At 42.9% G+C, this 117,082-nt stretch overlaps 5 protein-coding genes and 1 long non-coding RNA gene across 9 annotated transcripts; 4 read left to right on the forward strand and 2 right to left on the reverse strand.

The window, feature by feature from the left end:
- Positions 1–29,394: 29,394 nt before the first annotated feature.
- Positions 29,395–41,964, forward strand: CUNH4orf54 (chromosome unknown C4orf54 homolog). The gene is made up of 2 exons (XM_027738157.2): positions 29,395–33,903; positions 38,326–41,964. Exon 1 carries the CDS (start codon positions 29,395–29,397, stop codon positions 33,892–33,894), a length of 4,500 nt encoding a protein of 1,499 aa, XP_027593958.1. The 3' UTR covers positions 33,895–33,903; positions 38,326–41,964.
- Positions 41,965–46,452: 4,488 nt separating this feature from the next.
- Positions 46,453–74,662, reverse strand: LOC113996828 (microsomal triglyceride transfer protein). Its single transcript, XM_027738159.2, has 18 exons — positions 74,551–74,662; positions 69,695–69,882; positions 68,972–69,115; positions 66,847–66,954; positions 65,988–66,104; positions 64,685–64,824; positions 63,686–63,836; positions 60,192–60,349; positions 59,153–59,321; positions 58,463–58,570; positions 57,234–57,446; positions 56,027–56,238; positions 55,282–55,379; positions 55,059–55,180; positions 54,078–54,305; positions 49,527–49,651; positions 49,004–49,174; positions 46,453–48,091 (listed from the first exon to the last, which is right to left on the reverse strand). The coding sequence occupies exons 1-18, from the start codon at positions 74,609–74,611 to the stop codon at positions 47,923–47,925; spliced, it is 2,682 nt and encodes an 893-aa protein (XP_027593960.1). The 5' UTR covers positions 74,612–74,662; the 3' UTR covers positions 46,453–47,922.
- Positions 74,663–78,606: 3,944 nt separating this feature from the next.
- Positions 78,607–91,030, forward strand: TRMT10A (tRNA methyltransferase 10A). 4 transcript variants are annotated; one of them, XM_027738151.2, is made up of 8 exons: positions 78,607–78,625; positions 79,732–80,035; positions 81,067–81,229; positions 83,102–83,173; positions 83,639–83,713; positions 84,679–84,828; positions 85,928–86,033; positions 87,401–91,030. In XM_027738151.2, the coding sequence occupies exons 2-8, from the start codon at positions 79,815–79,817 to the stop codon at positions 87,565–87,567; spliced, it is 954 nt and encodes a 317-aa protein (XP_027593952.1). In that variant the 5' UTR covers positions 78,607–78,625; positions 79,732–79,814; the 3' UTR covers positions 87,568–91,030. The 4 variants fall into 4 exon arrangements, with proteins under 4 accessions (XP_027593952.1, XP_027593950.1, XP_027593953.1 ...); XM_027738149.2 differs by lacking the exon at positions 78,607–78,625 and adding an exon at positions 78,674–79,085; XM_027738152.2 differs by lacking the exon at positions 78,607–78,625 and adding an exon at positions 78,674–79,005.
- Positions 87,840–107,832, reverse strand: LOC120323783. Its single transcript, XR_005564625.1, has 5 exons — positions 107,471–107,832; positions 104,312–104,366; positions 103,815–104,028; positions 93,254–93,355; positions 87,840–91,119 (listed from the first exon to the last, which is right to left on the reverse strand). It is a non-coding gene; the product is annotated as an uncharacterized LOC120323783 (long non-coding RNA).
- LOC113996821 (alcohol dehydrogenase 1) lies at positions 94,734–106,962 on the forward strand. Its single transcript, XM_027738148.2, has 9 exons — positions 94,734–95,140; positions 97,815–97,916; positions 99,076–99,214; positions 101,236–101,323; positions 101,432–101,651; positions 102,349–102,609; positions 103,086–103,221; positions 104,513–104,651; positions 106,116–106,962. Exons 1-9 carry the CDS (start codon positions 95,123–95,125, stop codon positions 106,138–106,140), a joined length of 1,128 nt encoding a protein of 375 aa, XP_027593949.2. The 5' UTR covers positions 94,734–95,122; the 3' UTR covers positions 106,141–106,962.
- A 1,951-nt stretch (positions 107,833–109,783) lies between the features above and the next one.
- LOC113996819 (alcohol dehydrogenase 1-like) lies at positions 109,784–114,329 on the forward strand. The gene is made up of 9 exons (XM_027738144.2): positions 109,784–109,927; positions 111,148–111,249; positions 111,486–111,627; positions 111,945–112,032; positions 112,150–112,369; positions 112,477–112,737; positions 113,032–113,167; positions 113,512–113,650; positions 114,085–114,329. Exons 1-9 carry the CDS (start codon positions 109,910–109,912, stop codon positions 114,107–114,109), a joined length of 1,131 nt encoding a protein of 376 aa, XP_027593945.2. The 5' UTR covers positions 109,784–109,909; the 3' UTR covers positions 114,110–114,329.
- The last annotated feature ends 2,753 nt before the right edge of the window (positions 114,330–117,082 follow it).

A 117,082-nucleotide genomic window follows, 5' to 3' on the forward strand; every position in this document is an offset into this window, starting at 1 on the left:
CCCAAGATAATCTCAAGAAATAAACCCAAACATCTAGAAATTATCTTTAAATTAGGAAATGTGAGTTTCAGAGGCTGTTACTGGCAGCACACATGGGGAGGTGGAGGAGAGCAGGTCTTGTTGCCAAAGGTCAGGGTGAGAGGCATGGTTGGAGACAGGCAGCTCCTCTTGTGGGCCAGGCGGAGCCTTGAGCCAAGTGACCTGCTGGCAGTTAAGCCTGTGGCCAAGAGGAATCAGACCTGGTTGGCATGTCTGTGCACTATGACTATCCAGTAATTAAAGCTGTAGAGAGGAAGGGCCTCTCCAGACTCCCTCAAATCTGGATCTGTGCTGTAGCGATCTGGAGTGGGGAGCAGCTTCAGGATTGGAGACCCGAATGTCTTCACATCCAGAGTTCCTCCAGGGATTTCTACTCCTCTCCCGCTTGCATGTGAAGCCAACTCATAACTCTGTCCTGCAGCACTTGGGATTACAGTACCCATCTGACAAGCTTGGCTAGAGACTGCCAGTGCATCCAGAGGCATAACTGACCACAAATACCTGTGTCCAACCATATATGACAAAACTGATGGAGGCACAACACATGCTTTTAGGCTTAGGTAAAAGTGTCTTAAAATACAGAATGAAACTGTTTAAACTAGAAAGGAGGTTAGGGAAAAAAAGCTGGGAATAGTTTTACTTGCTGTTTCGTAAAACTGTTTCTTATTGCATCTTGTAAGTTTTTATTTATTTCATTTTGGCTTTTTGCAGCTTCAAAGTTTGCATTCAAATAACATATGAAATGTATCCGTGCACTATCAAACTTGATAGCCCTGTCACTTTATGCAACTGTTTGCAGATACAGGGAGAAACTTTAAGAGTAACACTGACAGCTGAGTAGAAGGGAGCTAAGGAGAAAAATTATTTTACCCCAAAAAAATTACGTTGCATCAGTAGCTCTGAAAACATTTGAATGTTGCATCATTTTGCATTTTATGGCACTGCTGATGCATAAGTAGGATACTGAGAATCTGGGTCAAAAAGAGGATACAAATTACTTTTTGACGACAATGATTGCAATTACAGTGCTTTTTCCTTGCTGGGGAAGCATGGGTTAATATGCTATCATAATGTGAGCATAATATGTTATGCTCACATCAGAAGACATCTTGCTGGAATTATGGTGGGCATTTTCCAGTGCCTTTTCAAAAGCACAATTCACTACCAGTTGCTAATTTAAAGATGTATATGCCCTGTGGCAGGCCAATTTTTTTTCTAAAATAAATAAGAACCTAACCTTAGAAAGGGTGCAGGTGCTTTACAATTAACATTTTGCGGACCCTAATTGGTTTAATTGCGTTCAGTGTGCTGCCAATGCCCAGTGTGGATGGCTTCTTCTCTTACCAGCACATGGCATGAATAACCATTTGCAAGCCAGCAGCAGTTTCATCTTCCATTCCATGTTCAGGCATTTCAGCGACTTTAAAAACCAACACTCTGTCACATTAACACCCAAGACTAGTCTCCTGTCGGGGCCCAGGTTATAAATAGAGATCCTCTCCAGAAGCCTGGTCTTACCTGAGACATCCATCTGCTGGTGCTGCCAGGCGTGATCCCTGCATGTGCATTACAGGGTGATTGCAGAGGATCTCTCCTGCAATGGGGGGCAGAGGTTGTGCGAGTTATTGTGCATGGCACGCTCTCCTGGCTCGAAGGGCGAGAGCATGTGCCCTGCTGGTTTTGATTAGTGGAAAGGATTGTGTGAAAAGAGGAGAGGGGAGAGCAGGCAGGCAACCATGCCATGCTTTCCTACAGAGCCTTTGACGCACACCAGGACAGTCATTTTTCTGCGATTAAACTGACTTTTTTGTTGTTTGTTTTTTTTTTTCTGGGCGAGTGCATTTGTCCAAGTAGCACAGTAGGTGGTATTAAAAAATCCTGCCTGACCGCACCACTTCCCTATAGCTATTTATTGTACCACGGACTACAACAGCTGCACTGGGCTTCCACGTGACACACATGTCTGGTCTGTGCCAACATATCAGCCCGTCAGGTCCTCTTATTTATACTGCGACTTTCATAGCAGCGATCTCACCCCACTTCACATGTTATAATTAGACCTTGAAAACCAGTGCAGATAAACATAACTCAAATGTTAAAAATCTCCAAACTGACTGACACAAACAAGTAATGTAGTGAGGGGCTGGAGAGTTTCGTTTTGATGTGTCCTTGTCACTGTGACTTTGGCACAGTGGGTCGGCTCTGGTTTGAATGAAATACAGCTTTCAGGCTTTGGTTGTATTACCTTAAAGCAGAGCAGGGTTCACTCATGTTTAACGGCTGCAAAGCTGATATAGCTCAGACCTTGTCAACGCTGTGGATGTGCTCCAAGTACTGCCACTGATCTAATTTCATTGCAGATAGGCAAAACTAATCAAAAGACAGTTGTATCCTGTCATACAGGTGCTTGAAACAAAAGCTGTAATTGAACAAAGAGACAATTTGTGTATGACCCAAGAATGAACCAGTGAGGACTTTTTCTGGTTAAAGAGGAAGAGTTAAGGAAATTGAGATTTGAGACACAGCCTTAATGCTGTAAAGAAAATGGAGATTCTTAGAAACATGGGTGGTTTCTTGTTATTATGACCTGATTTGGTTTCAGGAAATTAAGAATCTCCTCTTTGAACTCAGAAATTCAATTTGCATGTTTAGTCACTCAAGGAGTCTGCTTTCTTTCTCAGTTCTGACAGACTGTAAGTTGTAATACCTGGAACCAGAATTTGGGACCTCTTGTTGGCCACCTTAATTTCCTAGTATTTCTCCAATTTTTACATTTAGGTCATGACATGGGTTGGAGGGGGAGTGAGCTATGTGTGAGCTCCCAGGAAATCCTAAGTTTGAGACAAGAAATTCATAAGATGCAAGCTTCTACATAATTATTTTTATGACTGTTAAAATTTAATCAACTTCTTCCTTGCTTTGAAAGGATTTGATGGTCTGGGAGTCTGTTTGCCAGACATGGAATAAAAAAAACCCTATGGTCTGAAATCTATTGAGAAGTGGAATTATGCACAAAGGCAAAAAAAACCCCACTTATATCCAGGAAATTTTAGTTATTTAAACTACAGTTCTTGTCTATAATAACCCAGATCTTTGCAGCCCTAAAAAGAAACGTAGATTGTCACTTCAGCTGGTGCCGGCCAAAGTAAACATGCTATACCCACAGAAAGCATTTTACTGACTGGTGTAAAAATTATATATTGCACACATTTAAGTTACTATAAAAACCATAAGAATCATAGAATCATAGAATCGATTGGGTTGGAAAAGACCTCCGAGATCATCGAGTCCAACCCTTGGTCCAAATCCAGTCCATTTACTAGATCATGGCACTCAGTGCCACGTCCAATCTGCGTTTAAAAATCTCCAGGGATGGTGAATCCACCACCTCTCTGGGCAGCCCATTCCAATGCCTGACTACTCTCTCTGTAAGAGAGACATTCATATAGAAAACTGTATTTCTGTGTTATAGGATTCTGCCCATAGGAATCATCCTCACAGTCTTGAGAACAAGATGAAAGTCACACTCTAATATAATCAATAAACATACACTGAAGTGAAGAGGCTTTATGGCAGAGTAAATGTATGCACCACATACATGTTGCTGTTTTACTTATTGGATCCAGAAATATGCCAACCGATGGTTTCACAGGGCCAGACAGAGATCTGTGAGTTTTTATACTTGTGGCACAGTTCAAAACTGTGCATAGTCAGAAGATGATCTGCATGGTTTGGTAAGGCCAAGCAACCCCTACCACAGCTGGGAGCAGAATCCAGGTGCTTTTACAATCAAATCCCTTTCTGTATCACTAATGAAAATTTGAAAGTCTTTGATTTGAGGGAAGGAAATAGTATTGCAAAGAAAAGTACTGATGAGGTCAAAACTATTTTTAAACTGCTAAAATGAAGTTCAGTTGTTTAGGAAATGCTGCTGAAATTCATAATTAGGTTAGTGCAGGTTTAATAGCAGTCCTGAGGTGACAGAAATAAATTGAAACTCTGTAAAAGAAAAGTCCATTGAACGAAACAACACTGAATAAAAAAATGCAGAATCAATGTAGAGATCTCAGAATAGGGCAAAATGCTTATCTGCTTGAGTTAGTGAACATTATTTTGACTTTTGTATTTGTTGCAGGTCGTGTTGCAGGTCGTGTTCCTGGAAAAGCTGCAGACAAGGAATTTATAGCAATTCGGCTGGATGCAGCAAAGGTCCAAGAAGCTGAACAGCAGTTAGTCTGTGGCACATTTTGCAAGTGATAAAAATCCGCTTTAATAACAGTTGCACGCTCGTAATCATGTTCATCAAAGGAGAGATGCACATCCAGCATACCTTGGAGATGTCTCACCAGTGCACAAATAGGGATCTCACTCAGCATCTCCAGAAAAAAAAACCTGTGGAGTCAGATGTGAGGGTGAAGGTGGGGGCAGTTTAGTTGGTGCCAAGAAGGAAAATGTCACTTTGATTCTTCCTCTGCTATCATGGTTACACAAAATAACCCAGGCAGCAGCAGCTTCTGTTAACACTTTGAAAAACAAGCTTCTGCTTGTTTAGGATTCAAGGTAAAAACTGGTTTGGGATTTATAAGCAATATGTTCTGCTCACATTTTTGGGCTGCTTCGCATTGCGGAAAGGTTTGACTGGCTGCTCTGTGCTATCAGCATGTAGTTAAGTATTGAAAGATTCCTTTAGGATCTAAAGACAGGGAATGTAAACTATCCTCCTTGCAAGTTAAACAGCCAGACACTAAAAAACCCTTTATTTTTTTGTCCTGCTTTTAAGCTCCATTTTTTTTTAACATTAAAAATGTATAGAAATACAATACATCAAAGCAGAGCTGTCTCAGAGATGTCCAAGCATAAACACGTACACTCCTGGTGAGTAACAGCAGCAGGGGAGGAAAGAGGAAATCTTACCCAGGAGGAGCTGGAACATTCCTGTTATGAGTACTGTGAGTCTGTCAGGTCCTTCAGACTGATTCAGAGCGGATTGTTACCTACAGGAGCGTACACTGTGAAGAAAATAAAGGCTGCATCAGACCTTTCATTATCAAACCCGATGGCTTCAGGGAGCCCTTGTATTGCCGGGCTGATAAATAGATTTTTCTTATCAAAGATTTTTTCCTTGCAAAAAAAGTAGCATCCACGGACTTTCACAGCAAAGTCGCTGTGAAAATTGCCTCTGATGCCTGCTGCAAAAACAGGCAGAAGATGGCTGGGACTGAGATATTTTGGAAAGCTATCCTGTACTTGCAGAATATTATTGAACATGCCTTGCAATCAAACCAAGGCAAAGCAAGCTGGTGTTGTGGCATCTTAGAGAAGTGGACTAAGAAGCTATCTATCGGAGAACTCCTCCAAAGAGCTCTCCCACTGACTGTACACTGAGAAGCAAGGATGTCACATAAAGCTGGGCTTGGTTTTGACTGTCTTGGTGATCTTCTAATAAAGAGTTTGAACTGCCAGATTACCAGGGAGAGAGGGTCCTTAGCCAGGCTGTTAAGTGAATCAAGCCAGATGGAAAAATGCTGTTCACCAGAGGTAATGTCCATATGGCCTTCTGAATGCAAAGAGATGAGTAGGAATTATAGTGCTTTCCAGCACCATTACTCTATAATTAGTAGAATATTTCTTTTGAGCAGAAATAGCTCAAATTAGTCAGATGGTAATAATTCCATAAACTTTAGGTAAGATTTGCTCTGTAAGTGCAATCCCATGCACTCCTCTATTTCCACTGCTGCAGGCAAAAAGGGGCTCCCAAATCCGATGTTACTGTCCCAAATCTGACCTTACTGTCGCAAATCCAATCTTACCCTCAAGAACAGTTCACTCCATCCTTTCCAGCTGTGCAAGAGGCTCTGAAGGTGTGACGAAAGGTAGTTGCTAAGTATTTAATCTGTGTGCTGGGGTGCTGCTGAGAAGTCCAGCTCCCTGCAGAGCAGCAGAGTTCAAAAAGAAACCATGTTTGTGGGAAATGGAGCAAGTAGTTATGCTGCTGCAGCAGTCATATGGCTTCAGAAAAAAATATGGTATCCTGAATAGAAAAAGTAGAGCAAAGTGCCCTTCCTTCTCTAGTGAGGAGGCGTACTCAAACATTGTTAGAAGAGATGGGAAGAAGCAAAACCTTGTTGCAAGTCCCCTTTTATTGTGATGGATTCTTCCTTGCATGTATTTCATTTCAAAGGTTTTATTTGGGAATAGAGAATTGTGATTTATTTATCAAGAAGAAAGAAGTCAACATGCAAAGCTCATATTTCAGATTCTCACTGATTTTACTGCTGAAAGTCAGCTGTTCAAATAGTTGAAAATACTTACCTTTAATGCATGTTGGGAAGAAATTAAACATGTGACTGAGGGATGCACATCCAGGAGTTTTTCTTGAACAACCATTTCCTTTTCCCTTGCATTTAAACCTGTTTCAACCTGGTGTCTTAAAAGCCCTGTGACTGAATTTTTGAGTGAGAACATGAACCTCTCTACTTTGGGAACAGCCAAGGGGATCTGGGGCAAGGTAATTTCCCCTTGCATGGATTTCCCCATTTGTAAGGCAGGCATGACAATTGTAAGCTCATCTGCTGAGTGTTACAGGCTGGCAGGCATGAGCCAGATCATCTCTTTAGAAGAAATTGTTATGTGTTTACTATACTTTATGTAGTAACACAGAGTGCTGTAGTTGGAAAGTCAAAGGACCTTATGGGCTCAAGCAAAGGGCGAGAAACAAGCTGTCAAAGGGGAGGGCAAAAAAGAAAAATCAGTTCTTTAATCTTCCCAACTTCTAATCCATGGCAACCTGCTGCTGAGGACAGCTGAAGGAGATGCACTGAATCAGCACGTCTCTCAGCTGCTTTGGCCACTCACCCTCTTCGCCCACTCTTTGGGCTTTCCTGGCTATTGCTCGGTCTGTATTTATACCGCGCTCCCCAGATACCGCAGTGCCCACTGTGGTATAAATACTGCTAGACAGCTATATATCATTCCTGTCACTGAGAGCTCCCAGTATGGCACAAATATGATTTAGCAATGGGTTTCTGTGGTGGGAGAATTTTGAGCTGCTTTCTGACACCATGACTTCTTCCACTGCTGAACTCCCCTCTTGGGACTTAGTGCCTGCATGTACATTGGGGGAAGTTGGGACAAACCATGGGACAAACCTCTTTTGTTAATGACAGCATTGTTTTGAGCTGTGCCATGATAGGTGTGAACTGTAAGGCTTGCTGCTCCTATAGCATCTTGAAGGAGAGCACAGGGCTTTGTGGGCCTGCTTACATAGCTGTTTAGTTTCGGTCCAGAACTGCCCTCCCTGCAGGTTGTGCAGAGTGTAGGCTTGAGGCATTCGTGCTTCATCTGCCTCTGTTTTCGCAATTGGACACCTGGGGTTGAGCAGGGAACAGTGACAGTCAGTCCAGGAGAGTGGTTATAGGCTTCTGGATGTGTGATGGTGGTGGTGGTGGTGATGGTCAGGAGCTCTCTGAGCTCCTTTTTGGGGAGCATTAATCAGAAAGGCAAATACTGTATCCACAAATGAAGGCCCTTCCTATTTTGCTAGTGATCTTGAATATGATTTTAATATAGCCATATGAAATAAACTAAGTCTAAAGGGAGCAGACAAAGAGTAGAGATAGCAATGACAGTTTGTAACTTCTGTGAAGGGTATGAAAGTCCTGAAACTCTTCAAGGCACTACCAAAAGGTTCATTTACTAAGCGATTTCTCTGAATCCCTTCCCTTTCACTTGGGATAGCCTTGCAGCTGCCCAGGTGGCCTGTCACCTAAATTTAAAGACCAGATTTAAATTCCTACAGCTGGGGTTAGCACATGATGTCCGAAGCCAGAGGAGTGGAAAAATGGAATTGTCCTTCTTGGCAGGGCTTTGTCTGACAGCTACGGATTTCCCAGTTTTTCACATCACCTAGTCTGGTGGAGCTGAGTTGGCTGAAGAGGCTCGTGTTTGAAATGAAAGAACAGGAGGCACTGGAATCAAAAGGATCTTTCAGCTCAGTCACAGTTTTACAGTAGAATACATATTTTAATTAAAAAAAAAAAAGAACGTGGTAACATTTTTACCTCTTATAGCTTCTAATTTTAGCTTTAAAATAATCAGTCTTTTCCCCTAGCTGAAAAATTGAGACATTCCTCTAGCGTTGAAATATTTTCATCTCAGTGTCTTCTCACTGGTTCTTGGGCTTGCCCTGTGGGCTCACATTTTGTCAAGAATTTGCAAACACCTGCAGCCTTGCTGGCTTGCAGGTGGTGTCACTACTTTAAAGGAGAACTGCATTTTGAACTGTTAGCAGAGCCCAGGCCTTTTGAAACCAAGAGTAAGGTGTCCTCCCTGGCTTGTGTGAACGCACAGCATAAAACAGCCAAACCAAAGGCTTTGAGCATTTCTGTGGCAGTAAGAAAAGAATAATATGATGAGAGAAAGCGAAGGAGGGCAGAAATTATGAGGGCAGAAAATAGTCTACAAACACACTCCTTTTTCTTACCTTTTTAACTTCTCAGCCAGCAATTTCACTGTATTTTAAATGCTTTTACCACTTGCACTGAAGCAGTAGTGAAGGAGAAAAAATTACTACCAAAAGAGAAATGCAGGCAATGGCATACTTTTTTTAAACTAAGCATCAGAATAGTATTTTGTCCTTTGTTACTTTAGAGTAGATAAAATGTATCTAATTCTGGAACTGCTGAGTAGGAAAATTATGTGCACTTGATTTATGCTTTGAGATACCACCAGGGAAAAAAAATCCTTTGAGATACTCCATGAAGAAAGAGACTTTAAATTACTGAAGCTTTCTGAGGTGAGGGGTGGAAATGATGTTCTGGACAAGAGTTTCCATAATGCCAGCAAAGCAAAGATGGATGAGAGCCACTCCAGGTCCTGAAGCAGCACACCAGTTCACTTGGGGGGCTTGGGTGCTGGAAGCAGTTTGTGAACTGGTGGGGACCATGAGGGCAAAGGAAGGCTCAGATGTCTTCTTGCAGCATAGAACATGCACCATCAAATTGCAAGTAAATGGTCAGGAGCCTGACGAGATATCAAAAGTGTAATTACAGGGTAGACAGGAACTAGAAGTACTGAAGAAAAAATGATGAAAGAAAGAAAAAACCTAGAGTGGAGAGCTGAGAGGCAGATAGCAAAAGAGTAACCCCAGAGCCTAGTTGTAGTCCTAGAAAGCACTTTTTCCAGAATTTATTTAAGCAGCTTTCAGTATCAGTGGGTCATGGTATAAACAGCTCGTCCTCCTCAAAGATAATGTCATTGAGGAGGAAAAAAAAAAAAAGGGAATTTGTAAACACATGTCAATCTGGGGGATCCTAGTGCAACCTATATGTTAAGAATATCTAAAGGATTTGCTCCTGGTTTTAAGTAAGCAGCAGCATTATCATTTCCAGAATGGCGGTAGGGAATATGTATTTCCATCAGAATGAGAGTTGAAATCTTAATCTTAGGCTTAACTAAAATGATATAGCTCTTTAATCTTAATACTAAGTGTCTCTGGAGCATCACGTAATCTGTGGTAGAGAAACTGGGCTTCCAGTGCAATCTGTAGTTCATAAAGTGTAAGTATAACAAAGAAGTGGGTGCGTTCATGTGCGTGTACCCAGGAGAAGGTGCCTACACCTGTAGGCACGAGTTGTGGAAAGCTCTCTGAGGAAGGTACAGGCATACCAGCCTACCTCTAAAGTGCTGCCGGGTGCTGGTCAGTCAGTAAGCTTGGTGGATATTTGAAACATGAGAATTTGCTATTTTTGGAGTTTACGTGTCCAAGATGGGCTGTACATTGGAAAATACAAAACTTTATTTCTTGCACTCTTGGGAAGCAGGACAGGGATGGCATTAGCTTAACATGATGTGAAAATAGTGCCCATCATTCTCCGTGCCATGCTGCAGAAGGGCCTATCTGGGAGGAACAGTCACTTTTAACAGAGGTTCCAGAAGACAAAATGACATCAGAGCTCTTAACTCTTAATCCCCAGCATTAACATTTGAGTTAAACCAGAACTATGAATCCCTAATGTTACCCACTGATATGTGTGGGCTTGTATCTGGTCTTTTGGTTAAATACTCAAAATATGTTATATATTCAAAATTATTTATGTAGTCGGAAAGCATACTGCCTTAATGAGTCAAATAGTTCTTATTAACACTGGATTTGCAGACCTTATTTTCCAAATAGTGAAGAGGGTGTGGAAAAATGCTATTTTTTTTACAAAAGAGAAATTGCAGAAATTGCAGAAATTGCAGAAACTTGCACCATGACTGATACATTTTTTTGGGAAAGGGTCAAACTGTCTTTTAAGACAGGAAGTGTGAGACAACGGACAACCAGTATTATCCATAGCATATGACACAAGAAGAAGAAGAAAATATTAAGGAAGCCTTCCAGAAAGTTCTTTCTTTTGACATAATCCTTCTCACCTGTATACAAGTATACTCACACATCCTTTTCTAAGACTCCTGTGTCTCCTGTGTAGTACAAGCTTTGTTGCTGATACAGGAATTGTTTGGGGGCTTTTTATGATTTTTTACTCTGTTGTCTATCATGAGTCCTATTAATCTCACTGGAATGCTGATCCCTGAAGGAGCATGTTGCCTTTGTGTGTAGAGCAACAAGGCTGTGGGGGATCCAGAGGTGAATAATGTCTCAGGGTTTAATGCAGACATCAGTGCAGTGAGGAGCCAGAGCCTGGCAGCTGGAGCAGAAGAGGGCTCAGCATAGAGTGGTGCTGAAAGCAGATTGTAAAAAAAAAAAAAAAAGCCTCAGAAAAAATAGCCTGAGCAACAACTAAGAGGTAATTCAGATAAGCCCAGTGCAGACCTTTGTGCCCCTGCAGTGGCTAATCCACTACAGAGGCTAATGAGAGCTGCCTGTTTGTTTGCTACATGACTATCCAGATCCACCAGAGCCAGACTGACCATCCATCCCCCCAAATCTCTAATATGACCCCTACACTACATGCTTCAATAGCCCTGAGGCAAACAAACACGTCAATTCCCTTTCCTTCTGCACAGTGCTATTCATCCAACAGGAGAAATGTTTAAAAAAAACAAACTCTAGAGGGAGTACAAAGTATTTCTTGGGGAGACAGAAGTGCGGGATAGAAAGGTGTCAAGATGGAGAGAGCTACAACCCTGCTCCCCATTGTCTGTCTTCCCTGCCCTCCACTTCCCTCCACTCCAGTGAGTATTTTGTTCTGTGATAAAGCAGACAGTTTGAGACGTAAGTTAAAGTTTGGATACCTTGCCATACGACAAGGAAAAATGTAGCTTTGGATCTGGGTAGCTAACCATTTATAAAAGCACTGTAGTAAGTTCTGTGACAGTATCAGCAGGTAGCTCTAATTTATGTGTGACATAACTGGTTGTGATTTCTTCCTGGATGGATATCTGCATCTAAAAATAAACGTGACACAGTTTGTGTTTTTGGCAAGATGGCACAAATACTTTTCATATTACTCAGTTCACTGGAAAACAATTGTACTTCATCCTCTGATGAGTGCTGGCACCTGCTGCCTTCTGAAGTTTATTTGCAGCGTGAATCATCAGTGGGGCCTTGAAGTGCCATCTGTCCATTTTAGGTTCTGAAGACCTGGAACGCATAAAGACTTGGCCTTTTATGGACTCCACCTGGAAGCCCATCTTCTGCTGTAGGATCTGAATCTTTGTTTTGTTCCTCGTCTTCTGTGTTCCTCCCATGGGAAGGGACTCTAACCTGCATATCCAAACAATGGAGCGCATGTTGCTGCTGTCGCAGTTTCTGTTCACTCAAGGGCAGTGGGTGCTCCGTACTGCTCTGCCAATCCAGGTGCTGAGGACCTCGGTTTCCAGCTTGTCATCTTGCTGTGCAGAAGCCAAGCACTAAGCAATCTTTGTCACCCTGTGGTCTGTAAAGGAAATTAATGAAATGTGATCACATCCCTGAACTATAAGAGCAGTGAAAAAGATATTTCTGTACAAAGACATAAAATTTTCTCATCAAAAATGTGGTGAAAGCTGGTCTGTTACTTTCAGAGAACTTGTACATGTCACATTCTTCCTTAAACTGCCAGTGACTTTGCAGTCATAATCTAATTCTTTCTGCATATATTTCCTCATATTCAAATATTATTTACGACAGAGAGCTATAAGAATCATAAATGTCTCTACCTCAGAACTGCAGAAACTCGAGACTTTTAAATGCCCTTGGATATGAGCAAAGCTGTACAGTGGACACTAAGTGTTATTATAGTAGCATTTACTCAACTAGGCTGGCCTGTTGAACACTGACAGGCATGTTAAGAAATGTATTGGTACTATGAGTTCCTTAGGAAAGAAGTGGAAGGCAAGTCATGATGTGACATAGTTTCTCAGGATGTAGGGAGAAAAGCTGCATAAACTCCATGTGTTTGTGTGCCTGTCTGTGGCTGTTTGCATTGGCAATAAATTCAGAGTTTCCTGTGAGTGAAGAGGTAAATCAGAAGAAACGCAGACACTGCCCCAAAGCACTGTGCAGGAGGGTGCCTTGGCGGAGATGCATGTAGTTACAGTGCAATACAGTCTTGCTCTGGGGTCTGTGCTGCTGCACATCCAGATCATGGGGTATCTGTAAGGATGGGGGGGGCACTATCCTGCACTGTCTTGCACAGCATGGGCGAGTTCTGGGTGTCCTTGTATACCTTTCATCATACACGCTGCTCCCAAAGCTGGAGCCTCTCCAATAGCTCCCTGAGAGCTGTACGTGCACCCTGTGCTCCTGCACTAAGACAAGACAGCTGCACCTCATCTCTCTTTCCCTTTGCCACCTACAGCAGCGAGGCACGGCTGGCAAGGGTTTAGCTTTCCTTAAAATTCCCAAATGTCTTCTGCCTTGAATGAACATGACCCATCCAGACCTTGATTAGACCATCTACCGCCCCCGATCCTCTTGTGCGCAGCATTTCAATATGATTGACTTAAACCCTGAGGGCTTCAAACCTGCTCTTCCTGACACGGATTAGCGCTGCTAAAATATGGGCACAACAGATGTCTCTTCTGTCCCACAGGTGCCAATCTGCCCCTTAGGTGCCCCTAAGTGCATCTCCCTTGTTGCTATTTAACAAGAGACTCTGCAAGGTCCCTGCAGACACTGGCCCCATTTTGGATAATGCCAAGCATATAGCTTATTTAACACGTGGTTACATCATGCATCATCAGTATTGTGCTAATTTGCCTGTAAGAGGCAAACACCTAAACCGAATGCAAGCCATAAATTACAGGTGGGAGACAAGATGGTGTTGGAGAAATCTGCAACAACCTGATTTCCTCTCTGACTTCCTGTGGGGCTATCAAATCAGTATGAAAAAGTTCAAATAAAGCAAGTTGCCATTCTTACCCCTCAAAAGCAAAGGCAGCTCAGCTTTGCCTCATTCTAGGCAAAAGTAGTCAAGGCTTTTGGGCAGAGGCCACTTCTAATCCCTCAGTGGGAAACTGTGCCTTCTGTCTCTTTGTAGCGTATGGAAAATTTTAAAGCACCGAGGGCTGTAGTTTAGGACCAGTACAGCAGAAGGATAGCAACCAGCTGATGAAGGCTACTGAAGCCTCAATGGGACCTTCTAGCTAGAAACGTTTCCTTTGCCTCTTCTATGTGCCACTGCACAAATAGACCACATGAAGGACCCAAGCAGAGCCTGGCCACATTAGGTGAGAGAACAAGACCAGCCACACTCACAGAGTTCACTGAAATCCAGAACTGGGAGTAAATGTGCTAATGCCCCACTGCCCAGGGTGCACAGGCAACTCCCCTCCTTGTGTGTCTGATAGTGTTCATACTGAACCAGGTCCTGATACTGTTTATAGATGAAATGGGTTTTTTCTTGATCATGGAAACATGATGGAAATGTGCAGGAAGCTTCAGAATCTGAGAAAATTCTATTTTTCCTGAACACAACATACACTATTGTGGTCTGCTGCTCAAAGCAGCAGAAAAGGCTTATTTTCTTTGACTGGTTTAAAGAAAATTGTGTTTCTTTTTTCTTATAGGCTTAATTGAAAATTACAAAGGGAGGAACTGGGTCAGATAGATCAAAGCCAAGTTTAAAATTTAATGTGGTCAGAGCTGCCTGTTTGATGCCTGTAGTCTGCAGGACATGCTAGGTTTACTATGATCACTTCACCTTCTCTTCTGGCTATCTCCAGCCCCTCAGAGCTTTTGTCAGAGCTCTTCTGTGAGGTTTAGACTCTGATTTTACAGCACCTAGACCATCTGGGACCCTGTCCTGAATGGACACTTTGGAAGGGACCACAGTATGGGCAAGGACAATTGACAGCAGGGCATCCGTTCTGCTTCAAACAGCTAAGATGCTTAATTTCAGAGTTCTGCTAACTTGGCAATTGCTCATCCGATATGCAGAGATACTACATGAGTTTGATGCACTGCCATTAAGGTTAATAACCCACAATAGGTGTGGAACAAAAAGGTGTGGACAAAAAGGAACAGAACGTCCTATCTGATGTTTTGCAAAATGCCAACTCTGCATTTCAGGCATCACAAAACTTGGAACTATTTGGAGCCAGGATTATAGTTGTGTTCGTTCAGTTTGACAGTAAAACTCTTCTCAGATTCCACTCCTGACCTGGGTCCTAGGAGGTGCCTCAAACTAAATCTTGAAATTCTGAAACTGTGTCTTGTTCCAGGCTGCCTTCAAGTGCAGGAGGTGAATTTTGTCAGGATGCTGGTAAAGTTAGCCACTTCTGGCTCAGGGCTCTATGAATGTCTAATGAAGGTCAGAATATTCTCTGATGGTTATCCATGCTGCTCATCAGATGTAATGAGAGATTAATGAAAGCACGGGTTCTCATTAAGAGCACAGGCTCTGTTCTGCTCCACGTGCTAAACTGAGCACAGGGAAGGTATTGTACCAGATATTTCCTCCCATCTGGCAGCTCTGAGCATGAGCTCTGTATAGAGAGCTCACTTTCCATACAGAAAGGTCAAATGAACTTCACACTTACTAAATTTTATTAGCCAATTTTTGACATCCTTCCTGATGGATCTACCACATGGTTAGCTTGAGCTCTTCATCCTTCATTAACAGTGATAATGATGTTGATTTTCACTCCTAGCTCCCAGTCCCTACAAAAAAGCCTTGACCATGTAGAGATGCCTGATGACTGCTCAGCCTGCACTACTTATGTTTTTGTGCGAACATGGAGCATATACTTACCCTGCAGATTAAAGCACTCTGAAATAACTTACTGCTTAGACAGCTCACTCTGAAAATTAGGCAAGTGTCTTTAGCACCTGTAAGCACTAAACAAGACTGGGTAAATAAACCAAACTTCAAAGATAAAACAAATAATTATTCATTTGTACTGACTTAGTTGAAACTTACCTTGGGAGAATTTTGCAGTCAAACTGGCACCAAAAGGTGTCTTGTTTTGAAATGGGTATTTTGGACTTGCTGTATTTTTTTTTAGCCAAAACCCACAGCTGCACTGCAACTTTACCATGACAGTGGTAGAATCAGCATTGTGTTTTGGAATGTAGGTTGGTTTTTAGTGTCAGTATTTATTAAAAAATTACCTGTGATTTAATAGTAGAATTTGAGAGTGACCAATGGAGGCTCCAAACCTGTCTATCTACACTGTTTTAAAAAACCTGATTAATTTTGAATTTTAAATGTTTGGAATTGACAATATGATTAACTTCTAATCGAGTGCCAAGAGTTTAACACGTACCCTGTCTGAAGTGTTGCTATGACTTATTGACAGCATCACAACCTTTGGCTTGCTTTTTCCACACTTCTATGTTTTAAATCGATATTGATCAAAGATGGAAGCAGCCTGCAACAGTTGGACTAGAACAGCAATTAGCCTAATGGACAACAGGTGGATCCTCCAAAAATCCTCAGCAATTTAGGGGGTTTATTTTTGAGTTTCTGAATTACAGTTTTTTCTAACGCTTCGACTTCTCTAATGGAAATGTATTGCAAGTAACCATTAAAGTACATGTCTGTGCTGAAAACATCTGTTAATCTTTATACAGTGCCTCTATAAATAACCAGCTATTGCATCCTCGTCTTAGCACTTATGTGACAAAACCACATTAATGTGGCCAAGAAAATAATTTTCTGTGGACAATACCAGGTTCTTCAGGGAAAAAATTTCTTGTGTCTCATTTATCCTTCCTATCTTCTACTGAGACATATTTTGGTCCTGTTCAGCACACAAGAGATGATGGGGATTATTTCTGTGGTACACTGCATTTAAAATTAGGCTGAGGAGAGCTGTTAAAATGCTTCCTGATCAATACAAATCCAACATGGTACACTGCCATGCTATTTTGTTTAGAAACTTGAAATCTTCCTCTGCTCTAGGGAGGCCAGGTAATATCCAGCTGGGTGGAAATCTCCATCTTGTGCCTGGTGAAAATGCTGAAGCAGTGCTGCAGATTAATCAGCAAGTGGAAAGAGTGTTCGATTCTGCTTTCATGGTGGTGTAAATCTGGAAATATGCTTTAAAACCAACAGGACAGCTGCCCTTCAGGGGCATCTGATCAATGTGAAGTTCTCAGATATGAGCCCAGGACCTAGTTTTATTTCTCTAGTTTGCAAATAAGGAAATCAGACAATCTTATTGTTAAAAGGGCGTTGCCTTGTCTCGCTGTGCTTTACTTCTCTATATGCAGCCAATTGTCTATTATTTTAAGTGTTAATTTTTTAACAAGTCTGTTCTTTCGTTCTGTCTCACTGGTGAGCCATTATAGCCATAAAATACTCACAACCACTTTGCCTTTAAGAAGATCAGATAACCTGTATTCTAGTAGGTCAGCTGATCACTCAGGAAATTCTGGCTTTATTTTCTCAGGAGTTATTGATATTCATAAGCGGGGAAACACTCTGCACAAGAAGAACAGCAAGGTTATACAATTGCAGAAAACTTTGGACTTGATGATCCTTGTGGGACCCTTCCAACCCAGAATATTCTGTGAATCTCGAATCAGGGCATTATCAGGAATACTAATAGCTCTGCTGACTTTTCTTATTGCTAAAGGAGAAGGGGGAGTGTACCCTATTGCTAAAGGAGAAGGGGGGGGTGTCCCCCCAAAACAAAGCCACAATATTCAGCTTCAGTCATATGCTGTATCATCCTCTGATAAGCACAGAAGAAAAAGCTATTTCTTGAATTTTTAGTGCTTTGCTTTTGAAGATGCTTTGTTAACAGAGGTGTATTTTTGATGTGTTCTTACTAGGTGTTTGTTCACTACTTCTAGTACTTAAATTTATAAACATGATATCTGAAAATAAAATCTGTGAAGAATGTAGTAAAGTTCAAGCACGTCTTCATGTCTTCCAGCAGCATACTGTGACAATGTTGAATTTTGAGCTCCCCAACCATTTCCTGAGTAGCAAAGCTTGGGAACCAAACTAATTTGTTAAAAACAAGAATGTAATGACCTTCCTCTACACAGATACCCAGAGACCTCTCTTTGAAAGCCCAGTGTAACATGTCTTCAGCAAGCATTAGTGCATGTGGGGGCAAAAAAGGTTTTGTACATGTATCTCTGTTTTATCTATTTGGCTTTTGTGCCAAGTGCAAAGCCATCTGCTCTGGGGTAGAAAAGGCTGCCTAACAGATGAAGGCAGCTGCCGTGAAAGCTGTTGTATGCTGATCTCTCAGCTACTTCTCCTGTAACCTTGAATGACCATCGTTTCTAGGTAAAGAGAGAGAACATGAACCTCTGGGTTAGGATCTGATAAACCGTGCCTTCCCCCTAAACATACGTGATTAGTTCTATCCCTCCTGGTAAGCAACGGACTAAACTGTGTAACTTAAGAGCCTGGCCACGTACAGTAGAGATCAGCTTTGGTCTGGTTGGCTCAATCTATGGGCTATACTCTCTCCATCACTGCACAGATCTTCTCAGGTTGCCATCATATTCCTGTAACTTCTTTTTGCTGTCTCTGGTCACTAAAACAACTGTACAGCCCCAAGAGGATATGTGTTAACTGGGGCTTTATCATCAAGTGATACTGGACTTTTGTCTGATCACTTTAAGTGCCTATCCTCTTCAACACATTCACAGTAGGAGGTACAGAGGTTTCAGCTGAGAGCAGTCATTTGTCCAAAAAGATCAGCATGTGATTCCTTTTATGAGCCAGGGATGGAAAATCATTACTCTGTGCTCTCTGCTTGCTTTATATATTCAATTCATGTGACTTGCTGCATGGAAAGTTAACTGTCTTGGACTGCTGGTGCAACAGAATAAGACCTCCATGGACTCATCTTTTTCCAGCATGGAGATGAACATACACTAGTTTGAACAGCATTTGAACCGGGGCTCAGGAGTTCATTCAAGCTAAATATATCATTGCAGTGCTGTTCAGGCACTAAGGTATCAGGCTTATATATAACTACTTTTTTTTTTTTCCATACAAACACACTTGAATGGTTTAATAAGATTAAAAAAAACAGCCCAAAGTGCAAACTAGTTTTTATTTGCTTTCCCTTTAACTATACAGGCTCAAAAAGACCACTGATCCTAGTTCATGTGGAGCTACCCATCTGGCAGATGTTTTTATTGAAGTACAGCAGTGGGTTTCTAGTACAGCATATATCTCTCTGAGACCCAAAAAATTACTCAGGGCAGCAGCGCCTCTGGAAACAACATTTGCTTTTGCACATAAAAGGGAAGCAAAGTAGTTATGTTATGGCCAGATGGGGAAGTTTACCTTTACATATATGCATATACACATGCATAACATACATGCCTTTATGCACCAAAGCGACTTGTCTAAAGTAAGAAGCTAATTACTTTCTGCTAAAGACAGACCAGCTGCGACTTCAGGTGGGTTGAAATCCCCCTTTGCTGGCTAAATAAGGAGCCTGTGCTGCCAGTCTGAGCTGCCCAGCCAAGTTTCTGGTGTAAAATGGGATGAAATACAGATTGGTGAACCTCAGTGTTTGGCCAGAGAGGAGGCATTAAAGTGAAAGAGTCTCCCTGGAGTCTTTTCAGCTTTAGGCTGGGAGATTTCTAGAAGCATGTTTCCTGTTTCCTTTGGATCAGATTATTTTGGATTTATGTGGTGGAGAGGCTGCTGTTGGTTTTGGGTTTGTTTTCTGTTCTTTAAGGTTTGGGGAAAAGTCATACTCTAGGAGAATTTTCTTCCTTCTGGGCCTAGTCCTGACAGGGTCAGGAAACAGGAATGGAAATATGTAAAGTAAAGGGATAAAACTCAGATACAGTTTCAATTTTTCACTCTCCTAAAGCACAGAATAGCAGGTGTGAAACAGCTTTTGTGGAAAAAAAACCAAGAAATCTAGGCTTTTTTTTTTTTTTTTTTAAATCTCTTTCACATCACACATGCTAAAACAAAGAAACAAACTCTGTCAAGGAGCACATTCTCACATTGGCTCTTGAGGTTTTTACTGTTGCAGAAGGGACTGTGATGTGAAGATGAGACAAAAAATACTCATATGAAGATACCAAAAGGTGGGATATCCCAACTCAACTTCTCTGCTTTTGCAGGTGAACAAATGGCTAGCACGTCAGCTAGCCGATTGAAAGCTATTTCAAGTATCTCTCGGCTAAGTACTGCCCTGCAACCAGAAGCTAATATAGTTGTTACTTGTGTCACTGAGTAGCAATCTTTTGTGTCATCTGGGCTTGTACTAATAGTAATAGAAAACAATTACTAGAGTGTGGTCAAATAAAATTCCCAGCTGATCACTTATTTACTGAACACTTCAGACCTAGTTGTTAATTTGTGTAAAGTTCAGCAAATAATTCATAAGAGGAGGAGAAAGGGTTGTTAGTGTTTAAATTTTATGAAACAGAGAGGGGTATTTTGTTTTCTTTTCCCAATTTCAGTTCACCCAGAGGTTTGGAAACCACTCATAGACAGGAGAGGAAGCCTTTTCCTCTTATTTCTCTCAACTCTGAGAGTTATCCAAAGCTGAATATGATCCATGCTCAGTTGCATGATTCCCCAGCCATGATGTGCCGGTGTGGGTGGAAGGATAGGAAGCCACCTGGCAACTGCAAGAGCCTCTGAACAGAAGAGACATGTTTGGAGGAAGCGTGTTGCCTCATGGGTTTTGTTTGGCCTTGAGCTCTGAGGCTGAGGGAAGGGAAGCAACCTGCAGTGTCCAGCTGGGATGTACAGACAGCCGACCACCCCAGAGGGTTTGCACACCAGCCCTCGTTGCTGAGGAGCTACATCCAAATGTACTCCAGACACCAAGAGGACAAACACTTCAGTATTTTGGCAGAGTGATCTCCACAGTAGTCAGCATTTGCCCAAAACTCACCCCGCCTCATTACCAGGATGAGCAATTTATTAACTGAGAACTTCCGCAAGGCATCCCTTGAGGACAAGGTTGGTGTGTGCTGCAGGGCAAAGGGTTCTCAGGAGGGCGTCGGGGGAGATGTGGTCAGTGTCTGCCTGGCCTGGGGATCTGAATCGCAGGGATTTCAGAGAGCTCATCGCTTCCTGGGAAGCACTCAACACCTCACAGGATCAGGCCTGCATGCTTGGTGCAGAGTACCCTACTAAACCCCTCACCCCCTGGTGCTGAGACATCAGCTCCGTTTTCAAAATGCTGTGGTAAAGGGAATCAGAGAACCTTGGCCTGCTTGGAGAAAAGAGAATAGACAATTTTTATGATTAAAATACTCCTATTTTTCCCAAATCACTGCTGATTAAAGGAATTGTGGGAAACATAGAAGTATATAAGCAAAAATCTAGCATAGCTACAGATAGATATTGTATGTTTTGTATAACTATAGATAGATAATCTGTTATAGCATATATATAGCTATGATTTCATAGACAGATATTGTATGTTTTGAGGCCAAACTTGAAATTGCAGTTTAATGAAAATTGCATTAAGCTTCAGCATAACAAGAACTGCTCAGTTGATGAAGGATGTGTCCAGGGCTTCATGCTCTAGAGGATGAATTAACTCATTGCATAAGGATTAGGACACAGTAAAAAAAAAAAAAAAAAAAAAAAAAAAAAAAAAAAAATAACAACAAAAAACCAAACCCAGACTTGGCGTTGACACTGCTTTTTCAAGAAACAGTATTAAGATGAGAGAGATTTTTAGATTGCAAATGAAAAAGTACTTTTACTCTGGTTAGATACACAAGGGCCTATTCTTAGGATACACATGCACCTCTGTTAAATATATACATTTGACTATAAGCTCTTTTGGACAGACTGTCCTCCTGTACTACTACAGAGAAATGCAGCTTCTCTAATTTAAAACTGTGTTAAAGTTTGTGTAAAAACTCTTACTATTTTTGCTTGTGAGGCTGGCTGTTAAGAGTTGATTTTTATGTATTTTTTGTAAAATATAGGCATTAAAAATTGTATAATTTCCAATAGTATATATTCTGCAGAAAAATATGTAAAACCTTTGGAAGATAAAATTACAGAATAATGCCTCACTTACATAAATAACCTTTTCTTTACCTCACTTGTCAGCTGAATGTGGAGAACTACTTACACGTTTTTCATCTCAGTGAGATCTGGAAGGATCAAGGACAAAATAAAAAATAAAATAAAAAAAAAGGTAGTCCGATTTAAATAAATCCCTTGCTCTAGTATTACTCAGCTTCTGCCAAGCTATCATTTTCCAGCCTCATAAAACTGTCATGTCATTAGCGTTTTGGGACCGTCTTCTTATAAACCTGACCTTTACAATGGATTTTACACATGGATTTAAAAATCTTATTCTTACTTTCCCTTGCAGCTGCCTCATGTACTGACTGAAGGTTTTTTTCAGATGGAAACTGGCTGGATTTATAATTCCTTATTATGTAGCTGGCTTCTCACTTGTAATTCTTTTATTTGTAAGCTAAGTGAGCCAGTGGCGAAACGTACACAAAAGTCTGTATGTGACCTTAATTCCGGACAGGCGGATCGCATGGGGTTCATAATGGTGTTTATTGAGCTCCCCTATATATAGAAACTCCATCCCGAGAGAGGCTTCAGTCCAAGGGCTGCTTGATCCTCCTTTTCCATTGCCAGGTGGTGGGAGGCACTTTATCTGGCTTTTACTGTAAGCCCAGTGAGAAATACCTCCAAGACATTGGCTGCACGAATCTCGGCTGGGTGACCAAAGATAGGCCCTGTGGCAGGGAGGTGTGCATAGCCAACAGGGATCGCTTTTCACGTGGCCCTCCCAACATTATTTATTGAACGCTGTGAGCAAATTAATCCAAATCCAACGCTGGCTACTCTCCAAAGCATGGCAATTTCATGTTACACTCTCATACCAGATTCGCGATGTACTGCTGGAGGGCACATTCATCTCTAGGAGCTCTTCTATGCGAACGACTTGTTGCCAGAATTCAAAACCCTTCTGCAAAGCAGTTGATTGCATAAAGGGATGGTGCTATTCTATATAAAACCCAGACTGACTGCTTGCATTTTGAATTCTAAAGTAAGTGGGGGGAAAAAAATGGTACCGCCTTATGTTTTCATGTGATGGCCCCTGGCCAGTTAAAAATTCATTTAAAAAGTATTAAAATAATAAAACTAGATTTAACAAAATGTATTAATAAAATAATAAATGAAAAAGCTGTGAGAAAAATTAATAAAAAATCTTGACTATAAAGAGATATATTTTTAAATAGAACACAAAACATAATAAAAATATAATAAAATATAATCCAGATATATTCACATTGCTTCAAGAGATCATTCTTTGTTTTCCCATGTCCAAACACCTGAACTATGAAGAAGACAGGTTTTAAGCCTGAACTTTTCAGCTGAAGTCTACCTTTACAACAAGTTTTGTGTCATTTTAATGAACGGTCATAAATCAGCTCTCTTTCCCCCCACCAGCTTGGCTGATAAACTCAAGGAAAGGACATGGTTTGGGATTTTGTGGCAATGGTCTTCACAGCTCCAATAATCAGATACATCTGCAGTTCTCAGGTTACCCAATAATACTGTACAAATAACACATTCACTGCAGAAAGTTCATTTCCGAAGGCAAGTCCATGGTGGGAGACTTGAGCAGACCCAACCACCTGGAAGAGGTGGTCCTGCGGAAGAGGAACTTTGAGACACCTGGGGAAAGGAGCAGTAAAGTTTAAATCAGTCAGTTTAACTTCAGTTCCTGGAGAAATATTGGCATAAACTTGCAATCTGTAGGCCCTTAAAAGACAGAGAAAAGATAAATAACAGCTAGTGCGAGTTTGATAGGATTTGCTTTTTATGAGTCCCTCTAATGTCCTAAAACACAGCAATGGGCTTTGCAGAGACAGCAGAAATGGCATTTACCTTTCATATGACATGATACTCTTCTATTAGCCAGCTAGGGAAGCACTGTGCAGGTGAAATTAAGAGATGAGAAATGACTGTCTGGATCATGCTTTTGAAGGTCAGTTACAAATACTGCATTATTTGTGTAAGTAGTGAACTTATGGGGCTCAACACAATTGCATGTTCAGTATTTTCATTTGTAAGTGGAGGAAGAATGGAAAATGTGCTTACAATAGGGCCTGAGCTGAAGGACACAGTAGTGCCAATGTGAAAACAATGGATGTTACTCTGGGGTGTATGAGGAGCAGGACACAAAATTATCCCTTCCCTCTTCTCACCAGGGGGAAGGCTCCCCCTGGCATCCTGTGGGCACTTCACACTGCACGCAGAGACTGGCTAAAGAACATCCAAAGAGCAGAGATGGGAGATCTAGCTGGTGTGAGCCATGAGTAAAGGGTAGCTGAATTAGGGCTGTTAAGCCTAGTGAAAGATGAAGATTGAAGGAAACACACGGGTCACCCCAGCTTATGAAAAAAGCTGCAACGTAGAGTGGCAGAAATAATGGCTTTACATCAAGAAGCCAGATACACATAAGAACTGTCTTTCTGATTGTATGTGGATAATTAGGCACTAGGGGAGATGGCCTAGGGAAGCCATGAAGTCTCTGCAAGCAGAAATTTCTCAGGACAGGCTGGACAGGCACATGCCAGGATATTCATGAAGGCAATAAAGTGTTTATAATTAGTCTTATTCAATATGTTCCTGCAGTTTGCATGTGCTATTGCTGTCTACATGTAACAGCCACCAGAATATTCTCTTGTATCAATGACATTGTAGACACGGTTTAACCTGACATGTGCAAAATCCAGCAAGTATTTAATTTATTTTGTCTGAGTAGCCAACTCCCCATATAAATACATGAACTCATATTTAGACTGTATTTGCAGCGCGACAGAAAAGTACAGAAGAAATATAAGCTCGTTCTGCGATTATGTTCCTGCCTGTTTATTTTGGCATGAGATTTTGGGGTCTGGAAAAGAAGGATGGGTAGCAAGGGGGAGGATCTCTTTGAAAAACATATGTATCTTTTTCAGACCTTGTAAGGCATCCATCAGGAGCTGCTTATAGCAAGGGCCAGTGAGAGCTGCAGGGAGGGCGGTGGGGTTGTCGTTCAGCAAGCACTGCAGCCACTGGTTCTCACAGGGGCTCAGTTACATGGGAATGCACTGTGGAGTGTAAGGCCACAGCCAGAACCCAATCCCATCTCATGCTGGAAGGAAAAGTGGCCCCCCGTTTGCGGGGCCATGCCAAGGTCTTCAAATCCGGCAAGCTCAAACATTCAGGTTGGGGTCTAGAAATCCGCCCAGCTCTGGAGTCTATTTCTTTTGAAAGGTCTGACTTTGAAAAGGAGAGGTCTGCCAGGAAGGAGCCCACATATGGTTTACATTTGCTGGTTGAGTGTTTAGAAGAGCTCCCCAGTCTCTCCAGAAGGCTCAGGATGGAAAAGGAAAGATCCCTTTGACTGGTCTCTGTGAGATAATTGAGCTGTCCAGGTGTTAGTTTTCTCTTAGGACTCAGTACTTTTTCAGGCAGTCCCTTCCTAAATCCCAGAAGAGACACCATTTTAGTGCAAGCTAAAAAAATCTCATTTTATTTCCACTATTTCCACTGGGATTTGCTAGAAATCTTCCATAATTACACACGTGTGTGTCAGTATTGTATTTCCCTTCAGTATATCTGGTAGCACTTGGAGATTTATAGTGTGTGCTGGGCTTCACTGTTTATTGCTAAACCACAAGTACACTTCTTTTTTCCCAAAGTGGTTTTTTTTCTCCCTCCTTCCCAGGTACTTCTGAGAGAATATCAAGGTGCTGCTCTCAATTTTCCCTTCTCCTTAACACACACACACATCTAAGCTCCAGTCAAGTATTTATTTGCTTTGATTTCAAAGATGATATCTACCACAGAGCTCATTTTGACAATGTGCAACATTATCAGAAAACTACTGAGAGAAAAATTGAATCCAGCAGTATTCAAATACTACTGAAGAGAATAATCAGCCCAAATTAAAGCTTCTTCCTATGGCTATCATTCTTCCCCTCCCTCTGAACCCATAGCAAACACGTTTTGCTGTGTGCACAGAATACATCAGAATCCTTGTGTGGTTTCCTTATTTTCTGTGAAAGCCATCATTTCTTTCCATGTAAGAAGCTTAACCTCTCCTGCAGACCATCCTAGTTGCTGGATGTGTTTGTCTTCTTCATGAAAATAATATTTTGATTTTCCTTCTGTATGAGCCCGATCTTAATAACTCCTTTGTGATTTTTATTCCTACTTCAGTTTTTAAAATCTGTGGCTCAACACTCTAAAAACTAAAATATGTAACATCATATCAACATTTCCTAAGGTTAAATTAAGAGGATAATATTTTACCTTTCCCTAGTCAGAGAAAGCTCAACTAAATCCTTCTTCATCAGTTGTTCACCTTTCTGTCTGTCACAGAGGGAAAAAAACCCTATGCCGCTTTCTGCATGGTCTCCCATGCAGGGTATATTTACAGGCTCTCTAACCTCATCCTTAATGTCTTGATTCTGCTTTTAAGTGCCTCTTCTCAAATCCCTTTTAAATCCCACTTCCATGCTACTTTCATGAGCGATGTATTTTAAGGTGCACAGATAATTCAGCCTATTTGTGTTTTTCCCATCACCTTTACCTGACCTAACCTACATCACCGAAGTGAAGAATGTGGCTAAACAGGGTGTTCTGTTATTTTTGCCAGAAAGAGCTTAAAAGTAGAGTACCTACTACATTATGAAAGGATTAAACATACAGATTTTCTATGATTGTGAAGACAGCTCCAGTAACATCATGACAGATTTAGACACAGAAATCTTAGACATTGGTAGCTCTAGTGAATGAGATTTACAGGTGGAAACCACAAGAGAGTAATTGGTGCTAATGAATGCCTCAACTGAGTGCTGTTAGGATCATAAGGACAACATGTTAGTTACTGATATAGAATATTATTAATCAAATCACATTGATCTGATTACTAATCAGTGGAGAAATCTCGCCAGCACAGAGCGAGAAATTGCTATTTGCGAGAAGGTGTGATGGAGCCAGAGTTTTCCTGTGTACTTTTGACTGGGACCAAACATGTCTATTGCTTTACTTTCCTTGCTGTAGGATTTTTCTGGCAACAGTAATAGGTATAGAAAAAAATTGAAAACAAAACCATTCACACCTTTGCAAACCCTTTGTAAGGCACCGCTACAGGGGATCAGTCGTGCAGAGTCAGGCCCTGGGTTCAAGCTGTGCACCCAAGCTTTGGAAACGATGCGTGGAGGCCATTAGACACGTCCAAAACAGGCTTTACAAAAGCTGACACTAAGGTAGCTAAGAGGAAAGGCTGAGGAGAAGGAATTAAGCCTAAACCCCCATGGAATGTTACACTTTGCTCGGGGCCAGACTCAACGCAAAGTATCTCTCAGGAGCTGGCGCCATGTCAGTGCAGTAATTTCTGATACAAAAAAGTGAGGAGGAAATCCTTCTCATTTTCTCTCCCTCCCCTAACACCATACAGTGATCAGAGCACTTAAGCTGGATGTTACCAATTCACTTTTTACAAAGGGCATTAGGATTTGTGTGGCTCTGTACACTGTAGCAATGTCTTAGTGCCACGGGAAATACCCTGGTCTGACTGCCTAAGGCATGCAGGCCTCCAGGGCTAGCCATAACTGAAAGTGGAGAAGAACAGGTGTGGATTTTATGTATGTATTTTTGTCATTAGTGGCATGAATTCCCTGTGCTGGAGACACAAATATGTTATAAACATACACGTATGAGTGCCCCATCATGGTCTCAGCCTCAGTTGGGAGAGTCATTGCCTGGTTTTGTAAGATTGGGTAGGTTAAGTTCAAGATATTACTAAAGGAAATAGCAAAAAAACCCCATCTCTGAATCACAGTTGGAAAGTAGACTGTAAAAATAGATAAATAAAGAGTCAAGTTTCGATGCTCGTTTTGGTGGGGATTTTGTCTGGAGATCTTGGCAGGAGAATATGAACAACTGTTACAACTCAAAAAGCACCACCACTTTTAATTGTGCAGGTTGTGGGAGCACAGATCTGATTCACTATGTATTCTTAACGCAGGAGAGGAGAGTAAGGTGTGAGAGACTGACACCTGAGACCTTGGTTTGGGGGATCAGAGGGTGGGGGTACTGAGAACACGGGGTAGAGACCTTGCTTGAGAGGAGGCATCTGGTAGAAGGCAGAGGCAGAGCAGAAGGCTGGGCTGCTACAGCTGCCAGGGCTTACCCAAGTACAGTGAATGACTGGGGTTTAAAACATAATGTTCCTCTGCACCCCAAGCATGGGGAAAGGACTGTATTCAAGGATCTACTTTTGTCCCATCATCAATTAAAACCAAGATGTCTCTCTAATAATGTGCTAAAATACTGCCTTTCTCTAGTTATACCATGTTTTTATTACGGGTGCTTGGGACAGAGCAGCAAGTCTAAAATGTGTGTGGATGGGACAGAAAACCCAGTGAAGTTGTGTTTAGGGATGATGATGCCATTTACCACAGCTCTGTGGAGAACTGCAGTTGTGTGTACAAGGGGAGTTGAAGCTACATAGATCTGGGCTAAGACTAAGGCTGGGTAAGCCTAGTACTCCTGACAGCTGGTGCCCAGCTTCTCATTAACAGAACACTGGAGGCAGGACAGCATCAGCAAGGATGGGAATCAGTTATTCCTGCTGCATGTGAAGAGCCTCACTGCACGTCACCTGACTTGCTCCAAACTTTCTGAATTTGGAGAACCCTGGCGCCCCGTGGGGAGGATGGCAGCAGAGCACCCTGGCTACGGGGTAGAATGAGGAGCTGGAAGCACTGGGAAACCCTTGTTCCAACATAGACAGTTCCAGGAAAAGGTCTGGGATGGCATCTGCTTTGCCTCTTGGTCCCTGTATCCCTGTGGCATCCCTGGCAGAGCTGCACACCACGCCAGTGCATGCAGCAATAGGGTCATGGATCCTGGTACTTGCTTTAGGGATTTCCACAACCCTCCCCTAACTCAGTTCAACGTTACTAGCAAAATGACAACTTGCTCACCCAAGCATTCAGGTGCTTATTCGTTTTTTAAGCTGTAAATTTAGGACATTATCTTCATTGTATACCTGAGGGCTGCTCCTCAGTTGCTTGCTTTCCTTCATTTCTCCTCGGTGTTTAACAGCTTGCCTTTTCCTTCCGTGGTGCTGGAGTGATTTTTGGTGTGTCATCTTGGGGACTGCTCAGTAAAGCTCTCAGCCACGAAAGGTCAGGCATGCCACAGAAATGACTATTAATAGGTCTTTAGTGCTGGTTATGTCTAAACCTGAATTTCTTGGAAAAAGGCAGCTTGGGTCCCCTGACCGATGGCTCTCTCGACTATTGTGAAGGTGAAGGGCCAGACCGGCATCCGTGGGGTCTCCCTCTGAAACACACCTCCTGCGAGTGGGGACACAGGGTGCAGGGGGTAGTTAAAGGAAGATAAAACTGTTTAGTCGCTGCTGCGTGTGGGACGAGGGTGCACTTGCTGTAGACGAGCCTACTGCAAGCCGGTGTCCTGGGAGCTGTCTCTTCCAGCCGGTACCGCCGGCTCCCGGGGGAGCCGGGCAGCGGCAGCATCTTTGGAGGCACGGGCAGCTCTTCCCTTCCAAAGGGTGTCCGGGCTCCTTGATTCCGGCAAACACAGACGTTTAAAATAAGATTTTGTTCATCCATCCTAACGACGCTGGCTCTATGTATAGTCGGCGCCTGGGGCCGAGCAAGTGAAGCCCATCTCGAAAAACCGAGAGCGACCTGGGCCCGTCTCGGGATCCGCAGGGCCACCCTCCTGCGGTGACCAAGAGGCCCACTCCTGTCCCTCCGAGCTGCGGGGGGAGCCGAGCCCGGCCGGACCGGCCCGACCCCTCCGCCCCCCGGCGGCGATGTCCGCCCGACCCGGGAGCCGACGCGCCGGGCGGAGGAGGGGAGGAAAGGGGAGGGGAGGGCAGGGGGTGGGCGGCCCGCTGCCCCCCCGTCCCCGCCGGCACGTGCCTGCCCGCCCCCTCGGGCCACTGCCGCGCCCCGACGGCCCCGGCATGGACGCGCCCGGCCAGCAGCCCGCCAGCCCCCGAGCGGGCCCTGAAGTCGCGGCGGCGGGACGGGCTCCGAGCCCGAGCCCAAGCCCAAGCCCAAAGCCGAGACCGAGCCCGAAACCCAGCCCGGAGTCGGCCATCGAGGAGGAGGAGGAGACGGCGTATGTGGAGATCCGCGGCTCGCCGCGGGGGCCAGAGGAGAGCCACCAGAGCCCCGAGCTGGCCCCGGCCGGCGGTGTGGAGCGAGTGGCCGGTCCCGCACGGGACAGCGGAGCCGGCGGCACTGAGGATGGCGGCTCGGCGAAAGGTGGATCCTCGGGGGAGGCGACGGGGCCAGCATCCTCGGACAGCGGGAGGGATCGACCGCCTTCCCCGGCGGAGGTGGCGGCGGCGGCGGGATGCGGAGCTGACACCGGCCCCGGCCCCGGCCCCGGCCCCGGCTCCGGCTCCGGGGGAGCGTCAGGGAGCGGCGGGCCGCCGGAGCTGGGGGGCTGCCCGGAGTCCTCCTCCTCCTCCTGCCCTTCGCCGGTGACTAAGACGGACGGCTTTCCCGCAATGGGCGACCCGGTGTCAACGGAGGGCAAAACCTCCTCGTCCTCCTTCGGATACGAAAGCGAGGAGGAGGACGAGGTCGCGGGGCGCAAGGCGACCCCCCCCGGACCTCCCCCGGGCACCCCCCCCGGCGGCGGCCGCGACGAGGCGCACTATATCAGCACACAGGAGATCCAGCTGAGCGAGGTGGACCACGATATGGACTTCGACGCGGGGCTGGCCGCCCGCTGGGACTTCGAGGATAACAACGTGATTTACTCCTTCGTGGACTACGCCTCCTTCGGGAGCGACGAGACCCCGGGGGACACGCTGACGGAGGAGGAGGAGAATAGCTGCTACCTAAGCACGACCACCAGCGACCCCAACAACCAGACGGACAGCATCGACAACACCAGCAGCACCGAGATCGTCAGCCTTACCTCCGAACACGACACCCCCGGTGGGGACAAGCGCGCCAGCTCGGGGGAAAGCCGGTCCAAGCAGTCCGGCCGCCCCGGCGGGAGCCCGGCCGCCCAGCTTCTCCTATCAATCAAAGCCGCTTCCCGGGCTATAAATGAGTCTAGCAACGTGCGTGGAAAGCAAAACACTGTTTACGCTGCCAAGCATGAAGGCGACATGAGCCTCCGTGTCGCCGCGGCTCCCGACCGCAATGCGAGTTTAAAACAGGACGCGGTCCGCGACCACACGAAAAAGTTCATCGCGGTCCCCGCGCGGCTGCAGACCCGGTGCGGGGCCGCCAGGGCAGGGGAGCACTCGAGCGGCGCCTCCAGCGCCGTCAGCGAGCTGGACGATGCCGACAAAGAGGTGCGAAACCTTACGGCTAGGGCTTTCCGCAGCCTGGCGTACCCCTATTTCGACACCCTGCGCCCCGGCTCCCGCGCCTCCTCTGCCTCCCTGCCCGACAATGCCCTGGGCATCAACCGCTGGTCCACCTACCTGGACCTCAAGTGTGGCAGTCTGGGACCGAGAGCCGAGCCCAGCTTGCTGCGCTCCGGCCGCTCGCAGACCAAAGCCCTCGAGTTCGTGGTCAGCAAGCTCGACGGGGAGATCGCCCACGTCGAGTCGCCGCGGCGGCTGCGGGCGGGCTCCCGGGTGGTGACCCTGCTGGACCTCGGCGATGCCGCCGAGGCCGGGGAGCCGCCAGCGGCAGAGAGCGGCGGGAAGGGATCCAGCAAGAAGTCCAAGTTCGCCTCCAGCCTCCTCAAAAACGTCATCTCCAAGAAGATGCAGCTGGAGCACGAGTTCAAGATGGAGCGGGGCGAAATCACCGACACCTCCTACACCGGGCCGGGCGCCGGCCGGGAGCCGGACCCCGCCGGTGGCGCCGGCCGGGAGCGGCAGCGGGAAGTTGGCGTGCAGCGGCAGAGCTCCCGGCACTCTGAGGGCGGCTCGGACTGCACCGCGGCGGCGGCGGAGGATGCGGGCGAGGGCGGCGGTGGTCGATCGCCGGCCTCCAAGGCATCAACGCCCCGCGAGGGGAACCGCAGCCTGGATAGGGCACTGTCGGATGAGCTGTGCGAGGTGAAGCGCAGCGCCTCGGAGGCCATCAAGGCCACCTTCCTCCGCAGCCAGAACAGCGCATTCAGGTCCTGGAAGGAGCGGGAGGCAGAAAGGAAGGAGGAGAGGGCGCCCGTCGGCAAGCTGAAACTCCCGCACAAGCAGGACTGGCGAGCCGACTTGGGCGAGATCTCCGCCGGCAAGTCCACCAAGATGTCCCGTCTGTTCGTCCCCGCAATTCAGCACACCCCCCGGGAGAAGGAGCCCGGCAAGCGGGCAACCAAGTGCTCCGCCGCCGCCGCCACCTCTTCGCCCGCCGCCGCCACCACTTCGCCCACCGCCACCACCACCTCGTCCCCCGCCGCCAAGCCCAAAGCACCCGAGATCAAGATCAGCCTGGGCAGCGTGCAGCAGCCCCGGGACGCCGCCTTTAGCATCGCCCAGCTGCTGACGCCGCAGATTGCAGGCCGGCCGCTGGAGGAGGGCAGGGGGCAGCACATCAAGCCGCTCAAGGCCGGCGACGGCCACGACAAGGTGCCGCAGTTCCTGGTGCGCGACGTGAGGGACAGCAAGTACAGAGCCCAGGGGATCCTCCACCAGGTGCGGGACGTGCGGAAGCTCATCAAAAGCTCCTACAGCGCTGACTCGGGGGATAACAGCAGCGACAAGGGCAGCGGCGCCTCCGAGCAAGGCGGCCCTGAGCAGAAGTCCCGGCAGCAACTGGTCATCGCCGGTGTCCCCCGGTCCCTCTCCCCCGTGGTTATCACCTGTCAGGCAGTCGGCCACGCTGGCACCAAGCCCACTGAGGCGGGGGCCAAGGCGACGAGCAAGGCGCCGGCCTGTCCCCCGGAAGGCACCGTCCTGGTGCACCGCACCTCGGGCAGGTTGCCGGTGGCCACCATCGCCCCCAACAAGAGCGATGCTCGCCAGCCGGCCGTGCTGAAGATCGTCTCTAAATCCTCTGCGCCCTGGCGGCACCAGCCCCCGCCGCCGCCCGCCGAGAGGGGCCGGGGGTCGGAGGAGGATCCGCGGGAGGAGAGCAAGGCGGCGCCCGTGCAAAACGCGCTGGAGAAGCTGACGGCTGCGGTGAGGAGCATGGAGGAGCTGTACAGCTTCAACAAGCGCGAGTGGAAGCGCAAAAGCGACCCTCTGCCCATCACCGACAGCCACGTCCTCTCCCTTATCGCCAGCCAGGAGCGAGGCGCCGGGTCCCGGCCCGCCGCTGCCGCTGCCGCTCCCCCGCCGCCGCCGCCGGCGGATAAGGCGGAGGAGCCGTCGAGCAAGGGGCCAGGCAGCGAGCGGCTGCCCCGCCGGCCCTCCAACAACACGGCCGATAAGGTCTCGGCCAAGGCGGCCGCCTTCGAGAGCCTAGCCCGGCAGCGGCAGCGCGGCCCGCCGCCCCCCCGCGCCGAGCCCCCTGCCCCTCCCCGCGCCCTCCTCACCCTCCGCGGAGCCGGAGGAGCGGGAGCCCCCGGGCCGGGCAAGCCCCCCTCCGCGGCAAGCCAGGCACCGCCGCGCTCGCCCCGCCTGCCCGGGAGCGGGGGCGCCGGCGATGCGGAGCGCGGCCCGGACTGCGGGAACTACCTGGCCCTGCCGCTGAAGGCGCCCGCCGAGCCCGGCTCCCCGCCCTCCCCGGTGCCGGTGTCAGGGGCGGGTGGCGGCGTCCGCCCCAGCCCGGTGTCAGCGGCGGCGGCGGCGGCGACGCTGTGCAGCCTGCAGCCCTTCGGCACCGCCAAGCCCTCCGGCAGCCCCAGACCCCCGCCCGGACCCCCGGCCGCCGAGGAGCCCCCCACCGCCGCCCCGCCGCCCGCCGAGGGCACTCCCGCCACCCTGTACCGCCCGCCGCTGCCCTTCGCCGCGCTGCCCGGCGCCGCCCCGCCGCTGCTCTGCTTCTCGCCCTCCGTGCCCGCCGCGGCCGCAGCGACCGAGCCCTTCCCACAGACGCAGCGCAAGGTGCTGCTGGACGTGAGCACCGGGCAGTACTACCTGGTGGACACGCCGGTGCAGCAGCCTCTCAAGCGGCGCCTCTTCGACCCCGAGACCGGGCAGTACGTGGAGGTGCCGGTGCCCCAGCAGCCGGCCGTCGCCCCCGTCCCGCTGCCCCTCTCGCCCCTGGCCCTCAATGCCGGTGCCTACGGCGCCACGTACATGCTTTACCCCGGGCTCTTGCCCACCGCCACCGTGCTGCCCGCCGGCGCTCTGCAGCGCCCGCTGTCCCACTCGGGCAGCGATGCCAGTGCTCCGGCAGAGCCTGGCAGCCCAGCAGCAGCAGAGGCAGCTTTTGCCGAGAGTCCCTACTACGTGGCTACCAGCAAAGGCCCGCCGCCGCCACGGCACGGGGCAGCCGAGGCGAAGCCGGTCATCAGCATAACAGCGCCAGCCACCGGCCCGAGGATCGTCGCGCCGCCCTCCTTCGACGGCACCACCATGCGCTTTGTGGTAGAGCACCGGTGAAGGGCGCAGGTGAGAGTGCTGGCTGTCAGGCACGACAGTCACCAGTGATGGTTAAGGGCAGACCTGGTTAATTCCAAGTGACAGCTGTGCCACAGCTTCTCAAGGAGGAGAGGGTCCACAGACGGGCTCTCACCAGGGCTTAAAATATAGGCATAAGATAGAAACACAAAGGTTACACACACCCATTGGTGCAGTTCAGTATCCCTTGCAGCAGTAAATGTCGTCTTTCTTCAGACTGGAGGCAGTTTCAGGAGAAGCACACCGGAGCTGCTTGTCAGATAGCCTGCATTTTTGCAGCCTCGGGGCTCCTGGGGATGGAAGTGTGTTTGGGCATCTCCTCTGGAATCATCCTCCAAGCCATGAAACAGTCCCTTCGTCTTAGCAACACATCCTCCCATTTTCTCACCTCTTGCCTCTTCCTCCCAAGGAGTTGAGCACCTCTCGCTTTGCCCTTGAGCCCCTGTTTCTCCCTAGCCTCAAGAAGAGTGGGAGAGGGGTCTCATGGAAGCAAACCCTTATTTCGTGTCCTTCTCATTAGTGGGATGAGGGAGTAGGATGCATGGGGTGGACCCTGGTGTGCTCTCCCAGTGCCATGGAGCTGCTGGCAGGGGCCTGTGGTGCAGGAGAGCTCCAGAAGAGCCCACAGGCACCGTTGCTAAGCACAGTTTTGCATAGCTACTTGGAGCTTGGCCTGCCACAGTGCTAACAGTGTCCAGTTACCTAGGCTGTAACTCAGGGCCAGCCTCCAAATTCAGGGATGCATGTGCAAAGGGCATTGAATACTTGTCCTGGAGCAAGGAGGAGAGCACGGGACTGGGCATACAGCATGCATTGTAACCAGGGCTCAGGATGGTGCAGGATGTCTCCTACAAAATACCCAAGGAACAATGACATTTCATTTTAAAAGACCTGAAATATTATGTAAGTGCCTTCAGGACCTTTTTTCTCTTGCATTAGAATGTATGGCTCATCTTTATCAAGTGCAGCATTGGGCAGAGCTACCAAAATCTTCTGTGGCTTAACAAAAGACTCACAGAGCTGGTTTTTGGTGTATAGGAAAAGGCAAAGAAAAAGAGCAGCAACAGAGAGTCAGAGGTTTGGATTTGTCACCAGTTTATGTTGAGTTTTGTCCAGTTGGATGCTTGAGGGTTTCTTCCAGCACTTTTGTTATCATTTTTGTTTTAACAGTTCTTTTAGTTTGCATCATCTACTACTGCATTGTAGATTATTTGTTGAATGAAACCTTACTGATGTGATTTATACACTTATTTTTTTCTCTGCTTCTAAATATTTTATCTTGAAAGTTCCATTCATTTATCCTAGCTATAAGTTAAGTTGTTTTCATTGGCCCTTATGAGTCATTCAGGATAGGCAAAGTTCCAATTTAACTTGAGCTCTACTCTCCTACTTGACTTCATCTTGTCAGTAAAGTCTCCATAGAGTATCTAGAAAAAATGGCAAAAAGTAATTGATTTTTTTTTTTCCATTTGGTCTACTGGCTGAATTGAGACTGCTAGCAGAAGGAATTAGTTAGATTTCAGTTTAGAGGCTTGATGTTTTTGAAAAGGTGTGGTATATAGCACCCATATTTCTAACAGCACCCATTTAAACAAAAACCTCTAGCTTTTCTGATATCACTCTTTGAAAGTGAAACCCAATACATTTCCCAGTGTGACCCACCCCTCGATTCCCAGGGATTATCCTGCCATGTCATGTAGCAAGCTTGCCTACCGTACCTGGTGAGGTGGGTGATGCTCTTGGCAAATTGCTGTTTCTCAGTGGTGAAGTTAATAACTGCATCGATACTCTTCTTAATTGTGTTACCTCAGAGCTCTACCATTGCAACACAGGTGTGAAAGCTGCCCCGAAAGACTGGTGATGCAAAAACTTTTCATACTCATTACAGAAAGTCATTCGGCAGTATGAAGACGTTAAGTTGATTTTACCATTCTTTTAATCTTTTAACATGCCAAGGTGCATGTTGTCTAATACAGAGAGGGATGCCCCCTCCAGGCTGTCTCAGACCTCCTGAGGTAGGTGTCCTGCTGGTGTGTGACGGATAAGGTGTACAGGTTTTTTCCCTTGGCCTGTTCTGAAAGTCAGTAAAACAAATAATTTTACCTGTGTGCTGCAAGACATATCTAGCTTGGCATTAGACTTTGTTTATTCATATAACTCTCAGTGGAAAATAGGGTATATGCCAGAGGGGAATTGCATCTATACCTTCTTCCCATTATTTTCATTCACCTACATAACTTTTGTGTCCCTGTGGATAATTTTTCCTCTTCTCTCCTTTATTATCTGCTCTTTCTTTTGTTTTCCATTATTTTCCTCTATCTCTTCTGTTGTTCCCTTCCTAATTAAAACCATTTGTTTGCTTGGGGTAATGTTTTTCCCCTAACGAGAAGAGCAGTATAATTTTGTATGAATCAGAGGGTGAACTGTTGATAATTTTTTCATTCTAGATGCTTTCACATCAGAACAGGTTTTTTTGATTGCAACAACGCTGTGCAGATCCTAAAACAGATTTTAGACCAGCCAGATTTCATCAGTGAGCGTGGGGGTTAAATAAAGTACTGTCCTTTCAGGTCCCTTTTCTTTACTAGCCAAAATAAGCAGAATGAATGCTTTCTTTCCACTCTTGTGTTCCTTTCTGCACTGCAAATAATATCTTCTTCCCGTCTTTGCCCTATTTTTTTCACATCTTCATTCACAAACTGTACCACTGTGTCAAGGACTGCTCCATCTTGATCTCTGTCACCTTTTGAAGACCAGTGTGACTTGTAGCTTTGGTGGTAGTGTGATGCCTGTGGCCATATTGTCACCGAGTCCTCTGCACACCTGCTTCACTTCTAAGACTTCTTTCTTTATATGGTGCTCTTTTCTGCATAATCAATGGGATAAAATGGATCCCATCAATTTGTATTCTGGCAAAATCCAAGGTGCCATTTCTGAACTATTCTTAAATAGTTTTTATATGGCAAATATTAGAGAATATGTGAGCGTTTCTTAGAGATATTGTAAGGCCATTTTTCTTCCCCCTCTTCTTCACTCACAGTAGGTGGGGAGCTTTAGCAACATAGTACTTGCTTGCTGTAGCAACACAGTACTTGCTTCTTTCTTCATCTGGGGGAAAAATTTTGCTAATTTTCAGTTCAAGTAAACTTGCCAATCTGCTCGCATCCAAACTTAGACAGCACCGTCCTGTAGTGTGCAGACTGCCTTACTCATTCCCAGCCTGAATAACTGAAAATGTAGTTTGAATTTTAGTATCTATCCTCACATTATACTCTGTAGAGTTTCTGCCTTGTGTTAGGTAAATAAATGAGAAAATAACAGGTAACAAAGTAGAAAGCAACTGTAGTAAATTGTAGTGCCAATATTAGAAGGATATTTTCCATTGTTCCGTTCAAACGTGCATAACCACCTTACAGTTACAGGAATATGTATGCAATTATACTTATTAGTTGTGTTTTCTTCCTAACTACCATCAGAAAATCTATACCTGCCTTTAAAAATTAATTTTGTTTGGATAGCATATATGAATGATTTTTAAAGGCTCATAAATTGATATTTTAAACTTTGTTTTAGTTGTTCCCCATTCAGCAGAATGTATGTTCTACATTATCGAGTCAAGATGTCAACTTACAGTGAACTATGCAGTACATAGGATTTACTTATGCTGAGGCCTTTGCTGAGCATTCAGTAAAGCATTTATCTAATTTTAGTGGGAAGTACAGGAATATTCCGAGAACCAAAAAGGCTTCAACATTTGATCTAGTAAATCAGTCTATGAATGGAAATAAGCATGAGCTTGTGTTCAAAACCATAGCTACTTAGGAAAGGTTTAAATAGTGCTTAACCTTGACACCAGTAAAAGTTAATGGTGAGCTTAATGACTCTTCTCGAACAGTATGATTTCCTGAGCCAGCATTTAAGTCTTAACTCCACAAATCTTGGAGCACATGGTTGTGGGTCGTTGCCCTTTTGCTTCTGTATGCAATGCTGGATGCTGTGCTGGTAAGTAAAGTGCCCATGTCTTTAAGTGAGCGGATGGATCATTTAAATCCTGGGTAGATCACATTGCCCTTTTTCTACCTATGCACTGTGTGGGGTTCCTCCGTACCAGTCCATGGGGAACCGGGGCGTTGTGAGGCACCGCATGTTGCACACCTTGGGCAGCAAGGATGGGTTCTGCTCGAAAAATAAGAGTGCCTGACCACTGGCTCAGTTTAAAAAGTTGGGTGCTATTGTCTGATTCTTGGCAGTAGCCAAGAATGAGGAATAAGTAGCAAGAATATTATTGAAAACAAAGAAGGTATTATTCACTTCTTTAGAACAGTAAAGATTGTTCAGATGGTTGTGGCATCTCTCTAACAATCTACTTTATATTAATGATGCTTTTCTGTTTTTCTTTGGGTTTTTTCACAGGGATAAGGAAGAAGAATTACGCTTCTTTAATTTGAAATACAGTTGGTAACTCTTAAACATTCATCCTAAAAACTGCTTCTACAGTTTTCTCAATTTTTTTGCTTCATCATATGAACCAAGTGTGTAAGTTTCTTGTTTTCTCCTAAGTGCCCCTCAGTTTTGGAGTATGCCTGCATTTAATTATGTGAGCAACGCTAAATTACTGCATTATTTTGTGCAAAGTTGGTTTTGTGTTGAAGCCAATCTGCAGGCTTTAAGCATTGCCTCTGTGCTGGTAGCTAGTGGTTTATAAAATGCAGGGTGTAAAGCAGCAGTGTTTCAGTGTGGATCGACGCACAGATTCATTCAGGTCCCTCAATTGTGTGGTGATGATCCAGTGCAGCCCTGCAGCTCTTTAAAAGAGAGAAAAAATAAAGCCCTCAGCTCCCTCCTATTGCAGTAATGAGGGTCTTCCCTATAGGTTTTGGTAACAATTTGTGATCAAATGGGGTTTTGTACTCTGTATTTCTCACTTGGAATTGCAAACCGAGAGAGCTGTAGTGGTAAAATTATCTTTAGTGTTTATTTTTTGGCATGGTTCAAAACAAATTGTGTAAATGTCAGGAAACACATTTGATTGGTTTTGTTTTTTGTTTGCTCCTCTGTACTGTGTTGAACATCACAAGTTGCCTTAATCATGACAGTGTTTAAATGCTGGGAAACCAGAAATTGAATGTAATATTTTAAAATCCTGGTTCTAAAGGAGAGGACAGCATTTATTTTTCTTTAAGACTGCAGCCCATTCTTCCTTAATTTGCAACATTGCTAAAAACATGATCCTAGTCATTTCCCTGGGAAAGGAATTTTTTAATGTTACAGCCCCAATACGACACAGTTGTTTTTTTAGCTGTTGTTTGACAGGTTTATCTGAGGCCTACAATTACACTATCTGTACTTGCTAAGAAAATATTTATCTTTTGAACTAGAAAATATAAAATAAGATTACTCAAAATGCAGTGATATTTATGTTGAACTCTACTTAAAGAGATTGGTTTTTTACTGGCAACTGATCTATCTCAGCAAAAGACAATTGTTATCATGACATTAAAACTAAACTACAGCAGTCTGCTCCCTGTCCAAAATGTCAGTTCAGTGAAGCACTTTGGGTAGCAAATAAATGTATGAGCAAGCCTAAATTATTTAGCATAAAGCTTCCCTGAGGTAACAGATTGTAATTTTAAAGTCTAAATGCAAACCCCAAAAGTTTATACTTAAGCATTTGCCCACAGGCAGAATTTTCCTGCGCCTGTTTTTGAGGTTTCTTGAAGCTAAGGATGTTTCAGTGTTTTCCATTTTTAAAATAAGCCCCAAATTTTCATTTTCTTGAGTAACTCTCAAGATACAGAAAACTCAGCTAGATCTGTCTTTGACCACATGTGTGAGATTGTATTTCAATGCGATTTATTGATTTACGGGCACAAATTGAAATTGCCCTCAGGATGAAATGCACTGCAGGTATACAGATAGTGAGTGATTTCTCATATGTCTTCTCATGTATCTTCATAATTGTGGAAATCCAATGAAAAAATACTATTCTAACCCTTTTTAAAGAGCTTGGCGTGCCCAGCTAGAGCATATAACGTGTAGGCTTAATCCCTGTGCTCCTCAGTTGTACAGTCTACAGTTACAAGCTTTAACTTCCTATTGGGATGCAGGCTGAGTGCCTCTTAAAGGAAATGAATGCCTCCTCCCCGTTTTCATGACTGATAAGTCTGTTGTGACTAGATTATCAGCGTTAAATGAAACAGTACTTGGGACTGCAGGACAGTGCAGGTACCAGCGTAGGTCGTCGACTGTGACACACACGTGTACAGTACGCACACTATAATACTAGCATCCGTGTTTAAAAGTGTTTCTGTCCTATCTTTTCCTATATCGGTGCTCGGAGTGAAGTTTCACATTGCAGTTTACAAGATATAGGTTTGCACACACAAACTCAGGTTTACAGTTTCACCCGGTGTACTTGAAAGGGGAAAAAAAATAAATGCGTAGAAAACAAGTGCCCAGGATTTCAACATGTATTTGTTGGAGGAAAATTTTGCAGCACTTTTCTTTTACTGCCCATAGAGACGAAAGCAATGAAATGAGGGAATACCAACAGCTATTTTTTTTCTCAGGGGAGATTCGATTGAATGTGTCAGTCATAATGTCAAACCGTGTTTACTTAATTTTGTCTGTTACTAAAGCGACTTTGTGTTTGCATCAAGGGGTCAGTTTTGGAAGGTCCTTCGCTTTGCAGACCCAGTCCAGCAAAGCCTTCATGTGCATCTCTCACTCGAAATATCTGAGCAGATTGCTGGGGACTTCAGTGGAAGCGCAAACCTTTTTTTTCCCTTCTCCCACCAATGCAATGCTTTGCTGAACTCGGCCCGGAGTGCTGAGTGCCTTGCAGACCCAAGAACTGGGTTCCTCACTTTCTACATATAAAACCAGAGCTCTGGGCTTGAGTCTAGCTGGACCCAGCAGATAACATCACAAAAGCTCACCAGAAAAAAATCTGGTAATATGGTGCTCCTCCATGTATACCCAGTGGTGAATTTCTCCAGTTGATAGGGTGATGTGTAACCACATATCTTGGATTAGAGTCAAGCCCTCCATGTCAGGGTTCACAAGCTGCTAGTATTATGTGTTTCACGGTGCAGTCATACTATGTTATAGCTGAAATTCAGCCCATGTGCAAAGCAGGGCAAAATCCTGTGCACCACTCGAGTTCCCTCCTGGCCCTGCTGTCAGAGTTCAAGGGTTGCAACAACCAATTATCCAGGTGTTTTAGGTCAGCATCCAGTTAAACGTTTGAGCGGGACTGGAGTGATGCACCAGAATGTTGCTCTGGTCTTTTGCAGCAGGGTTGTTTTCACTTAGTCAAATTTAACCCTTTGTGAATGATTTAACATGTATTTATGGATTGTGTGGGGTGTTTTTCCCCCTTGTCTGCATTCAAAGCTACCTTTATTCTCTAGTGTTGATGGCTAAAGTGTCATTCCTTATGCTTATAAATTACCATTAACTTGTGGCTACCTGAGAACACATACTTTAAAAATGCTTGTGCTTTTTTCCTTCCTCTTTCTTTTTTTATTTCTTCTTTATTTTCCCTCCCTTTCTTTTTCCTCCCATTTTTAAGGGGGTGGGTTAGTTATCAGTGTAAAGATATTTAAAAGTGCAAATGTGAAGTAAGGATAATGATTGTTAAGAGGATGTGGGTGGTATGTCTGATGAGAGAGCGGTGGGCTATAAGGCAAAGGGGAAAATGCCATGAACGTGATGTGTTGATGGTTGTTGCCTGTGGAGGAAAAAATAAGAAAAAGAAGATACATAACTGGAGAAAAATGGACTCTTTGAGCTGCTCTCAATGTAGATGACACTGTGGCAAGTTCTTAGACAAAACAAGAAGTGATCCTGCTGCGGGATGCCTTGAGCCTGGGATTGAAGAACAGCGGAGTCACTCTCAGAATTGTACTAGGAGCGTGTTGCACATTGGGAACACTTCAGTACATCATAGCCATGGGAGAACAAACTGCCTGAAACCACCAAGTACCAAAGTTTGTAACTGAATGAGTTAGCATTTGTATTATGTTGGGTTTTTGGGGGTTTGTTTTGGTTTTTTTTCCTTTTTTTGAATGTTATGATAAATAAAATGTATTTTTCAGTAAAAGACACACTGCAAGTAAGCCTGCAGTTCTTTGCTTGGTTGAATGTTTGCAAAGTTACCTTGGCTACTGTGCAGAAGAAGTGATAATAGAGGCATTACTTGTTTCAACATGTAAACGGTAACAGAAGAAAAGATCAAAACCCTCCCACTCGGAGTCTCCCCAAGTTTGTCCCAGTGTTGTGAGTCTCTTTCTGACCTGATCTCACCATTTATTCTTCCCTCTTAGAACAAAGGGAAGTTGGGGCCATTGCTTCATTTGATTTTCTGATTATTTTTTTCCCCAGGTATAACTTAAATGAAAAAAGAACTCCCCACTTTCAGTGGACTAACTTTGACCGGTATATGAGTTTGGTTATCCAAAGAACTGCTTCTTTGTCTGTTGTAATATGTTCAGAGACAGCAATTGGTGGAGTGAAAAACTTTTTTTCTGCTCATTCTCTATGTTATTTTCGTTGTCTAATATTGCTATAAGAGCAAAGATAAGATGACTTTATTAGTGGACAGCAGTATTGCTTGAATTATTGCTAGCAAAAATCTTATGCTGCTTTCGTGTGTTCCTTCTACCCTCGTGGAGATTGAGCAGCCTTCTGTTGTTAAGAACAAGTGTTTAAAAACGTATGTGTCAAACTCTGAAAAATCCCCAAATAGACTTGAAAACTGAAAGATTACTTTTGCCATATGAAAGAACACTTTCACTTCTCAGTTTTCAGTGTGTAAGGGGCACGCTATAATGATCTTCCTTTTAATCGTGTGCCCTAGATTCTTAAAGGAAAACAGGTTCCCGTCTCATAATTTATCTGCAAGTAATACAGTATGAAGACATCTGCTGTGAATTTGCTTTATCACTCCAAGGCATGGCTACACGGTCTTCCTACCTTGCTGGAAACACAGGTTTGCTGGTAAAAGAGTGGTTTACTTTTTGTGACTTTCTCTTTCTTTCCAGATTCTTTGAAATTTGTACCTAGGCATTGCCTTTAGGATAGACGTCATCAGTGACTTCACTGCCAACGTCTAAATAGTGATTCCCATACAGAGATACACATGGCAGACCCAAAACACTTAAGATTGAAATGAGAATAGACGTTGAAAGAAAGAATGGGGAAAGGGGAGGATGAACTGGGAAGAGCACAGCACACAGGCTTAGCTCAACAGCAGCAAGCTGGGTGACTGCAGGAGATCAAAGAATGACCAAAACAGAAACAAATTAATTGTGGGTGTGTAGAGTGGAGAGAAAGGCCTTGGATCACTTTGTTGAAATTAGAGAAGTCTGAAATTGCAAAGGGACCTGTGTTTGTCAACAGGAAAATTTGGGAACTCTCTTTTACTTTTCTCCAGAGAGAGCTCTTAGAGTCTGATTTCAGTAGACTTCTGTAAGTAGATCTTGATAGCACTGCTGGTTAGCACAATAGATTGAAAATTTAAGCTGAAACTTCTACAAAAGAAGTTTGTAAGTCAAAAGTAAATAAATTGGGAGACATGAACTTTAACCTTTCCCTAGGAGGGGCCCGGTCTTGCAACCAATGTTTGTCCAGCTGCAATGTGCCTCATGCCACAAGAATCCACTGAAATTAAAGAGGATTTACTATGATACCTTAAATAAACTGACAGGTGGAATACGTCTGGGATTTTCAATGATTGTTGGAGTAAATCTTACCAGTTTCTAAATATTCTTTAAAACATCACTGGTAGGAATGACAAGACCAAAAAGGTAAAAATGCAACTCTTTTGTGAAAGGAGTGGGAACAAATTAAAATGAGAAGAGGGTAATTCCCTATGTCAGATCTAAGCAAGTTATCCAGGATAAAACATAGCACTTGAGAAAAAAAAAAAAAGAGAGAGAGAGAAAAAGCACCTATTTTAGAATTGCTATCTCCTTGGCTTGTCACTACTGAGAACATGTAATCTGCTTGCCAAACCCCAAACTGTATTCTTAGTCTATCCAGCTGCTTTATTTTTGAGGTACCTGTCACTTATTTACCATATTTGAATCTGATGCTGCAGAAAGTTCCTGCCAGCCCAGCTCTGCCACTGCCTGGCTTTCCATTGACCTTTGTTGGACAAGGCATACAGTTCAAGTTAAAAATGTGCTTAAAAAGCTTGCTTAACCAGGGTTTCTGTTTACTTTGCTATTTTTAACAAATTCTCCTGTATTCTAAGGTAGCATTGCAGCATGCATTATATGGGCTTGTAACTCATAAAACATATCCATAGTTAAGGACTGCAGTTCCTTCTATGATGTCCAGCCAGACAAATTCTCTACCAAATGCTCTCAATAAAGCCAGAATTGGCTTTATATCTAACATGTACTCATTGGAAATCTGGGCTAAGTATTTTACAATTTGTTGCCTGTGTATTAACCCTAGTACCTTTCACCAAGTATCAATTTTTATTAAAAGTAAAATAATTGATGATCCTATTTCCCCTAACAAAGGCAAAGATTATGTGAGATTATGCTGATTTACACCCATGCAACTCTGATTCTTAGCCATTATTGGTAGGAAACAAAGCATTTTACCAGCACTTATTTTTGGTCAAATGTTACAAAAATAATGACTTCATCCCCTTGTCTCCTAACCTGTACTGCACTGGTTTCATTCATAACCTCATGAAGAACCTTTATCCTTTGTATTCTCCTGTGCTTTCCACATCAAAATACATTGAGGAATAGAGTGAAAACCTGAATCCTGGAATTTGAATACTTTTTTTTTTAAGAGTATATAAAAAATAATCTTTAAAAATTAGCACTCCATGAAACTTTAAGAGGAAAGTTTCAAAGTTTCTTTTTCAAGTGCGTTGCTTTTTGGACTGAGCTGGAGTATCATTCCTTCTGGGGCTTCCAGTTAAAAAGGACTTGGCATTTGTTTGCTTCTCTGAACTTCACATATGAATTATTGTTTAATTGCTACCATTGCTGATTATTTAAAAGTATGTATAATGCCATTATCAAAGATGTATGTTACATCTTTGTGATTAACCCCCGCTGATTTGGCAAACACAAAGTTTGCTTTGGTTGTAACCCTAAGTATGTTTTCATTTCAAATGCAGTCTGGAGCAATGTATTGATTTCACCTTATTTTTAGAAGTTTGTTAGTTTTGTTGTTTCCGTAGCTATGGAGCCTAAGTAAGGAAGCCATGGCCTTCCATTACCCAGCTGTTGGATTAAACCTCTCCTGGAATCCCCATTATGTCCAGCTGTTAGGGTCAGATAATTTCAGAAGCAAGTGTCTTGCTGCCATGCCAGGGGGTATCCATGAAGACACATATCACTTCTGAAGGAGCAATGTGGGTCTCAGAGGCTCTGTTTGATTTAAGTTTCAAGGGATGTTGTCAAAGCTGTGGACACCCCACCGTTGCCCTTACAGGTTGGTTGTCCCACTCTGAAAAACCAGATTTCAGTAGTGAGGATGGGCACATGATTTTCCTCAATAAGCTGTGCCAGCACTTGAATAAATAAAGCAAAAGACACGAATCAGCGTCTCTGTGAGACATGATGGATTTATGTTAAACATTTCACTTGAAAGAGAAGCACACCTGGTAGTGTTGGCCAGATATTTGGCAGTAGCCAGATTATCTTTTTCAATTGGAAACTATTTTGTGTTACGCTTTTTTAAAAGTGATCACTATTTTCATATGCCAAAGGGCCCCGTTTTGCAGGCACCCATTCAGAAGATTCTTGGATTTGAAGAAATTGAGAGGCGGTAAGCCTTGCAGGGGGATTGCTGACATCAGACACAGATCTTACAGGTACAAATTGCATTATCTAGAACCTTTTTATTCTGATTTTGGGTTGTAAAGTCATGGGCGAGCATGGCGGACTGTTGAAGCAAATTAGGCTGCAGAGTTGAGGTTGTCACCTTGTTGATATCTCAATTCTCTACAAGCGAAATAGTGATGAATAGGAATATTTCTTTGTGCCACTCTTTGTCCTCCTATATTTAGAGTGTCAGATCACTGCAGGAGAAGACTGCCTCTTTCAAGGTGTGTGAATACTTAGCTCTGGTCTTATTTTTGTTTTATATGACACAAATAGCAACTAGTAATTACAAATATAAAAGCTTGTCTCCCTTTTGTTCCTAAAACAGTAGTGGAGGTATCAAAGACTGTCTGCAACATGCAGCGTGCAGACTTTGAGAGTGGATACTGAGGTAAGTATTGACACTGCAGAGGGGTGCCTAGGTCTTACCTCTCCTCTGGGCAGAGGACTTGGACAGGCACCTCCAGCATGTGATGCATCCTGCTTGGGCTCTACAGCACTCTCGGGAGATATTTCTGTCTCCTGATTAGAGAGGGAGCCCAGGACAAGTAGGTGTCCTACTTATGTTATTGCTTCATATGTGAAAGTGAGTAAAATGGTTCCTCTTGCCCCTGTCAACACTGTTCCTTCCCCAATGAGAGGCTTTCCCAACCCAGAAAGTAACAGACAAGAAACAAGACTGAAAACAGCTTCGTCACACTGTATTTTTACCTGGTTTATTTATGCTTTGACTAGAAATGTATCAGTATTTTCAGGAAAGACAACATGCAGACTGTTTCATCCCATTGACAGTTTGATTTTTGCAGATTTCTGCACTCTTTTTTTTTTACAACACAAAAGAATTTGGATTTTTTTCTTAATCTTGTAATAATTTTTTTTTTGTGACAATCTGTGAATTTTTCCTGTCTGCTTTTCGTTTGGTTTTGGTTTGGTTTTTTTTAAACAATTGTTCCTGGCTTTTTAGTTTACTTTTTTGTGACCAGCACTCGCCCGCCTTGTCCTATAAAAATTAAATCAGATAGATCATGTCAGAGATCAGCTGAGCCGGGATGAGGTATATTCTTTCTTAATCTGCAAGGCTGATGTAAATATAAAACTTTTTTTTCACAGTTCCTGTGAAGACACAACTTGAAGCATCTAAGTAATTTTAATCAGAGGACTTGTATGAGTGAGTAGTGATTACTTTTTTGCATTGAAATACAACTTACCTAGAAGAAAATGTTTTGGCTCGGCACAGGCTTTGCTAGACTGTGCATTCAAAATGTATTTCTTTCAAGACATTTCCTTCATCATAGTTCAGAATTGCCTTAGTGGGTGCTCATTTTTTGGAAAAACATCTGCCTTGATTACACAGAGGGACACAACTTTTTAGGAGGCAACCTTGAAAAGCAACCAATGTTGGCTTAACTCTGCTCCTGGTGACAACTACAGAAATGATACCATTGATTTCAGTGGGAACAGAATTAAGGCAACTGTAAGTACTTCTGAAAACATCACCCCACATCATTAATCAATTGTATTTAAGTACAGCAGTTAATAAAAAAACTCCAAAAGATAAATAATAATAATCAAACTCTGACTGCTTAAAAAAAATGCAAAATCCTTTAAAATCATGTAAAATAAAACCTGCTTTTTTTGTAAACAGGCAATACTGAGTAAGCAGGAGTTCATGGTCCCATTTAGATGTTAATTGTACTTGAATATTTGAATGGGCATTGGTCATAGGCCTAAAACACCTAAATACTTTAAAATATATTTATAAATAATCATTCTTTATACATCATAATTGTTCTTACTGAATGTCAAAAACATGGACTTCTGTATTCCCCAAGAAAGAAAAATGAAGGATTATTTTTGCTTTTGGCACCAAAAAAAGTAAAAATAAAGAAAAAGCACCCCCCTTAAGGAAGTGCATGGAATGCTACCAAATTGGGCTTTATTTGTCTTATGGGTTTTTTTACAAAATTTTAAATATAGGTTAACATGTAAACACTGTGCACGCACTGAGAGCTTGATCCTGGCCCATTGAAATCAATGGCAAATTTCCCATTAACTGCAGTAGTGCAAGATCAAGCTCCACGTTAGTAAGGTACGTACAAGCCTAAGTCATTGAGGGGGCCATGGATCGAGGAAAGCAAAAGCTCAGGTTCTTCTTTCAAAACCAGCCACCGGAGGAATCAGACTTTGCGCCGAAAACCTTCCTGCACATGTTGGAGTTTTCTTGATGGAGCGGGTGTTCGTTACCTGCCAGCATTACTGCTTTCCCTCTCCTTGCAGTGTACCGCCTGCCAGATGGCAGACTTTCATACTTAGTCACATGCCTCCTGTAAAGACACAACACAGTGGTCTGGCATTGGCAAATTCATGCCAAATTTGCACCCTGTTCCAAACACTTTACATACAGATGAGATTACACTTCCACAATGTGTAGATATAATCAGAAGGGGTTTCAGTATCTGCAAAATAACAGATACTGTGTTCTCAAGATTTCCTGAAGATCCTCAAGTTTCTTAATTTTTTTCGGGTTTTTAACATTTTTTGGATGAGAAAAGCCTGAATTGATATCTGGTACAGGCTCTGCGAAAAATGTTACCCTCCTGAGGTCTCAGTAAATAGGAATCAGGAGGGAGTAGTAAACCCCCTAAACCCAATTCCATTACTATTCTTTGGCTACTGGAAAGTATCTTTTGAAACTTATTGCACAGTTGTTTAGTTTTCAGGAAAACTGGTGCCTTAATAAAATATGATAGAACACAATGGATGCAAGAGCTTAACACACCAAGTACTTTTGTTGACACTAGTAAACAGCAAATGATGAAGAAAACTTTCCACTTCAGCTAGTTTATAGCTATGCACTTTCTATCTCAACAGTGGAACAGAGAAATACTGCTGGCAAAGTTTCAGGTCACCATCAGAACTGATTGTACATGAGAGGACCAGTGTCCTTCCACTTCAGTTACTTCACTTGCAAAGCCAGATTAAAAAAATTACTAAAGTGCACATTCAGAGCAAGTTGTGATCTTCAAAATGGTTCTCTCTGAATCTCAGGGCTGAGGGACAGGGAAGAATGGGTTAGCAGAGAGGTTGGTGTGTGTAACAGCCTACACTGCACCTGGTCATGTTAGAATGAAATTTGGCCACAGTTGTTAATCTCTTATTGCTGTGAAAACCAAAATGTCCGGGTTCAGCAGCTGACTGGAAGGACACCTCAGAAATTATGTGCTCTTAGTTCTTACCTGAATGGAGACTCGATTCTGTCCATCTGCATGCAGACTAAAAATGGGTACTGTGAAAACTGCACCGTGGAGATGAAGTCTAATGCTGTTTCTACTTCCAAAGTGGTTTCCATGCCAGTTTTTACAAAGAAAGAATCCACCTCGGTGTTACCAGCTATAAACACGGCTACCCTACAAATAAATTCAGGCATTACAATTATTTCAAAACACAAAAAGAAAGAGGAAATTAAATTACAAACAGTGCTACAATACTTATATAAAAACTGCCCTCAAAGGAGCCTGTTCTTCAGGTAAAGATATATAAATTCACATCAGATCAGTGGGAACTGGTATTATCCAGGTTGAAAGGAAAAAAGAAGATCAAATGTTCTCCTATGCACATAGCTATTTAATTCTATTTATTTAATTATTTAATTCTAACTCATTTGCAAGGTCTTTTATATTTAAATCTTTTTCACTGGGACTACCAAGTCTCAGCAGCCTGAGCTGTCTACAACTATAGCACATGCTGGGAGTGTCTCACCGGTTCTTGACGTTGGTTTTGGATTCCCTGTACCACAGGCTGAACTCCATCCCTCCTGAGATGTCAATGGCCAGTCCACCCAGGAACTCTGCACTGGCTGTCGGCCCAGCCTGCAGCTGAATCTCCTGGAGCCATCAGAAAGCACAGGTTACTGACTGCAGACCTCAGAGGTTTCCTTATACCCTTTTGTACTGCAATCACACCACTTGTCATTTTTCAGGAACAGAAAGGAATAGAGGGCTTTTCTGTAAGGGTGGACAAAACATCCTGATGTACCTCACTCCCTCAAAATGGGATGAAGTTACGGCAAGGTGTTTTGCATCCTTTCCTGCTCCCCTGTGTGCCAGCTGGCATAATTTCTGCAAGGAGTATCACTGAAAGGAATATCATGTCTCCAAGAGCTAGCTACCACACAAGCCTCACGGAGGCTCTGATGGCAGTCCAGCTTAATCAGATTAAACTCCTCGCTGGAACCCCAGCAATGATGCGGTGCAGTGTGATTTCTTAAGCTCACCTGAAGGCAGCCCTGTACTGGCAGTAGGATGCAAAGTGCTGTCACCAACTGTGCCACGTGCAGTGGCTCCAAATCCACCACACGACAGTAATTATGTCTTCAGTGGCTGGGTGGCCAAATCCATAAGCTGATGCACCTTAATCACCATTGTGAATTTGCATTTAATGCATTTTCCATCAACCATCAAGTGTGCTCATGGTTTCATGAAACCTCTGCAGATGGACTAGAAACACATCACATGGAAGTCCATTTCGGAAGTGATAATATAGCTCAGGGTTATGTCAGTTCATTACTTTTAAGTTTTGACATACAGCCAAGATTTTAAGGTTCACTCAGCTTGGCAATCTAACTCACTTTATACAGTTGTTCTGCTTCCCTAAGAACTAGTGGATTAACTCACCATTTTAAAAGAAACATTAACTTGGGAGTTTATTTTGATCATGTGCCTCATTTACAGGGCACCTCCTCCTGTCTCACAGCTAGTTTTCTCCCTCCTCCCGGGTTTCTGTGCCTGTGGTATTCTCAGCACCTGTAATGCTGCAGGCATTTGTAGGACATGTGAATACTCAATTTCCTCCACTGGTGCCCAGGCACCTTAGAAGTCTCTCTTCTCTTCTTAGCTATTCAGTAGTCCAGTGGCTCCAAATAATGCTGTTCCAAGATTTAAGGAGGAATCAAGGAGAGACGGGCAGTTTAGCTTCCTAATCCCTATAGCAAGGAGCAACACTGGGGAAGGTTTTTATTCAGAGCATTAGAGTTTTCCTGCTGTAATCAAGGACTTGGATAATTACAGTGGCTCTGCATGTTTACTTAACCTTTTGGGGTAAATTAAATATCTTTAAAATTATTTCCTTGAACGAATCAACTTGGCAGAACCAATTTGTCCGTCAGTTGCTGCTAAAGTGGGCTTGAGATTTAAAGAGTGCAGTGGGCTGGCTATGGCTTATGAATCCAGCACGCCCTCAGCAAGCGTGGTCATATGATGGTCTGATTTCTTACATTCACTCAAATAACAATCATTTGATTGCTGAAATCAAAGGGAATTTTTCTACTGACTGCAATGGAGCATAAAATACTTCCCTTTTCGGTCGGTTTAGGTGTGGAAATAAAGCTTGTTTTACTTTATTTCACTTTGCTTTTAATTGGGACTGAATTGGTAGATAGCAGCTAGTGAGTGAGGAGGTAACACTATACATGCTGGCAGAGACATATACACACAACCAGAGGAGCAGATATTTTTAGATGTATTGTCAAATTGCACCCAATAACATTAAAGTAGGCTGCACAGTTTAAGGCTTAAATGCTACCTCGAATTAAGTCATATTTGTCACTGAAACCAGCAGAGAAGCTGAGGAGTGCTTGTCTTATGTTTTACTAGCTCACCTATTTCCTTATTTAGAGTTCAGTCCTGTCCTTCGCCTCATGTGCAAATCCAGTCCAGACTGATGGGAGGTGTAAATCACAGAGACCCAGCCTCCTCAGGAGTAGTATTTTCCTTTCCCTTCCTATTTTAAGCTTTGTGTCTCATTTGCAGCGGAAAATGTGATCCAAAAGATCAGAATTGGTCGTCTGTTACTGTTTAAAATGATCAAACATGCTATGTTTCAACTAAAAACATGCTTTATGTACTGCACTGTAATGCAACACAGAGACAGCTGAAACAGGCACTTCTTTGGGAACTGGCTATCTTCCACTGGGGTCTAGCTTTCAAATGGTTTCTCTGACCTATTAATATAGTATTTAATTTCTCTGTGCTTCTGGCAGGTCTGTTGCCTAGGAGAACTATTAACACTACTGAACTTTAATGCAGGTGACTTAGGAGTCTCAAAAACAGTTTTATGAGAGCTGTTTATTTCATAGAGAGAGTATAACTTCTGGACAGTTATTCTTAGACCTCAAACAACACAGCAATGGCTGGAAAATACACTCTGATTTCAGTTTGTGCAGTCATGTGAGTAAATATGTCACAGATGATGGGCAGGAGTGTAAGCTTTAGAAGCAATACTATTAACTTGGAAATTACCTTTCCTAAATGAGCCTATTGTGATTACTGCTTGTTATAAGGTCAATGAAAGGAAGCTATTTTTGGGGGGTAATTGGTCTTATTTGGTAGATTTTACAGCACTTTGAATACAACAAAGTTTTGATCTTTCTATGCAAAATGATCCTTATAAGCAGCAATAGGGGAGCAGAACTTTTCTAGTATTTAAAAATAATTTCTCTCAAAATCAGGCTGTACCAATGCACAAACTGGAACCCAAATATTACATTAGTTCTTTTACGACAATTCAATTGCCCCATTTTTAAGCTCCAGTCTTGACTTCCAAGCTGTCCTTTTGATGTTTGATTTCATCTGTGCTGTCTACCATTTTGGTTTAGTTTTCACCTGTTCTGAAATCAGTGTGGCCAGCTGTGGCACACTGAGTTTTGGTATCATAGAATGAGCACTGTTTCCCATGCCTAGTTTTCTTCGCTGAAAGAAGATAAACCCACGTTTGACTTGGTTGTCTACAGTATGAATTTGTAAAGGGGCTTATGTTCTGGGCAAGGCCTGTTCATGCTGGCCAGGGAAAGTGGAGGTAGTACTTAACTATCAAGAAGCTATATTAATTATGGCTCTCTTGCACTGTCTTTTCCCCAGTTTCAGTGTTAGGCCATTTGCACTTCCATTGTGACAGTGTTTTCTGGTACAGATGTAACACTGTTAGAGAATTTGCAGGTGAAAGTGTTTCTAATGAGGCTTAACTTGGCCATGTGGAAGCCCTGAAACCACGCTGATGTGCTGTTGACCTGTGACCCAGACTTTTGTGAGCTTCTCCAAAGGCAAAGAGTGGAGAATTTGCTGGCTGACCGAGCTCTAGGGGTGCCCGGCCAACTGATTCAGCCAGAGTATGTATGGAGCTTGGTGCATGCACAGCAGTTGGAAATATTTAGTTCTCTAAATGCTCCTGTGCTCAGGACTGGACATGATTATCTTTCTCACTTCTGCGGTCTGTTTGCTAAATAGGTCACAGCAAAGTTTTTGCCCATAATCTGTGTGTGAACTGTAAAGCATTGCTGGAATGAGCTTAGTTAGTCAATCTGTGCCCTACCTGGGAAGCCCTCTGGACTTATAATATCATTATAAAGGGCCTGAGCTGGGTTCCAGATGGGGAAAGCTATCATGTGCAGAGGGTGTTTCTGTGTAATTTTGATCAGAGTGGATTGTCTCATCATCTGCTTTTGGCATTTTCTTTTGACAAAATTAAAGGGGAAAAGTAAAAAGTAAAGTTTGAGACTGCAGATGTTTCATAAGCTGAGTACAGTTGTTAAATCCACAGGTTCTAAAGAGATCCCTGGTTGGGAAGAGCAAAAATATCAAACCAAGTGCTGCACTTTGATAGAGATGTCTAGATTCTTGTCCTCCAATAATACATTATGTAGCCAGTTATATTTGTATGTCAATCTATTTAAGCATAAAATTAGCAGACCTTTTGGGGTGACAATTGCATAAAAACTGTGTAACCCTCATTTTCTTTCCTTGTTTTTCTTAGTAATAAATATTTGAAATTTGGACCTCTTAGCACTGTTATTTGAATGTCAGTTATTTGGGAAAGTTTGAGTACCAGTGATTCATTGACCTGACAGTTATTGACTAAGTGGACATAAGGTTCCCAGACAACTTGTGAAGAGGAAAACTTAGGTGGTCACATGGGACAATACTGTATTACAAGAAACTGTGGGAGGGGAGGTCATAGCGAATAGCATATGAGTTTTCAACAGGAAACTCAGTTGGATCTGCTTTTATTCAGTGTTACTTTGTTTTCTAGAATATGTGTTCTCACCTTTGTTCTAAATTGCTTTTAATGTAATTTAATTCTGTTCTTTAATACCCATGACTTTCCTATAGCTCCCACAGTAAGAGCAGCCTGTGTAACATTGGTTAGGTTTATCAGCATCGAAAGGAAGAAAATAAGATGTCCTACAATAACAGTGTGGGGGAGGGAGCATCTGCACTTAAAAGACAGAAAAAGAAGCAAATAGTGTACTTTTAGTACCTGTGAGTAATCTGTCAGCAGGATAAGTCCTTTCACCACGTTCATGGGATCTCCAGTTGCTGAGAGCATTTTAGACATTAAATCACCATACCCTTGGAAAAAAGTAACTGGCCTGAGCTGGACATCGAACAGAATGGCTGACATGCCAGCAAAGGAGTCCAGGTTTTCCTCGCCTTCATCAGGAGTTGCAGCTATTATGGACTCCAGACCCTGAGCTTCGAGCACCACCTACAATGCAACAATGATACAGAATAAATGAAAAAAATTCTACCTGACTCAAACTATTAACAACCCTACATATTTTCTTAATGTCTAAGAGCCTAACTCTAATTTGTGTAGCTGCAGATGAAAAAGTATGAGGTGAAGACTTCATGGAACGAGGTTGAGCAGCAAGAAAAACAGAAAATAAAATAATTTCATGGCATGTTGTTAGGTGCAGGCAGGATTTACCCACACGCAGATCACAATCCTGAGACTACTTTTCTTTCAAACAAATTTCCCTTCAATCATATGCCTATTTTCTTTGGACAGCGTGGAGGAAAACCCAGAGATGTCCCACTGCACAATTTTTGTCCTGCATAGATTTAATAGCATTATAATATTGAAAGTTCTTGCCAACTTTAAGAGAAATCTAAAACACAGGCATATCATTAAAATCTGTTTGATTTGTACATTTGATCTACTCCTTGTTTTTCCATTCTATGACATACTAGAAATAGGACTTAATTTTACAAACTAACAAAGCTTTTACTGATTACATCAAATAAACAGCATAGGCTTTAAACAGACACAGAATTTGATCCAGAACAAAACACTTGACTTTTTGTTCAGGGCAAACACTGTGGGGTTTTTCCCATTGTTGGCTTGCTCTCTGCCCAGTGCAGCAAACCTTATGGTCTTAGGTATTAGCTGAATTGATTTAGAAGCTGTAAGAAAAGGACCACATACTGGCTTAGTTTTTATATACAGTGTGGCAGTTACCTGGCTGGCATGAAGTTCAGCATTTCTATCAAAAATATGGATGTTCATGTTACTTCTCCTTAAAATGCCAGAGCCTGAATAGAGGATGTCAAGGCTGTATGTGGATGATATATCAGGACCACCTTAATTAAAAAAGAAAGAAGGTACCTGTGACTAAACTAGTGGATTAATCAAATGTTTGGGAATACAACCAGGGTCAAAAGGCAATTTCATGGTTACATACGTGTAATATAGCCAGAATAGGCAGAGGAAGAGCCCATCTTGGAGAAGCGGTCATAGTTATGAGTACGCATGTCCTTCAGAACTTTTCGAACTGTTTTGCTGTAGAACAAACAATCAAAACAATCAGAACAAACAGAACAATCAGAACAAACAATCAAAACCACTGAGATACAAAAATTTCACAGTACCAAATATATTATTTTTCTGTAGAAACATCAAATTTCAGAGAGGGTGAATTTCCCAGTATGAAAGAGGGTCTTCAAACCATTACCTTTTCCAACTAAAAATCTGCCCTAACCCAGAGTCTCTTTTCCAATTTCAGGTACTCCCTGCAGTCATAGGAAGAAAGGCAAGCAAAGTTCTTGCTTGAAAAATAATGATTTTGAAAAGAAGAGAGATTTTGATTATTTTCCTTCTCATGTTGAGATGTTTAAAAATTTTTTTAAAGTTCACTGGTTCTTAAAATATAAAAACAAGTGATCCACTGAGAGAGTTAAGACCAACAGATGACATTTTTCACAAGCAAGCCAGATGCCTAATTCTTATTTGTACCTGTGAAAATGTGAGTATTAAAAGAATGCCAATTAAATTTATTCTGAATTAACAATACCTAAAACTGATATGAAAATCAGGCATCCTTTTATACTTTCCTCAGATTTTAGTAATTCATTAGAATCTGTGTGTTCTTTGGGTCTCTGCAAAGAAGTAAGGAAGGGCTGTATTTACTTATACTGAACTTAATGTACCTTGAAGGCATTTCAAAGTGAATTATGTCTTGGATCATGGAGAGCATGTACTTGTTCATTTCCATAGGCAGTTCACCAATGGAGAGCAGGATGTTTTTCACTTCCATGTAGGATGGGTTACTGTTTAAGATGATAGCAGCTGCAGTGGTTCGCACTGTCTTTTCATGGACTTTGCGATTCTGGTGGTATATCCTGTTCATTGTTTCCTTCACCTGGTCAGGAAACACATTATTCACTCAATGCTCATACAGATGACTGGGCAAAGTACAGGTTGGAATCTCGTTTATAATATCAGCTTAAGTTAGCTTAAGTTAGCTCCATAGCTAAGGCTAATACATAAGGATATATTTTCAGCACCCTGTTTTTCATGGTCCTTTTGGAATGTACGAGACATGTATAGCTCAGTGACCACAAGGACAAGTGGGACATCTGTTATGTTCTCTCAAGCCACAGACCAAATACAGCCTTCCACACTGGTTTTCACAGTGGGGCTGTAAATAAGCAGCAGGACTAAGATCAAATTAATGTGGCAGTGGTAAGATCAAGAGAGAGATTTCCTTGACAGTTAAGGAAATACTTTTAAAAAATAAAGAATCTTGTGGTTTAATTTTATAGATAGTGCCTGTAGTGGCTTCATGTCCCTGAGAAGATTGTGACATATCTTTTTGACAGGTAAGTCCACGGAAAGCCATGTAGCCCCATTGACAGAATGCCCTCCAGCATGTTAATTGCAGAACAGCACCCTGACAACCTTGGTCCTGGTGGCCAGAGTAGGTATGAAATGAGATGCAGGGTAAAGCAGCAGAGGCAGGACCTTATGTTCTGCTATTTTGTATGTCTTCTCTTACTCTTGGAGGCTGCAGGGTAAGATGCAGCTATTTTATCCTTGTCTTACTTTGTGTATTCTTCCTGGCTTTGTGAAAGCACAAGAAAGAACAGGGGTTGCACAGGTGCTCAAGTGTTCCGTCTTGGCAAGGGAGCCCAGTTTTCCCTGCAGACTGCATGCCATCTTTGACAGCCCCCACCTCTGTGGGACTCTGGAGCCAAAGGCTGAGTAGCACATGTCCACAAGACCATCCCTGCCCTTCAGCATGTTGACTGCACCACACAGCTTGGTGTAAGTAAGCAAACTTACTGAGATTGCACTCAATCCCACTGTTTAATACAGTCTCTTGCACTTCTTTCCTTGGGCAGGATATTTTCTTACCTCTTTGGTGAGAAAAGAAGGATCATATCTCTGCAAGGCAGTGGCAGCAAGACTGCTAATGTGCCCTTCTTCTGACTCAGCGTACTTCAGGAGCAGTGGAATTGCTTCGGGAAGGAGTGCATTCTTCAGTGCCAGCAGGTACATCCTCACATTGTCATCTTTCTTAGCCTTCTCCAATCTATTTAGAATCAACCTTTTGGCCTCCACAACAAACTAAAGAAAATCAACAGCACATTTAAATGGTGATCATAAACCTATTTCTTTCCCTCTGCAGAAGTATGAGGGGCTGGGCTGGGTTCTAGCATGTTTTTGTTTGAAAGTATCATTGCACAGGGTTACCAGAGGTGCCGTTTGTAAACTCTATGTTGATGGCTTCCTTCAAGCATAACCTTCAAGCATAACCAAAGTGACTGTAGATACAGTGATACGTGGTCCTGTAGTCCAGGTAAACCTGGTAGTTTTATCACTTGCTAGCTGCTCCTGCCCTGATTCAGGGGCTTCACAGGTCTTCCTTGTGGGGCCAGCATCTCCCCACAAAAAAAGACAAGGGAAGTGTTCTTTAGTGCCTCAAAATATGTTATAAGAGTGCTTGGCAGTTAACAAGGGAAATTAAAAGGTATTCCTAGGGCCTGTTCAGGTGCTCTGTGTGTTTTTGGCAGTGTGCTGCAGTCCTCAATAGCACAGATCCAGCAGGCAGCAATGCCTTATCTGATCATCTTCATCCTCTAACATCAACATCTATTCAGTCCATGCTCGAGGGTCTTCCTCCTGGGTTGTTCTATGCATGTTTGGTATACAGTTGAGTATTTGAACCAATGAATTTTCTTCACAGAGGTGAAATTAGCTAAGGTGATTGCAAACATTAAATAGACCTTGAGTTTGCCAGTGTTTCTCTGATGACATGCAAAGCTTTTGGACAAGGGAGCACAAGTACTGCTTCTGCTGACAGACTAGGCAGTGAGAAAAAAGTTCTGTCAGACAAAGGACAACTAGAGAAATCAAAAGAAATGGGAAGAGACCAGATTAAAGCCTAAATCTGACAAAGTAGATGTCATTATTTAAAAAAGTATTCCTCTCTCTATCAAACATAGGAGTTTATGAGCTTATTTTATAATATGAGAGGAGAGAATGATTCCCATGTCTCTCATGCTCTCCCAGTAATGTCAGCAGGGATCATTCACGTGTGTTGCAGACCAGAATTTAGCCAGCAGTGCACAGTAGATACTCACTGGGAGCTTGCAGCCTCCTCTGTCACACAGCTTCCTGATGAGTGCTCCCATGACAATGACCAGAGTTTCTCTGATTTCTTCATTTGCGATATCACCCTTGAACTTATCCTGTTACGCAAAAGCAATGCCGTTAGTCTCTTGGTCTAAATATGATGAACCACAGTCTGTAGTGTGTTGAATATACTCTCTCATTTCCTGCAAGCATTAGTGCAGTGCAAAGGCAGTGGTTACCACAATGGCCTGGGCTCAGGCTTAGCAGAGCACAGCTCTATCACTACATATAATAACTGACTGCCATTTTCCCCTTGTGTTACATTCAGTGTCTCAAATAGTATATTCATTTTGGAGCTATGTTAAAAAAAAAAAAAAAAGAAGAGAGTATTTAAATGGTCACAGGACTGTGATAAGGCAACAATCAAACAACGCTCAAATTGTTTTCCGAACATTCAGTATTATGTTTCTTTTCCAAGCAGTAGATATTGATAACATTTTACAAAATTTCATCCTGGACCTACAAATGTTTGTTGTCTGCAGGCTCTTATGTTACTGGCACACTTGAAGGAAACCCTGGAAGGCATAAGGAAAGGAAAAGTGGAAACAGCAACAGTCATTTCTACTTCCCTTTCCCTTTGACTGGAATGAAGCTTAAGAATATTAACTCTGTTGTATTTATTTTGTCCCTTGACTTACAGTTAAAGATTTCAGGAGCGTTTCACTGGGGTGAGAAGCGAATCCACAGGCATACAGGAATCGTTCCTGCAGGACAGAAGTGCTTGCGTCCTTAAAGTCAAGAAATTCCAGCATGGCCTCCAGTGATTCTGGTGTCTGAGCAGAGGTTACGGCATCCACAACCTGTGGACTATAAAGAAGTGGTAATTAAATGAACTTATCATTGTAACCAGCTAGACAATACCAAAAAGACTTTTCTGCATACTGAAAGAAAGAAGCTAATGTACTGAAAGATCTCTTCATTGCAAGTAAAAGAATCTTTTAGTCTTGTTGGAAAAAAATGTGTCCCTCAATTGCTTCATGAACTCCAGAAATTAATCATATCCATTGGTAATATTTGAATTTCTGCAAATAGGGGACCAAAATAAGTATTAAAAAACTAAACTATCCCAAAGGTATTAAAGTTTACAGGACAAGTTTGTAAATGTAGAAAAGTGGTTTAGTACTGCACGCCCAATGGCATGTAAAGAAAAGGCTTCTATGCTACCTGAGTTACTCTCAGGTTTATCTCTACTGCTAACAACTGCTATAATTTGTTTGAAAGAGCCTGACCATATGACTCAGAAATCCTTTTCAAGTCTCAAGTCTTGGTGCGCATACTGTATACAATCAAACTCTAATATTAGGACAATATCCAGGCATGAACCTTTCCCTTTTTGCTCTATTTCTGATTGAAGGAAACAAATGGGCAAGTCAAGAACAAGTTATAGAATGTTTCAGGACAAGCAGGTGGGATAAGAACCTTTGGCTAAACTACAAACCATGTAAGCCTTGCACTGTAGATATGATCCTGTTGGCTGAATGGTGTGCTGAAAATATATTATACTACGAGAATAAACACAGCTGCTTTAAAAAAAATCCTTTTCCTGTAGTCAGTACTGACCACTGGGTTTGCATTGCTAGGACATCACCAGTAGAACTCAATCCCTTTGCATGTAATTTGCCCTTCTGCAGTTTCAAGTAACTTAAACCTTTTGAAAGCTCGTTCATGATAACTTACAGAAGTTCTTTATTTTCACTTCTAACAACTTGCAGTATCTCCTCTTTCGTAGCTTTTCTGATGCTCTTAATGAAGGACAAAAAGCTTTTTGCAGCTTCAGCTTTGGAAAGTTTTTCAGGATGCATATGTTCTCTGATGCTCTTCCAGTGTTCAGAAAGCTGCAAACCAATTCACATTATGTCAAGTCTCTCAGATTGTAGCTTCAATTCTCAAAATCAGACTTAGAAAATGCAGGTATGTGGGCCACCTATTGCTCCAATTAGCTGAAATCCAATAGACTGATGATCTTTTAGCTAAGTATTACTTAATTTATGATATCCCAGAACAAATATCTTTGAAACAGTTCTATAGTTGTCTCTTTTCTAACACTTCAGTATTTCCCTGCAATCTATTTTGGAACAAAATGAGTTTATTTATACGGTAAATGGAATAAAGTGAATTCTCTTCTCTTGCAAATTTACTGTGCTTTCTGGTGAATCTGCTGTTTTCTTTCTGTTCCCATTTTCTCCTACATAATTATTTTTTAAGTGGGAGGTGCAAAATCCCCAATTCACAAATTAATCATATTTTCTAAGGAGATGGTAATTTTTAAGTGGTTAGTGTAGGACAGGAGTAAATGTTCAATAAGTAATTCCCATTTTTCATTCATAAACCTGCATACAGATGGATTTATAGATATTGTACAAAAAGACAGGTAATATGGTATTAGAACAGGTATTGGCTTCTTCATACGTTGCTGCTGTATTTATTCCCACATCACATGTTTTACCCGAATGAGCCAACATGGTACCAAAGCACCCATATCTGTCCTTCCAGAGATACACTCCCACAAGAAACTGGTGCTGGTATTTTGACCTTTCCTCTCACACTTGCCTTTGCCTCTGTTATCTCAAATTATCGAGAACATTCCTTGGTGAAAACTCAGCTGTTCTTTGCAGCAGTGTTTACTGCCGTTTTCCCGAGTGGGAAATAATGCTAGCACCCATTTGAACTTTACTAAAATACTTCCCTTCTTTGTGGATTTTGTATTGGGCAATAGCACTTGAACCTGCTGGCAATTAGAAGTATCATTCATCAGTACAGAGTGCAACTTCTATCGACTGTAACAAACAATAATTAGGCAACAATGATTGAGACATCGGATATTTCCTGAGAATTAATGACCAGCTGGGAGGAGCTCATGTTCTGAGGCACAGATGGGTCTTTTAGCCTCAAGTGGTGATTAGTGCTTAGCACCAAGGTCAGTGTTGCTATTATAAGCTGAAATTGAGTAATCATATGGGGCACTTTCTATTCCCCCTGTTGAAATTGCACCATAGTCCAGCAAAAATCTCTAACCTCATTAATCTCATATTTTCTCCTGTGCAAAGCCTAGCTGTGTGGACTGCTCTTAGCCAGTTTAGCCCACACCCTGGAGAAGAGCAAGGTGGGAGATGAAAGCTGAAGCAATCTCAAGCAAAAGAGAGTGGAGACCAAGTCTTCCTCTTTGTAGGGTGCTCTAACCATTCAACTGCTACAAGGAGCAGCTTCCATCTCCTGCAGTGACCATGGCATTAAAAACATCGTTCAAAATTGGCTTTTGCAGGGGCTCTCATTCTCCTGATGTGAATGTCAGGCAGTTTGGATTGAATAACCCAAAGAGTCAGGCACAAGATGCACGCACTTCCACATGGCAACTTAGCAAGCTTAGTAAAGCTTCCCTAACAGGAAGATCAGACCAGAAGTCTTGGGGGCACCCTAAGAAAACTCCAGCCAAACCAAGAGGTTCTAAACTGAAGAGCTGGTTTTGAATGTCAGTGCCTGACAGCTGTTTACCAACCCACAAAGGCTGGCTGCGCGAGACAGAACAAATTCACCTCAGTTTCAAAAGGGGCAAGAATCTATTCTTGTAGGAACCATGAGCATAAAAAAGTGTAAGATGCATGAGCTCTTCTGCAAAGAACATGCTTTCTGGTGTCTAAACACAGAAATCTAGGCCTGAATTTAAATGTAAACAACTGCCATAACCTCAGAGAAGCTAGTGCTGACATCTATGAAATGAGGATAGTAGTGGTTATTATACCAAATTCATAAAGATAGAGAGAGCTGTTATGATTTAAAAAGGGCTTTGAAAGTGAAAACTCCAAGGCACAGCATGTCAGCAGGGCATTAATGTATACTATGATATATAAGTACCATATGTTATGTTGCTGCTTTGGATACAGTGTTCTGTTTATAGACCACATCTTTTCATAGCAGTTACTGAAAAATACAGTGAGAAAGCAGGAGTTCATTCTCATCGTGCCACTAAGTTTATAATGACTTAGCTCAGTCCCCAGGCAGTGCACTGGAATTATACTCCATGTTTGTTATCTTGGTCTGGAAATTTTAACTGTTATGACAAACTCAGTTGCAAGTGACAAATTGGTCCACACAAACCCCAATGGGCAGAGTCAGGGAGAAAACACCTGTCCCTACTCTGTTTAAGATCCCTTGATGTTCCCTGCTCAGAACTGCTCCAGCACACAAGCAGCATCATTTCTGTATCACTTCCCCAAACATATTTTTTTCGTCTCCTTTGTGGTTCAACAAGCACTAAACAAGATAAGTTATTATAGTGTAATGCTGCTTCCAAATAATAAGCACAAATTCCAATATAGGAAAGTATTTGTGCTCATAAGAAGTATCTTTAGAGAATTAAAATTATGTGTGCTGCGTAGAAGCTGTATTTTGTTTATAAAAAACAGAGATTAATGATCTTTACATTAATGTTCACATTCACTGCTAAATTTATTCCACAATGGTAATAGCTGGAATACTGTTTGCTAACAGTCACTGTAGTAACTTACATTAGTTTATGATGCACTTACAGTACCCAGTAGTCTTCAAATATCTTAAATACAAAAAACCAAGGAAATTTTTTTCCCAGGGAAAAATGAGAACAGTATTGGACTTCCCAAGAATACCAGAGCCCCATTTTATACTTATAAAATACCTATAGAGTCTATTAAGTAAAAGAATTCCTGAGGGTCAGGCAATAAGAAGAAGCTTAATATACTATCAACAAATGTTTAGCCTGCCTAAGGAATGGCTAATGAACTTTAATTTTTAGGAACAGTTCAGCTCCTCCATAGCAGAATTATTTATAAACACCAGCCAACCGTCTTAAAAGTCATTTCCCACTCCATTACCCAGAGGAAATAAGCCTCTGCCAACTTATGGTCGGCAAAAGTGAGTTAAAACCAAAAGGGTGTTGTATTTTCTAGTGGTCTTGAGAAGTATTGCACTCAATCTTTGAAGGAGAGCAAAAACATTGGTACTTTCAGTGGTAAATCTTAAAACACTCTTGTAGAGTGGAGCACTCAATTGCATCACTTCTGTACTCCCCACTCCAGGGAGTGTTTTATATTGCTGCGTTGCACCTCTCCTAGTGGGCTGCTTGGAAAGAAACTTCTTCTCGCACTTGTTCTGCTCAGCCAACTGACCTGACGTCCAATGAACCTGTGTTTACTTACTGAAGGACACTTCTTGCATTCGGATTTCACTGGCTCCGCTTCTAGTGGGACGGCGACATAGCTGGAGTCCAAGGTCTTGATCACACCAGCGACTTGTTTCCCAGCGATCAGTCCAGGGCCAGCCTGTACTGACTTCAGTTCCAGTCTCTGCCTGGGTATCCATACAGTGAAGACACCATTAGAGCTCAACAAGTAGTGCAGAAATGCAGAAATCACAGCAAGAAAAAACAAAAAAAACCCTCCACAGGCAAAAAATATTGAAGGCTTATTGAAGTCTTCTTTTAAAATGTTCAGAACATGGCTAGCCTATGGGTTTTTTAAGGTAACAGAAATATCTTATACCAGCAGAATTACCACTAGAGTTATGTGGAATAAAATATTGAAATAAGGGACTCTCTAAAGCATGGATTTATAGCTCCTGATAAACAACACTCAGTAACCATATGCATTCTGAAATGTTTCATATATTTATTCTTACGAAGTTCTGGAAAGTGAGATTTTGAATGTTCTTTTTTTTTTTTCTTTTAATATCTAATACTACTGAGATGCCCGAATCGTTTACCTTGCATGAGTATCTACAAACTTGCAGTGCTTTGGAGTCTGGAGTCTAACACTGATCTAGTTTCACTGGTATTTCCTTTCTATGCAGTAGATTTTGTTTTCTATACTTTCACATACTAGAAATGGAGATCCATCAGAAGTATTTCTTAAGAAATGAGAAGACACAGGAACAGAATACCTATAGCACTAATGGGGAGCTTAAAATGTTTTGGATAATTCCATTGTTTTCAGGTAATTTTTTATGAATGCCATTATTTATTGTTTGTAGCATGACAGAACCCTTAATCAAAGTTGAACTAGGCACCATATGGATACAAAAGACACCTAACTCCTTACCTGGAGAGTTTACAGCCTTAGATCCCGATTCTATAAGACATACACATATAACCTGACTTGAACCACTAGTCCTGTCAATGACAGTCAAATTGCCCAACTTACTTTGAAACTATTTTGGCACCTGTTTTTCGTCGGAAATTCAGAAGGAAGACATAATTTTCTTCTGCCTTAATGGATTTTATGAAACTGTCTTCCAGCACATAGATTGTGGCAGATGTGACTTTTTTACTGACATCTAAGATCTGAAAATAACAAAAAAATAGAACAGAAAGAGGGCTATTCAATAAGCAACAAAATAGGAAAAAAGCTCAGAGTTCCAAATCAGGGCAAGACTTGTAATGAAATAGGGTCATATGAGGAAGGTGCATGTGGGCTGACATCTCAAGCTAAGCCTATAAACCAGGTTCTCAAGAAGACCCTCTGCAATAAGAAGCCACGCACTTCTGCACCATGTGTTTCAAATTCAGTACATACTATGGGATAAAACAGAGGGAGCATGGGAGGAAGTTATGGAGCAGGTGGCAATTGAGAAAATGCCCAGTACTATATTTAATTTAAAATACTCTTTAAATAAGATGAGAAGCTTTTCCAGAGAAATGTCTTGTAAACGAGATTGTCGTGTTCACACTCAGGAAGCAAAGTCAGATACCTTGCTTGACCTGTTTTGTAAACAAGATGAAGTCTTTGCAGTAAGCGTGAAAATCGGGAATTCAGTCATAGTGTTAAGGCCAATTATTAAGAGAGTGTGTGGTGCTTTTGTACTTCTCTGAGCTGCAAAAAGTCAGTTTCTGATGTGGAGAATCCCATTGTCTTCAGCGTGCGTCCTTAGTAGTAACTACTTAGAAAGACCTTTACTAGTAGTGGAGGACCATTAGGGCCATAGTAGGGCTTCAGTTATCTCTGAGGCACATCTCCTGTATTACACCTATGCATTAGGGAAGCTTGACCAGGCTCCATTCAGGGATCATCATCTTGCCTGGAATTTACAGCAGGTGTGGAAAAGGTTACTGTTATCACTATGACTGTGTCTGTATCTAGGATTTTCCTTCAAAAAAAAAAAAGAAGTCTCACATCATTTAAAACTTCAGTACAGCCAGGACGAAAGTGCTGTAAATCTGTATAGAAATTAAAATATGTTATAATGAGATTAAAAAACTATGCAAATTAGTATGCTGTATTCAATGCCAGCTGAGTCAAGGTGGTTTATACAAGAGGAGAATCCATTCCCTGTTCTCCCCAGAGAAACTACATATGAAGCTCAGGCTAGTAAAACTACATGTAGAAAATTTACATGTAGAATTTGCTTTCTCTAATGCATGAAGGATTTTTGAAAAGTTGAGTAATAGCTGCTGGAAATATATTTTAAATAGGAAGAATAGATTTTATTTTGTTAAAGAAATCATACCGGGTTGTGGCTGGTAAATCCTTGCTTTGTTATTTCACAGGAGTCCAGGTCTTTTATTTTAGTCACTTGATCTTGTCGCACATGATAAGTAGTATTGCATTTCCCAGAAACATCCACCTTGAAAAAAAGAGTTATATTGGCACAGTTTCTTGAATTTTAATTTGGGACCCCAGAGCACCTTCCAAAGATGAAGCTTTTTCTCCACTGCTGGAATTCTGTACCTGAGATGCTGCACTCTTTGGGTTAATATACCAGTTTTAAGGATATCCGTGTTTCTAACTACCTCCTTTGGATTGGCAGGGGTACTATTCAATAGATGGCTGAGAAGAAAAGTAACAATGTTTGTTTAAAAAAAAAATGTAGGAAGCACCTGGCAGCTTACACTATACTCAGAAATTTGAGTTAAATTCCAGTTTTGCTTAAGTGGACAGTTGTAGAAATTTAACAGTGGAACACAACTGAAATGGATGCAGGTAAACCACTGCTAATTTTGTGTGGATACTCTGATTTAAAGTGGCCTCATCCACTGAATTAAATTTAGTAATCAACCAACTTTAAACATCAGTATAATCTCTTTTATAGTGATGTGGTTTAAGTTGGTTTATTACCAAATTCAGCTAAATCAATAAAGGCATTTTAAATCAAATGGATTTCACCACTTCTTTACATTACTTGCAGCAATTTGACTTGTGTCACCAATGTCCCCAACCTCAAACGTGATCAAAAGGCAGATTTCTGCCACAGTTCACTCCTTCTGAAGTGAACTTCTTCAGCAGGAGCCATAGGTCTGCCTTCCAGAGCAGATCAGACTCTGCCTGTTTCTCTGATGATAATCATCTTGCCTGATACAGTACCATACCTCACGGGTAGAACCAGAGTGCAGCTGTAGCTGGAAAAGGCTAGCCAGACCTCTCTTGATGTTTTGAGTAAAAGCAGGTTCATTTTGATACGAGTAAAAGGTTTTGACCTGTAGGAATAAAAAAAAAAAAAGTATATAAAAAAGCATTCAAAAGTGTATAACAAATCTAGTTAAATGAGAAAGGAATAGTGAGGATCTGCTCTAGGTCTATCTTTACTTTTTTCTGATTAGGAAGCTGAATTGGGATCTATTTCCCTTATTTAAGCAAACTACAGGGGCTGCAGGGCCTGATAAGAACAGTATAAGGATGTTTTGGTCTTCAGCTAAACCTAACTACAGTTTCAGTGGAGTGAGCATCTTTCCTCCTGTAAGTAGAATTTAGAAGGGAAATGGGACGTTGCACATAATTTCACAAGCAACTAATTTTTCTACACAATCTTCAGACAATCTCTCCCCATAGAGGCATAATACCTCTTGCACTTTAATCACTGGTTACAAAAACCCAGAATGAATCATAGATAAATCACAGATAGAATGACTTAAACTACGTGTCAAATGTATCAGAACCTTTGCACTTCATGGATCAACTGTTGTGCTTGAGCCTCTCCTCTGGTAACAAGACTTTGCACTTCCACTTTGCATTCAAGGTGCGTTAAAAGTGCACTTTTCTTCAGGAACTGTAAGTACAATCAGTGTGTTATCTCGGGGCAACCCTGGAAAGCAAAACCACTGTGCCAGGGGTGAAAGTATGACACCACAAAGAAATTATAAAAGGAGTGTCCGGACCCTACTACCTGAGAAAAAACCCAAGTTTTTAATACTACATCTCAGCCTGGGCATGTGAAAGTGCATAATGTATTAGGAGCAGACACATTCTGACTGTACTCTTCTGATACCTCTGTTCTCATTTAAGGATGTGTACAGTTCAAAGCCAGTGCCACCCTGTTTCCTTTTATGTTGTGTAAAACTGATGACAAGGCTGAGTCTGAAAGTTACTGAGCAGGTCTGATAGCAGCTGCAATTCAGCAGGCTGAGCTGGCGGCCAGGGTATGTGCTCAGTGCCTATTTACAGCAGGAGGTAAAGATCCTGCTGGGATAGAGTGTCACAGCCCTCACTCCGCTCCGCAGAAGAGAAAAGGGAATGTGACCTTCAACCTTCCTCCTTTCTCACAGCCCCTCTGCCCATGCCCCCACTGCTGAGCATTGCTCGAGCTGCAGAGGGGAGAGTGGGGCTCTTGGCCTAATGCAACAAAGCAACTGGAGGGAGGACCATGGACAGGAGGCAGGAGCAGCCGTGGCTCAAGCCTTGGCACTCCCTGGTCAGAACAGTAAGCTGAGTGCAAGGGGACACATGAGCAGCTCTGCAGGAAAAAAGAGGGTGAGACGGATGTACTTGGATCCCCTTCTCAGCAGAACTGTGACTCTCAAAGCTGCAAATGGACATTGGTGCTCCTGCCATGGGACAGTGCTTTGGTGCTCTCTCAAGGCAGGTTATAAAACCCAGGCACATGCTGATACATCCACTCCTTGACCCTTCTCTTCTGATTTTTGGAGAGAGTTTCCCAGTGGGGGAAAAACATGTAAGTCTGTAGGTCTTTCAGCATCAAGCTCATTAACTTAAGACCATTGAAACTGCAGGTGAGACAGAAGTATAAATAAGCAATATAGAGACCTGGAAAAAGCAATCATGCTAAATATTTGATAAGGGTTTAAAGTGATTAACACTGTTCCTCACAGACTTGGTATAACATCCATCATTACGAACTGTATCTCCTTTACTGCCTTCAGACCTTGGACACAGTCCTGGCTTCACTGAAGTCAACAGCACAAATCTTACACAGCAGCAGTGCATAAATCCACGTGTACCTCTATATTTGTGGCCAATCTTCTCTATACTTTCACACTGTCTGGTGTTCTCAATGCACAATAGGCTTGGGCTAGAAGGTCCCCTTGTACAGGTAAGTTACAGTCTCTTCTAAACTATTGTATTCCATATAGAAAGATAGAACATGATGGCTTATTAAAAACACTGAGAGGATAGTGAATTGGTAAATTCTCCAAGTCCCTAAGAAAAGATTTGTCTCGGGTTTCCTGAGTGATTGAATTTTAAAATAAAGGGTCTTACTTTTCCACGGACTAGCTCAAGCACTATGGGCCTCTGTAAAGCTTCCAGATATTCTTTCCCGAGGATCTTCTCTGTGCTTTTTCCTTTGAAGATGTTTTTAGCAGCTGGACGTTCATTCACATTTTCAACCTGAACATCTTTTATCTAGTAAAGTAAAAGCAGAGAAAATTCAGGTAGAGAGCAGTCTAGCATTGGCCTGGGGTAGGCTGGATAGACTAAGTCACATAATAAATATTTTTTATTTCTTCATTTCTGGTTCTGATCATTATTCCTCCATGTCTGTGTCTATGTCTATGTTTACAAAAGAAACCAGTTTTCTCCACTGGGGAAATAAGTGGCAGAAAAACTCACCGTAAAGCTAAGTACCAAACCCAATTTGTATTTAGCAAATGTCATGATTTGTAGCTAGAACTGAAAACTTCAGACAACCTGTCGCCCCTTGCGTATGTGCTTGCACACCAGTTGTTTGAAGCTATAGAAGCTGTATGAAGCAATTTCAAAATATAGGAGATACTCTGAAGTTCTGGCTTATGATGTTAGGTACATACTTGTGATATCTCACTCTATAGGAATCAGTTTATCAAAGAAGCTGGGTTTAGTTGATCAGACTAGAGAAAAGATTTAGCTTATGTTCTGAAAGTTAGTTCTCTGATGCTACATTAGCAGCTAGATCAATGCAGGTAAGATTGTGCATGTTTTAAGTTGTCTGATGGCATTAATTACCATAATTTTGATCAACTGGTCATCATCATTGTCAGGATTTCTCCATAAGAGGTTGACATCCACATCAGAAGAAATCCGATATCCTGCACTTTTTTGCAGTGATGCTTTCACGCGATCAACATACACTTCAGCTGAGTAAGCAAACTTATATAGTTTGTCATTATTTAGGCTTGGTCCAGTAGTGTGCCCTGTTTGGAAAGCAAAAACAGTGTTTTGAATTGACTAACTCACATAATCTATCATTTTCTCTAAAAAACATCTATAGAAAAATTAAAAATTTAATTACCAACAAGAGATATATGGGACTGATCCCACTACCCTTGATTACAGAGGCTGTCCCACTGGAGCAGCTGGGGGGGCTTTGTGATTAAGTTGACACTGATTTTACATATTTAACACAAGAATGGTCACAAAATCCTTTGTTCTAGCTCTACACTTATATAAATAAAAGACCGTCATATTCTTTTCTTTGGATATGTTAGCAGTACAAATTATTCCAAAATTATTTTCAACTCAAAATACTGTAATTAATCATGGACTTTGTGTGCTTAGTAATGTGAAATGCACTGATGAAATTTGTTGAAGCCAACAGAAATTGTTCTCTGGATTTCTTGCACATTTATTGTGAATCTTTCCATTGAGAGTCTGGCCCAGGGGTGACGTGACTGTAATGAAAACATTAAGAACATATTTTTTAGATTAAATAATTAAGCTCTTGTTCTTTAAACTAAATAATTGTCCCCATAGCCATGTCTCTGCTGAATCCCTACGGATTCAGTTGCACTCTTGTTTGTGTAAACTGAATCTGTGCTATATAAATTACTTTTATTTTTCTTTTATAAAACTACTTAATACCACACCCTTTCCTATCTTCTCCTTCTCTTCTGTCATGCATGGCCAGGTAGGGAATGTGTGGCAGCAGTGTCTCAACTCTCTACCCAGCCTCAGGAATCAAATTGTGCCCCTAAAATCTGTGATCAAGGAAAATAAATCTCTTTCTGAATACCCTTCAAACATTTTGTTGCACAGGTTATACATAATATCCCTTTTCACTGCTTTCAAGGGCTTTCCTCTTCTGGTATGGATCACTACAAAGTTCTCATCTGCACAAGAAACACTGATGAGGGGAGGGGAGGGGAAGGGAGGGGAGGGGAAGGGAAGGGAAAAGCTTACACAAAGGGCTCTTAAGATTCATACAGCAAATACAAATTCAGTGACCTCAGGTGCTATCTGTAAGCAGCCCCACCCAAGCCTCTCAGACCCAAATACTGCACCACTGAATCCACTAGGAATTTCTTCATGGAGTTCAGCGGGTACAGAGGAGAGACAAAAAGTTCACAACACAGTTAATCTAAGCAAAACAAAGTGCTGTCCTCAGGGACATGCATCTCAGTCTTACAACAAGTGCGGGGGGGGGGGAGAAGAAAAATCTATCAAAACATCTCAGACAAATTCTTAAGCATGCTGTAATGCAATCAGTGTGTTCAAAGTCCCTTCCAGAGAATCACCAGGCTATCTTGATTTGTGTTATGTCCCTCTGTTTTATGTGACTCACCTGAATAAATGTCAAATCACAGTACTGGCAAAAAGGAAAAACAGTCTTGTTTCACTCTCATATTTTAAATCCCAGTTTAGGTGCACAGCGTAGTTCCATCATGGCTAGATAGATATATTCTGCAGTCCTCAAACACTCCAAAACCCCCATTTTGTTAAGATTTTTCTTACTTCCTTCCCCTGCTCGCTTAGATGCCATAGCAGCAGCTTGAGGTCAGCTTCAAAGAGCTTTCCCTGAGCAAAACGTCCACTCCACCAAGTTCGGTCTCCAAGTTGTGTAAATTGGCAAAGATACACATAACTAAATTGACTTATACTTTACATCAGCTAAAGATGTGGCACAGTAAATTTGGTAATCGGAGGGGGAGCAGCCTGTTTGTGAGAGGCCAAAGCTGTAAGTATCGATTTTTTTTTTCATGGAGGCTAAAGGATTAATGTTGGCACAATGGGGCTCTTCTGGTTTTGCATATCTGGTGTGTCTGGTTCAAAACAAAATGATCGAGGGGCATACAACCCTTCCTTCAGGTTTACTGTGAATTTCCTAGCCACTTCCCCAATTCCACTCACTCCTACCAACTCTGAAGCTACCTTGCCCTCGAGAGCAGAGGGTACTCAGTGCCTGCCCAGAGATAGCTGTGCCTTTCATGGACAACCCTGGTTCCTTGCAGTACCTTGGAGCTAGTCGCTTCCTGGTTCAAAATGCCCTTCATTTGCAGCAGAAACAGCAGTGCAAATGACCTAGTATTGGCTGAGATTTTATGAACACTGCCCACTAGGTGCACTTTAAACACAGAGGGTGACACAGTCCCATCTACAGATAAAAAGGGAGGGAAGAAAAATTATCTGGGTGCTGAGAAACAAGTGTCTTATTAAGTTAAGGTGGGTGTTGTGGATTTACTTGCTCTCTGTTTTCAGTTAAAAGCGCCTTTCACCTATTCTCTTCCTTTCCCCACAACTGAACCCATAAATCTTTTTTCTTTTCTTTTACAAGAGTTCCTTTGCTCTTCCTCCCTTTTAGCATTTGCTTGTCCCCACATACAAATGAGCTATTCCCTCCTAAAGGAAACAGATGGGCAAATGGTGCAGCAGCTTCTTGCCAGTGTCATGGAATAAATTAATAATCACAAAGTATTGCTGGGAGCTAGAAGAATATTAGCTTCTGAAAGCTTTCACCATTTCGTACACGGAAAACATTGCAAGAGCCAGGACAGAAGACACCTTTAGTTGCAAGACTGGTGTCACTGATGGGAAAAGGTAAGCCAGCAGTGGATACTGATAAGAGAAGCAACAAGGATGAGGCAGTATTGAAAGCAGTCCCAAGGAGTTAGCACTTACCCCAGTAGAAATGGGGAAGCCAAGAGAGGTAACTGAATAGCGTGGTCAGGTTGAGAGGCAATGGTAGATGAGAGACAGAGACACAGCTTCACTGACCAGAACCAGTATTCGAAACAGTGTAAGTAAATTTTCATGCCACCTTTCACAAAGAAAACACCGGTACTATTTTAAGAGGAATATTCCTACACATTTCTGATTGAAACTTTTCTTAATAAAAAGCCCCCCCCTTTAGAAGATCTTCCCTTTGTATTCAGCACAGCACTGGAATCCTTGCTGCCTGCACAGCCATTGACATTTCAGCTGATGCCAAGTGTCCCACCAGCTGAGAGGGGAGGAGAGACGGACATACAGATTGCAATCGGCCATGGTCTCTTGGGGTCAGAAGTGCTTGCTTTCAAGGTGGAGTGCATAACACATAGTTTGACTAGTAATGTTAAGTGTCTGTCATTAAGGGTAACATGCCAAGTCTATAATTAAATCATGATACTGTATAATACAGAAGGTTATACTGCATGAGTAGAGACAGCTGTCAAGTCCTGTGCCTTTTATTAATACATATGGCATGCACAGCATGTGTGTCTCTAACTACTTGCTAGCTCTACCTTCATAAATCATATTTGCCACTGTCTCTGATACTGGATAGCTTTAAAAAGCAAACCCCATCTGCTTCTTTGAAAACGTTTTGCAAGTGGAACTGCAGTAGGAAGGTTTCATGTGTGCTGATCTACCTGACTTGAAAAGGATAATGCTTCAATATTTCCAAAAGGCAGCATTGTCTGGTGGAAAGGTAGAACACATCCAAATACCAGCTCTGTTACTGAGGTCCTAAGTGGCCTTTGGGCCAGTAATTTAGCTCTCAATCTCTCTGCATAGAGAGAGAAGAGACCTGGCAGAGCTGAAGGGTGATAACTAATTAAAGAGAAAATGCTTGCTTAGTACCCTTGGGATGTAAAGCAAATACTACTTCACATCAAGAAGCTTTGCTTAATTGACATGAAGGAGAAGCTGGAAACAGCAAACACCAGAAATGTGGCACACTGATATCTAGCTATAAATGGTACTTGGCAGTCTCATGAAATAGACTCACAGGTAGAGGCACTGCCTGCAAACCTCTCCACTTCATAACTCCTGTTGAAAGAGGGTATAGAGGCAGGGAGGAAGGTTGCTGCTCCGTGCTTACACAGATACAGGGTCCTGGATCCCCTGCAGGGAGCAGGAGGTGGCACCGCTGAGAGCACCTCTACAGCCTTTTCGACAGCTTAACCTAGGATGTCCCCCCTGCTCCTCATCAGGATGAGGACATCTAAAAACTAAAAACTCAGCTCATGTTTTAAGGTTGCTGTTCCTCTAAATTTAATGTGAGGTTGTAAATGAAGAATCACTACTATAGACACCTTTCCTTGTCTGGCATTGCTGAAGTGAGCAGTCTCTAAGATTCCATACCCTTGACTTTGACAGGACACTTGAATAAAGCCCTGCTCACAGGGGTTCTGCAAACATCCAGATTTTCAAGACTCACCACAGAGCAAGCTTCTCATGAAATTAACAGGATGCTTGTTACTGACTTTCAGTGGTAGCTGAATCAACTGCCCAGAAGCTGAAACCGGGAGAGCCCTGAGCACTTCCTGGCTCTGCGCCACCAGAGCACTCTGTGTGTTTAACTTTTGAGCGTGTGAACAGTCCCTTTCAAGTTGGTGCCCCCACAACATGTCCTGATTAAGCAAGATTAAGATCCCTGGTCTCCTGGCTCACACTGCTGGCCCTGTGCACCTGAAAACATTGTCTCCATCACTTCTGCTGAGATGAATGCCACAAGTGCTTAAACCTAACTACTAAATGCATTTCACATCACTCAAGGATGGCTGAGTAAAGTTGATAATTTTTGATGCAAAACAGACCTGCATACACACACACTTGGTTATACCTTTGCTGAGGCAAAAGCTGAATCAAGCCCAGTACAGACCTACCTTTAACAGAGGCTGAGTAGGTGGAAATGATGCAAAGGAAGAGCACAGTAAGAAGAATCATGCTGGACTCTGCTGAGCTCCTGACTGCAGCATGAAGTGTGAGAGCCTCCAGTAACTGAGCTGCTGAGTGGAGGGGAGCTTGCAGAGAGAGCCACCAGCTCGGCCACACTGTTTATCTAGATGTAGTAAAGGTCAGATTCCAAATTCCACACTCAGGTACTAAGTTCATGAAAGGACTTCCAGTTAATTATTAAGAACTAAGGTAACTGGCGGTTTCTACCCCATTTTATCGATCACCTCAGCTTTCATTTTTGAATACTGAGCTGACACAGACACACTTCTGAGTAGGGGAGCCCACCTCCAGTCCTGGAAGAACCAGCAGATTCTGCCACCACTCCTCTCCCTGAATGAAAGGGCAATCGGGTCTGTTGCTGCCAGGGAACAGATCCTGACCACTGACTTGCATCAACTCCATGAGCAACCCCAGAAGCAGATGCTTTTTAAGGGTCTTCCTGGAAGCAGAAGTACATGGGATTTATCAGTGCCATCCCAAAAACTGATGGTACGTTGTTACAGAGACTCAGATGTGGTGTCAGTACCTGCTGTATTGTACCATACCAAATAAATTTTCTTTTTTTCAGTAGCCCCAGCCCCCATCTTACATCATTGCAGCGCAGAGGTTAGAGACTGAAAGATGAGATAAAATCAGCCATTTTGTCACTTCTCAGTGATGAGTACCCGCTTGGCAGGGTCTGAGAGCAGGGCAAACCAAGCCATGCTTCACACCCCTATTTTCCCCTTTTCTTATGCTCACTTCACCACCTCCCCGGATATGCCTCTGGCTGACTAACCCATATTGCTTCCCTGTTTCCTCTGAGGGTAAATCCCATGCCATCTCGCACTAAGCCCCATGGCCACAGGGCTCACTAAAGGATCTCTTTTAGGTGTCACTGGGGCAAGTGTCCCATGGGCCAAACCCCCATGTTTCTTGGCACAGCCTGGGTGTCACATCCTGTGAGGGGGGCATGCCTCTCTCCCAGCATATGAAGCCTCCTCAGCTCAGCGAGAAGGGAGGATCTGCTCCTACTTATAGAGCCGTCACCACACCCTTTCACTCCACTTCCACAGGCTACTTTAGCAAGACTTCAATCTACAAACACTCCAAATGGAAAAGTGCCACCCCAGGCTGCATTTAGCTGCTCCCAATGGGCCACTTCTGCCACCAGATCCTCTGTATTAATAAGGGATCATGGTAAAAGAGAAGTTGAACACCATGTATGTCAATCATCGCCCAGCAGCGGAAAACAACTGGTCCATGCCAATGCTTCTCCCTCGTGTTCATCTCTCTGCACCTTGTGGAAGTCCCCCCTGGAAATATTCCTGTGTTTTGTGTGTGTGTGTGCACACGAGAAGGAGATTAGGAAACCCTAGGGTCTGCTACTGCTTATTCACCATTTGTGGTTATTTATGCTGCTTCCCCAGCGCAGGCTGTGACACGCTCCTGAATTCAAAGGACTGAGGCAGAGGACTTCAGCTAATCCTTTTGCTGCTTTTAGTAAACAATGAGCTTGCCACGCTTTCAGTGCTTTCTTGAAAAAAATAAGGACACAATCTTGCTGCAAAACCAACTCTGGCTAGAGGGAGACTAAAGGTAGATTTGGAAATGCAGCATTGACACTTCTCCAAAGGAGGAGCTGATGTTGGTCTGAAATCTGGACAAGAGAAACTGTCCTCTTCTTATGCTCTCGGAACACAGGAAATTTATTTCTTCCTTGAAAGAAAGTAATTTTTAAAAAAGGCTCTCTTAGACACTAGAATATCAGAGACAGATCCCCTGCTGATGTAAATCACCATATCTTTTTGGACACCACTGTAGTGGTGCCAATTACAGAACTAAGGATACAAGCATCATATAGAGAAATAGAGTACATACATTGTCACACACATAAATGTTTATACACCCATATGCATTTCCACAACACAGACCTGGAATGTTCTTCAAATGTCTTAAAAAAAGACATTTAACTGAGCCTCGCCTCAGTTATGGCTGGAGTTAATCAGCAGTGACTTCCTTTAAGTGAGATTACACCAGTGAAACAAGTGTTGCGCCCACCAAAGTCCACACCACGCAGAGGTTGCAGGATCAGCCCCCAATGTACGTTTCACGCCATGCTGGCATATGTGCTGGGGTCAAAGTGTTTCTTTTGCTGCACATTTTCCAGAGTCCAATCTATATCTTTATACAACCTAATAAAACTAATGAGGTTTCCTCCCAAGTTCTGAGGCCAACAAAACGTTTCTGTCTTCTCTTCACAAGTGACAGCATCAAGATCTTGGTTTTCAACTCAAACCTTCGGATATGTGCACCAAAGTACCCAAGTTCATCTTCACCCTTCAGCTGGTGCCTGTGTGCCCCAGCTCCCAGCGTTTGGCTGAATAAGACTGCCCCATTTCTGCTATAATGTGGGTTGGAGATGCCCAGCCATGTCACTGGCCAAAGGTGGGTTATGACTGTCACTTGCACCCTAAGCCCCTCCTCAAGAGTGCGGCAGTCAGACCTGGCCCACAGAGAATAATGTCAGTGTCCACACCTGAGCCTCCTGAGAATCTTTTTTCTTCTCTTCCTTCTCTGCCCCTTGACCTGCAGTTTTAAGCTTTGGGGTGTTCAGTTCTTTCTGTTGGTGGGGGGGACAGTGACTCACCATTTGGATGAGCATCCTGAAAAAGTCATGTTAAGGCTCTATCAAAGTAATGAAATTCAGACAGACAACTCTTTCTCAATATTTGCAACTGCTCAGGTCTTCATTTGGCTTTGTCACCACTTGGCACTTGGTAGACTTCAGAAAACATTGCATTACCCTGTGTCAGTGTCTGAGGACATTGGGGTCTGGATTAGCAGTACTGACGCTTTGCAAAGTGCAGTATGAGAAAAACAAAATGCGTAAGCAGTTTCTTCATTCTAAGAAAAAGCACACTTATTATGTGAATTTGTCAGATGTCTTTAGCTTTTTTTAAAAAAAGCAAGCAAGCAAATGAGTTTATATTGGTAACTCATATGCAGCCTTTCAACGACCAGAAGAGAATGAAGGATTATCCATAAGGACAGTGGAGCATTTGGACTTGTGTGATGCTGGCGTGTCAAGATAGATATTAATAGTAACACGAGTGAGGTTTTAAATAGACCCTAGCAAATGCAAATCTAGCTATTTTTAAAGTCATGTACAGAATAGGACTCACAAATTAAATCAAGTATTACAGCAAATATTGAATTCCAACAGCAGTTAAAAGGTCAGTGTCTTACTATAGTGACACTGTACAATTTTGTGACTTCAACACAGCTGTAGTAAACCTGAAACCAGCACTAAAACTGTAAGAGTGTGTATATCTGGAACCAATGAAACCTGAGACAAACATTGATGCAGATGAAAAGGGTATTATGGTAGTGCACACTCGTGTGTTTGCTAACTTTGTGTGCCTCGTTAACCAGGGGCAAACAGATATCCACATACTTGGGCTGCCCAAAATATATTGTTCTCATAGAACACAATCCCAGTCTCCAGAACTGACTCCTCTAATAGGGCAGCATTCTTCCATGGAGTTATGTGGAGGCGAAAGCACGCTGCCCTTCGCTGTGTATTTACACTGGAGTTTAAAAAGCTCATTGTCGGTGGCCTTTAAAAACAGGAAGCCCGGAAGCGAGCACCCTTTTTCAGGGGCCTGGGAGAACGCGGCACTGCCGGGGGGACCCCTGGGGCTCGAAATCCGCCCTGAGGAATGCCACCGGTTAAAAATACTCGGCTGGCCCCTGCGTGAACTCAGCGGGGCCATCAAAACCATTAGACAAAAACGAGGTTTTCCTGCTTTTCGCTGAGCGGATCCCCGCGGAGCCCTCACGGGTGCGTGCGGCAGCAGCGCCAGCGCCCGCCGCCAGGGGCGCCCCGCCCGCCGCGCTCACGTGACCGCCGCCCGGCGCCCGCCGGGACCCGGAGGCGTGGCGGCCGCGCAAGCGCCTGCGCGTGAGGGGGCTGCGGCTCCGCCCCCTCCCGCGCCCGGGCGTGCGCGGGGCGGCTCGCGGGTACGTTGCGGCCCCTCGGGGGAGCGCGGGGGGAGCAGGGAACATGGCGGCCCCGAGGGGCCCGCGCGGCGCGGTGCGGGTGCGGCTCACCGCCGCCTGTGGGGGGGGGCACGGCCCTCCCGGGCGTTGTGGTCAGCCCTGTGCAGCTATGAGGGACTTACTGCGTGTCTAGATACAGATACACGTGTGTGCATGTGTATGTCTGTGCGCCTGTGTACGCGCACACAGGTGTACGCGCAGCGCTCGGCGTCCGCACGCCCTCAGACGGGGAAGTCGGAGTGTGCCAGCGGAAACGCCGCTGGTTCTCTGGTGCTTTGTGTGTCTCCTGGCTCTGCTGTCCCTGCAAGAGCCGGAGGGTTGCTGTTTTCTGCCGGATGTAGGTGCGGCGTTCTGCGGCGAAGTGGTTACCTTTGGAGAGTTATGTGGGTGTCGAGCGCAGGGGAGCTGCTAGGATGGAAAAGTAATGCTTGCCATTGGAAGGAGAGGCTGTAGTTGTAATTGGTTTGAACACAGAATGTTTTACTGAGTAACAGTCTGTCCCCTTGCTGTGTTTGTCCAGTGACAGTGGCAAGCCTCTGTCACTGTGCAGTGTCTTCGGTTTTCAAAAGAAATAAAAATTAATTTTGAAGGAGTACAGCACGTTCACACTTCTTTTTTCCCCAAAAAGAATGGCTTCAGTGCCTTAAAAATTACATTTCTCTAAGATGCTGCCATAGTTACATCGTAAGATACCTCTTTAATTTTTTTCTGTTTGTGTATTTGAGAACAGTTTGTGTACACGTACTGGTGCTATTTTTTTTTTCTTTTACATTAGATTCAGTTTGATTCCCTACTTTTATGCAGTTGTGTTTTCACAAAATTTTTACTTGGAAAGTATTGACTAGTTGCAGATGTGGCAGGCAGGGTTTTAGACTATCTGAATGCAGGTCATAATCTCTGTAGTATTTTCTATGTTACTGTTTGCAGAGGAACTATCATAGCTTTAAAAAAACAAAAAAGACCTCTTATTTATTATTTTTCTTTATTCAGGTTTACGGTAGGTGTTGAATAATACTTGTTCTAATTGACCTCGTTAATAACACTCATACGATTGTTTTGTTTCCTAGAGAACTGGTGAGCAGAAAGCTTTCTTTTAGTGAAATATTTAGCTCATGCTGAGAAACAAATCAGAAAACCCGACCAAAAGCTAATGTCCTCCGAAACGCCAACAGACAGTCCAGAGGTGCCAATGGAAAATACCCTTTTCCCTGAAGTTCCTGATGTGGAAGGAAAGGTGAAGTCAAATGACAGTCCAGTAGAGAGACAGGAGGCAGGCTTAGAAAAGGAAGAGTGCTCTGAGCCCATGTCCAAAAGACAAAGGAAGAAGTTATTGAAGCAGAAACAGTGGGAGGAACAAAAAGATCTACGAAGGTATGGTTTGCAAAATAGCTTTCCTAGGTTCACATGTAATGTCTAGTGCTAATAATAATAATGATGTGCCATCAGAATTTTCTTGTAAATGGCTTTAGCAAATCAAGGCAGTTGAACCAGTTTTCTCCCACACCAGGTTTAAAGCAGTAGCCGCAGGCTACTCCGTCTACACTTGAAGAGGCTGTAAAGGTAAGCATCCCCTCTTCCTATTAGAAGTGTTCCTCAGCTTGGAGATGTCAGGAGGTATTCAAACATGCACGGTTTTGATTTGTCAGAGGGGAGAGATAACCTGTGGCCTTATTCCCTTCTGCGTGGGCTGCACTCTCTTTCCCAGGTGGTGTCACACTTGGTGAATCTTATACTAAGACAGTGAACAAAAGCAAATACTTTTGACATGTGAAATGCAGTCCTGTAAGTTATGTTGATTTACAATCTGCTAGAATAGTTTTGAAAGATGATGATCTGCTGTTCCGTTGTGTTGAGAGAAAGTGTATCTGCAAATGAGCTGATGGTGGTTTATCCTTGTCCTGCTGACTGCAAGGTGTTCCTTCCCAAGGCAGCGGCTGTTGCTGTCTCTGAAATGTGATCTCCCAACTGCCCACTCCCATCAGGGGACTGGGAAGGAAAAATTGCTTCAGAAGCTTTTTGAAAAACTGTTCAGTGAAAGAGGATGTAAATCACCTTCCACGTTCTGATTCCGATACTGTGATTTTTTTCAATCTTTTTGTTAATTCTTTTATGAGACTTGACTCAGAGCATGGACTCCTTAAATCCATGAGACTCCCAGTAGTGAGTTCATTGAATTTGTGTCAGATGCCCGTCTTTGTAGGTACATACAGAACTTCACAAAGATGGGGGTGTGTTTCGTGCTGGTCTCAGCCTAATACAAATGCAGGCAACATTTAACAAGTTTAAACTACCGCAGTCACAGGACAACCACCTTGGTCCTAGAAGTCTGCATTTGTGTGCATAACATGCACCTCAGCACATTTGGCAGCACTTTTTGAGGATTGATTTGTTTGTTTATTTAGGCAGAAACGAAAAGAAAAACGCCAGAAGAGAAAACTAGAACGTCAGTCAAAATTGGATTCCAGTAATGAAGGAAATGACAGAAAGTGCATGCGCAGGGAAGTTGTTCCTAGCACACTTCGCCTCATTGTGGACTGCAGCTTTGATGACCTGATGGTGTTAAAGGTAAAAGGAACTTACCCATCATTGAGAGGTTCTCCAGTGACAGTTCTGATGCAATGTCAGAGCGCAAAAACTGGAGAGCTGCTTGCAGGGCACAGTTAGCAGGCTTCACATTGTGGTGGCTCCCAGACCTGCTCATGTCAGCTGCTGAATTTTTTAGGCTTTGGGCCATACTTTATATAAGTTTGCCAGAGATTCTGTTTGCCTTCATGGGGATGCAGTAAATTGATTTGATTCCAAAAGCAGAAATATAGAAACAGTTTATGCCAGGTGTTCACCATGACATTGGATGCACTTCTACCTCAAAATGGTTTTGCTAAAAGGGACTGCAAATGCCACATGCAGTTGCTTTCTCTTTCAAAGTGGTCATGAGGATCCCAACCCTCTTAGTAAGTGTCTGTGGAAATTAAGATTTTGAGTATTGTAACGATAGTGGGCTTGTTCTCACAGTCACACAAGAGGTAATTGGGACAGGAGGACACTCTTCAGCCCATCTCTAAAGTTATCTTAGATAAGGATGAAAGAACAGGTGCAAAGATCAGCAGGATAGATAAATATGGGGAAGATCAGCGGGATACCCAGCCACAGGTCAAGATGCTTGGTGTGGTGTTTTGAGAAGAAAGCACCTCTAACTATACTAGGAAAGTTAACCTGCAGCCTCCTGTAAGAGTGCAGCCTTTGGTGTCTGAGGCAGACGTCATGACTCCCGGTGCCCGAGCCCTTCTGCTGCCGCCAGGACTTCACTGCCCTGTAAGAGCTTGAATTCCAGCTTTTGCACAGCCTGTCTGGCTGCTTGGGGAGTGTAATGCAGAGCATGTGTAGCACTAATGGAGCCTAGTGCCACTCACCACAGAATTTTGGGGAAGCTCCAGTTGGCTTTTTGGAACTTCGTTCCCTGAGGAGCCTTTCAGCAGTGCCCCAGAAGAGAGCAGAGGACCCCCTTGATAGCTTCAGAGATGCTGACCAGATGTTTCCTGCTGACTTTATCCTTTGTGAAACACATTTCCTTCCTTAGTCAGGCAGAGCACCATTAGGCCTGATATAAAAACTGGCACTTCTGCAGATGTTAAGGAAGGGTGAAGCGCACTGTAGGTGACAATGGTTGTGGTCTTTATCAGTAAGGTAAATTAGAGGCTTTCTCTAGCATCTGTAAAACTTGTGTTGCAATATTTTCACAGGTCTAGTTTATTTGAAATCCTTAGAAGATAAAAAATATCAAAGCATTATAATGATGTTTCTTTCTAAAATAGGAATCGATTACATTTATAAAACGCTACTTTTGAGACACTGAGAATAAAACTGTGTAATGTACCTTACAAAAGCCATAATTGGCTCAAAAATAAGTCTACTGCATTTTAAATAGTAATAGTTTAACTGTTGTCCAATTTGTCAGTCAAAATGCTGGAGCCAGATGCTAGGTTATTTGCATTGTTCTGGGGTTCTTCAGGTTAATTATGCATAATTAATTTTCTTAAATATAAACTGTATGTTCTCAAGATTTTCCCATGGGTTAAAGACTGAGTATTGTCACAGCGATAGATCTGTTTGATTCCTCAGATTAATTTTGTCTGTTATAATATATAATTAAATACCTGTAATTTTGTTTGGGGCTTTTTTCCTAGAATAATGCAAATCACATATACAGAGGTGTCTAAGTACACTTGTATGGGAAGATGTGTGTGTTTTCTTGCCAACATAATCCCTGCACAGTGGCTGTTTTTTCTCTCAGGATCTGATGTCCGCACTCTCTCAGTAGTCACTTTTGCCAGTTAAAAGCTTCCTTTTTTTCTCTTTAGCTTCTGACTGGCTCATGGTAAAGCATTTTGTGATGGTCTGTATGAAGGACTAAGTAAAAACAAATTATGTTGTGTACAGGATGTTAAGAAGCTTCACAAGCAGATTCAGAGATGTTATGCAGAAAACCGCAAGGCATTTCATCCTGTGCAGGTATGTTTAAACAAACTGACTACTGCCATTTACCAAACATATGAGAAGTGGTGAGAACTGTAGTAGAAAAAAATTATTTGAGCTGCCTCTTTTTAATAAGAAAATTACTTCTATTTTAACAGATTAAATTCCAACCCATGTAGATAAAATTCCCCATATATATGAATAAGTATGTGTGTGCAGGTGAAGATACTGGAGTGTGCCTCTAAGGTCTTGTTGATACTCAGTTTTATCTGTGTCAGATTAAAAAAAAAAAAGTGAGTTCAAATGCATACTTGTCTTTTAAATGTATCACTAACTGTATGAATATGGTCCTAGTATCAATTCCATCTAAAAAATATTAAAAGATTTAGCTAATAGTTAAGGGTAGAAAAAGTCTTATATAGTTAAGGTAGACAGAGAGGACATAGATTGTGGCATATTAACATTTCTGTATTTTGTACCTCTTTTTTGTTCTGTTTGAAGTTTTACTTGACCAGCCATGGGGGACAGCTGAAGAGCAACATGAATGAAAATGACAAAGGATGGGTGAACTGGAAGGTGAATAATTGACTATTTCTGTAAAAAAGGAAAACAAAACCTTGATTGTAGTTGCTAACTAGATTGTTAGTTGTGAAGAGCGTTTGCTTTTTCCATGTGGGTTTTTCTAACTCATAAGAGCAATGGCATATTGGAAATAGTGTAGCTCTTTCTGCTTTTTAATTGATTTAATTTGCATAAGCCAAAGACTACTTATCTTGACTCCGTATTTGATTTTTGCTTGGAAAACTACACACACATCTGTTTTCACCTGCTTTTATTGAACAAATTTCATTCCCTGATAGACAAAGCAAGGCTGCTTGATTTAGGCAATTCTGACAGTCATCTGTCTTGACAGTGCTCTCTTTTCTTGGCCAAAATAATACTTTGAATTTCAGGATGCTTTCATCACATTGCCTCTCAGTATTGAAGTGTTCTTTAGAGAGGAAGCTTGTCTAATGGTCAAACTCACGTTGGTTTTCCTTGTAATTCCCTGTTAAACCACTGTTTCAACAACATCAAAGGAAGAGCACTTTGAGTAAATAAAACCAGACCTATTTTCAGCATTTCTTGTGCAATAGCTGCTTTGCAGAAGCATAGCATAAACCTCTCTTAGCGAACAGTTAATGTGAACTAAGGATTTACTTCTGATTTCACTTTTTTTGGAAAGGTGAACTGGAAAATTACTTAGATCCTTAGGAGAAATATGCTCACATTTGAAGGGAATCACAAGAATTTTAAGGATTTGTAAGGTTCTTTGGAGGTTTCAGAAAATTTCCTGTTGATTTTTACAAGTCAGTGCCATAGGGACTGGATTGTTTTTGCAGAAACCAATGTGCAGTGTCATACACCCTTAAACATGAATGAGGGACGTGGAATGACCACAATTCTATTGGATTTAGTTTTGCTGGTCCCATTTAGGTCTGTAAAGCTTGACAAGCAGCTTATCTGTTGAATGTAACTTCTTTTAACTACCTTTTTTTGAGGACATCCAAATTAGAACAGAGCACTACAGTGAGCTAATAAAGAAAGAAGACCTAGTATATCTTACCTCAGATTCCCCAGATGTTCTCGAAGAGCTTGATGAGAAGAAAGCCTATGTGATTGGAGGACTGGTGGATCACAATCACCACAAGGTAAAACGTGGATCTGTTTCTTTATAGCTTTTTTCTGTTTTAGCACCTTATTTGACATAAATACTGTTGTTTCTAAACTAACAAAATAAATAATAAGAAAACTTCTTGAGAAAAAGACTTAAAAAAATTTTAGAAGAAATGTGAAACAAAGCTTTTGTGGTAGCAGTGGCTTGTGTTCCAGAATGCAGGCATGCTGGGCTTTTTTGGACTTTCAATTAAGTATAGGAATGGAATTAATAACACTGCTCAGCTTACTGAGAGCCATAGTTTCAGACAGAAGGGTTTGGTTTCCATTAATGCACTTGCAAGTCTATGTGCATGCTTGGATGCCCACATGCCCAAATACAGATGGCAGCAGCACTTGCATCTTGGGTGTCCTTTTTTAATAAGTTTGCTTCTCAGGAGAACTTGGCTGAGTAATACACATGCCTCAGAGATCTAGTTCCATACCTGTACGTGGGATCGTGCTGTGGGGACCTGGAATATCATAGAGAATGCAGCTGGGAAATTGAAGCGCTGTTACTACTTTAATATTTTGGTGGGATGCTAAAAAAAGGGATGTCTCTTCGACAGCAGTTAGTCCAGCAAAAGGCTGGGAGGGAGCTGAAGCAGATCCTTTACATAGACTTTGTGATATAGAGTGTTTACACAATTCTAAAGACTTTTTTTGCCCACCTTGGGCACAGGAGTTTTCAGGTATAAGAAAGCAAGCAAAATTTCTTTATCCTTTACTCTTCCTCTGCAAAAATACACAGTGACTGCAATGTGAGTAACGTTGTACTTAAGCATAAGCTCACCTTTAAAACAATCTGTGGCTGACTTGTTCTAGAGCTGCAGCTGCATGAAGTTATATTTACAAGCCTTTAGACCATTGGTCACAGTGTGACGTATGCAGAAAGTAGTGAGTTTTCCAAAAGGTAGCCCTTTTGAGGCAGATACTGTCTAACTAGGGTAAGTTTCTTTTTGCAACTGTCTTCTAAAGCAAGATCATGGCAGCACCAGCAAAACTCTTGCCAGAAAATTATACTTGTAATAAATCTGCATGGGCTGATCCAAAATGGTGATTCTGAATGCACTCATTTAGGTGTCTTTCCCACAGGGAATAACTTACAAAAAAGCTGTAGAGCAAGGCATTGGTCATGCGCAGCTCCCACTCAGAAACTTTGTCAAGATGAACAGTCGGAAAGTGTTAGCCGTCAATCATGGTAAGTTTTAAATCATAAAATAATGACATTGTTGTAGAATATACCTGTGATATTTACAGTTTGAACCCTCAAACTGCGCACTGCAGTGCAGGTACCTCAGCCTTGTTTTATTATGTTGATACTGCTTTTGGGGTACAGTAATTGCCCTGACCTTAATTTAAGTGTATTATAGAAACAGTTAAATGTAAATGATGGTGTCTTAGCGACTCAGGAGTGCACCTCCTATCCTGTTGGCTTTTCTCATGAATACTTGTGGCATTCTTATCATCCTGGTCTTGTTTCCAGGCTTAATGTATAAGTGTTGGAAATTATTCCATGTATTTCATGTCAGGGGAGAATACATTTGTAATGTTTTCACCTCCTTAGGCAGCTTTGTTCAGCAGCAACTGTCTCGGTACCTGTAGACTCACCACAGTTGGTATCACTGGTACTCAGGCTGCTGAGCTTTCATAACTTATTTTTACCTGATTTGCTGGTTCTGATTGAAGCATTCGATTGCTTAACCACGTCTTGAATCCCACTCCTTTTAAACTTCCAGTTTTATTACTAGATCATTTTTCAGTGTCAATAAACAAAAATGTTTGTAAAATGGAGCCTACTCAGATCTTTTTGGACATTTTTGACATGGTGTCAAAGGCTTTTTTGTGCCCCACTGCACATTATTTTATTTTATCTTACCTTGCTTTTTTCAAAGTGGTTTTTTTTTTATGTAACACATTGCTCAATGATACCTTTGTTTTCTTAAAGTGCCGTTGATTGGTGAGGTGTATTTTTCCATGATAATAAAGAGTACTTAAACATGGAGGAGACTATAGTATGTCACTGGACTAAAAAATTATCAAACCCCATATATTTGTAAGATTTTACATGTTTCTAAGACTTGATCTTAAACTGTTGCTTTATATAGAAAGAAAAAAGCTAATTACAGGAGTTTTTAGGAAGACTTTGGGCTGTCTGTGTGTTAGGGAGGGGTCAAAATGTTTGTTAAAGTGTATCCCCAGCAGTATTCCTGTCAAATATGGGGAAGCATTGGTGCCTGTATACAGGGAACTGGTGAGACCTAAAGTATTAGGAGGGGAGCATTTCTCTGTCTCTGAGAAAAATGGCTTGAAAACTGGAGCTACTGCAGAAAAGCAGTGCTGTGGGTCCTGTCACACAACTGGAGACTCAGATCACACTTGGCTTTAGGCTGCAGCAGTAGCAGAATTGCCTTGTCTGTCCCTGGCCGCACTTCATCAGCTCCACTGGGAAGCTGCCACAACAGGATGCACCTGAGCCTCTGGATGGGATGGATTTGGGGGTGTGTTCCTATCAGCAGTTCATTTATCTCCCTGTAAGAGAGCTGATGGGTTTTCTTGATGTTGCAGTGTTTGAGATCATCCTTGCCTACCTGGAGAAGAGAGACTGGAAGGAGGCCTTTTTCAGTGTCCTGCCACAGAGGAAAGGGGCTGTTCCTCTGGGAGAAGCCAATGATTCATCCAAACATGCTCTGTCTGAAAAAGAAGATGAAGACAATGACTCGGACAGTGACTAGGCTTTAGAAGGAGATGATGGGAAAGATGCAACACACAATTCATGGGATAAATCTGGGACGTGAAGGAGTTACACTCCAAAGACCATCTGCTGTCTTTGTAATACTGAATTGTCTCAGTGCTCGGTAGTTCCACAGTTTGCCTAAAGCTGTTTGTGTACATGAAGGGTAAAGTTAAATGCAGTTTTTTACCCTGAAACTTCAATATTATTAGCTTTAAGAAAAAAAAAGAAATGAATGGCAAATGTAGCATTTATTTTTCCCAAGGGAGCTGTTTAATTTAATTTTTTAATATTACTTTTTTATACATACAAATTTGGGTGTAATAGCCAAGAGCATTAGTAGTTACTATTTTAATGTATGCATTCTTCTCCATTTCTACTCTAAATTTTCTTAAAAGCAATTAATGACAAGCGTTCCTGTGACTCCAAAACCTGCACCACTAGTGCCTGTTGCAAAGTGTGCATGAACACTCAAAACAAACAAACAAACAAACATTGTAATTTTCCTGAACTTCTCAACACACAGTTGCAATCAACTGAACTGCCCAGTTTGTATATTGTGTTTAGTTAGGTGGGGTCAATAGATGAAATATGAGTGTGGGATTAAGGCAGTGCTTACACTTGAGCTTGAGTGGGATGGGTGTCAGCACAGGTGCAAATCATGTGCCTTGGTTGGCACATTGTGCGTGTTGAATTGAGGTGACACAATGACTTTTAATTATTTCTTCATCTCCTTAGTCAAATTTATCACACAGCCTCAGAACAATCCTAGGATACAAGAACTCTTCCTTATAAGTCACTTACTAGGATTCAGTATTCCTGTTTAGTCACATGATCCTGTTTGTAATGTATTGTCTGTCAAATATTTTCCTTTAAAAAAAGAAGTCATAATCTTTGTCTTGGCTGGATGTTCTGATTCAGCTTATTTCTAACTAACTGAAGTGCTTCTGCAAAGTAGTGAAGTGGACCCCTTGGAAGTGAGGCTTCACTTCAGCCCCATGAGCCTGCCCCATCCCTTTTTTCTCCAGGGACTAGCCAGGTAGCTGCAGTGCCTGAATAAGTACAGCTTTCACACCGGTTGGCTGAAGAGCGTGAGGACGTGGCATCCTAACTGGTCTGGTATGTTGCTCACTGGTGCCTCAGCCCGTAGTTGGTGTTGATGCTGTTTACCTGTTCTCTGTCTGTGCTAACCTAATCAGGTCATATGAGGCTGAAGTTCATGCCTCTTTTCACGAACTGGATGCTGTCCGTGGGATGTGTTCCCTGGTGCGATGGAGCAGTAAATGAGTAGAGTGGGACTTCGATGGGCATGGCCCTCTGACTACCACTGCCATCTGCAACCTTCCACATCCTACAGTTTTTCAGCTGTCTAGAAAAGGCTGTTCTTGGCAGACCTGGACTCACACTGAAGAAGTTTCTAACCCTTTCCTAAATGCTGTAGGTGCTCAACTCTTCACTGGTGGAATCAGCAGCATTACACACGACCATACTACGGTGGTGATTTGCTTTCAGTCAGCAGGCTGCAGCTGTGCAGAAGTCCTCTGTGGAGAAGTGATGGCTCAAGAAGCCCTAAAGCCTCATTCTTGCAATAAGTTCAGTGTAAAGTTACTGATGAGAACAGTTGAATTGGTTGTAGCACATGAAAATCAGCCCAGCATCAGATCAAGTTTATTCCTCATTTGCAATCTCCAGACCTGGCTGTATTGTTCTCAGTGTTTTCAAGATGGACACACTTGCATATTTTAGGCATGGCCAACTAATGCATACACAGTAAACAGAGACAAATCACTATACTGTTTTATAGTAGGAAAAGACAAGGAATTAGTTTCTGATAACAGGAATAAATATTTACATGGAGTGCTCTCAGGCATTTCTTAAAGAAACGTCCTTCTTTGAACCAGCTTCAGCTGCACAAAGTTAACAAAAGTGTAGAAAAACATGCAGGGAAGTTCTCTACTTCACTGTGCTCTCCTCAAGGAAGATCAGCTCTGACATGCTTGTCTAACCAGGCCTCTCAGACCTTTGAGGTGATGGCGCCACACCATCTCCAAGTAATTTTTGCTCTCTGTGCCCAGAGAATTTTTTTTTTGAAGTGTAATTTGAATCTGCCTTGTTTCAGTTTAGGTAGATTTGTTCCCTGGCCATGATGGAGTTGAGGAATAGGACATGACAAAAGAAGCTGCACAGAAGCTCTAGAAGAACGTGATCCCTGTGTTTTGCCACCAGGTGTCATTGCTGTGCTTAGGAAAGCTCTGATTTTCATCACTAAGCTTTGTGAATACCTTAGTTCAGGTATTGCCTGAACTATTGCTTAACAATCCTGAGCAGCTTCTGAACAGGAGAATACAGCCAGAGATCTTTATACCTGTCTAGTGAAACATTAGAAAGGCAATAAAGAAGGTATGGTTCAATGAATCTGAAAAGAAAATGTCAGAAAATAGGAAAGGGAGATGGCAGAAAGTCAAACCTTCAGGCACAAACGGGCAGACTTTCTTTTAGTGGCATGCAGTGGGGAGGTCACAAGAAGATGCCATAAGAAAGCCTGTTGTCTTGTTCCCTCCCACTGAGCCTCAACGCCCCTGGTTATGGGTGGGATATGACAGAGAGAACAGATTTCTGAAGTCATGCAGCATTCATCTGCATCTGTGTTGTGGCAATTTCCCAAACACTGCATTACTGCAGGTTAGTGTACTGTCCCCCTGCTTGTCCTTTTCCTGGATTCAGGTCAATTTGTCTGTGATTTGGTTTCCACATGTCCCGTGTCGTACGTGCTCGTTGACTCCTGGCTTGCTTATTGAGCAGAAGTGTTTGATTCTAGACACGACTCTGCAGGAGGGCACCTGAATTTTTTGAGTGGGAAAAAGCCTCTCTGAATGCCCCCATCTTAGAGGTTTTGGTCAAGAAGTTGACCACTGACGGTGTTTTTTGCAGTGCAAGCTGGCATACTGCACAGGGGTGCAACTGCTGAGGGGATCCACAGTGACCAGTTATTCTGAAAAACCATATCACCACCTGGGCTCAGGGCAGCTGCAGGAGTGCAGGAGTGGCATTCCTAAAGTCCTTAGAGCTTGAGGATAAGGTCAGGGACATTTGAAGACTTCCAGCGTTTCTTTGACTTAAACAGAACTTTAGATTGCTTGGGCTGTGTTGTAGATCCCACTGAAGATCATGGGTTCACCACACAGTTATCGGTGCTGGTTCATGTTATGGTAAAGTATCCATTTATACTGCAGGAGGTTTTAAAATAAGGTTTGAGTAAGCCCATATTCTTCTTGTCATAATTTACTCTGAAAAGCAGAGATGGAGTTCCATGTGACTTCCAAACCTAAAGCTGAATAAACTTTGGCCCATCTTTGAAATGTGTAGCTTAATTGTCTCTCTCCAAGAAGGTGGCTGTGTTAGCTGGGACAACAGCATCTACTACTGACAATCCTAAAGCCAAATAATAAAATGTTTGATTCATATTCATTCCCTTTTGCTCCTTTTTTACTTCAAGTAGTGTAAGATGTGGGTTTTTTCTTCTTGTTTGCCTTGTCTGGCTATTTTCAGAAACCTAAAAGGAAGAAAAGGCATTATTTAAAAAAGGGGTGTTCATACTTGATTCAGTACTCTCCTTAGATATTGCTTTTCTCTTCAAAATAATACTTGCTCTAAACTCACACACTTTCAGAACCACTGTTTAGCTAATTTGCAGCTTCCACCTTTGGCTTTTGTTCTTCAGCTTATTAAAATGAATAAGACATTGTCCCATGAGCATATGACTTATTTTCTGTGTGTTCTGGAAAGGTGTCCATATCTGGATGTCTTTGTTTACATTCTCACAAAACTGGATGTCATCATCCCATATGTGTTTAATTCAGCTCCACTGCCTTGACGTGCATATTATTATCATCTCAGATATGACCCCTAAGCTTTTTGAAGAGCTTAACCTGCCTTGCCTGCAAGCTCTGAATCCTACCTGCTGCTCAGTTTTATCTCTGCTCTTCAATACAAATGAGCACCTGCAGTGTTTTGTGTACCTAATCTTTTGGACAACCTTAAATGTGTAGGTGGAAGAATACAGAAGGGTTGGAGCAGTCACAGCTTCTGTACTGTGTAGAGTGAGACTTCAGAGATGTTGTTGGTTTTTTTCCTACCTACTACTGCCATGTGGATCCCAGAGCTGAATCCTTTGTGTTACCAAGCTCTGAACAAGAGACTCATAAAGAGTAACGTGAAAATTGCTATCACACAGTAGGAAAAAATGCTGAATTTTCAATTTCAACAGAATTGCTGTCTGAAAAGAAACATGCATGTACCTTGGTAAGCTTAAAAATTAGCAATGTAGATAAGGAGAAAGTAACCTAGTTTTAAAACTGCTTAAGTTTTAGCTAAAGCTAATATGTATTTTATAATCTGTAGGGCAGAGTGTATAGTTGCCACTAAAATCTATGATGCATAACTGCCCTTAAAGCTTCTTTTCTCTAAAGAGTTAAGTCACTTGAGCTGTGGTTCAAGTATTCTCCTGTTAAACTGAGTCAGGTTTGGTGCAGAAGAATTAATTTTATGTTAAAAGAAGGCTGTTTCTGAAACCCCTCGCTCTCTTACCTAGAGTCAATGCATTGCTTCAGGAAAGCAAGCAGTGCAAGGCTGCTCAGCCCTGGTGAGAGTGAGGAGTGGGAAGCAGGTTGTACTGCCTGTGAAGTGTCAGTAAACAAGAACCACCTTCCACTACAAGCGCCTTGTAGTCAGAAACTGCAGCTCTGGCTACGATCTGCTGAGCATGGCCAATGCTTCGTGTCATTTGCCCAGGTTACAGTCCCCAAGTAAAGACGGCCTGGAGTTGCATGAACAGGTCTTTGTCCACTGCTTCTAACTTTTGTGTGCAAGCTCACCAGCCATGAACACCTCCAAAATGTTCTTTCTCTTCTGCCTCTGGCACCACATTTCACTGGAATCTGCTGAGGTTAGTAAATCACTGGAGGGAGAATATTAGTCCCTCATGTTCAGTTGGATAAAGTGAGATAAAAAGCTAATAAAGGAATTTTGTATCATATATCCTGAGAAACATAGGATATTTTGAGTTGGAATGGACCTGCATCAAAGTCCAATTCCTGGCCCTGCACAGGAGAGCCCCAGAGTCACACCATGTGCCTGAGAGTGTTCTCCAAATGCTTTTTGAACTCTCTCAGGCTTGGTGCTGTGACCACTTCCCTGGGGACCCTGTTCCAGTGCCCAACCACCCTCTGGGTGAAAAACCTTTTTCTAATATCCAACCTAAACCTCCCCTGTCACAGCTTCATGCCATTCCCTCAGGTCCTGTCAGTGCTCACCAGAAAGAAGGGATTTTAATTGCATAAGAAGGAATACAACATGTAGATAAGCATAAAGAAAAGTTCCCTTCATAGGAACCTGCCCTAAAAGGGGAGAGAATGGGTCTAGGGATCAGTTAAGTATCATTTGGCAAGTATTAGAGCAAAGGGTTGAGCCAGTGGGCCTATGCCAGCAAGTCACAAAGGGGCGGCACTGTAGGTTATCTGCATGTAAGGGTCATTGTACACTTCGAGCTGCAGCCTCGCCCTCACTGTTTTTAGGAGTTGGGCAGAGCAAGGCAAATAAAGCAGCTTTTGCAATACAGTTACGTAAGTCGGCTCATGCTTCTCTGACACCATGTGCAGTCCTTTCCTCCTAAAGACCGTGCCACCTACCGCTGTGCAGGCTGCAGACAGGATCCACTGTCCAGTGTTCTCAGTTGAAGGCACCCACTCTGGCCGAAGGACATTGTTTCCAGATGGCCTCATCTCCACTCTCTGAAAAAAAAAGTCATGGCTTTGATATGCATATAGCTAAAGAGATGAGGAAAATTTTGAGGGGAACTCAGAAGGATTACAAGGGTGTTGTGAGTTTTTGCAGGGAGGAAATTAGAAGGGCCAAAGCCCAAATAGAACTTCATCTGGCTGCTGCCATAGACAACAATAAAAATGTGTTTCTATAAATACATTAACTGGAGTAGAGCCCCATCGTGCGTATCAGTGACTTGGGAAGACAAATGCCATCACTCCAAATGTCCCCACCTTCCTCCTTCTTCCCCCAGTTTATATACTGAGCATGATGCCATATGGTCTGGAATATCCCTTTGGTCAGTTTGGGTCACCTGTCCTGGCTGTGTCTCCTCCCAACCTCCAATGCACCTCCAACTTCCTTGCCACCTTGGCAGTATGGAAAACAGAAAAGGCCTTGGCTCTGTGTAAGCCCTGCTCAGCAATAACAAAATCACCTCTATATTACCAACACTGTGTTCAGCACAAATCCAAAACACAGTCCCATACCAGCCACTGGGAAGAAAATTAACCCTACCCCAGCTAAAACAAGCACAGAGGTTCAACAAGGCCAAGTGCTGGGTCCCGCTCTTTGGTCACAACCACCCCATGCAGCACTACAGGCTGGGGGCAGAGTGGCTGGAAAGCAGCCTGAAGGAAAGGGACCTGGGGGTGCTGTTTGACAGCTGGCTGAACATGAGCCAGCAGTGTGCCCAAGTGGGCAAGAAGGCCAATGGCATCCTGGCCTGTATCAGGAACAGTGCGGCCAGCAGGACTGGTCAGATTATATGCAACATTTTATCTCATTTTGGCTTGTTTCTGAAGGAAAAATCTTGATTTCAGAATGCTGGGCATAATTTGAAAAGAAGTCCACAGCAAAGGCATGCAGTGCTGACCTCCACTCAATCCCTTGCACCAGCACATTGTGCCAGGAGAGACTGTGTGGGCATATGAGCAGTGATGGGGCCTGTGCTTGTGGGCGTTGACGGAACCGATGGGTCAGGCACTCACAAATTGGGCAGGGTCTTGTGTCTGGTCAGATACATGCATTCTGTCCCAGCTGTTCTTGCTGACTTACTGATTTTTGTTTTCCAATCAGCATGATTGGCACGTTGCCCTTGGACACTATGAAGTGAAAACCATTCCAACAGATTAATCAGTAGCCGGACTGGAAAACTAAGAATTCGGGAGCTGGTACAGCTGCAGCCAGACAGTGAGTGTATGTTTCTTAAGAAGCTTGCACACAGTCACATGTTTTAGTATATCAGCTGGACTCTTACGAGTGTCACCAAAGTTCATCAGCAAAGCCTTCATGTTCTCACTCCCCCCTTTTCTCTTTGCGTGTACAGTGCCACTGAGAGAAGCGGGTTTGGAGAGCAGCTCCCAGGGAGGTGGAAAGAGGGAAAAAGCTTTCAGCCAGGGCTTTTGCTTTCTTCCTGGGATGCTGAGAGAAACCATAAGAGGGATGCAAAAAAAGGGTAGGGAAGAGTGTGACAAAGGAATCAGGAAGACAGAAGCAATGTAGAGAGTGAGGTTTCATCATATAAGTGGTTTATTTTCATTCTAGCACTTTTTCTGATTAAGGGGTGGGACTCTGAGCTGGGAGGCTTGGCTAAAAGCTCGGAGCTCCACTTTCAGGAGCACTTTGTAAGACCAGCTTCCAGTGTGTTGGAGAGGACTTGTGGTGCCAGCAACCCGACTGCTTTGAGGCTGAGTGAAGTCTTGGCGGCAAGATTCGAAACAGACACACCAATCAACATGAGCACAGCAGGAAAAGTAAGCAAAAGTTCATATTAGAATAGATTCTTTGCTGCAGCTGAGTAATGCATTTTTAAACGCAAATTCTTTGCTGGGACACCGTAAGTCCTGGTGGTACAGCACTAGATGAGAGTTTAGGATGAAGCTGCTAAAGGAGAACTGTCTTTATTTGCAGGTCACTGTACTCTTCTAGAAAATGGTTGTTAACTCTTCAAGGCAATAGTTTAATTGTGCTGACATTAGGACAGTCATTAAATTTGAATATGTATATAACAAGTCTCAAACTTTAGTTAATGAAGACAAAAAGTAAGTTTCATATGCAATGCAGTACTGAGCTGGGACTGAGTAGGTGCATGTCTTTGCTAGAAAATAAGTGACGAGAGAGATGGAGGTTAATACCAATACCCATTGCTTCTTGCACTACTGCTGAGGTGCTCACATACACCCAGGGACCTGCAAGAGAGGTTGATGGACAAGGAACCTAGAAATAGAAAACTACTGAAAGCATGTACCTTGCTGTAATGTGCCTTAAGAAAGTACCAGGATCATTTGCTGTTACTGCTGGCTGTCTTCTCTATTCTAAAACCAATTAAAACAAGAGAAAGGCAAAAAAAAAAAAAATGCTCTCTTTAACTGTGAATTACTGCAAATGCAAAATTAATTGTAGCTCACTTGTAGATAGATTCACCAAGTTCAGTTCTCTACCCGGCCTTGGGCTAAGCATAGTAAGTGAAGTGTTGTAATGTAACTTAACTGCCTTGATTTCACCATGTTTATCTTGGAATGATGTGGGAGCTACCATGCATTTTATGTAACCAAGCAGCATAATCCTCATGCCCTGTAAAAGGGTGTGTTTCTGGGCCTACCCTCCCCCACCACAGTAACTTGCAGGGCTGGTAGAACACATAGAAAAAAAACTGACTCCAGCCAGTGCTTGTCTTGACAGATGAAGTGGGTGATAGTGTGCTGGTGGTGCATCTGTGGGATTCTGTTGTAATCCGTAAACTTTCTCAGGGACACAACCACCAGAACAATACACAGTTAACCAATGTCTTATAGGAGAGATTTGTTTGTTCTCAGCAATCCACAGTTGTTGGCTACCTTTGTTCTAGGAAACACTACATGTCTTTGCATGTGCAAGTCATAAAATCATCATTGTGCTATGTGTGATACAATATAAATACATAAATCACCATTTTTTGGTTTTTTTTAAATAAGTTTCCTGGAAAATGTGGCCCTTTAAAATGTGATCTTTGGTCTCACTTGTGAATATTTTATTAATCACGCATTTGACACATGAAATGTTACATTTAGTGTAAATGTCTCTTGAGGCAGTTTTTTTCAAAGCATTGGGCCCATCCCACTTTGTGTCTAGCTGATAGTGTGCTACTTTATTTTATATGTGTAGTATTTCCTAGTAATTATTTCCTTTGTTACCAGTTTACAGTTCATGGATAACTAGACGTTATTTCTACTTCTACTTCAAAAGCTTTGATACGAAAAATTCGTTTGTTTGTTTTCCCCTGTGAATTTTGCAGCACACTGGAGTTAAGTTGGCCCAGTGATGCAGGATACTCATGCATGTGCTAAACTTCCTTCATCATGGACTCAATTCCCCTCCATTTCCCTCTCAAGATAATGCCACCCGAATACTTGCAGTCAGTAGACTTTAGAGTGACTGAAGGTACTGTCTCACTCATAAGGTTGTCACAGAAAATCATATTCCAGGGCCTGGGGTTGTTTAAAGATCTGGGATGGGCTGAGACCACCAAGGAAGGACAGGAACAGATATAGGGACAGAGAGGCTGCGCTGCTTTTGAATACACTAGGATTGAGACTGCAGGGAGGAAAGCTTCTGTTTGAGAGCCTGGGAGTGAACAATGCTCCTCTCTCTTCTGAGTGTATTATTCTCTCAGTGGCAGATGGTCAGAGGAACCCTAAGAGCTGTCAGTACCTGGACAAAACCTGAAGAACTAATGGACAAACTTTAACCTAACAGACAGGGGGGAAAAAAAAGCTGTCTTGGGTAGTAACCCCATCTGAGCTAAATGTCCCTTCTGAGAAGGAAGGTACCTAAGCATGGATAATATTGTGCTGAAAGTGCTGTTCAAGATTACCTCTGCCTACTGCTGTACCATTTAGCATAGGTGTCCTTTCAGCCATCACCTCATGGCTGAATTTGGGCTCTACTAAAACATTTATAAACCTGTAGTAAGCTCCGAATTCCATTTTTAGCAATTTTGTCAGTTCCCAACACAGGCAGTTCTAGGCAACACAGACTTTATCACCACCTGATACATGGCATCATTTAGTGTGCCATCTCCAAGAAGACACAAATATACACAAATAATCACCAACATGGCAAAAAAAACATCCTCCAAGGAAGTTAGAGAAGGACCAATGAGTATGAACAAGGTATCCAGTTATCCTGGAGACTATTATACATGCTGCCAAAAACTTGATGTGACAGAAATACGAGCAAAGTCAGACACGATCTTGGTGGAGGAAAAACATGGGCTTACACTGTCCTTTGGTGTTGGCTCTTTTGCTATGTATTGTTTGGGGTTTTTCCTGTAGTTTTCCCTATCTTCTCCACAGATATGAGCAGCAATTTCACATGCAGAAATGTAAGAATCTCTGTGGTGACTTGAAAATGCAAGTGCCATTCCTGTTTTCTTTGCTCTGTTTGCAGGTTATTAAATGCAAAGCAGCAGTAATGTGGGAAGCCAATAAATCATTTAGTATTGAGGAAGTGGAAGTGGCCCCACCAAAAGAACATGAAGTTCGCATAAAGGTACTAAAAATAAAATTTAAAACAACTCTTATGACTTGGATTCTATCTTGCTTTTTATCAGAATTATTTTTATAGATTTTTAAGATCCAGTCAGAAAACATTCTACTAGAGAGCAGTTACTTATCAGTGAGCTCCTACAGAATATGTTTAAAGTCCTAAATTTGATAATGAGTTTCTTAAAAAAAAAAGTTTTCATGGTTGGCTTTTTTGTTTACAGACAGTTGTTTTTCAAATAAGCTGAAAAAATTACAGTACAAGTTAAAAAATCAGAATCTCCTGTAGAGTGGAGCAAGAAATTTTCTCTTACTTTGTTTGAATCTGTGCTAGGAAACAGCCCAGTAGGGCTAGGAGCTTTCTTTTTTTGCCAAGATATTGATCTCAGTGGAATTCAGCAGCAGTTTTAAGTTTTCATTTTAGAGCAGTTTCAAGTGTTACAGAAGTGAGAAAACCCTCTCCTGGGGTTAACAACTCCATTTGTCGGAACAAAAGTTGTAAATACATACCTGAATGTTTCAAAAGAAATACTGCTGCTTTAGCTGCAAGAAAAGGCAAAACATGATATAAAATACTATGTGTAGCCTAAATTTTTGTATATGTAGCATATATAAATATTTAAAATATATAAATAATATGTAATAATTATTATGTAATTCTCTATATAATTTTATAATACATAATTTAATGTATATTGTCATATAATCTAAATATAATAAATATAAAATATGCACAATATTTCTCTGTTTATAAATATGTGGTGGTTAATTTACATAATTTTGTAATATTTTTGTAATATTATAAAGTTTTCTTTTTATGTATTTATATATAAACATTAGGAATAATTTAATTTATTCTGTTCTTCCTATATAATTGTATTACTAGAACATTGGTTCTGCCAGATAGTCAGTGTGACTACCTATACAGCTCAGTACTGCAGAAAAAACATTCACAAAGGACCCTTGCTCTGTAGATTAAAGCCTAATACAAACCATGAAAATTTTGAATCACACAACCAAAACTGTGCTACCTGTAGATTTATTGTATACATATTGGATTTTGGAGGAAAGCAAATGACTTCTCCAAATGTAAGATATCATTTCACTTCCACATATGATGTGACGTAGTTAAATGCTGAAATATTGTTGTCTTTGCTGTAAATCAGATCATGGCCACAGGGATCTGTCGCTCTGATGACCACGTGATAACTGGTGCACTGGTTATGCCTTTTCCAATAATTCTTGGGCATGAAGCAGCTGGTGTTGTGGAGAGTGTTGGGCAGGGAGTGACTTCGTTCAAACCAGGTATGGAGCAGCAACTGAACACAAACCCTGTACTGAGTTTCCTGACTCCTCTTTGAGTCAAATATTATTACATTTGCGAGTATTTGTATTGTTGAGGAAAATATTCCAACTCTGATTCTTTTCAAGGATACCTTAGAAGACACTACCTGTGTTTAGGTCTTTCTGAATTCCCAATCTTGATTAATTTTTTGATTTTCTATTCAGTTTCTTTTGGTTTTGGGAAAAACACCTGCAGCTTGCTTTCCACCTACAGAGCACTTTTCCTATCATGGGACTAAGAAAATAGATTCTTTGCTGTTGGTCATAGGAAATCAGGTATTAGCTGCAGATTCTTTGAACACAGTTTATACAACTAATCTCTCTCAAGAATAAGGCAAAGCAATGCACTAGACAACATGTCAAAGTACCTTCTTTTAATTCTCCTAACTGCTAAATAATCCATTGACTTCCAGAACTTAGGTCTGTGTGTTCAATTACTTCACTTTAAAAATATCAGGGCACAACTGGAGTGCCCATCCTGCTGCAGGCTCTGCGTGCGGGCAGCGCCAGTGCAGGTGAGCCAGCACTGCTCCCTCGGGGCTGCATTGCTCTGAGGACACTCCTCTGGACCAGCTGCTCCTTTCACTACTTTCTCCTTGAGCAACAATGCGTAGATGGTCAGTGAAAGATGCCGGTTTTCCTCCAACTGCTGCAAGATGAGATGGGATTTCTGTATGCTTTTATAGGACTGAACAAATTATAACAAGGGGTAAATTATAAAGAGAAAAATATGCAGTGAAAAAAATCTGCATAGAAATGCTCAATTTCCAGGCAGCTTGGTTATGATACCCGAGTAATTCACTTTTAATGCCTCCGTACTTCCTGTGTCTTTGTCCACACCGATGAGTAAGAAGTCTGTCCAAAGCAGGCTGGTGTGTATAAGAAAAAATTTTATTACAGATTTTTGCTTTAACGCCAAACAAATACGCATATTGCAAATTTCAGTGGTAGCTCTAACTGCTTTTTCTCTTATGTCTGGGTTCATAAATCACTCTGTTGTCTCATTCTTGCTGCCTCATGTTTCCAGGTGAGATGAAGCAGCATGCCTGAACGCACATGTGCACCAAATCACATTTCTCGGATGTTGCTTAATTTACACCTTCAAGTTCTAAAAAAGGCTCCATGATGTGCAAAGTCTCTTTAGGAGAATGATTACTAAGCCCATGTCATATTTCTAAGTTAACTGAGGGTTGGGGTAGTGGCAGCATTTCATGTTCTGTAGGCCTTTTCCATTTTTAGTGAAAATCAAAAAATTCCCTGGACTTTCAATGTGTCAAGGATTAGCCAAATTTTAAAACTGACAAATCATAAATTGATCTGTATTAGGAAATGCCTGTTTAGAGATTATTAGCGATTTACCATACATCATTGCTGTGGAATTGCACGGGAGCAAAAAATTGCACTGGGGAGCTATGTTCTACTTTGCTAATCACATAATTGTGCAAGAGAAGTAGAGATGTTGGTTTAGTTTGTCTGTGTTACTGCTTCTCTGACAAATATTTTGCCTACCTTTACTCCAACGCAACAGTAATAGGACTGCTAGTAGCAAAGAGGCTCAAGAGGACTGAGAGTTAATGCTTAATTCCTCATTCTTTGTATGCACAGTTTACAGCCCTGTTATCATGGCACTGCAGTCTAGGTGATGTCAATTTTTATTTCAGTTTCTTTATTTGTGTATTACTATTTTCCTTTTACACAGAAGATGCAATAAACTGCTGAATAAGTAGTTCAGGAATATCAGTAGCAAACATGGGTTTATGACATAGACTCAGTTCTATGGAAAGACACTAGGAATTTTGCATATAAAAATTAGTTGGATAACACAGAGAGACGGTTTATCTTCCAAGGGCAGCAGAAATAAAACCATCACTGTACTCCTAGTAAACATTTGCCTGGCAATTAAATACACTTGCTTCACGTTTTTACCTGTATGCTTCTCGTTTGCCTTTTCTAATCCTCTGTCATTACTGTTTTATTTCTAGGAGACAAGGTTATTCCACTCTTTATTCCACAGTGTGGGGAGTGCAAGAGTTGCTTAGGCACCAAGGGTAACCTGTGCAATAAAAATGAGTGAGTTTTCCTTGGTTACTTACAACCCTAATTTGATTTTTCTTGATACAAAACTGATTACACACAACAGATTTCATTTGCCATTATTTCTGGTCATCTTTCAAACAGCCTTGCTTTGGGTGGTGGATTAATGCCTGATGGCACCACTAGATTCACCTGCAAAGGAAAAGCAATTCACCATTTTCTTGGTACAAGTACCTTCACTGAGTACACAGTAGTGCATGAATCTGCTGTAGCCAAAATCGATTCCGCCGCTCCTCTGGAAAAAGTTTGTCTAATTGGCTGTGGATTTTCAACTGGTTATGGGGCTGCTCTGCAGACTGCCAAGGTAAGTATTGTGGTGGGTGTTTCTGATATCTCATGGGGTCTGTTCAGGATTGTGTGGCCTGCAAGTGGGTCATCAGCATGGCAGCCAGGAGGTATAGGCTCTGCTTACATCACATCAGGGTGGAAAGAAGACACTAGTTCTTTGCTTACTTCAGATTCTCTGTCTCTAAGGTACTCAGAAGTCTTCAATTCAAAATTCAGTAAAAATACTTATTACCATTTCTTAAGTTTTCCCTCATAGCTTTATCACCCCTATAAAATGTTACAACAGAGCGTTTTTTGTTTTATTGTAACTGAAGTCTAGGAATTCAGAGAAGGCTATATATATAACACTCATAATTCATAGCAATACATGAATGGCAGCTGGCACTGACTCCAGTGGAGTGACACTACAGATCTTAACACCACTGGAATATAAAGCATCATTAAAAAAAAAAAAAGGGTGCGTCTAAACTTGAAGCTGAGACATATAATGAAAACTTGGTCTCAGAAATGTATTTTAGGGATAATTTCTCTTAGCCACATGTAGGTTTGTAACAGTATAGCTGGCTACTGCACTAGTAGGTATGCATTTGCAAATTCCTCCTCTAATCTCTAGATTAAAAAACTGTCTTAAGTGAAATCATATTAATAATGAGAAAATGCATTGTACTTTTCCTAGACTGTAACAGTATTCCATATTTACATGGTTATTATAGGTGGAACCAGGCTCCACCTGTGCTGTCTTTGGCCTTGGAGGAGTTGGCCTCTCCGTTATCATAGGCTGCAAGGTGGCTGGAGCTTCCCGCATCATTGCCGTGGATATCAATAGTGACAAGTTTGCCAAGGCCAAGGAGCTGGGAGCCACCGACTGTGTCAACCCTAAAGATTTCCAGAAGCCCATTCATGAAGTGTTGATGGAAATGACCGGCCAGGGTGTGGATTACTCCTTCGAGGTCATCGGCCGCACGGATACCATGGTAATGCAACCACAGGGTGTGGCCAAATGAGGCACTAGCTTGTTAGCACTCTCTTCACTAACCCACTGAGCACCAAGGATGAAGAGCTAAGAGCCACTGCAAAGCAGCAAGCTAACCTGTCAAGTCTGCCACTGAGATGCAGGGACAGAAGCATGCTCAGAAACTTAGGAAAGGGAACTTCATTGTAGTGCCCTGGCCTAATCAGAGTGGCTAAATTTCACATAGCCCATTATCTGCTTTCCAACTGTACCTTATCACTAATGACTGAGACAAAATGGGGAGGGAAGGAGAACAAAGCTAGGAATACTTAACAGCAGATAAAGTGGTGTGAGCAGATACAATGGAAATTTTTTTATGTGGTCCCAGTTATAGAAAACGAATTGCAAGTAGAACCCTGGGAGGAGGAGGAGTTCAAACTTTTGTGCCTCAGTGGCAAATCTTTTATGACTCTGAGTGTCCCTCTATTTCAAATACAGACCGCAGCCTTGGCCTGTTGCCAGTATAACTACGGAGTCAGTGTGATTGTGGGAGTGCCCCCTGCAGCACAAAAGATCACTTTTGATCCCATGCTTCTCTTCACTGGTCGCACCTGGAAAGGCTCTGTCTTTGGAGGTAATGACTTGGAAAGTTGTGGTTTAATTGGCTTGGGAAACTTGTAAATCATCTTGGATGAAATAGGATATGTCAAATTCACTGCTTAGATTTTCTTAAAGGAAGTAATATTGATAGCTATTCTGCTGACAAAGAAGTACATAAGGAATTAATTATGGGAACTGTTAGTTTACGCCAAGAGAAGGAGGGAGAAAAACAAAAAGGAGGAAAACAGGGAAGAGAAGAAGAGAGACAGAAAGGAGGAGATAAAATGAAAGAAAATAGAGAAAAAGAAAGAGGAAATAAGAAAGAAAATAGGAGGAAATGAGAAAAAAGAAAGGGAGAGAGAAAGGTTGAACAAGAAAAGGTGGGGAGGGAAGGAGGAGAAGAGATAAAAATAAAGCAGAGGAAATGAGATAAAGGGAAAGACAGGAGAAGGACAAAGGGAGAAAAAAGAGAAAATGATAAAAAGATAAAGCGGAGGAAGAGAGGAGAGAGGGAGGGTGAGAAAAAGAGCCACAGCAAAAAAAAAAAAAAAAAAAAAAAGAGAACAAGAGGGAGAGAAAGAGGGAGAAATGGAGAGTCAGGACCATAAAGGACATCAGGGGTCATACCAGCTGATTTCCACACATGTCAGACCCCAGCTCAGCCCCTGGACAGCTGCTGACAGTTCCTTCCAGTTCTTTCTCTTTTTGGAGCTCTCCCAGCAGAGTCCCACATGCAGCAAGTCCTAGCTCACTCAACACCAAGCCGAAGGCCACAGAAAACTTGTTTCCAACAACAGGGCTTCTCACTCACAGCCAGTTCTCTGATGTATTCAACAGGCACCTGAATAAAATAGCAGAGACAAATTAGATTCCTCTGGAAGGGCATCCTACAGTTTGTGACAGCTTTATCTAATAGTGCTTGTAAGAAAAAAGATACACATCCACCCCCCACCCTCAATTCTGACCAGACAATCAACTTTCCACTTAGCAGATTACCAATGGCTGTCAGCATTCTGGCTTTTGTATGAAATGGGATTAAGTTGAAACAGTATTTGATGCGGGGGAAAGTTTGGATTCTGTAAAGATTCAAATATTTACTGGTCTTCTACCAGTAAAGCACTTACTGGGTTTGCCACATGTGGAATAGCTGCACTTCATCCCATGTTTCCTGCTGGTACCCTGTTACAAAGGTAAAGACATGCTGCAATATTTAATCCTGTTACTCTGCTATAGCAAGTTTATCTAACATTTAAGCTGCTGTGGGTTTTATCTATTTTCACAAGCATTAATGTTGCATTATCCATTGTCTCTGGGGTTTTTTTCAGGCTGGAAGAGTAAAGATTCGGTCCCTAAGCTGGTTGCTGACTACATGAATAAAAAATTTGTTCTGGATCCATTAATAACCCACAAACTTCCTTTCACAAAAATCAATGAAGGATTTGATCTGCTGAGGACAGGGAAGAGGTAAACATGGTTTCATTGTAAATGTGCATGCAGTTCACCACAGTAAAGATTCTGTATAAATAGCTTAAAGGAGCTGTACAGTAAGACAGAGCCTGACTTCATGGCAGAGAATGGGGAAGGCAGCCAACTACGCCCCTTAATCTCTCCCAGTGTGTGCCCTGGGTTGCAGCCGTGACAATAAAGCCAGCAAACCTTCAGCTTTTGAAATGCAGTGGGCCCTGGCCTTCCTTTCAGGGGTGAGAGTGAGAAAAGACAATGCAAATGAGGAAGTCTTTGCCCACTACTCATTGGAAAAGAGCACACAGCCAAGGGAGCATGGGAATGCCAAGCTGCAGAGTGCCAGGGGTTAGCTACATCGCATTCCAAGAAACATTTGAGGATGAAGAGCAGGAACACAGTAAAAGCCTATGTTTACTGTAAGAGCAACTTACCATTCCTCTTGTGAGTTATGTAACAGTCCCAGTGCAATTGGTTTGGAAGTCTCTGGGTACTCTACCTTGAACTTCAGAGCTTTTCAAAAAGGAAAGTATTTGCTGTATATATACATTACAAACTCAGAATTTGGCTCTTGTGCATTCCTCAAATATTGTGAAAGTTCACCTCAGGCTCTGCTTTCATAGGGTATTGAAATTGGAAATATTCTTTGCCAAAGACATTTGACAAGGTTCATCATGGAAATTCAAAATTGTCCTTGGCAGAAGTAGGAAATACTTTTGTATACCTTAGTGTGTGGGGACTACCCTTTTTTGAAGTTCTAGGTGTTTGTAACTTACACAGTCTGGAGAATTACCTTCATGTTTTCTTTTAATTGTCGTTTTCTAGCAGTTATTTTAGGTGTTACTTGCTATGGATAGAAAAAGCAAGTAACAGAAGAATTTAAACCCCTGAGGTTTGTTCTCAGGCTCTAATGATGCAGCACACACTTCATTTTATGATTGTCCTTATTTTAGACGTATTATAAATGTTAGTTTTAGTTTTTAGTGTAACAAATGGGAAAGTGATGAGGACAGAGATGCCATCAGCTTTGCTAGAATACTGAGAGTCAACCTGAAGACAGAGGCACATTGCAGCTGATCATTCTTACTGAGTGAAATACTTCGGTGTTTCAGCACAGAATAAGTTGTACCAGTCAGAGGTTACCCTTACAGCCATTTGTAATTGGAAATATGGATCTAAGCCCCCCCTCCCAAGAAGTTGCCAGGCTACAGTTGGTAATTAAATACCAGGAGCCCTGGGCCTCACCAGTGAAGCCTTTGCAGTCTTATGTGAATTTTGTTCTCTGCAGCTGCAACCAGGTTTGCACATCTGCTCTGTCCTTTTGCTGCAAGTTGGGATGGGGGGCAGGCAGGGAGGGAATACCCTGGTTGACAGCAGTAGCCTAGATTATCAGAGAAAACAGCAGTGTTCTGCTGATGTTAGCCCAGGGCTTTTCTACAGTCACTAACTTGTCATTTTATATTGCAGTATTCGCAGTGTCCTGATGTTTTAGGATTCTCCAATGTTAAGCAGCAGATGGTTCAGCACTAGTACAAACTTTACCATCCTCCAATACAACTGATATGAAATACAAACCAAGACATTCCTGAAAGGTCTACCACCACCATCCTTGAATAAAAGGATCAGGCTCGAACTCCACACTTCAAGCACAACATTTATAAATGAAATAATCTTTTTCTTTCTACCTCCTTCTCTTCATTCTTGTTTTAAATCTTCTACATTGTGCTGTAATTTTTTAATAGCCAGTTATGAGTTACAGAACTTGCTGCTGCCACAGGTGTTATAAAAATGTTGAGTTTTTTAAATTACTTATAATATACAATCTTTTAATAAAATAAAAATTAAGAAAACAGGGCTTCCGTAACACTGCAAGCTTAAGAGACTTGTGCACGCAGTTCAGTACAGTAAAACAGTTAGAACTATGTATCCATCCTGAATGACTTTAGCATTCCAGTGCCTGATAGGCAAGGAAATTACTGCAGAAATTAAAATTTATGGTGACCATGTGTTCTTGTTAATAATTTCAGTAAATGATATTTAAGTAAATCACAGACTTAGGTACTGAAGAATGTCTCACCACTGGATATTTTAGCAAATTAACACTTCCAGACATCTTATGTAAAACTGCTGTGGTGGTGTTCTGTATTGTGGTTTGTCTTTGGTGGGTTTTGTTGTTTTTTTTTCCTTTACCTTTGTGCCTCTTTCTTGGCGTTGTTTTAGTTGTTGATCAGTATGGGTTTAGATCTTTGGCCAGTTTATACAAGTGCATCTGATGTTTGGGAAACAATGTGAAGAAATATGAATGTGCATCAAATATTGATTTTTGTTTCCATTACATAAAGGGGAGGTTTCTTAACCTCTTAAGTGTGAATACAGAGTAAAGGGGAAAAAGCAGGTGACTGGTAACAGTTTGCAACAACTCAAACCATAAAGCATCTTGCTGCTTTCTGCATTTGCAATGTGGAAACAGGAATAGAGGCTATTTCTATCTTGGCACATATGGTCAACATTGACTTATCTTCTGAAAGGACTAATCAGAGCTTGCAGGCACTCATTCACATGCATGGCAGCTGGGTAGGAGAGTCTGTGAAGTAAGGGGACTCTGTGCTGCTGCTGAGTTACTTTTTTTTGTCAGCAGAAAGACTCTTTGAGCTGCCCGGCTGGTTTAATGATTTGAGGACAAGTTTACCAAGAGATTACACTTTAACAGAAGAAGATCGTTAAACATGTGTATAACCTAAATTTACACAATTAAGAGCTGAACTTCAGTCTTTAGACTAGAAGAGGAAAAAAATTGAGCTAGAGAATAAATTACAACAAACCTCATTTCTATGCTCTTCAGGATGATGCAAAGCCCATTTTTGTTGTTCTAATCTGCCAAGCATAGTAAACATCTACTGTTAGTATCTTTACTAGGATAGTTGCTAGTGTCCAAAACAATAAACCATTCTCCTTAGGGACATTCTATAAGGCAGCCATCTAGTTCTGTCTCCACATGGAGGAATGAAGTGTCTTCTGACTGGAGAACAACAAAAAGTTCATAGTTACTTCCCTAGAGTATTGTGCCCTGCAGATCCTCATCAATAGTCAGCTGAAGATCAGTTTGTCTGTGTGATTGTACAGCGTGGACAGAAGGTTTCTGGCAGACCTTCCTAATGGCTCTCTGGCTCTGAGGTACTTCAGGTGGGTTCAGGGCAACATACAGCAACTCTGTGTGAGCCTCCATTTTGGAGCTTTCCTGGGAGCAAGTAGAGACCACACTCCCCATCAGAGCACCAGATGTCCACTAGCACATGATGACACTACAAAAAATCCACAAAAGAACATGACAAACTCAGTAATTTCCCAAGAAACAAACTCTCCATCTGACGAAGCACAAATGGTGTTTCCTCAGACCTTAAACTATGCCAAGTGTTTACTGAACATCACTCGGCTTCGCACACAGCTGAGCACGCTCATGTTTCTGCTCTCCCATCACATCCCACCCACCCAGCCACTCCCCCTGGAAACAGCACAGGACAGTTGTGCAACTCTAGCAGCACATGCTGCAGCGTGCAGACATGCACTATGCAGCTCTATTTTTACATGCTTGTGAGATCACCCTCCCTGACAGTGCATCACGGCCAAATGATCATTTCCACACAGCATAATCCCCTTTGCTGCTTCCAGGTTATCAGATGGAGAGCACCGATCCCAGTAATAAAAATATCTCTGCTATGCAGATACCTGGGAGACAACAAGCCTGTGTTTTGTTCAAGGGTTGTCACATCTTTGGACAAATGAAAAAATTTTTCTCTTACAGATACATAAATCGTAAGTCATGACAGATTTATTTATTTTTTAATGCAACAGGCAGACCAGGCTGAATATTGAGCATCTTAAAAACTTCATTCTAAAACTCTTTATTCCTGGGAAATTATACATCACCAGCGTTCATGGTCTGATTGAGGCTACAAAAGGTGTGCAATGTATGAAAACATAGAAATTTAATGGGAAAAACTGGTAGATGTCCCTGTTCACCTGAAATACAGATAAAAATGATCCACAAGTGCATGTTGGCTCCAGTGCCAACTGCTCATCTCCAAGACAGGAGCATGGTAACACCTGGCCATCACCACCTAGAGGTTGGGCTTGACCAGCAGTGCCAAGAAGCAATTCCATGTGGCTTGAACCACTGTCACACCACAGGGCTGCCATGCTCTGTGCAAGAGCTCAGCCAGCTGCTGGGGCACAGTAGTGCTGCTGGGCTGCACCGGTGAAGCTGGAGATGGGTTCAGGGAACTTGAGACTTGGAGGCTCAACCTGCCAACACCAAGTGCCGCAACTGCTGCTGACCTTCCCCCTCGGCCCATGGAGCAGGGTTGGGACACACGGTAGCAAGCACCAACACAAACCTCTGTGTGCAGTACCCTGAACACAGAAACGTGGGACTGACATCTTCCCAAATGCAGAAGCAGTTCCCAAACACACATGCTGCTCCTCTCTGCCTGGTTCTCCAACAAGCTCTTATTCATCCGTTCTCCTATAAATCACGTTGTTCAATGCCTCAGCAGAAAACAGCTCTGTGGGAACCCAGAGAGCCTGGGGTGACGGAACCCACTCACGGACTGGGTTACACATCAGTGAAGGAAATGTGTCCTTGGAAAAAGTCCCTTCCTGAGACACTGTCACCCTACTACTCAGGTGAAAACAGCTGCAATACCACAGACAGTAAAGCTTCAATCCAGAAGGACATGTGTATTTGTACATCACACCATGTTTTCACTACCTTTTCTTTTTTCTTTTTTTTTTCTTTAAATTTTTAATCCTTTAGTAAATACCTTGGTGTGAATCGCCACCAGGTCAAATGCTCTGCCTTGGCAACCCAGAGACACTGAGGAAGCCCCAGCAGTGCTGCAAATCTCCTCCCTCCACACCTGCCAGAAAACAACCGGAGGGAAAAAAATCTTCCTGTGCTCTCCATGCCTTTCAGGCAGGGGAAGCAGGGAAAGGCCTAAGGGCAGAGTCACTGATAAAAGCCACTCTGGAGGACTTCTGACCCCATCCAGCTATCCGGCTCCTCCCCTCAGCACTCCCTGTGCTCCTCAGCGTCCAGCATCTGACACAGATTAAACACAGCTCTCTGCTCTCCAGCGACAGTGCCATGCTGGGAGTGCTCCAGTTCCACAGCTGGGGGACTTTACAACACGGAGCTACGGCCAGACAGGCAGCAGCTTCCCTACACCCCAATAAAGCAACGGGAACGCCTCTGCTAACACCACATGGCCACTTCGGGAAAAGTAAGGACAATGCCTTTTCCATCTTCCTTTCCAAGCTGCCCTGCTCTTGGGGAAATACTCTGCAAATGGCTCAGCCTGTGCACTGCTACTGCATGCCCTCTCTCCTCCCACCTTACTCCCCCAGCTCTTCCAAACCCCTTTGAATTACATGAGCTTCTGCTTTCCTACAACTGCACCTGTCAGTACCTGCATTAGGTAGTGCCTTCCTCCTCTGTCCCACCCACCAGCTCAGGAAGGAGATACTGAATTGTACTGCTCTGAAAAACACCCTCCTGCTCAATCCCACTCTCTGCTCCTGCTTTGGCAGGAAATGTAGCTCTTCCATCTTGCAGCCACTCATCTCCTGCATTCAGCCTTGTCCATGGCGATACTTTTTTCAAGCTTCAAGCTCCATTTTGCTGATGTCAGAGCAGTTTTGGGTTGATCGGTGCAGGATTTGTGTGATGTCACACACAAAGCATCGCTTTGGTAAGGCAAGCAATTATCCAATTGCCAGCCAGACATGGACCGTTTCCTAATCCCTCTTAGTTACCTTCAGCCCACTGAAACTCTAAGTACTGTTCTTCTTGCCTGAAGCTGCAGAAGCGCTTGTGTTGCTGTCACACCTGTCTAGTACACCAGAGTCTTTTCCCTTCAGGGATCTTCTCCATGTCGCCTACCAAAAGCCAGTTTGGAACTCACTTGGTGTTTACATGGCAAACATGAGAGGGGCCAGAGCTATCCTCAGCTTCTCCTTAGCTCAGACCAGTCCAAGGCTAGGCAGATATCAGCACTCAGTGCTGTTGGAAGGGCCCACAGCCTCTCTTGTGCCACAGCAGCTCAGCCCTGCTGCCCTGCTGTCATCCACAGAGCCCTGTCCTGCAGACACAAGGCAGGTGGATTCTTTTCAGTTTCCAGGGAAAACACAACCCTTACTCTCTCTGGACTGGTCACTTTGTCTTTGCATTTCACTCTTCACACTATGCCAGTGTTTACTGAACATCACTTGGTTTCATGGACAGCTGAGCACTCACGTGTTGCTGCTCTCCCACCACATCCCACTCACCCAGCAAGATCCCCAGGAAACAGCACAGGACAGTTGTGTAGCTCCATGAGTGCATTGCAGTGTGCAGAGACACGTGTTGGGCAGCTGTAGGTTTGGTGATTGTAGGACAACCATCCCCAGCCGTTTCCCAAAGGTGAACATTCCCATGCAGCGTAATCCTCTTGGTTGCTTCCAGGTTATCAGATGCAGAGCTGCTGTTGCCTGGGCCGTGGGCAAAGAACTCTCTGTCGAGGAGGTGGAGGTTGCGCCTCCAAAGGCAGGTGAAGTCCGGATCAAGGTAAAAAGACATTTCAATAATTTTTTCTCCCTTGCAGGAACTGCACTTCTTGTGGCTATAATTTGGATATAACCAAATGATAGCCACAAGAATATAACCCATGTAATACGGCCTGGGGTCTGCCCATAGGCCTTAACTGTCCAGAGAAGTCCTGTGGAAAATCATTCCACAAATTCAGTTAAACAAAGGCTGGGCTATTTCTGAAGTTCATCATCTACTCTTTCCCCTCCAAACAGATTGTGGCCACTGGCATCTGTCACACAGATGAACACGTTTTGAAAGGTTGCTTTCCTAATGTGGAATTCCCAGTTATCCTAGGCCATGAAGGAGCTGGGATTGTGGAAAGTGTTGGAGAAGGAGTGACCTCTGTGAAACCAGGTAATCAATGCACACACAAACACATGTGCATAAGTCAGCCCTCAAAGTGGATGAAGCTGCCAACAGGTCAGAAACTTCTCCCCGTTCCTGAGTCAGTGGCTCAACATCCGAGTGCACATTCGTTGCACTGGACTGTCACATACACTTTCCTGGTCTGTTCCTCATGTACATGAGTGGGGCTTAGAGCATTTCATCCTGACAGAGGAAGGCACGGGTTTGTGGTGGGTTCCTGCAATTGGAAAGCTCAGCAGAGGTGCTCCAGCACCCTCAGGGCCTGCTTAGCAAGAGGTACCAAGAAGGGATCCACTTTGTTGCAGGAGACAAAGTCATTCCCCTTTGCCTCCCTCAGTGTGGGGAATGCAGCTTCTGCCTGAATCCTGAATCGAATTACTGCCTGAAATGCCAGTGAGTTTGCTTCACCATCCCCTACACCTACATGGGGTTGGCTGTCTGACAACAAGTCTGACACCCCCCCATCAGTGCTTTAGTCAATGAAATAGAAATGATTGCTCCTCTCCACAGTCTCTCTGAACCACAAAACCTGATGCCTGACAAGACCACCCGGTTCACTTGCAAAGGGAAGCAGATCCACCACTACATGTGGGTCAGCACCTTTGCAGAATACACCGTAGTCCCAGAGTACGCCGTTGCCAAGATAGATCCTGCAGCACCTCTGGACAAAGTCTGCTTGCTCGGCTGTGGGTTTTCCACAGGCTATGGGGCTGCCATCAACACCGCCAAGGTTGGTGTTCAGGCATGTCGAGCACCCCAAGGCTGCCCTCACACCCTCACCAACCCCTCTCCTCCTCCTCCTCACGCTGGAGACTCACAGGGCCCTGTGCTGTGCAGGTAAAGCCAGGCTCCACCTGTGCCATCTTCGGCCTCGGAGGAGTTGGCCTCTCTGTTGTCATGGGCTGCAAGGCAGCTGGAGCTTCCCGCATCATTGCCGTGGATATCAACAAGGACAAGTTTGCCAAGGCCAAGCAGCTGGGAGCCACCGACTGCATCAACCCTCGAGACTGCCAGAAGCCCATCCAGGAGGTGCTCACTGAGATGACAGGACAGGGTGTGGACTACTCCTTTGAGGCCGTTGGCCTCAAAGAAACCATGGTAGGTGGCATTTTGGCATTTTGGTGTCTTCCCTCCCAGATCATTCACAGGCTGCCATCAGGGAAAAATTCACGCAGGTGGGAAATTCCTTGCCTGCTGCCTGCACTGCTGGGCACACCTTTGTGAGAGACAGCTGTGTACAGGTCCTAAAAGAGGCCTTGAACTCTCAGTGTCTCCTGCACAAGGGAGGATGTGTTTTCAGATGAGCAGGGAGGGCCAGATGACAGCTCAGAAAGAACACTTTCCTGACCAAGTCGACAGTGCTTTCTCTAACTCATCTCCCTGTCCCATCAGATTGCTGCCCTGGCCTCCTGCAATATGAACACTGGCATCTGTGTGATGATTGGGGTACCGAATTCAGCTTCAGAGATTTCCCTTGATCCTATGATTCTGCTGACTGGGCGTACATGGAAGGGGTCAGTGTTTGGAGGTATGAAAGTTAAGAAAACATTTTAGAAATTTCAGCTTTTCCTTTCATGGCAGCTTACAAATCCTACTAAAAGAGGATTTTCAAGGAGAAGTGAACTAAAGAGGAGCACTGCATTAAAGAGTAGCATTAAAAATGCTAATAAAAATGCTAATAAACGTGTATAGTTCATACAGTATAACATATACAACTATCTCTGCTATCCCACCCATTCCAAAGAGGGGAAATTACCACACAAGAGAGTGGCACCAGTACTGGTCCCTCAGTCCTGACCCTCACAGTAACACTCCCTTCCCAAAACTGCATTTCTCCCATCATTCACTGTAGCTGCTTGCTCTTCTTTCTAGGCTGGAAGTCGAGAGATTCTATGCCCAAACTAGTTTCCAGCTATTTGGAGAAGAAATTCAATTCAGACTTGCTGATCACGCACACGCTGCCCTTCGCTCAAGTGAACGAGGGATTTGAGTTGTTACGGGCAGGAAAAAGGTGAGACCCTGACTAGCAGGAGCGAGGCACAGCAAACAGCACCTCCTCCTAAAAGTCAAACAGCCAAATGCTCGGGCAGGCAGAGCACACAACACTGTCTTCTCAAAAAAAAGCACCTGAGTCTTTTGAGGAAGCAGGGCCCAGAGCCAGGTGTGGGGACAATCTGCCATAACGCAGAGGGAAGAGCCCACGTTCAGCACAGGGAACCCTGCAGCTCATGGTTCAGCTCAACCGAGATCCTGTGGCCTTATCACCTGAGGGGTTCCCTTCAGCAGAGATTTGAAGGCTCCCCCACTGCTGCACGTCTCATGCAGCTGAGTGAGGAAGAGGCTGGAGGGAAAGAAGGCAGCCGGTCCCCAGGCACACCTGCCGACCCCGCTGCCTGCTCCTGAACCGCAGCACCAGTAAACCCTCCCTTCCCTTCCACTTTTCAGTATTCGCAGCGTCCTGCTCTTCTGAGGGACACAGCCATGGAAAGCTGAGAGGAGGCACCAGCCCAGCAGATGCTCTCCTGGCCCAGCCCCTTCTCAACCAGCCCCTCACCTGGTGGGGCACAAGGAGACGAGAATAAGGAACTCGCCTATGCTGGTGTTGCTGCTGGTCCTCCTGTGCCCAGGCAAGACCCAGAAGCATCCCTCTTCTGACAAAACGCTTTTACCAATAAAGGGTTTCAGTCAAACTCGTCCCATGCAGTGCACTCAATCAACTGAGGTCCCACGGGCCACGAGGAGCTCCTCCTCATCCCGCAGGCCCTTCCACCACACCCCTGGTCTCAGCAGTGAGCAGCTGCCTTTGACCCTCCACTGCCACTGCCTCCCACCTTCACCCACCTCAGACAGCTCTGTCCCCAGCTCTGGCACACCTCTCTGTCCCCATCTCAGCTGGGTGAATGCTGCAGCCTCAACCAAAGTCCAGCAGGTAAATCACCGCTCCTGCTGCTGCTGCCGCTGCCGCTCTCTGGTCTCGCTCACAGGACCCCAGTGTGTTCTGCTACTTGATGTTATCCCTGTGCCAAACCTGTCACTCCAGCACCTTGTATTTAAACATCAGGTTTTCTTATCACTTTACTTTGTACTAGTCTCTCCTCATTTTTCCTTCCTCCATTCATATTTGTCCTCTTTAGACCCTTTTGCCTCCTGATCTCAGGCTTTTCTCCTGACCTAGCTTTGTTCTGGATAACAACTTCAGAGAAATTTACAGACTGGAATAAGGAAGAGAAATTCCAGGTGCATTTATGTCCCGCCTTATGTAAATGTGGGTGCTAGAGGTACTCTACCTAGCCTTTCAGAAACTATAAAGCAAAATTGCTCCTTACATGGCAGAATTAAATTCAATAGGAGCTAGCAGGATCACAACCAGTCTGGCAACTAAATTTGTTCTATGCACAAAATGAGTCCCTTCCAATTTGAGATATTCTAGGATTTTATCATTCTGTGATAGAATGGACTCACAATCAGCAATGGCTGTAAGAGTCCTGATCTTTATTTAATATATTATTCCCCTCTACCATTCTCCTTCACTAGAGTGAACGGAATCAACTGATTCTTTAATAGACTTTGATCAATGGTTTTCTTATATCTCTTCAGTGTAAAATATGTCAGGGTGGATCCAACTCTCGCATTCCTTACCTCCTTTGACTCGTCCCCCTTTCGTTTTGTATCAGGTATACAATATTTTTGGTCCTAATGGAGATGAAAGCAACAGGGCATGGTAGAGAATAGTGAGTTATCAATCCTGCAAACAAATGCAGGATATGATTCAGTTTGTCCTTCACGGTAGCATGTAAAAATGGTCTCTGAAACCAATGCCCAGGTACACTGAAGACAAAAATTTAATGCTGAGTCAGTAATAAAGGCAATAATATCTGCCTTTGTCTTTTAACTAAACGTTACTGGGGACTTGAAACTGCCACCAGCAGGGGAAAAGGCAAGATTTGTACTTAACCCTCACAAGTGCATTTCAGGGTCTTTTCCACAGAGATTTCTGACAAAGATTCTTCCAATTTTCCACTGCTTTGATACAGACAGTAAACAAACTTAATGCACACAGGGGGTCAGAGCCCTGACTCCCAAGATGAAGACAAACACCTTGAGGCCTGGGCCTATCTGTACAAACATCTGACCTCCCCGATCAATTCTTAAGACTTGTCTAACACATGAATACATAGAGCAAGTCAGGATAGGAAATACTGTGGAATGGAGATACACAGCATCTACCATTAAAAAGTTAATCATTAAATCCGTGTCTGCTGACATACAAGTTTGATTTGATTTTCCCTCTATTAATTGGATAAGAAAAAAACAACCTCTTGTCTTAAGTATACACAAAGCTGCACAGCAGCAGGATCTCACTATCAACTCCCTGCCATAATCACACACATGTCGAATCCTTTGCAGAGATGCCAGCTACCCATGGCACTTCACAACTGCAAGCACGGCAGACAGCAGCTCTGTGTTGTCTTCCCATCAATGTTGGGTTTGCAAGTTTGGTGGACTAGAGCATCACATGGATGTTTTAAGGGAAGATAATATTACACCTTTGAAAGACCTTTCTACAACCAGTTTTTAGGTTATAAACTCAACAGCAGATACTAGACATGTCTTAACAGGGGTGAAATACAGGTAGCACTGTTCACATTTATGTCCTTATGTGTGAGATGAAAACATAGGTCAATGTATGGAATGTTATCTAGGAAGCAGTTGAATGATTTCAGTATCTGTTACAGCTCTTTTAAAATTTGTTGGTTTAAACTTTGAACACTTCCAATCACACAGGATATCAGCCATAGAGCATTTGTCATCTGGAATTGCTTTCCAACTCTGGTGCAATGTAGAAAATGGATTGGTAATCAAAGCCAACCAAACTATGGCCCAAAAGCTGTGTAAAGTTGGCCTGCCTGAACCTCCTAAAGGGTATTTTTAGGTTTTGGCTAACCAGTTAAATTGGTCCACTTTCAGAGCGAAATGAAGATTGCAAAGCACATGAAAATACATGAAAGTCCTGGAGAAGAACCATATCTTTGCTCCACCAAATCTGTTGATTGAACTGATAGGAAAACAGGCATGAAAAAGAGTAGTTTAGATTTGATTTTAGTGAGAAATTCTTTTATTATATTCCAGTGGTCAGACACTGGAACAGGTTGTAGAGAAGTTGTGGATGCCCTGTACCTGGAAGTGTTCAAGGGCAGTTGGATGGAGCTCTGAGCAATCTGGTCTAGTGAAAGGTGTCCTGCCCATGGCAAAGAGGTTGAAACTAGCTGATCTTTAAGGCCCCTTCCAATCCAAACCATTCTGAGATTCTGTGATTCTATGAAGGACATCAGAATCAACTGTAGAGCAGGGTGTCCTAAGCATGACTCTACAGAGTAATGCCTTCCTGATTCATGAATGCTGCATTTTTTTATGGTCACATCTACTCTTTTTTGCATCCTAA

This window comes from Pipra filicauda, unplaced genomic scaffold (assembly GCF_003945595.2).
Source record: "Pipra filicauda isolate LSUMZ 115617 unplaced genomic scaffold, ASM394559v2 scaffold340_size778089_pilon, whole genome shotgun sequence".
NCBI lineage: Eukaryota > Metazoa > Chordata > Aves > Passeriformes > Pipridae > Pipra > Pipra filicauda.

Coding starts and splice junctions, on each gene's coding strand:
- CUNH4orf54 (XM_027738157.2), top strand. CDS start 29,395: ATGGACGCGCCCGGCCAGCAGCCCGCCAGCCCCCGAGCGGGCCCTGAA.
- LOC113996828 (XM_027738159.2), bottom strand. CDS start 74,611: ATGATTCTTCTTACTGTGCTCTTCCTTTGCATCATTTCCACCTACTCA. Junction 64,825..65,987: donor GATTTACCAGCCACAACCCG/GTATGATTTCTT, acceptor TGTTATTTTCAG/ATCTTAGATGTCAGTAAAAA. Junction 49,175..49,526: donor AAAACCAACGTCAAGAACCG/GTGAGACACTCC, acceptor ATTTATTTGTAG/GGTAGCCGTGTTTATAGCTG.
- TRMT10A (XM_027738151.2), top strand. CDS start 79,815: ATGTCCTCCGAAACGCCAACAGACAGTCCAGAGGTGCCAATGGAAAAT. Junction 83,174..83,638: donor AGGCATTTCATCCTGTGCAG/GTATGTTTAAAC, acceptor TTCTGTTTGAAG/TTTTACTTGACCAGCCATGG. Junction 86,034..87,400: donor AGTGTTAGCCGTCAATCATG/GTAAGTTTTAAA, acceptor TTGATGTTGCAG/TGTTTGAGATCATCCTTGCC.
- LOC113996821 (XM_027738148.2), top strand. Junction 102,610..103,085: donor TCGGCCGCACGGATACCATG/GTAATGCAACCA, acceptor TTTCAAATACAG/ACCGCAGCCTTGGCCTGTTG. Junction 104,652..106,115: donor CTGCTGAGGACAGGGAAGAG/GTAAACATGGTT, acceptor TTTATATTGCAG/TATTCGCAGTGTCCTGATGT.
- LOC113996819 (XM_027738144.2), top strand. Junction 112,370..112,476: donor CTGCCATCAACACCGCCAAG/GTTGGTGTTCAG, acceptor TGTGCTGTGCAG/GTAAAGCCAGGCTCCACCTG. Junction 112,738..113,031: donor TTGGCCTCAAAGAAACCATG/GTAGGTGGCATT, acceptor CTGTCCCATCAG/ATTGCTGCCCTGGCCTCCTG.